At 48.4% G+C, this 142,553-nt stretch overlaps 3 protein-coding genes across 7 annotated transcripts; 2 read left to right on the top strand and 1 right to left on the bottom strand.

The window, feature by feature from the left end:
* The first annotated feature begins 11,191 nt into the window (after positions 1 to 11,191).
* Mfge8 (milk fat globule EGF and factor V/VIII domain containing) lies at positions 11,192 to 26,621 on the top strand. Of its 2 annotated transcripts, NM_001040186.2 has the most exon segments (10): positions 11,192 to 11,345; positions 14,180 to 14,302; positions 14,565 to 14,696; positions 16,555 to 16,722; positions 16,950 to 17,131; positions 17,453 to 17,608; positions 18,183 to 18,327; positions 23,460 to 23,644; positions 25,594 to 25,743; positions 25,846 to 26,621. In NM_001040186.2, coding segments are annotated over 10 exon segments (1,452 nt in total). In that variant the 5' UTR covers positions 11,192 to 11,272; the 3' UTR covers positions 25,984 to 26,621.
* Positions 26,622 to 28,211: 1,590 nt separating this feature from the next.
* Hapln3 (hyaluronan and proteoglycan link protein 3) lies at positions 28,212 to 44,888 on the top strand. Of its 3 annotated transcripts, none has more exons than XR_015624219.1 (5): positions 28,212 to 29,313; positions 37,017 to 37,198; positions 40,131 to 40,255; positions 43,408 to 43,710; positions 44,406 to 44,836. XR_015624219.1 is itself a non-coding variant. In XM_087557941.1 (5 exons), exons 1-5 carry the CDS (start codon positions 28,949 to 28,951, stop codon positions 44,687 to 44,689), a joined length of 1,503 nt encoding a protein of 500 aa, XP_087414067.1. In that variant the 5' UTR covers positions 28,212 to 28,948; the 3' UTR covers positions 44,690 to 44,836.
* Positions 44,889 to 46,941: 2,053 nt separating this feature from the next.
* Positions 46,942 to 109,893, bottom strand: Acan (aggrecan). 2 transcript variants are annotated; one of them, NM_022190.2, is given in 18 exon segments: positions 46,942 to 47,869; positions 48,329 to 48,511; positions 49,314 to 49,458; positions 50,067 to 50,149; positions 50,659 to 50,817; positions 53,780 to 53,893; positions 60,454 to 63,924; positions 64,960 to 65,163; positions 67,630 to 67,923; positions 69,087 to 69,214; positions 69,649 to 69,823; positions 70,785 to 71,189; positions 72,239 to 72,532; positions 73,874 to 74,001; positions 75,806 to 75,980; positions 77,364 to 77,747; positions 80,037 to 80,113; positions 109,513 to 109,893. In NM_022190.2, coding segments are annotated over 17 exon segments (6,489 nt in total). In that variant the 5' UTR covers positions 80,107 to 80,113; positions 109,513 to 109,893; the 3' UTR covers positions 46,942 to 47,792.
* Positions 109,894 to 142,553: the final 32,660 nt, after the last annotated feature.

Raw genomic sequence — 142,553 nt, 5'->3', positions numbered from 1 at the left:
TGCTTGCTATCAGCTCTGGATCCCAACACCAAGGTCTCTCAGTGTGTCTGTCTCGTAGTTCTTACAGCGGTTGTTCAGTTGCTTTAAAAAAAAATGCAGGTGCTTAGGTTATATCCAGGGATTTGATGTAATTGCTTTGGGGGAGGAGCCCAGTGGTGGATGGTTTAGGTACGGATGTTACCACTTCTTATTACTGCATTGACCACAAGCTCAATGAGTGTTTGCTGAATGACTCAGTGATTGAATAAGTCTGGGTGAGGTAACTGGGTATGACTGTGGCAAGTGGGTAACAGAGAGCTGGCGAGGCCACTGGGAGCCTCTCCTCTGCAGGAAGAAGGGGGCTTGCTATGTAGCTGAGCATGACCTTGGACTCTCTATGAGTCATGTGAGGTAAAGTGCTTTTTTTCTCTTCCTTCTCAGTCTTGAACTTTTAATCTGCCTCAGGCTCTGAAGCCACAGAAGTGATAGGCTTGTCCTACTAGAACCAACTAGAATTATAGTTGCTTTTATTAAAATGTAACTCATATAGTATTTAGTCTTTCCAATGTACACTTTAGAAGCTTCTAATCTACTGCTGTGTGACACAACTTTTCCTGGGAGGCACAACACATATATTTACTCGCCGTAGCTAGGAAGCCCACGACAGAGCAAAGTATAGATACCACCAGAGTCTAACTTAGTGAATCAATGAGTTTTATTGGGTTTGCTTATAGGAATATGGGTAAGGGGTTAGTTACAGTCACAGAAATGACTCAAAGACATCACCAAAATCCACCTTAGAATAGGTGACAGCTCACAAAAGGTGGGGACCTGCAGCGCACTACACAGCCCGCAGTCAGCTCAAAGATTTGGAGAGTGCTCTTTCCAAGTGGTCTAGTCCTCTGCCAAGGCAGCTTGGCTGGTTTCTGCTTCTGTCAGGCAGTTGGTCGGCTCTTTGAGTGCCAAGGTCCTGCCTCAGTATGAGGAGGGTCCTGAGAAAGGCGGGAATGGGAACAGTGCTGATTCAATAGAGGCTTGGAGTCAGTAGAAGACGCAAGCTGCTGGTTCAGGTGGTCTCTCTGTTCCCTGACAGTTCTCAGTAATCTTTACTCTTCAGTTTAATAATTCTTCAGCTTAATAACCAGAACCCTGTCTTTTATTTACTCAAGCTACACCATCAAGGCTTTGAGCATTGTTAATCATCACTAAAAATTCTTAGACTTACATAAATTCTATAAATCCCAGATCCATAGTACCCATTTCCTTAGAGCAGAAACAAAACACAAAGCAAAAAGACATTTCCTTATAGCTTTACGCAGCCTGCTCTTCACCGGTAGGTAGCTCTTGTGGTTTGCTGGTACAGCAGACAGCTGTCTTTAGTAACTGTTTTCATGTAAGAACAGAAAAGTAACAGGCCACTACAATGAAAATGAATCTTTGCAAAGTTTTGAATTTGGGTAAATAAAGCGGCCTGCTTTCTCTAATACCTTTCCAAGCATTATCATTTCCAATTCTTCAAATAGCCAGGAGAAGAGAGTACTAACTTTTCATGTGCTTCTGCATCATCTTTTAATTCTCTAATCTTCGTTTCCTCATCCTAGCAATTCCATAGCCTCCTGTACTCTCCTTCTGATACGGTTTATTCCTAAATCATACGTAAGTTCCTATTGTTTCTCTCTGTGCATTTTCCTTCTGAGACCACTTTAACCCTCTGTCCTTGATGTCCCCAAGTTCACCCTGGCTAATTAATGCAGCAGTCATTGGACCGGAGGGTACATGTATCTCCTCATGATTCCAAATTCAAGGCCAAGTCTGGCAATGAACTATGTCTACAAAAGGACCATGTAGGCTTTTATGGCCTCTGTGGTTATGTTGTCTAGATCCTTTCCTGTGATCCTAAATGCCAAGTGGAAATACTGTTCCTCATCCTCCACAACCTCATGACCATCTCCATTCCTCATTCTTGAGAACCATATCTGTTTCAGGTTACTGTGACGTGATTAGCTCTGAGTAATGGGGGAAGTATATTCCCCAGAAAGAAAGATTGAAAGTAGAGTGGTAAAGACATCAGATCAGCTTTGGGGCAACAGCAACCATCAACACATGTGGGGATGATGGGGATCAGTGGCCTGGCCATGCTCCAGGGGCAGGAACTGTGTCACACCTCCCCTTACACAGCCATGTTGACCCGGCGTTTGAGTATTCTTTGTAGCTTAGCTTTCTTCCATCTGAGAGTGACTCTCGCTTGACCTTTATCACTTACCCTGGCAGGGAGGGGTCTAATGAATCTGCTCTGTTTCAGGAACTTCCTGAAGCTATTCCTTACAAACTTTTGAATTTATGTAACTAAAACTCAAAAGTTGTTTACTTTTGCTTAAGGAACTTCCTGTAAGCTGGAATGTTTTGGTTTTGGAGGAAACTGTTGCACAACATATATACTCACAAGGTTGTAAATTAAAATTAATAGCACTTTTGAATTAAAAATCTTTACTCCTCAAAATAAAAAAAAAGGGGGGGGGCCAAAGTCTTGTGTTCCTTCTTCTCCCTTAATTCCAGCCCTGGATGATTGTGAAGTTGTCTTCTGTCTTTATAGACTTACCAGATCTGGGCATTTCTTTTCTTTTCTTTTTTTGTAATTTAATTTCATGAGTGTGAATGTTTTGCTTGTATGTATATTATGTGCACCACATTTTTGTCTTTGGTGTCTGTAGAAGTCAGAAGTAGTCAGATCTTCTGGAACTTGAATAAAGGAGGAAAGCAACCCACTACGTGGTGTAAGGGGTTGTGCTGATGCTAAGGTCCTCTTCCCAACTGGTTCTTGATCAATAAATAAAGATACCAGCAACTAATGGCTGAGGGCTGGGCGGGACACTTAGAGTTTTGCAGGAGGACCAGGGAGAATGGGAGAACAGGAAAAGAAGGAGGAGGAGGAGGGGCAGGAGATAAAGCCAACCATCCATGTGAGTTTTTGGTTGGAGCGGCCAATGCCACTCTATCCGACTGTGCCTGGGGTGGCAGGGAAGGTTTAGCTGAGTGCCCAGTAATTGATTTAGCAAAGGCATTTTAAGGTCAACTGGCACTCAGGTGTGTGTGTGTGTGTGTGTGTGTGTGTGTGTGTGTGTGTGTGTTCATCTGTGGATCCAAGGGAATCTGGGCGGGGCTGGTCCATTCCCCCACTCCCCACAGGATACAATGTAGCTACTGGGAGCTAAACCTGGTCCTCTATAAAAGCCACAAGTGCTTTAATTACAGAGCCATCTCTTTGGATAGCCCTAGACATTTCATATAAAAGCTACACACTACATTCTCTGTGAAATGTATTAAAGCAAATGCTTACACCAGGCAGTTGTGGCTCACATCTTTAATTCCAGCACTTGTGAGGCAGAGGATCTCTGAGTTCAAGACCAACTTGGTCTACAGAGTGAGTTCCAAGACAGCCAGGGCTTCACAGAGAAGCCCTGCCTTGGAAAATCGATAAGACAAAACAAGCACAAACAAAAAACATGCTTAGCATACTCTAGGCAGTGACTTTAATCCCAAGAACAAACATACATATACACATAAATACATATAGTGCAAAAACAAGAACCAGTCCCAACCTCAGTTGAAGACAGTATTTTTTTTTAAGGGCTGGGCTGTTGTCTTTGGCAGTCCTCCTTCCCCAGCCTGTGAGTGCTGGGATCACACGTCTGTACCACTGAGGCTTTGTGGCTGGCTTCTCCCCCCACCCCCCCAGGATGTTTCAAGGTTCACCCATGTGTTAGCAGGTGCGAGTATTCAGCCCCTTTTAGGGTTGAATAGTTTTCCACAGCATAGGTCTATACTTTTGTTTACGTATCGGTATTGAGGTAGAGTCTCAGGAATTCAAGCTGGCCTTAAACTTGTTGTTTGGCTGAGGACGACCTTGAATTCTTGGTCCTTCCGCTTCCACTTTCCAAGTGCTAAGATGACAAGCACGCTTCATTGTTTAGAAATGGCATGTTTGTTTTATTTTACACTCACATTTATTATGTGTATGGATGTGTTCTCTGTCTGTCTGTCTGTCTGTCTGTGTGTGCACCACTTCCACGCCCTGTCCCCAAATTGGACAGAAGAGGGAATGGGATCCTCTGGAGTTGGAGTTATAGGCTGTTGTGAGCCACTGTCTGGATGTGGAAATCAAACCCAGATCTTCTGGAAGAGCAGCCAGTGCTCGTCACTGCTGAGCCATCCTTCTTTCATATATATATATATATATATATATATATATATATATATATATATATATATATATATATCTCCCCATTTTTCTTTTCTTTTTTTTCCAGAGCTGGGGACCGAACCCAGGGCCTTGCGCTTGCTAGGCAAGCGCTCTACCACTGAGCTAAATCCCCACCGCCCCCCATTTTTCAGTACTTGAGATTATACCAGAACCCAGTGCATGCCAGGCCCACACCCTACCACTGAGTTATATCCTGGTCCTAAAATATCTCTTCAGCTCAGGCTGGACCTAGCTACATGTATGCATATTTACATGCTGTGTATGTGCAGCGTGTGTACACTCTTGGTGCTAGAGCTGGCCCTGGTGTCTGCTGAACACTAAGCACAGTGTTTATGGGTCGTAGAGAACTCTGGTTGTAAAACAGGCCTTCGATATGTACATACCATCTTGTTTCACTTAAGTTCGATGCTGTGAGCTCAGCGGAGATGTGTGGGTGAGTTCACCTGCTTTTGCCTGATGTACATTGAACTTTGGTCATTGTTTATTAGGCAAATAGTAGCTCGTCCTAGTCTAAAGCTTAGAAAATGCGAAGGATTCTTTTTTCCTCTTCTTCTTCTTCACTGCTGGGGATTAAACCGAGGTCTTTCCGATGCTAGACAAGGGTTCTACCACCCAGCTGTGCCCAGCTGTCTGACAGACTCTTTGATGACACCCGGGTGAGCACTGGCAAACCTCACTGTGGATGTGCCCACTGACAAGATCAGGCGATTATCTTGCTTGACTGCGTTGGTACAATGCGCCATTCAGGTTGGGAAAGGTGACCTAAGACCTGTTTGAGATTTGAGCTTAGCTAGGACCAGACATGGAGTCAGTCTTGGTGGCCCCAGCACTCCGGAGGCAGGCACATGGGCAACAAGTTCTGGGCCAACCTGGACTACGCAGAGATTTCAAGGCCAGGCTGGACCACATAGAATCCAATAGTCAATACAAAGCCAGACTTTGGCAGGAACCTGCCTTCTAGACTGAAACCGGAACCAGCTTGCTTTTGGGTTGTGCTAATGGATATCTTCATTCGATTCTTCTTCTTTTTTTTTTTTTTTTCCGGAGCTGGGGATCGAACCTAGGGCCTTGCAGTTGCTAGGCAAGTGCTCTACCACTGAGCTAAATCCCCAACCCTGATTCTTTTTTTTTCTAAAGATTTATTCATTTATTATATGTAAGTACACTGTAGCTGTCTTCAGACACACCAGAAGAGGGCATCGGATCTCTTTACAGATGGTTGTAAACCACCATGTGGTTGCTGGGAATTGAACTCGGGACCTCTGGAAGAGCAGTTGGTGCTCTTAACCACTGAGCCATCTCTCCAGCCCCCCAACCCCGATTCTTTTTTTTTTCCCTCCCCTTCCCCCAACCCCGATTCTTGATGCTAGAAAAACACTCTGTCACTGAGGCACACTCCTAGCCTGGTGTTAAGCTTCTAAAAAGTCCTGTGGTAGAGGCCTCTCTTTTTCTGAGAAAGGGAGGAGGAGCGGATGTGGGGGAGGGGAGGAAAGAGGGAAGGACTGGGAGGAGTGAGGAAAAGTGATGTAATGTAATTAATAAAAAACAAATCCAATAATGACAATGAGGTAGATTGTAACTTTGCGGTTCATGTGAACTCAATGCTGCCTTATTTTGATTTCCTTGTTTGTGTCGGAGCCTGGAGCTATTTTGGAGGTGGAAGCAGAAGAATTAAAAACTTTTCCGTGTGAAAGCAGTCTTCACCCAAACATGCCTCATACCTTTTCAACACAGACTTGATCTAGAGAGGAAACAGTGCATCTGCTCCTCGGTTGTAACTGTCACTTCTGCTTTAGTGCCCCGGCGTCTTCGGAGTTTAGTTTATACAAGGAGCTGCCTATGAGAGGCATTATAAAGCTGGTAAATCAGTCAAGCTACCACAGCGAGCCATTTGTGACCTCTTCCCTACCTTCTCCCGTCTTGTATGGTTTTGGATTTGACCGGGTTGGGGTGACAAAGGAATGGAGAATGGACGCACAGACACAGACAGGAAAGCTGGGATTGGGTGGCTGTGCTCACTCTGGTGGAGCAGCACGGACCACTCAGTGACTCGGAACCTCGGCATGGTTATTATGTTCAGCACCAGAGAAGGGGGTTGGCTTGTCTTGGTAGAAGGAGGAAGGCTATCTCAGGTTGCAGTCACCTGGGAGGAGGAATCAGCCTTCGCTAGGCTTGGAACACACTGCCAGAGTTTGCACTCAGACCAGAGGCTTTCTGGTCCCTCTTAGCCTCAGCCCAGGCTTTGGCAAGCTCCAGGGTCTGAGCATTGAGGGGGTCCTTGACATGGCTGGACCCCTATCAAGCAATATACTTAGGACCTCATCTGCTTGTTCTACATCCATTCAGGGCTCCTTCAGATCCCCACACTTTCTCCCTCTCCCCTCTCCCCCTCTCCCCGCTTCTGAGACAAGGCGTCATGTGGCTCAAGATGATCTGCAGCTTCTGATCCTCTTGCCTCTTCCTCTGGAGCAGGGTCATAGATATGGTCACCTTGGCCAACTTAGTCAGTGCTGGGAATGGAGCCCAGAAGTTAGTGCATGTCAGACAAACGCTCTACCAGCTGGGCTCCATGCTTGGGACTGTTACCACGTCTTGTTTTGTTAATAAAATTCTTCCTATACTCCTCCCCCCAAAGACTCCAGCGTTAAAGGGGGAGGCCACTAGGGGTGCAGTTCATAAAGCTCAGAGGTGGCGTTGGTTTAGAATACGTAAGGCTCCGGGTTTGATCTTTACCAAAATAATATATACAAAAAATGAGTAAATAAATGAAGTGCCAGCGTTTGGGCTGACAAGATGGGTAAAGGGGCCTGCCACCAAGTTCGGTTAGTTGGGTTCGATCCCCAGAACCTACTTAATGGAAGAAAAGAGCCAACTCCTGAAAGTATTATCCTTAGACCTCAGCAAGTAAGCTGTGACACGAGGGTGTGTCCCTTCCCTGCAATAATTTAAAAAGAGAGATTCGTGCATAGTAATCTTGTGCCCTGCAGCCTTGTTCACCACATCCATGAGCTTTCATAGCTTTTGCGTATGGATTGCGTATACCTTTTCTAGGTATAAGATAATGCGATCTTCGAGTTGTCATAGTGGTAATTTTACTTCTGTCTCTTCTACCTGGATATCCAAGTTCCCGTTCCTTGTACCATATTAGAGGAAGTGGCCGAGCAGAAATCCTTGCTTTGTTCCTGTCTTACCCCCTTAGTGATATCAGCTATGTTTGTTATAGGCATCCAGGACCTTTGAGGAAGTAACCGTCACTCCCAGTGTGGAGTGCTTTGCCGTGAAGTGTTGTTGAAGATGACGGATGCCGTTCCCTTGGAGCAGGACTTTTGTTTTTAGCTTCATGTTTTATTTTGTGTGCATCAGTGCTTTGCTTGCATGCATTTCCTCAGAGGCCGGAAGATGGTGTTGGATCCCCTGAAACTGGAGTTACAGATGCTTGTGAGCCACCACGTGGGTGCTAGAAATTGAACCCTGGTTCTCTGTAAGAGCAACCAGTGCTAGTAACAGCCGAGCCATCTCTTCAGGCCTCCTCTTTTTTCTTTAGGCAGTTGAGGAGTCATTTATTTTGTGTCCCCAGGAAGGCATCTAGTTGATGGCTTTTTGATAGACACCCTGTGACCTTTTGTGCTCAGCCCCGACCTGGGACTGGACTTGCAGTCCTAAGCAGCCTGCACTGATGTTGAGTTCTTGCTCTCTCTCTCTCTCTCTCTCTCTCTCTCTCTCTCTCTCTCTCTCTCTCTCGCTTACATTTTCCATATTATTTTAAAGTTGCTTTAAATTCACATGCAGCCAACTGCACTTTTTTCTGCTATACAGTTCTATTAGGTTTTTCTTTTTTGAGATTATAATATAATTACATTTTCTCATTCCCTTTCCGCCCTCTTAACCCTCCCTATACCTCTTCTTGTTCTTTTTCCATTTCATAGCCTCTTCTTTCATTAACTGTTGCTGTGTGTGTGTGTGTGTGTGTGTGTGTGTGTGTGCATGTATATGTGTGTATCCCTAGCTATAACCTGCTCTGTCTCTATGATGTTACTCACACGTATGTTTCCAGTACTGATCTTTCGGTACTGGATGACCAATTGGTCTGTTCTTGCCTGGAGGTGACTATTCCTCCCACTCCAGCTTTTCTTAGTGGCCTGGAGTTCTTCTGTATTTGGTTGAGGCCTCATGCATTTTCCTGGGTCCGCTTTGGCATGTCATGGTGTGGTCCCTGTTCAGCTCAAGTTTAGGCAGTCATACTGGTGAGAATTTATGGGCGTATCTTATGACATTCCTAGGAGACACAATCTCACAGCAAACTATCCTATCCTTTGTCTCTGAGCCTTTTTCCACCCCCTCTTCTGAAACGTCGCCTGAGCCTTAGGTGTGGGGGTGTTTCATACTTGTAGCCATAGCCACTGGGATCCATAAGTCTGCATTCTGATTGGCTATGGGCTCCTGTAATGCTCTCTATCTGTTGCAAAGAGAAGTTTAACTGATGAACAGCGAGAGCTACACTTCTCTGTGGGTATAAGGACAGGGGTTTAGAATGCAATTAGAGACTAGGCTGTTTAGTGAAGTGGTGATAAGAAGGTCTCCCCCAAGATCCATGACTCCACCAGCTCCCAGCAGTTGGCTACGTTGTCAATAACAGGCATGGTTTCCCTCTTGCTGAGTGGGTCTCAAGTCCAAATAGAGAACTGGTGGTCACCACTAAGGACTGTGTGCCTCTGTACCGTTAGGGTTCCCATGTCATGCTGGTTCATGAGCACTGTGGCTGGGTAGGACTGTTGTTTGCTTCTCGATTTCCAAGCTTGCATGGAGCCTTCTCATAGCCCCCAGGGAGGAGGCATTAGGTCAGTTCCAGCACAGGGGCTTTCAAGCCCTGTGTCTGAAGTTCAGGGTGTGTTCAACAGCAAGGGTCCTCTGCCCCCTTTGTGAGACAGAGTCTTATGTAGCTTAGGCTGACCTCAGACTTGTTATGTAGCCACGGATGGTATAAAACTCCTCCTGACCATCCTGCCCCCTAGCTCCCAAGTGCTGGGATCTTGGGTGTGAGCCCTCACACCGGGCTTCTTTCAGAACGGTTTAAGCAGGGTCTCCTAACAGTAAGGAGCTCGTCCCAGCCTGGCTCTCAGTGTGCTCCTGGTACAGAGCTGGGTGGCTGCTCTTTGTTCTCACTCCACTACCCCGACTCAAATACTGTAATTAAAGCACTCCTGTGGGAACGGGTTGTATACACAGGATTAAAACACAACCCGTGGCCTGCCTGTCAGTGGTGAAAGCCCTCACCTTCAGGCTCTGATTTCTGTCCTCTTGTCAGCCCTGAAATACTCATTTTCTTGTAGTCAAAGTGCTTTCTAAGGACAAGTATGTTTCTTATACTTGTCGCCAAGATCTATAGCCCACAAATCCTAAAATGTTTCACCACCACCACCACCATTACCACCACCACCACCATTACCACCACCACCATCGTCATCACCATCATCATCATCTTGTAGTTATTATTTTGAGGCTTTGGGCCTTACATAGCTCAAGTTGGATTTCCAATTCCTTGTCTAGCAGAGGATGGCCTTGAATTCCTGGTCTAATTTCCCCCACTTTGCACGTGTTGGGATTATAGGTCAGAAACTTTTAAATGACTTTATCATAATATCCTCCTCCTCCTCCTCCTCCTCATCATCATCATCGCCATTAGTGTGTATGTGTGTTGGCACACTGGGGGGGGTGTGGTGGTCAGAGGTCAGCTTTGTGGACTTGGGCTCTGCTTTCCCAAAGGATTTGTGGGGATTGAACTGAGGTCACCACACTTGCTCAGTAAGTGCTCTACCCACTGAGCCATCTGCTTAGCCAGATTTTTATTTCTATTATTTGTTTGTTTGTTTGTTTGTTTGAAGTAGAGTCTCACTCTGGTGGTCAGGATAGCCCAGGACTCACTGTGTTGTCCAAGATAGCCTTGGACTTTCTATAATTTTCTCGTCTCTGCCTCCAGAGTGCTGGGATTGTAGGCTTGAACCACCACGCTGGCCAAAATCCTAAAGTATTTCCTATTTGGAACTTTTACACAAGTTTGACAATTTTTTTTTCTTTTTTGGTCTTTTCATCGTTTCTAAAGGCATTATGATGTCATCGTGTAGTGTCGTTTTTTGCACAATGTCTGTCTGATGAAATGAGTGTGCATCTCTGAGCACAACTGCTAGGTCTTAAGGTGTTGGTCTTTGTCTTTTTGAAAACTATTTCCCAAGAAAGAGGCTGAGCTGGCTCATACTCTGTCCAAGGTCCGCATGCCTCGGCCTGTTGCTCCACAGCCTCTGCTGTTAACAGCCGGACACTTGCCAATCTGATAAAGGAAACACAGGACTCATTGTAGCCTGAATTTGCTATTCTCTCATTACAATAAGAATTAGCATTTTAAGTCTAAACAGTTATTTTTAATTAACTAAACAACAAATAATCAATAAACAAACACATTTAGGAAAGAGGGTCCCATTCTGTAGCCCAGACTAATCGGAACTCATTATGGATGGAGCACACACTGGGGATCTGATCTGGAACTGCTGTCTAATCCTCCTGATCCAGCTTTCTAAGACTTGGCACTACAAGCATGAGCCACCACCGCTCCTGGATTATTTTATTTTATCGACTTATCTTTGCTGGGTTGGGGATCGAATCCAGGGTCTCCAGCATGCTTAGGGAAGCACTCCATCATCGAGCTCCCTTTTAAAATTTCCTCCAGAGCAATTTTCTCCGGTCCAGTCCATTCAGGAAGCGGGACTTGGCCTCAGGCTGAGGACTGGCAGCGGGGGGTGAAGGGCGTGGCTCACCGGGAGGCTGAGGCACTGGACCCCCCCACCCCCCTTCAGCCCTCCCTCTTCCCACTGTGGTCTCGGAGCTCCGCCCAGAGTCCTCCCGGGGCTGTCCGGGGCGGAGCCCTGGGGCCAGTGGGCGGAGCTGAGCGCCTGATTTATTCCCCTGTGAGAGGAGCGGACGCAGGAACTCTCCGGTCCCAGCATCGGAGCTTGTGGACCATTTCCCGCGTCCCGCAGCATGCAGTTCTCCCGTGTGCTGGCCGCGCTGTGCGGTGTGCTGCTCTGCGCCTCCGGCCTCTTCGCTGCGTCCGGTGAGTCCCTCTGGCCTCGCCCCTCTTCTGCCCGCCGCTCGGAAGTTCTCAGCGGGGCCCTCCCTCTATCTTTACTGTTGACAAACTTGAGCAAAGCCTGGAGGGGGACGCTCAGGGGCTGCATCCGGGTAGGAGAGGCGAACGTGCTTCTGCGTGCTCTGCCCTGGGGCCTTGAGGCTGTGATCCTAGCTTTTGCACCGAGCGGTGACCCTGGACACCCGGTGACAGCCCAGCCTCCCCCGGGGATGTGACTTACACATAACAAAGGAATCCGCTGCGTCCTGCCTCTTTTTACCGCGTCTGTAAAATGAGGCCACCGAACTGTGTCTGCTTTCCAATCCTAACAATTTGGGAGAATATAGTACTCTTGTGAGGGTACATCTCCAGTTAACTTAACCAGAAACTCTCTTCTGAACCCACCTGGCTAGAAAATCCAATGAACTTCTGTGCCCCACTTGTTGGTGTTTGATCAGATAAGGGAAGAAAGGACTGAGGGGCCCGTGCGAGAGACTGACTATAGGTGGGGCGGGTCTGGAACTTAGAAAAGGGATTCCTGCCCCCGGCTGGCCTTGGCCGGCTGCTTTATCTCCCCTAGCCCTCCTCCTCCGCTCTGAGGTCCCCGGTAGAAGTCTGGGCCTCTTGCGGGATGCTTGTGGAGAGTTCATCATGAAAAAGCAGTGCCCACGTGGGGCCGGTGAGCGGCTCAAGCAGCCTCGACATCGTTTCTCATAGAAATGGGACTGGCGAGATCACAGGCAGGAGCGATCACAGCTAGGCTCAGCTCTGTCGGCCTAGCACAGGATCTGACCTCGGGATTGGAGCTGAAGGCATTGGGTGCTCCAAGCTTTCACGAACTGGGAACTGCTAGTCTGTTCACTCAGCTGGAAAGATGCCTGGGGTCTCCTCTGATCCTTTTTACCCCTTATCTTTGCCTTCTCCACAACATTGCCAAATGTTCTTGGAGACACTTCCCAGAGCAGGACCCTGAAGTCCCATAGGATTTATAGAGGAGCTGGCCTCTCCGGGTCTCATATGCAGGTGGCCAGCCTCAGTCCCAACGCTGCTGCTGGCCACCTTCCACTTTCTGATTTCCTCTCTGGACCCTTGGTTTGGTTCCAGGTGCAGCTGTAGGGAAGGCTAGAAGCTGGGCCCTTGTTGGTATGGGGTGCCTAGGCCTTGGCGGATCCAGAGTCTCCATGTGAGGCTGTGTCTGTGCCCTTCCAGGTCAGAGGGGATTAACCTGCTATTTAAAGCAAGTGACTAATAGTTCTGCCACAGCGCCTTAGGATCCCCAGGCCCTTGCCGAGGGAGCTGTGTGGGCTGGTGCTCATTAATGGTGTTGCCTGCCTGCAGCTTGGGAGTCTGAGCTCCCTGGGGCCTTGAGCTTTGAGGAGGGCCCTTGTGCTTTGGGTGGGCAGCTGTGGGGAGGAGAAGAGATCTCTGAGGTTTGATTCCAGTGCCGAGTTTGGGGTGGAGTCTAGTAGGACAAAGGGGAGCTGCTGTTCAGTGATTGGTGCCAGTGTCAGGGTACCAGAGATAGATGGGAGTAGGGTAAGCTTCTGAGACAGGGTCTTCTAGTCCCTGTTTGGACATGGAGATGGGGCGGGGTTTGCCAGCGCTTGGCTGAGCTGCATAGTCCGTCAGTTCACAGGCCAGGTGAACTCAGCCCCAGCTTACCCCACCTCTCTTCCTCTGTTCTCCGTTCTGGTTGACGGTGCACATCCGTCACTCAAGGTGCTCCCAAAGCTCCCGGGATCTCTCCAGCTTTCCTCCACCTCTTCAGTTCCTGTTCTACGAAGCCTCTCGAATTCACCTGCTCATGTTCCCTTTGTCCTAATGTGTCATTCAGCCTGTGAGCTGGGTCTGCTGCCACCAGACCTGCACTTCTTAGCTTGTCAGCCTTGTCCTGGGGTTTTTAGCTTTCCTCCTTTCAAACTTCAATCTGGCTTCAGAGAGGGAGAGGGAGATGGAGAGAGAAAGGGAGAGGGAGACAGACAGACAGACACACACACAGAGACAGACACAGAGAGACAGACAGACAGGCAGACACATATACACAGAGACAGACAGACAGACACATACACATGGAGACAGACAGACAGACACACACACACACACAGAGTGGTGGGGTGTCTGAGACTTGTCAGCCAATGCTGGGGAGACTTAAGGAAGATTAAAAAGCCGTTGACAGACTGTGGCATGCAAAATCTGAACTTGTCGTTCTTAAGGTCCCTCTTCTTCCGGTCCGAGTCCAGTCACATCTGAACCGTTCTCCAACTTGCCACGCCCTCAGCGTGTCTGCTTCTCTCTAGACTATTATTTTCCTGTTCCTTGTCATCTTTTTCATTCTGACTTAAAAAAAAAAGTGTTTGCTTTCTTGTCTATGTATGTGTATGAGCCCGAGTGTATTATAATGGGCACTGCGGGCATGCAGGACCCTCAGAGGTCAGAAGAGGACCGTAGAGCCTCTGAAACAGAAGTTCTAGGTGGTTGTAAAACACCATGTAGGTGCTGAGAACCAAACCAGGCTTCTCTGTCAGAGCAGTAAGTGCTCTTAATCTCTGAGCCATTCCTCTAGCTGCACCTATAGATTTAAAGATTTGTTTCACTTTTTTACAAATTATGTATATATGTCTCTGTGCAGGCAAGTGCATCTGAGTACAGGTGCCTAGGCATCTGCTCACGCCAGACAAGTGCTATCATTGAGCCATATCCCTAGTCTCACCGGCTTCTTAAGCATAGGATGACAGCTAACTTTAGGAGTCCAGCGTGTGCACGTGGTAGCCGGACTCTTAAGTGCTTACCAAATGACTGTGTTTGGCCTGCTGTTGCAGGTGACTTCTGTGACTCCAGCCTGTGCCTGAATGGTGGGACCTGCTTGATGGGCCAAGACAATGACATCTACTGCCTCTGCCCTGAAGGCTTCACAGGCCTTGTGTGCAACGAGACTGAGAAAGGTACCTGTGCCCAATGACCTGCTCCCCTGTCTCTTCCCACGTGGGTAGCCCTTGTTCCAGTAGAAACTCTCAGCCACTTGGAAAAGCCAGCGATTTTAGTATGTGGGCAAATTGATCCTTTCAGAGACCCTCTTGGGTCCAGGATGATGGCGGTAGGGAAGAGGCTGATTTGGATGGGTCTTGGCTGGGTCCTGTGTTGCTTTTTGCTGTGTTCTGTCCTTTTCAGAACACCTCTCCATCTGATCTGCCTTCTTGCTTCCAGGACCGTGTTCCCCAAACCCTTGCTTCCACGATGCCAAATGCCTGGTGACTGAGGACACACAGCGAGGGGACATCTTCACTGAGTACATCTGCCAGTGCCCTGTGGGCTACTCGGGCATCCACTGTGAACTCGGTGAGCACTGGGGGCCTGTTGCTTGGCACGGGCACTTGTGGTGATGTTGCCTCTGTGAAGACTGAGGAAGGGGGCAGAGTTCGGTGAGGAACCCATTGTCCCGAACCAGACTTCAGGCCTAGCTTCCTCTCTTGGGCCTTTAGGTCAGGCCTGGTGTTGTGGGGGATGAGAGAGTGTGAGGACTGAGGTCATGGGAATGCCATTTCCTGGAGACATACAGTGTCAGAGTTAAATCTTGGGACTTGTTCACCAGTAAGAAACAGGCATGCTATTTAACTTGGAGGCAGGACCAGCTCATAGAGGTCAGGGAGGAGGGGGGAGGCTGTGTCGTTCTGTGCTATAGGAAGGCCAGAAGCCTGGTATATAGGGAGGAGCTGACCTGTCTGACCTGTTTGGCTATCCCCTGGGCTTCAGAGTGGCCTGGGTGAGTGCCAGCTAGCACTGCTGGTGATAGTTCAACATGCTGCCTGCCCCCAGCTCTGCCCTGCGCATACCAGGGCTTTTCTTATCCTGTGTCACATGGGAAGGAAGGGCTGTGTTCAGACAAGGGAGGGAGGAAGGAAGGTGTGTGTGTGTGTGTGTGTGTGTGTGTGTGTGTGCACACTCTTATAGTGGGGGTTTGGCAGTGTCCAGTTTTCAGCTATCTAGGCTAGGAAGTGGATATTCTGAGGGTCCTCCTTCAGGCAGGTGTGTGTTGTGCTCTGAGGTTAGCTGAAGGAGGGGAAAACTGGGCCAGCTATGTGGGGTCTGGGCCCCAGGATGGCAGGCTATAGGCAGAGCGCATGGCATACCCCCGACTTAAGAGGAGACAGAGCAGAGGCCTATTCTTTGAAGGCTGGACTAAAGCCAGATGAGTTTGAGATTCTGAGGGGGAGAATGGGGAAGCTCCTGATTGCTCAGGCAGATGGAGGGCTGGGTGGAGCCAAGCAAGCCTGCTAATTACCGAGTGGGAGCTGGGCTAACCATGGTGTACCTGGGTGTGAATTAGCCACGCAGCCTTCTCTGGGCTGCCAGGTCTAGAGTTGTCTCTAGGCTGCATGGTAACACCTGGAGCAGAGGGTAGGTGGTGGCCACACCAGCTGCAGGAGTGAGGGGGGCAGAGGGACCGCACTCTTTGTTACACTGTTTCTGGTGCCAATGCCAAGGCTGCACCTTTGGGTCCCTTGGGGTGTGGAGATGGTGGGTGTGAGGCATCAGATCTAGGATGTCCAGCCCCATTGGGCATCTTACCCTCTCTGTAAGATTGGCAGTACCTGCTCAGGATGAGCCTCCACGGCTAGAGTCCTGTAGGTTATCCCCAGGGCCGCTGGTAGCAGAAGCTTGAGCACACACCATTGGTGCCCAGAGGGATGGAGAGGTCTTCTTGCCAACAGCTTGACCGCTCTCCTGAGTTTCTGGTGTTGTGGTACTGGTTATGCAGAGGTGATGGGGCTATGGCTGGGAACATGCTAGCACGTGGGTGGGCGGGTAAGGACTTGGTGGTCGAAGGTACAAAGGATACAGAAGAAAGCAGAATGGTTCTCATCCTCTCCTCAGAAAGCTGCTGAGGGGTGAGTACCATGTGGAGTAGGTGTGATGCCAGAAGCCTCTGAGCCAAGGCAGGAGAATTCACAGGTCCAAGGGTAGCATGGGCAACTGGGAGTGACCCTGTTCTCAAAACAGTAAAGCCTGGGGTTGTAGCTCAGTGGCGGAACCCTTGCCTAGCCTCACACTAAGAAGATGAGGAAAAGCCTGCTTTGTTGGAGTTATCTTTGCTGTTCCGTACTGTCCAAGGCAACTCCCCTCCCAAACCCACTCCTGGGCGAGCCAGGGCTAGGGATGTGGAGGAAGAGGCCATCCTGCTTTTCTCTCCTACCAGAGACCACCTCCTACCTGGATGGAGAGTACCTGTCCAGCCCAGCCGTCCCTACCACAGCCGTCCCCACCACAGCCATCCCCACCACAGCCGTCCCCACCACAGCCGTCCCCACCACAGCCGTCCCCACCCCGGCCCCCAACCCCGATCTTTCCAACCACCTAGCCTCCCGTGAGTTAACTCTGCTGGCCCCTTGTCTCCTGTGTCTCCCGTGCCGTCTTCTCTTCCAACTGGTGTCAGTGTCCCTTGGTGTTACCTGCTCTGAGTGAGGGTCTGAGGTTCTCCCTGTCTCTAGGTCCTCATGAGAGGCCACGTTGTTTTTTCTTCTCTTGTCCTGTGGACATGGCTGGGTTATGGAACTTTGGATTAGGCCCCTGATGGTTGCTCTCTCCCTGCAGGCTGTTCCACAAAGCTGGGCTTGGAAGGGGGCGCCATTGCCGATTCACAGATTTCTGCCTCGTCTGTGTATATGGGCTTCATGGGCTTGCAGCGCTGGGGCCCGGAGCTGGCTCGCCTGTACCGCACAGGGATTGTCAATGCATGGACAGCCAGCAGCTATGATAGCAAGCCCTGGATCCAGGTAGGAAAAGACACAGGGCAGGGTGATAGGGAACACAGGGAGAGGTGACCGTGAGGAAAGGGTCTGTATATGGAGGGCAGCCGTGGGCCTGGAGCCAAAGGGCAGATTATGAGAAGAGATGGTCTTCTTTGATATGGGGGAGGGGTTGGCACCTACAGGGCCTCTTGGGGTCTTTTGAACTCAGGGGCTCTTCACAGCATAGGCTCCAGAACCTCAGGAGAGAAACCAGCCCCTTGGAGAAAGAACCTAGTGAGCTAGCCAGTTGGCTTTGGATGGAAACGCTAGATGATAAGGAGACCACCTTTCTCACCCGGGGTCCAGGTGGACTTTCTGCGGAAGATGCGGGTATCAGGTGTGATGACACAGGGTGCCAGCCGTGCCGGGAGGGCGGAATACCTGAAGACCTTCAAGGTGGCTTACAGCCTCGATGGACGCAGGTTCGAGTTCATCCAGGATGAAAGCGGAACCGGAGACAAGGTGCGTCTAAGGAGCGGGCACTAACGTCAGGACCCCCAAGAGTCTAGCCCTTATGGAGAAGCAGGAGCAGCCTGAGGGTTGGGGTGAATCTTCAAGCGCCCCTTGATATGTAGAAATGGATAGATCTTGATCATATTCACGTTCTGTGGTCGCAGGACGCAATCTCAGCCTTCAGAGACTCAGAGTAGTGCCATGCCCAGGCAGGGGCAGTGGTTGTGGTGGATTTGACCTTTGTTCTGAACATTTCGGGCTGCCATGTACAGTTGTAAAGGTGTAATTAACTGAGTGGGCACTGTTCACAGCACAGATACCATACAGGTCTATATATCTGTCAGAAAGTTGCTGTTGTTATAAATGCACACAGAGGCCCTCTAGATAGCCCTGTGTGAGCAGGGGTTTATGCCAGGGCCCTGTGATGACCAAGAGGTGAGTGACAAGGACAGTATCCTGATGGTGGTGGAGAATCAAAGCAAAGGCTGCAGGCTGAGTCCATGTGGGCTCCGTGGAGGAGGCTGTTCTTCCAACCTTCGATGGCCTCCTGCTTCTTCCTCCAACCCTGCCCCTTCTCTTGTAGGAGTTTATGGGTAACCAGGACAACAACAGCCTGAAGATTAACATGTTCAACCCCACTCTGGAGGCACAGTACATAAGGCTGTACCCTGTCTCGTGCCACCGCGGCTGCACCCTCCGCTTCGAGCTCCTGGGCTGCGAGTTGCATGGTGAGTGCCGAGAAGAAGCTTCCTCTGTCTCTGCCTGATCTGCTCAGGAGTTCCTGTGGAGACTGACCCCCTGCTTCCTGCCTGGGAGTTCCAGTTATGTGCTGTCTGCCAGTCCACTGCCCTGGGCATTTTGGATAGCCATTTCACGTCTCAGTATTTCTGCTTATTTTGGTTCCTGGTGCTTCTAGAACAGGCAGTGAATTCCCCCATCGCAGGGGAATTGTCTGTTCTCTTTGTTGCTGTATTCCCAGGGCCTCAGACACGTGGGTGCTTAGTTAAATCTTTGATGAGGGATGAATGAATGAATGGAAGGGCTGCATTATTCATCCAAGATACCCAGCTGGGAGGTGCAAGCATAGTGCTTTCCCTTCAGGCGTCTGCCACCCGCATTGTGCCATCATGCGGGTGCTTCTAGGACCATAGAGCTTGGAGTTAGAGGGGATTTAGAAAGGGACAGGTTGCTGCTGAACCAGGGAGATTACCCTCTGAAGAGGACCTTCTGACCAATACTGCCATCTAGTTAAGGCCCACTGTCTCTTTTCTGAGGTCTGTTTCTCTTTGCAGCCATAGTGCCACCTACTGGCCATATGGGGTAACTACAGGGCTGACTGCTCACCGTCTTTGAAGACCTGCCCGGAACACCTGGCTGTGCCTTCTTTCCCTGTTAATGGCACTGTTTCCCCGTTTCTGCATTTTAGATACCACCTACAGCTGAAATCTGGGTCTCACTGGTTTCTCCCCTCCCCTCCACTTAGGTTCTAGCAACTCAGGGCTTTGTGATTACTAGCCATACCTGCCACTACTGAGCCACACCCAAGCCCTGGTCTATTTTTTTTTGGTTTTTTTTTGTTTGTTTTGTTTTGTTTTGTTTTTGGTTTTGAAACAGGGTTGCTCTACAGAGCCCTGGCTGTCCCTGAACTCATGGAGATCCACTTGCCTCTGTCTCCTGAGTGCTGGGATTAAAGGCATGCACCATCACGCCTACTCCGCTACCCCTTTAAAAGTATAGATTTAAGCTAGTAAGCTTCTGTTACCAAACATGGGCCACAGTGTGTACCACAAGAAGCTGAACTCGGCCCCTGTGCTCAAGAAGCCAATTGAAACAGCGAAATTAATGGTCAAAAGCAGAAAGAGATGTATTCAGTGTGGCCATGTAAGGGAAGGCGGACAGAGACCCAGTGGTTCCCTCAAGTCCATCTTTGGGATCCTGAGCTATGTTAAAAGTTTAAATAGAGGGCCAGGGACACACTGGCAGGTCTAAGCAGTCCTGGGTCGTGGCCCCACCCACTCCTGACTCATCATTGTCCGGGCTTCTGTCTCATCCTGATCTGACAAGTTGTTAGAATGTACAAAAATCTTCAGGGAGGCACATTCCTGTTCTCCCGGTGGCATGGGATTCCCTGGGAAATTTGCATCTGTTGGTACTCATTGTTTCAGTAGTCTGATAGTCGCGGGAGAGACACACGTATCTTTCAGATTATTGAGTTTTGCAGGAAGGTTATCCTTCTCACAGGTCACTGCCTTTTGCATCATGTGACTTAGTGTCTGGCAAAGGGCAGAGCTAGGTCTGGTCTGGCCACTGCTCCCTGGGGCTGCTGGCTTGAGGCCTTTGGTTCTCCAGGTTTCCAGGATAGTTAGTGAAGCCCTGAGTGATTTAAGTCTTGGGGTAGGGCAAGTTGAGCCTCACATCGGAGAGCAGAGCTGTGTCCTCTGCTTCCTTCCCGTCCTGGCCCACCTTTCTCTGTAACCCAGTCTGTTAGCTCCAGAGTGTTGGTGTGTGTGTGTGTGTGTGTGTGTGTGTGTGTGTGTGTGTGTGTGTGTGCATGTGCACTATACATGTGGGTGGAATGAGGCCCGAGTGTCCTGGGAGTCCACAAGGCTCGCCAGACCAGGGTTGTTATTTTTAGCAGACAGTCTTTGGTGAGTTAACTGTTTAATTTAGACAGTTACTAAGTTTCCCCTAAATACCTAGATCCAAGGAGCTGAACAGGTGAGACCTTTGACCTCATGAAACTTGCAGGGAGTCAGAGGTGAGATTAGTAAATAAAAGGAAGGTCAGGGGTGGGCAAGATGGCTGAGTAGTTAAGAGCACCTGCTCCTTTTCCAGAGGACCTGGGTTGATTTATAGCACCCACATCAGGGGCTCACAATCATGTGGAAGGCCAGTTCCAGAGGTCCCAGTGCTTTCTTCTGGCCTCAGTGCACTGCTTCTACAGCACACACACACACACACACACACACACACACGCACACACACACAAATAAATACTCAGGCACATATTATAAAGAAAGAAGAGAAAAGAAGAAAAGTCAGCTAGCAGCAAGAAGTCTGAAGGAGGAAGTGATGGAGTCCAGGGAACAGCTGGAGAGCCAGTCCCAGGGAGATCTTAGAAGGGGTATTCTAGGTGGAGAATTGCAAGGCCAAAGGTCCTGGGGGTTGTTGAAGGATAAGAAAGCTGCTGGGGCTGCAGGCTGAAGTGTGCAGGGAGACTTGAAGAGAGATGGGCACCACAGACCAACTGTTTTAGCATTTTCCAACCCTTCTCTGGACCTACTGGGGCGGAATTTTTAATATAGTTTACGTTCCAGTTCTGGTGATTTTATTTAAAAAAAAACCAAAATATTTATTTATGTATTTTATGTGTATGAGTGCTCTATCTGCATGTACCCCTGCAAGATAGAAGAGGGCATCAGATCCCGTACAGATGGTTGTGAGCCACCGTGTAGTTGCTGGAAATTGAACTCAGGACCTCTGGAAGAGCAGTCAGTGCTCTTGACCATTGAGCCATCTCTCCAGTCCCCTAGTTCTAGTGATTTCACCCAGGGCAGATACTCTGTCACTGAGCTAAATGTTCAGAGTCTGTCTCTTTAATTTTTAAGAGGCGGGATTTTGCTATTCAGCCCTAATCACCAAAGACACTGTCTGCTACAAATAACAACCCTTGTCTGGGGAGATTTATGACCTCCAGGACACCAGGGCCTCACTCCAGATTGGCCTAATCTTGGCAATTCTTCTGCCTCCACCTGCTAGGATCACAAAAAGGTACACCATGCCTGGTCAGCTTGTTTATAAGATCTGCCGTCTCTGTGGAGAGCCACAGAGGGTCTCACTTCACAGAGGAGGGAGAAGCTGACCCCCAGTGAGGCAAGGACTTGTGCATGCATATACTGAGGTCATGGTCTATAGTTTGCAGTCTCTGCGAGGCCCATGCCAGGGATAATTGTACAGGGTCCTATCCCTAGGAGATGAGGAGAATGAGTAATGTCTGAAAAGTAGTCCCAGGGTAGTGGCTACCTCAGAAGGTCCCAGTCCTGGATGAGCGAGCTCACAGCGCAGGAGTCTCTGTGGAAGCAGGGTGATGGCTGCCTGGCCTGCCTTTTGTATGGAATGACTCTGCAGGCACCTTCGGGAGGCAGGCATCTGGGGGGACACACTTTCCAGATGAAAATGTGGCTTTTCATCCCCACTGCCACATTCTTCCGCCTTTTACGGGACACAGTTGCAGGGTGGGGATGTGGCCGGACATGAGAGACGGACCATTATCAGCCCGGGAGTTTTACTTTCTATTTAGCATGACCTGTTCATCTGGGAGCAGTATAAGTGCAAACTTGTCGGTCATTCCTGAGAGTGAGCCTGGAGGCAGTGGGAGGAAACAAAGGCTGTTCTCCGGGTACACACCCCAGCATGCTAGACATGTTGGGGTGAGCCGAGGCCCTCCACTCGGTCTTAGAGAAATGTTCTCGGGAAGGACACAGAAGCAGCTCCCAAACTCTAGGAATTCCTGGGCTTCAGTAGCCTGTAGCCGCTGGAGGGGAGGGGTGTTTGCTGTACATCACTGGATGACTCCATACAGGACTTTACAGGTCCTGGCATGGGGGATGATGTCACATTTGGGGTGGTGGTCAGGATCAGGTGTGTGAGATGTGGGTACAACCTCTCTGTGGTTGTGGGCAACACCTCCCGGCCTCCGTTTTCCCATGCCGATAGCTACTTACTTGTTCAGTGTGTTCTGTGGCTAACGTAACTCCTGTGATGTCAGGAAGCACCCAGCTGTGGGAGGTGTCCTAAGAGAAGGGGAGGGAGTGCTGGGAGTTTGGCCATGTCAGGGGGTGTTGGTGATCTTCTTGGTGCAAATTGGGATGGGGATGGGGGTTGGAGCTGAGTCTAGCTGACTGTAGTGAAGAGATAGCGGAGAGCAAGCAAGGATAAGAGAACAATTGAGGCCTGGGGAGATGGCTTACCGGTTAAGAGCACTGACTGCTCTTCCAGAGGTCCTGAGTACAAATCCCAGCAACCACATGGTGGCTCACAGCCATCTATAATGGGATCTGATGCCTTCTTCTGGTGTGTCTGAAGACAGCTACAGTGTACTTATATACATAAAATAAAAAAAAAAACAACTTTAAAGAGAGAGAGAGAGAAAGAGAGAGAGAGAAAGAGAGAGAGAGAGAGAGAGAGAGAGAGAGAGAGAGAGAACCAACAGAGAGAGAGAGAGAGAGAGAGAGAGAGAGAGAGAGAGAGAACCAACAGTGGCCTTGGAAGGCAGGTAGGAAGTCCAAGAGGATGCTAAGTTGGGCATCATGGCCTAGTCCCAGATGTTAGGAAGCTGAGGATGAAGGGTCTTCTAATAGGTTTTTTTGGGGGTGGTGGTGGTGGTGGTGGTGGTTCGAGGCAGCGTTCTTTGTGTAGCCCTGGCTGTCCTGGAAACTGGAAGATCTCTTGAGACCAGGAGTTCAAAGGCCAGTCTGTGTGATACAACTGAACTCAGCTCAGAAAACAAAGGCTGGTGGTCACTTAATTGGGAAGCGTGCTCATGAGAAGCTTGGTTTCGGCGTGCAGCACCACATAACCTAGGTGTGGGGGTGCATGGCTGTAGTTCCTTTACTCTGGTGGTGTAGGTAAAGATCAGATGTTCAAGGTCATCCTTGGCTACATAGTGAGTTTAAGTCAGCCTGGGCTCCACAAAATACTGCCTCAAACCAAACCAAACCAAACCAAATCAAACCAAACCAAACCAAACCAAACCAAACAAAATCCTAAACTAAAATAAAAGCCGTTTGGGAACCGCAGCCCTTTCTCTTTTTATCATCTTGAACCTACACATACTGGTGACAGCCCCTTTTGCCCACAGGATGCTCTGAGCCCCTGGGCCTGAAGAATAACACGATTCCTGACAGCCAAATAACAGCCTCCAGCAGCTACAAGACGTGGAACCTGCGTGCCTTTGGCTGGTACCCCCACTTGGGGCGGCTGGACAATCAGGGCAAGATCAATGCCTGGACAGCTCAGAGCAACAGTGCCAAGGAATGGCTGCAGGTGAGAGCGGGTGGGATTTGTGACCCTGCCCAGCCCCAACCGCTGCTCTCCAAGGGATTCCCCAAAAAGCCTTAGTTTTCTTTGTTTCTTTTTCTCTTTCTTCTTTCCAGGCTACCCATTTTCTCTTGATCCTGCTTTGTTGTGCTTTCACACTTGCACATGCACACACACACACATAGACACACAGTCACACACATACATGCACATACATATACACATACACACGCACTCACATGCACTCACACACATGCACACAGGCACTCACATGCAGTCACACACATGCAGTCACACACATGTGCATGTACATGCACACACATACATGCACATACACACATATATGAACATACATACACACACAGACATACCTACACACACATACACACCCATTCACACACACATAAATATACTCACAAACACACATACCTACACACATAAACACATGGACACACACATCCACTGCTCATACACACCCACTCATACATAAACACTCACAGACACACACATACATATACCTACACACACAGTGACACATACTGACACACGCACGCGCTCGTACACACACACACACACACACACACACACACACACACACAGAGAGAGAGAGAGAGAGAGAGAGAGAGGTAGCACCGTCTCGTCAGCTATCACAGAGTTGACAAAGCTTGCCTGTGGGCAGCAGGGCAGAATGGCAGAGGGCACTTTAGGACTAAACCACTTCAGCAAAGCACATGTGTTCTCCCACTCAGTGTAACTGGGAAATCTCAGAGAGAATGGAAAACCAGAGATAGAGAATGGAGAATGCAGATGGGGAAACTGAGTCCTGGCAGATTGTGTGGTGCTTACCTGCTGGTTGCGGGTGAGCAGGGCTTATAGCCTACATCTGGGGACTGCCTGTCCAGGGGTCAGTTTTCAGGATAGTCAGGGAAAGGACAAACCTAGGCCAGAGGTGCTCAGTCGGGGTCGGGTTCATCAGGAGCCACCCGCTCTTGGACTCTCTCAGGACCATGTAAGGCTTCAGGCAGCCTGACAGGTTTCAGAAGCAATTCCCACTCCTATAGGCTGTGGTCTCTCAGCCTGTTCATCACACCCCAGTATACATCTGATGCAGGACCTGGCAGAGTTGGCCAAGGCCCGGACCTGTGAAATACCCTTCACTAAGCTTTACTGTGCTGGAGTTCGTGGGTGTCAAAGTGGATCATTTATGTGCCTTTGTTTATTTTGACTTCACATCTTTGTCATATTGGAGATAGAACTCAGGGTCTTGAGCATCCTAGATCAGTGCTGTGCCACTGAACTATATCCCCTGTCCTTGGTATTTTGAGGCAGGGCGTTGATATGTAGTCAGGCTGGCCTTCTACTCCATTGTCAACCTCCCAAATGCTGGGGTTACAGGTGAGCACCACCACACAGGCTTTATCTTCTGGATGAGTGTCCTAGGGTTTCTACTGCTGGGATGAGACATCATGGCCAAAAAGCAAGTTGGGGAGGAAAAGGCTTATTCAACTTACACTTCCATATTGCTGTTCATCATTGAAGGACGTCAGAGCAGGAACCCAGATGGGGCAGGAACCTGGAGGCAGGAGCTAATGCAGAGGCCATGGAGGGGTGCTGCTTACTGGCTTGCTCCACATAGCTTGCTCAGCCTGCTTTCTTATACAACCCGTGGGTGGAAGCACTCACCATGGGCAGGGCCCTCCCCCATCAATCACAAATTGAGAAAATGCCTTACGCTAGACCTTAGGGAGGCAGCTTTTTTCCTCACTTGAGGTTTCTCCTTTCAGATAACTCTAGCTTGTGTCAATTTGACATAAGACTAGCCAGCGCGAGGAGGAAATAGGCTAACAGGTCATCCCCAGTGTGTCTGCCTTTACACCTTCTTGAAGAAGCTCCAACCTAGAATGATGAATGTTTTTTTTTTGTTTTTTTTTTTCTTTCTTTTTTTTTTCCTGTAGGTTGACCTGGGCACTCAGAAAAAAGTGACAGGAATTATCACCCAGGGGGCCCGTGACTTTGGCCACATCCAGTATGTGGCATCCTATAAGGTAGCCCACAGTGATGATGGTGTGCAGTGGACCGTATATGAGGAACAAGGAACCAGCAAGGTGGGTGTCTGTCCAGCTGCAAGTCCTGGGATGCTGTGGGGTTCTGATGGGTGGAGGAGGTGGCAGACTGTGGGGCACTCCTGACACTCCAATTGTTTCCAGGTCTTCCAGGGCAACTTGGACAACAACTCCCACAAGAAGAACATCTTTGAGAAACCTTTCATGGCTCGCTATGTGCGTGTCCTTCCACTGTCCTGGCATAACCGTATCACCCTGCGCCTGGAGCTGCTGGGCTGTTAGTGCCCAGTCCTTCCAGCCCAAGTGACGAGGACGGCCAGAGGCTGAGGGGCCTCCTGGCCCTGCCTCCCAGGCCCTGCTGCCTTCTGTGGCTGACACCTTCTCAATCCTCCCTCTTGATTGCACTGGGACTACAGGCAGGAAGGGCAAGGGGGTTTCAGAGTTGCCCCTCACCCTTCCCCTCACCCTGCAGCCCCCACAGGCCTCCTGCTAGCCCCTTCTCTCAGGCATTCTGGGGGAGTTGGACAGGTCTGAGATGAATAGAGAAGAAGAGTGAAGTTGGGGTATGTGGGCTGCTGTACCAACCACCCCAAGTCCTAAACTTTCTCCAGGGGTTGACTCAAGACTAAAGGGAACCTCTGGTTGCCCACCCGTCTCTGCACACCGCACATCCCTCCATGTTCCATTCCTGGAAGGAGAGGCCCACGTCCGCTTGCTGCCCCTTGGGTCACCAGATCCTGCCTCTTATCTCCTGAGACCCCTCTTGACCCTCGCTCTGGAGCCTCGGTTGACAAGAGGACTGTCGGGTCTGGAGAGATAGATGGGCTCTGGGTGGTTGGCGAGCTGGCTATGGGACCTCTGCTGGCTTGCTACCCAAGTTAACAAGCAGATTCCAAAATACATTTGTGCTCTCCACTGGACCTTCTGTGCTTCCTTATTGCTCTGTCCAAGTCAGAATGCCTGGTGCTGCTCTCTGCCCCCACCCTGTCCTCCTGAGCCCAACACTCTTATGTCAATTGCCAGACCGCAGACAGCTTAGGAGTAGGAATGGGAGACAGGGGGTGGGGTGCAGTTAGGATAGGCTTCCCTCTTCTCTAGGCCTGACTCATGGCTTCCCCCTTCCCGCCTCTACTTCTCTACTTCTCTGGCTCTGGCCTGTAGTTGCTACCTGGTGAAGGACCAGAGAAGGCCTGGCAGAGAGGTGGTTCCTATGACTGCTCCCTTCCCTCACTAAGAAGGTGGGTGAGGCCTGGATACTAGGTTCTCTTTGGTAGTTTCCATTTTCTTTTTAGAAGTCTGGCTTTCAGAGAAAGAGGGCCATGGTAGACTGAGCGTGGTCAGGGGAGGGGGAGGGTGCATGTGGAAAGGAAGGAAAGGGTGAGGAGTTGCCAAATAGGATTGTGGGTGAGAACATGATGCTTCCTAGAGTCCACTGGTGGGAGGAAAGGGGGGCTCTGCCCTGCTCTGCAGAAGTGGCCAGTAGGAGCTATGCTGGCCCGTGTCTTGACCCTGGTTTTCAAGAGTTATGTCCCAGTTGAGCCCAGGAGCCACACTGTGGCTCTCTGGGAAGCAGAAGGGCAGCTACTTGGCTGCTGAAGGGAGAACAAGGAGGTTTGTCTGGGAGCACTTCAGGAACACTCAGCTGAAAGTGCTTCTTTATAAGAGCTGTCCACTGTTGTCAGGGCTTCTTGTGCTTAGGACAGAGTAAGAAGCTCAGTGGTACTCTCCTCATAAAAGAGAGATGGGAGACTGCCGGACCCTGAGGGCCTCTCAGCCTGAAGCCTTGCTCGAACATTATCACTGTAGTCCTGTGATTGGAACTCAGGAATCTAGTCTTTCTAGGGTTTGCTGGCCCCAGTCCTCCCTTCTGGGGGGCACTACCCCAGCTCCTGATCCTGACCTTCCCTGGGGACCAGCAGACGATAGGAGAAGCATCCTTTTAGATATACTGCTTGCGATGGCCTTGCCTCCTGGGACTCAATACACAGGAGAGGGAGTAACACCTCTCCCTGCCTGGCTCACATTGCACAGCCATTTCTGTGGGCCAGACTTTATCTGGGCTGCTGGGCAGGTGGGTGGATGGTGTGGGAGACTAGTATTGCCCAAGCTTGTTTCTTGGTTCTTTCTATGTAGCCTTGTATGTGTTGGCCACAACCTTGAGAACGTTTCCTTTCTGGGATCCTAGCTTAAGAGTCTCTCACTTTGACTTTGGTTTTCTTTCCCTTTCTTGTCTACAGTCCAGACAGCCAGACTCTGCTTACCGACCACCCTGTCACTTGCGCTGACAATAGACCCTTCTGGCTGATCCCAAGTCTGCTTCCAAAGCCAGACGCTGTTAGCTCTGAGACCACCTCCCCTGCCTCTGCCTGCTCCAAGTTTGAATATGGTAGAATGGCCTGGAGCCTAAAGCCTCAGTTCAGACAATCTGCTCATATCTTGGTTCTGAGTGACATTTGGCTTCTGCTATATAAAAAATGGAAGTAGGAAAGCTGAATCCATGACATTGCTGGGACTAAAGGACAGAGTACGGAGCACAGATGCCAAGCCTGGCCCAGTCACAGCCTCATAGGCTTGTGGGAGTTTCCTCATTGGTACTTGTATCCAGTTTGTTTCCCTCCCTAACCTGCTCCCTTTGCCAGTGTGCCTGGTATTCATTTTAGAGGGAACTTAGTCCGCAGAAGTTGTGTTTTGTTCCTAGCTGGGAGAACACACACACACACACACACACACACACACACACACACACACACACACACACACACACAGAGGGAGGGAAGGAGTCAGTGCTATCTAGAGTGTATTTAGAAAAGCCTGGCTCCTGACCCTGTGGCCTTTCTCTCAGCCCTTGCAGAAGGACCCCCTTATCTTTCTCTGTTGAAACAAGTAGGCCATGCAGGCCACGACCTGGTCATTTTGGACAGGAAAGAAAACAACACCCTTTCCAAACAGAAGCATCCTGAGTAGCGGCTGCCTGAGAGACAGATGTCAGAGCCCTGCAAGAGGGCTCTGTTAGAGGAGTGCCCCTCCTATCCTGACTTACCCCCACCCCAGGACCTCCTGGGGGTGGTCTATGTGTGTGGCTAGCCATTTATCTCTGTGCTCAGCCTCTGGCAGAAGGTTGTCATCCCTCAGCTCTCAGGGGAAGCAGGCATACATAACTTACTCTTCTTCGAACTATCTAGGGCAGTCATAGCCCACCCGCAGAGTGCTGAAAGGGGCTTCCCTTTTTGGAAGCCTGGGTATTTTAATGGGACCTCCCACCTCTATAAACAATTCTCTGCCACCTCTCTTTCAACTCCTCCTCCAAGATGTGACGGCTACGACTCCTGGGTCTTCATTCACATCTTGCCAGCCAGCAGCTCCGGGTTTCGGATCTCCAGCTCTAACAGCGGCTACTCCTCCGGGGGCCAGGCCTTTGGGACTTAAGGGAAAGGGACTGTGTACCTTTAAGGGGCTGGTCCAGCGGGAGCGCGGTGTTTGTTGGAAGCAGCTTCCTCTCGGGCCATTCAAGATCCCAAAATCTTCTGCTGCTTCAGACCTGGACAGCCTGTGGCCTCAGCGTGTCGCAGTGGCCCCAAGCGGGTTGAGCCGTAGAAGAACTTGCTGGGGACGGTACACGTGGCTGGGGGTGGGGGGTGGTGGTGGCTGTCTGTCTGTTGGGGATCTGTGCATGCAGGTTTCTCCCTTTTCGCCTAGGGAACCCCGCGGTTGCCGAGAAGGATAGGGATAGGAGACAGGGAACAGAGGGCAACTAGGGACTGAGGGACTCATCTGCCATGTCATCAATACCCGTACAGGCAGCTGATTTGCGCGCGACCCTTTTCGGAGCTACCAAGAAGTAAAACCACAGCGAACCTCCGGGACATCCGAGGTCTGCTGCCTTCTGCTTGTAGTAGGTCGGTACTGTCTCAGTAGAACCGTACCAGATCTGTTCCAGGCATCCACGGGATGCTGCAGGAGCCACCAGAGACCTTGGGGGTGCTGGTGGGGGGACTGGAGACAACCTGCGTTGGGGTGAGCGGAAGATGTGTGCTTTTAGTCTACTTTGAATACTTGGGGATAAAATGCAGGACACTAGCGAGCACCTGGAGCGTTTGCCTTAGGGACAGGAATGCACCGGGGCAAACTAGGTGCAAGCTGATCACATCCAAGTAGGAAGCTGGTGGAAAACGCCCCTCTTTTCCCTTTGCCAGAACCTAGCCGGTGATGTTGGTGGAACTTCAAAGGCTTGGTAAAGCCTATTTGAAAGGGGGCATTGATGTCAAATTCCTTCCTGAACTTGCCTAGTGTATCTTGGGGGTGGGGGGCGGGGGCGGCGGCGGGATCCTGCCCTCTGCCGGCGTCTAAGGGGCTAATACTTACCAGTGGCTCAGTTACAGTGAGACTATGGTAGAAGTGACATCTTCTCTTCCCTGTCAGGATTCAGTTTAATTTTGTTCTCTTTGGACACTTTTTGGCCAGCGGTGCCCTGAAAAGGCAGATAACTGGTGATCGTGGTCCCCGAATCTCCTCTACGCCCCAGATATTAGTCAGAGTTAAATAAAGCCTTGGCGGATCACTTTTCCTCCACTGTGAAGAGTGGCTTCAGGGGTGGCTGCTTCTCTCCTAGTTGCTCAGAAGGGAGAGAAATCTCCCACTGCTAACAGTCACAGCTGCGGAGGCTTTTCTGCACCAGAGAGTGCTCTGCAGTCTGCCAGTACTTTGCCCTTTCTTCCAAAGAGTGTTTTCTGACTAGAGTGGGCCCGTTTATGAATGAAGAGTACGGGGCTCAGACACTTGTTCAGGAGCAGACTGGTTGTAAGTGGACACACCCAGAACAGAATCCAAGCAGCCGGTCTCCTTGGTGTCCTAGTAAGAAGGGGCTGTTGGCTGACACACAGTGACAGAGGGGGTGAGACATTGCTTCTGATGTCCACCCAGGCTTTTGCTCTGTGGTTAACCTTAGCATTTTGGGGCCTCCCTTGTCTTCAGCCTCAGAAGTGGGGTGAGGGGGCTTGCATTCCAAGAGGCCAGATGACTTGCCCAGGGTTACTCAAAAGTCTCAGTTCAAAGCCAGCAAACCAGAATCTTCGGATTTTATGACTTCCTCCCTGCCATTTGTTATTGGGCACTGGGCACATCTCTTGCTAACTTCTTTTATTTGTCCTGACACCTCCCTGGTGGAAGGCTACACACCTGCAGGGCTAGCCTCGGACTCTCCACTTGCATGGTGCTAATAAAGTCGGACTGGAGTGGAGTCGGGTGCTCAGGGAAGCTGAGGTCAGAAGGGCTAGGGTGGGGGAGGCCATTCTTTGTGTTTGGTGTGGATTTGATGACACACATTTGATTGGGGGCCAGAAGTCGCTCAGAGCCATCCTTGAAGACCGTAAATCAGATTCACACCATGCCTCTTCTGAAGATCCCTTGTCCTTCCTTTTTAAAAAGTCCAAGAGGGATCCATGTGGTCTGGCCACCACATGAGCATTGTTTCCTGTTGCCACTGGGGCTCCAGCCTCTTTGGCCTCTGAGTTCTCCCTGCAATGCTCTTCTCCCAGGATTCTCAAGGCTCCCATCTTCTTGGAAGTCTCCCTGACTTACGGTCAAGGAGCTCCCAGAGCTCAGATTGTGGCTCAGTTGGTGGTGTGCTTGCTCAGCACTCACACAGCCCTGGGTTCCATACCTGCGATCCCAGGCAGAGGTAGGAGGATCAGAAGTTCAAGACCACCCTCAGCAGCATGAAGAGTTGAGGCCAGCCTGGCCTACATGACACCCTATTTTGAAAGTAAATAAACAAGTAAGCACCTGTCTCCCTGCTCCATCTTCCCCCATCACTTGCAGTCCCACCTGTGGCTGTCATCACCTTTGTGACTCTGAGGCCCAGCAGCACTCTGACTAGAACCCCTACTGCTTAGAACTCTGCCTAGCATGTGGTGGAGGCACGGGCAATGTTTGTTGAGGAAATTAGGTCAAATCCCAGCTCTTTCCTAAGGGTAGCCTTAGGCATGCATCTTAGCTCTACTGAGCCCCAGTTCTCTTGTCTAACAATGAAGGTGATGTTGGTGTTACGGTAGCCAGGAAGGTGTGCTGACAGAAGATCGGTCATAATTCACATCAGGCCAAAGGAATCCTGCTCTGTCGTTTGCTGACTGTGTGGTCTTTGGGTCGTTGATTCAGATCTCTGTTTACTTGTGGAGTGAATGGAGAGAATTCAATTCTCCGCTACAGTTATGGTTTGGGACCTCTTAGGAGGGTAACTAGATGAAGTTCATTAAAAAACCAGGGAGCTAGTCTGGGGTCCAGGCTGGAGGTTGTGAGTGTTTCCAGTGTCTCTGTGGCTGGAAAAGCCAGCTTTGGGAACTCACACTCTGTGTCATTGGAGGGAAAGCTTGCTGTAGAATTCCAGGTTCTTCTGAGCTGTGGCTACCTTCTCTGTGACTGACTGAATGAGGGGTACCAGGTCAGCGCAGTGGGGAATCGCATCGATGTGGCAGAGGCTTTTCCCAGTACTTGAGCATCTGGAGATTTCTGACTCTTCTGACTCCTCAACTTACTGTTTGTTGTGTGAATTCTGATAAAGGCTGGCAGAAAGCACCTAGCTTCATTCAGCATCTCCATGGGTGTGCATCAGCATCCAGACTCCTGTGGGTGGCTGTCCAGGGAGCAAACGGATGGGGGTGTTTCCCAATCCTTGCTAAACCAAATTCCCAGATCAACTGTCACCATATCAACGCAAGGATACAAGCAGGATGACGGTTATAACCCATGTGACTGGCTCGAGGGAGTTTAGCACCAGAAGCCTTCTAATAAAATCAGGATTCAGATGAAGAAATTCCCAGGCAATCCTGAATTTATAAGCAAAAAGTAGAAGAGGGGAATCTAGCCTAGGCGTGTCAGGCGAGTGGTCTACTGTTGTGTGTGGTTTTACGTTACCCACTTCAGCTCTGAGAAGTGGTTGAGCTACCAGTCCTCTCCCAGCTTCCTTTGAATCCTCGGACAACACACACACACACACACACACACACACACACACACACACACGCACGCACACACACACACACACACACAGACATATACACAGACACACACACACAGACACACAGACACACACACACACACAGACATATACACAGACACACACACACAGACACACAGACACACACACACACAGACAGACACACACACACACTCATACATTTTCAACTTGTCTTCTTGGTACAGCTGCTGGGTGTTATGATCTCCTGCCTGGAAAAAATGTTCCCTTATCAATTTCTTATCTCCATCTCTCTCACCTGCCCTAAACTTCAGCTGCTAAACTCCCCTGGCCACCTGCCTATAGGAGCAGCCTGTATGGCCACTCTATTTTGAGATCTCACGTGGCTCTTAATTCTTCTCTCTCCAAAGCATGGCGAACTCTGTTCTCCTCCTGTACCTTCTGCCCAGCAATTGGCCCATGGTTTTCTTTACTGACAGATCAGGAACCAATTGAGGAACAGTACCTTAGCATCAGAACCACCCCCTACAGTCCACCATGGAGCAACACTCAGCCCTGGTCACACTTCTCATTTGGACAAATTCCTGCGTGTCTCTTCCTCTCCTCTCCTCCTCTTCTTTTTAAAGATCTATTTGTTTCAGGTGTGCGAGTGTTTTGCTCGCATGTATCTCTGTGTACCGCATTTGTCAGAAGAAGGTGCTGGATTCCCTGGAGCTGGAGTTGTAAGCTACCATATAGGTGCTGAAAACTGAGCTGGCTTCTAATGATGTCAGTGACTTCAGGGAGCTCCATCAAGACCGAGGAATCCTTGACCCATGACAGAAAGACCCGCCCTCTGTCCCAGAGTTCTGCAAGAATTTATGATGCTGTGGGTCTTTTGCTTTGCTTTTCTAACCTTTTTTTTTTTTTTTTTTTTTTTGGTTCTTTTTTCGGAGCTGGGGACCGAACCCAGGGCCTTGCGCTTCCTAGGTAAGCGCTCTACCACTGAGCTAAATCCCCAGCCCCCTGCTTTTCTAACCTTTTAACATTGAAATACGACATGGTCATCTACAGGGTTTATGTGTGAGAACCATGCAATCAAATTAAAAATACATACATACATACATACATACATACATACATACATACATAAAAGTCACAGGCCTGGAGAGATGGCTCATCAGTAAAGAGCACTTTCTGTTCCTCCAGAGGACCTGAGTTCAGTCCCCAGCACCCACCTTGAGTGTCTCACAACTTCCTGTTTCTCCAACTATAGGGGATTCAACACCATCTTTGACCTCCATGAACACCTGCTCACATATAGCACAACAGCCCCCCAAATCTCATAATGTTTTCAGTTAGTTTTATGATTTTTGTGTTTAGGCCGTACTCTACAACCTCCTAAGATGGGACCATCAAATGGGGACCAATTATTTACACATATAAGCCTCTAAGATCATGTCATAGGTTTATGAAGTGCGTAAGGGTATTCAGCACAGTGAGCCCGAGCTATGTTCACAGATACTCAACATGTCGTGGTTTAAGTTCAAGGGTACTTACTTGTTCCTGGGCCATTTTAGGTAGAGGGTGTCCAGGCTGGAGGGAGGCTGTGGTTCCCATCTCTCTGCGTTTGACTACTGTGGTCCTAGCAGGTTGGAGAAAGAACATCAGGACATGGCCTCCCTAAGAGAGTTTTCACTACAAGCCTGGATATTGTTGCCTAGGGTTTTTCTGCTCCTAAGTGGTTTTGCCCGTATCTAGATCCCCATCTCTGAAGGAGGAAACTGAGACCTGCTGGGGAGAAGTAAGCCAGGCGGGGGTTATGATCTTCACTCCACGGCTGCAGATTTAGCTCAGAGTCACACAGTGAAGGGCAGTGGGCCTCTGATATCTGCATGTGTACACTCAGCCAATCACAGAGAGGTAGTCAGATGGAAAAAATGTATAGACTCCCCCTCCTCGTCAGTAGCCCCTAAACAACGCAGTAGAACAGTTACTATCCAGAATTAGACATCAGTGATCTAGAGAAGACCCTCAGTGTGCAGGAGAATATGTAAGGGCTACATGCCAGTGTGATGCTGCTTTATGTCAGGGTGTCCTTGGACAAACTGTCCACTGATCCAGAGGGATTGTGGGAGTGGATGGAGATGGTTTTCAACAGGAATCTTCTAGTTCCTGGTCAGGAGGCTTTGTGGGTGTTAGCAAGGCTCTGTCTGGCTCGGGTGCTAAATCTAGACTTCAGATTTTCTGCAAATACAATTCAGAGAAGAGTGGATTCAAACGTCAGCTCCCTCTATCCTCCTTTCCAGAAGGAACTAATAGTTCTGGGAACAAGAATGTTCCCTCCAGAGTCTCTCACAGGTCAATATTTACTTTGCCTGACCCTCTTCTTCCTCTCTCCTTTCTCCTTCCTTCTCTTCCTTCCTTCCTCCCCCCCTCTTTCTTTCTTTCTTTCTCTCTCTTTCTGGAGCCCCTGCCTCCTCTCATCTTGTACACAGACATTCATAAGGCCACATGTTTGCAATCAGTGTGGCAATTGCGTTTTGCTTTGTCGTCACAAATGACACCCTGAACACCCTCCCACATTCCTCTAGGATAATCATACAGTTCTATTTGCACAGGCCTGCGGGCACTCTGGTTGCCTTGCACGTAAGCTTGCCTTCTGCCTACCTCCAGAAGGCCGCTGGCAGCTCTAAGATGTAAGTCTGACCCTGCCTGAAGCCTGATGTCTTCATAGCTGACCCTGCCTGGAGCCTTCCATCTACATTATCGGGACAGAGAGTTGGGCATCTAGGTTCACCTCCTGCCAAGGCTTTCAGACAGAGTCTCTGTTGACTGACTCACCTCCTTTTTCTCCCGTGTCAGAGTCTGGGCAGGAAGCAGAACTCACTCCAGATGGTTGCAACAAGAAGAACTGAATCAAGGGATCACTTCTAGAGAACAACTATAGGGATAACAGAGAAGTTGGAGGCTGCCGAGAGACAGACATTGCTAGGGTGGGGGTGGGGTCTTCTTTCTTTCACATCTTATCACTGCTTCCTACTCACTGAATGCAGCTGGAAGTCAGAGGTTGGGGGTGGGGCAGGGCAAGTGACCCAAGGGACATGCACGGTGACAGTGGACTTGAGATGCATGGGAACAAACGGAGAGCGTCCCTCATGCCTGTCCCTGCCCAGTCTTTCCCTTTCACATCAAAAACTGCCCAGCTTCAATGTTCCTTTGGGTGCTCCCATCTTTAGATGACTTTGTGTAGCTGAAGCTGGCCATAAACTCCATATGTGATCTAGGATGGCCTTGAACTCTCAATCCTCCTGCTTCTACCTACCCAGAGCTGGGATTATAGGTGTGCACAAATCAAAACAAATCAAAGAAACAAAAGCACTTTCGGGAGCCATTCTCATGTTGGTGGGCACTCAAAAGAGGCAGCTGGCCCATGGGCTGTAGGCTGTTTACTTTGTTTTTTGAAATATCATTCTTTGATTACTAAGACTTTTTGAGGTAGAGTCAGGAAGATCAAGAGTTCAAGACCACCCTCTGCTACACACTCAGTTTGAGGCAAGCCTCTGCTAATATGAAACCCTGGTGTATTTTCTATTTTTTTGGTTTGTTTTTATAGAATATGTGTGTATGTGTTTGTGTGTGTGTTTGTGTGTGTGTATATGTGCGTGTGCACGCGTGCATGTATTTGAGTTCCTGTGTACATGTGTATGTGTTTATGTGGAAGTGTGCATCTGAGTTTATGTGTATGTGTGTGTGCCTGTGTATGTGCTAGGGTTAGGCAACATCGTGGAATAGTTCTTTTCCACCTTTATGTGGCTGCCAGAGATTGAACTCAGGTTGTCATATGTGTGCAGCAAGCATCTTTACCACTGAGCTATCTTAGGGTCACAAATGATTTTTGACCTTGATCTAGTCTTTAAAACAGACATCACATTGTCACAGCCCTCCACACCCAGACATTTTGGTGTTGAAACAAAGTTTCCAGTACAGACTTATTGTTACTAAATGTGAAACTCAGCTCTGCAATGTTCTGTTCTAGCCTCGTCTGTTTTCCTTTAAAAGTGCTTGCTATTCACAACCTTTGAAATTTGAACAGCTTCAGTGTGCTTCTCCTGTGCTTACATTGTAACATGGCTGCAGTTCTTCCCCACAAGGTGGACTCCTTCTAGCTTGTTCTTGTTGCATGCTGTGCTGAGGACAGTGCCTGGCACATGGAGCTGCTCTGTGCTGTGCCTTTGAGTGTGTGTGTGTGTGTGTGTGTGTGTGTGTGTGTGTGTGTGTGTGTGTGTGAAGGATGCTGAACAGAGGAACCCCAGCCTGCTAGAGTGGGGCTTCTGTAATTGGCTTGTTTTTCTTCTCTCTGCAGTTTTCCCAGGGCCCAGCCTCATCCAAGATACCCTGGCATTGCCACCATCCCGGCCAGGATGGGCCTGCTGTTCCTTGTCCTTCTTTCACCACTTTCCTGTGTTTTGGGACTTCCGTTCTACAACGGCTTCTACTATTCCAACGGTCTGCATGGCAGGACCCTGGGCAATGGCTATGGAGAAGGTGGGTGGCTCCTAGGCCTGTGTCTTGGCTTCTGCTGTGAAATGCCGGTTCCAGGCTGAGGTGGAGACAGCAGAATCTTCCCTGTCTAGGCTTCCAGAGGTGGACAAGCTTTGCTTCTAAGATGAGAGGAGATGGTTTATCTAATGTATATTACAGATGGTTGTGAGCCACCTTGTGGTTGCTGGGATTTGAACTCAGGACCTCTGGAAGAGCAGTCAGTGCTCTTAACCACTGAGCCACCTCCCCAGCCCAAGGAGATGGTTTAGATATTCTGAGTTTGCTGGTACCACAGACCGAGTTCTCCTAGGGTGGCCCTAGTCCCTAAACTGCTAGCTCTTTAAGATCTAGCCCGAGTGCAGCTACCCCTGGTGTCTCCTGCAGAAGGGACTTGGGGTCACAGAGGTGTGAATTTGAATGCACACCTCTTTTTGGCTGGGTGGCTTTGGGCCTTTTGAGATGGCGGTCACTGTGTTCCCGCAGGAGTTCCGTTGCTTAGGGGGTTCTGTCATTTGGTCCCTGAGCTCTGACAGTGTCCTGCCTTGGCCAGGATAGCTGGATCTTTGGGAGGAGCCCTGGTCAAGAGTTGGCTCAGACTGTGAAAAGGAGGTGTGCTGTGCCTTCTGGTGGCCACTATGGAGTGAAGGGGACTCAGGAACACTTAAGGCAGGGCGCTCACTGGAGCTGCCTTGTCCTTTGGTGAAGTTCTTGTTGGCTCCCAAGTGCTGGGATTACAGGTGTGCAGTTTTACACCCGTTTTGACGCACAGTTGGGAGCTAAACCCAGGGCCTGTGCGTGTTATGCAAGCTCTCTCGTAACTGAGATACACCCTTAGCTCCCTATGCTAGCCTAGAAGTTTCTGTGTAGCTGAAGATAGCTTTGAGGCCCTGACTTTCCTACCTCCACCTCTCTAGATCTGAGATCGCAGGTAGGAACCACCATGCTTAGCTTGCCTGTTAGCTTTTGGTGCAGAACAAATTCCCCCAAACATGGCGGCTTATCAGCACACCTATTAATTGAGCTCTGCCGCTCAGCACTTTGGAGTGAGCTCTGTTTCTTCTGGTCCTACAGACTGCTTCTCTTTGGGGAATACAACTCCATGTGTATCCTGAGTTTCTTTCTGGGTCTTGGGGGTGGGGAAGGGAGTGGCAGTGAGGGAGGGTGGGTGGGTGCGGTCTTCACTCAGATATTATCAGACTGTACAGCAAAAAGAATTTTAGGTCAGACGAGAGTTTATTAAGCAGCCGGAGAAGATGAACCGAAGATTGTCTGTGGGAGAGCATTCATGAGGGTCCCAGGATTTGGGATGTGAGATTTGGGGACTGTGAAGCCACCTAGTCTATAGCTAAGCTTAGATATTAGGGGGGATGTGCTGGTCTATCTGCTTACCTCTTCCTTTAATCCACAGAATGCTCTCTTTGAGGAGAACACTGAGCAGCTGCAGTTGAGGAAGGGAGTTCTAGTAGGGATATAAAAAATCAATCAGAGGGCCCTTACTCACATAAGTGTCACAAAGAGGCTGGAGTTGAGGCATGACTTATTAGCTGTTTATAGAAAACGATTCCCTCTTTTTTCCTTTATTCTTGAGAATTTCATAAAGGTATACAATAAAATATGATCTCATCTATCTCTCATTTTACTTCTGCAACTTCTTAAAATCTCAATGTTGCCCTCTCAAGCACATGTCTTTCTTTAGGGTAGGGGCATGATATTTGTCTCACTATGTTTCCCTGGCTGGCTTGAAACATGCTACCAAATCAGGCTGGCTTTGAACCCATAGAGACTGGCCTGCCTCTGCCCCACCCCGTCCCCACCCCCACCCCCACCTCTGCCCCCGCCCCGCCCCCGCCCCTGCACATTGGGATTAAAGGTGTATATTACTATGCCTGAGTACTTTTGTTTTTCATAACCCTCTAAATCCAGTTAATGCTACCCATATGTACACCTACGTGGGGCTATCCATCAGAATTCTACCGGGGCCAGTAGAAAGTGATTCTTCTTCCCTTAGCAGCTAACAAGTGCCAATAGTTCATCAGTAGGGAACTGGGCCTGAAGAGCATCTCCTGCATCGATGCCAGAACTCTGGCTGGCTTGATCTTATGCAGGTCACCACACCCACTGTGAGACCACGCGAGCTATAGCCACGCCATGTGCAGAAGACACAACTCCTCCCCATCTGCTGACTCTCGTGTTCTTTCCACCCCTGCTCCCACCATTTCTCTGAGCCAGGGGTGGCTATTGGAGGGCTGAGCACTGAGCTTTATTCTCTGTTCCTTGACCTCATTGACCATCTCATTGGTTATGTGAAGCAGGAGAGCAAGGGGGTCCTGTCTTTCCTCGGGTCCCCTCGGTCTCCTAACTATCCATCTCCGAACTTGCAAATGACCTGCTATTGGAGAAGCTCACAGGTGGTTGGTGTAGGATGATGTCAGCTGAGGAAGATGCATTCTGCTTCCCCTGATCTCTTGTGCTCTAGGCAGGCAAGTCTGGGCTTGTATTCTTAGTGACTGGCACCTTCCCCAGAGAAGGTGGAGTCAACAAGAGCTCCTGGCACCAAGGCCCAGGGCAGGCACAGTGGGACCATCATTTCCATCTTTTATCCAAGCAGCAAGCAAGTGGCAAGGCCAGTACAAATCCAAGGAACTGATATCCATTTTTTGAGACAGAGTTTCACTGCACGTAGTTCATGCTGGTCTCAGACTAATGCTAATCCTTCTGTCTCAGCCTTTCTACGGGTGTTTGCCGGCGCACACAGCTCAGTGGAAGTAGGTGCAAAGTCACGTGGTTGGGTAGTGGAGGAGCAGGAGCTTGTGGGGATGGGGCAAGGTGTCTCTTGTTGCATCCTACAGCACTTGAGTCTGGAGGGGCTTGGAACGAGGGTATGGATAGTCCTTCTAAGACTATCGTCTCATCTGTGCCCCCACCTTTCCCCCAGGCCTATTCAATGGCGTGAAGTTAGTGGTGGAGACCACCGAGGAGTCGTTGTTCAGTCACCAAGGAGCCAGTGTGACCCTGCCCTGCCACTACCACTATGAGCCAGCCCTGGCATCTCCGAGACATGTGCGTATTAAGTGGTGGAAGTTGTCAGAGAATGGAACCCCGGAGCAAGACGTGCTGGTGGCCATCGGGCAGAGGCACCGCTCCTTTGGGGACTACCAAGGGCGAGTTCAATTGAGGCAGGACAAGGAGCAGGAGGTCTCACTGGAGCTTCGAGACCTGCGGCTGGAGGACTCTGGGCGCTACCGCTGTGAGGTCATTGACGGTCTGGAAGATGAGAGTGGCCTGGTAGAGCTGGAGCTGCGGGGTGAGGCCCTGAGTGGTGCCACTGGGACCCGAGGGAGGGGGAAAGGACCCAGAGAAGGCATAGACCTTTGTACTTTACACAGGTAAGCATGTCTAAGTCTTAAAACAACCCTAAAAGGAAGTTATTATGGCACCACAGCCCTTGTGTTCCAGAGAAGGAAATGAGAGACCATGGAACTTATTTAAGGTCATAATAGCTGATAGGCGACAGAGCTTGGGCTTGAACACAGGGAGCAACTTCCAGAAGCACTGCCTCCTATTCCCTCTCATTTAGTCCTGTTTAGAAAGAGAGAAACAGGAGCTGGTCCCTCAGCTCAGAGGAGCCAGAGCGGAGGTTCCAGTAGTGTTAGTCAGCAAGACATAGACATAAACAAGGCAGGGCCAGTGGGTGACGGTAGAGACTGGTAGAGCCTGGGGCACACTGCTGGACCCCATCCCATGTAAAGAAATCCACTTAGTTGAGGCTGGTCGTGATACCAGTTATGAATGCAGTCCTATTGCTACTAGATTTTCATATTTAAGTATGAAATTTTATGTGTGTGGTGTGGGGGATAAGAACTCAGGGTCTCAGGCATGCTGGGTAAATGGTTTATCAGTGAGCCATATAACCAGCCATTGGACTCTCTGGATTTTTATGTGAAAATCAAACTGCTGTACCTCCCAAACCCCCACTCAGTAGGGCCCATGGGCTTCAGTGCTCTCTCAGCCTGGCTATGCCAGGTGCCTGGCCACCGGGTGACATTTATTCAAGGTTCTGCTTATAAACAGCACATACCAAGGAGAGCCTCCTCCTGGACTCTTACTTAGCTCCATCTGTCTTGATATGGACTGAATGATACTTAACAAATTTTAAATTGGGCTGGGGAATATACATCAGCGGTAGAATGGTAGCCAGTGTGAATGAAATCCTAGGTTCAACCCAGCTCAGAACAACAAAAACGAATACATAACTTTTTATAGAGTAAGATTTCAAATGTGCACAATAACATGCCTGTTTTGTTTTTGTTTGTGTGTTTGTTTGTTTTGAGTAGTGTTTCTCTCTGTATCCCTGGCTGTCCTAGAACTCACTATGTAGACCAGGCTGGCCTCGAACTCACAGAGCTGCTTGCCTCTGCCTCCTGAGCGTTGGAATTAAAGGCCTGTGACACCACACCCTGCTCTGTGCTTTTGCTTTCTGAGACAGGATCTCATTCTGCAGGCCAGAGTGGTCTTGAGCTCATGGTAATCCTTCTGCCTCCGTCTCCTGAGTCTTGGGACTACAGAAGTAAAGCACTATGCCCTGCAAGCATAGTAATTTTTGAGGGGAACATGTGTGTGGCCTCAAGAAGGAGGCCCCCTGTCCTAGGTGTCCTTGGCCTTAGGCCTCTTAACTAAGGGCTGTTCCCCATCCTTCTTCCTGCAGCCATAACATGCTCCCCGCTCCTGGGGATCCCAGGATGATCTTAAACGCATGGTAATCCCCAGTCTCCACCTCCTGAAAGCAGGGATTCTAGGCATGGGCCACCTTGCCTGGCTTCTTTTATTCTCTTAAGACATTTCCACATTAAGAAGCCAGCTGGTGGCACAAGTCTCAGTACGTGGAAGGCTGAAACGGGAGGGCTGCGAGTTAGTGGCCAGCTGGGATTACGCGGCAAGACTCTGTCCTTGTCTTAGTTAGAGTTCCTATCGCTGCCATGAAACACCTTGGCCAAAAGCAAGTTGGGGGGAAAGGGTTGATTTCGCTTACACTTCCACAGCTCTGTTCATCACTGAAGGAAGTCAGGACAGGAACTCAAACAGCGTAGGAACCTGGAGGCAGGAGCTGACGTAGAGGCCATGGAGGGGTGCTGCTTACTGGCTTGCTCCTCATGGCTTTCTCAGCCTGCTTTTTTTTTCCCCATAGAATCCAGGACGGCCAGCCCAGGGGTGGGTGGCCCTACCCACAGTAGGCAGGGCCCACCCCATCTTAATTGCTAATTAATAAATGCCTCACAGGCTTGATCTTATTGAGGTCCCCTTTTCTCAGATGCGTTTAGCTTGTGTCAAGTTGACACAAGTTCTCCAAAAACCAAACTAACCAACCAACAACCAATCAAACAGACAGACAAACAACCAACCAACGTGTTCGCTAATGACCTACAAAGCTGGTCTTTCCTATCTGGTCTGAAAATTAAACTACCTGAGAGGGGCCTGGGAGATGGCTCAGTAGATTATGGCACTTGTGGCTAAGCCTGACAATTTGAGTTCGGTCCCCAGGGCCCATATAATGGAAAGGGATAGCTGATTGCTACGAGCTGTTCCTTGGTTTTCATGCACATGCCCAAGTAAACAAACAAACAAACAATATAATTAGGGAGATGAACCAACTCATAAACCAAGTATCTGTGCCCCAAATGCAGAGGCTAAGTCTTGAGCTCGCTGCAGGCTCAGTACCACACAGATCCATGGGGATGAAGTGTTTTGTGGGCTTGGCGTCAGGATCGTAAGCAGTTAACAGGTAAATTAATGTATCCTAGATGATGCACAGATGTTGCGTGCAGACACTGCTGTGTTTCATAAACTTGCAGACACCTTTAGGACTGGGAGAGGAGCCAAGCCTCACCCCTGGAGTCTGACACACAATAGGATGGTCTTGTCCTCTCTCCTGTTCTGTAGTCGGGGATGTCACTTGATGGGTTAATTACAAGGCAGTATGTACTTTCTGGGGACTCTGCTCAGGCTCAGGAGGAAGGTGAGAGCCAGGGGAAGGCTCCTTTTGGGCTTAGGTAGTGGGCAGGAACTTGGCGTTTGTCTGAGCTATCTGAGCCAGGAGAGTCTGTGTTTTGGATGCACATGCCTCTTGGTGGGGTGAAAATCTCCTGCCCCCTCCTCCCAACTCCTCTGAGACCTTCCTGTCAACCCATCTGAGACCTTCCTTCCTTCCTTTCTAGGTGTGGTTTTTCCCTACCAGCCCCGAGAAGGGCGCTACCAGCTCAACTTCCATGAGGCCCAACAGGTCTGCCAGGAGCAGGATGCTGTGGTAGCCACTTTTGAGCAGCTTTTCCGAGCGTGGGAGGAAGGCCTAGACTGGTGCAATGCAGGCTGGCTACAGGATGCCTCCGTGCAGTACCCTATAGTGCTGCCCCGGCAGCCCTGTGGAGGCCTGGGTCTGGCACCTGGGGTTCGCAGCTACGGCCAGCGCCATCACCGCCTGCATCGCTATGACGTGTTCTGCTTTGCTGCTGCCCTCAAGGGTGAGTGGAACAGCCAGGCACAGGCCTGCCCTGCTTGACAGTTACCTGAGGGAGAGCCTATGGAGCTTCTAGAACCGTCTGCCCTTCTCTACCTGCCTGACCTGGCCTGAGGTCTGAAGTGTTAACAGTTCTGGAGGCAACGTGTCCTACAGTTCTCAGTGCTTTGCCCTGATGCTCCACGGCCTTCATTGGCTATATATTCATCAGACATCTTTGGAGTGTCTACTCTGTGTTGGGCTGTGGGTCAGCACAGACAAACCACATCTTTCCTGAAACACCATCCTTGTCATTCACTGCAAGGTAAAGGAAAACAGAAGGTTATTCAGTGCTGCATTGTGTAATCTCAGCCCTTGGGAGGAGGAGGAGGCAGGAGGATCAGAAGTTCAAGTTCAAGGTCCTCCTCCGCTACTTAGTTTAAAAAGTGTCTGCTGCCATGTAGTAGGTGCTTAGAAAAAGGCAAGTGAGAGACTGGTTCAGTCTGGTTGGGTGCCCCCTCAGAATGCCATTGGGGTGTACAGAAATGACTAGAGCAAACCCAACCCTGTGGCAGGTGTGATGGTGGGTTGAGGGCTGCAAAGATGGGCCTTCAAAGTGTCCGACACAGATTCTCATAAGGCAGTGAGTGCCTCACTGCCTGTGGCAGGTTCTTCTGCTTCCTATGCTGTGTAGTACTCAAATGCTCCCCTTTCCCACAGGGCGAGTGTACTACCTGGAGAACCCTGAGAAACTGACGCTGCTGGAGGCCAGGGAGGCCTGTCAGGAAGATGGTGCGCAGATCTCTACGGTGGGTCAGCTCTTTGCTGCTTGGAAGTTCCGTGGCCTGGATCGTTGTGATGCTGGCTGGCTGGCAGACGGAAGTGCCCGCTACCCCATCATTCACCCCCGACCCAACTGCGGCCCACCTGAACCTGGAGTACGAACCTTTGGCTTCCCAGACCCCAACACCCGCTACGGTGTCTACTGTTACCACCAGCACTAGCAGAGTGACAAGCTGTATATCTGCCCTGCCCCTAACTTTCGGGACTTAGTGTTTATCAGGTGGACCATTGTCCCTTGTGGGTTGGGGAACTTCTTGGATTGTTTTTATACTTCCCAACTTAAACATTTAAAGTTATTATTATTATTATTATTATTATTATTATTATTATTATTATTATTATTACAGGACCAACTCTTAATTCTCTTGGCATCCTTCTCTGGGGGTATTTGAGGTCCACTGTACTCTCCTGAGGGAGAGCCCATGGAGCTTCCAGAAGCCTCTGCCCTTCTCTGCCTGGCTGACCTGGCCTGAGGTCTGAAGTGTTAACAGTTCTGGAGCCAATGTGTCCTACAATTCTCAGTGCTTTGCCCTGATGCTCCACGGCCTTCATTGGCTATTTATTCATCAGACATCTTTGGAGTGTCTACTCTGTGTTGAGATGCTCACCCTGGACAATGGCTATGACTAGCTCTGTTTCCTCAGCTTATAGGTGGCAGCGTTAACTTAAGGAGCGTTAACTCCTTAAATTTCTGCACAGGGTCCTCAGACTTGTGGATGAGCACTTAGGCAAGGGAGAACTTCTTTTCTCCTGGTTCCAAAGAGTCTAGGTGTCCATTCCACATACCCTGCTTAGGAGTGATTCTCAGTGTGTGTACCTTATTTGGCCAACAAGTAATATGTGATCTCCTTCTTTCCTTCCTTCCTTTCCAGCTGACCCCTGGATCTGACCCTTTGTCTCCTTCAATCTCAGGGACTAGGGATCCCAGTCCCCAGTAAGCATGGGATGACGTCTGTCCTCTGTCTTCCCCCGGGCTGCCCCTGAATGCTGGTTTGGTTTGACCCTGTCTAACCTACAACATACCTGCCTCAGGTTTGCTGACCCAACCACTAGGGATCTGATCCCCTTCTTCACCATCTCCACCTCCCACGATGGCTCAGTTTTGAGGGCCTCAGGAGAAGAAAAGGGAATGCCTTTCATGAAACAGGGACTCCTGTTTTTTCTAGAAGATCTCAGAGGCTGAAGTGGAGTGTCGTTGTTCCTCACCCTAACAATGCTTCAGGGGACCAGACCTGTATTTCATCCAGGTGGCTCCTGGTGCTTACCAATCAGGTGTTTAGTCAGTTTTTCTTTTCTTTTCTTTTTAAAATCTATGTGTGCATGTGCGTGAGTGTGCATGCGTGTGCATGTCTGTGTGTCTGTGTCTCTCTGTATGTGTGTGTGTATCTATGTCATGTATGTGTGTGCGTGCATGCATGTTTTTGTGTGTATGGGCATGTGTGTGCAGAAGCCTGCAGAGGCCAGAAAGGTCATTGGATCCCCTGGAAATCAGTTATTTATGGGTTTCTGTGAGCCACCTGGCATGGGTGGTCAGCAAGAGCAGAAAGCTCTCTTAACCCCTTAGCCGTCTCTCTAGTCCCCGGGTGGGTCCGCTTCGTTATGGGGGAAGGGAGAGAGCAGGGATTGAGACAGTCTCACATAACCCGAGCTGGTCTTAAGCTTTCTGTATAGTTGAGGATGGCCTTAGACTCCAATCCTCTTATTTCCCAATGCTGGTCCTGCATGTGTGCACTGTCACGCATGACCTGGAAATTTGTTAAAAATTCAAATTTCTCTGCCTCACTCCAGTTTTACTGAGTCAGAAACTTGTGTTATCACAGCCCTCAGGAGACATGCTACCCCATTTTGCTAGTGGAGATCGAACCTAAGGTCTTACATATATGTTAGTCAAGCACTCGCCCACTAAGTTTTTAGGCTATCTCATCACTCAGGTAGCTGGGATTACAGGCTCTGCCCCCAAGCCTGGTGCATCTAGTCTTTGTTGAGTACTTCTTTTGTTGTTTTGAGACAGGGTCCTACTATGTAGCCCAGGCTGGCCCCGAGCTTTGCCTGCACTTGTCTCAGCTCATTGAGACACCATGCCTTGTCTTAAGTTTCCAGTGTGCTCACCTGCAAACCTGCACTCCAAACCACTGAACAACGCAGGGGGACAAGCACATTCAGGCATACACACACAAACAGGTCATATGTGTTCACACAAACACGTTGTATTCACACACTCAGGTACAGAGTCCATGAAACGTAGTGTCATTCTGACAAGAATGAGGCGACTAGCACAGGAACTCACACACCATTTTGGAGTCACGTGATCAAAGTGTGACTCTGTAGAGGTCCCAGATCATGGTCACCTTTGGCTTAAATAAGACATAGAATAGAATATTAAAAAAAAAAAAAGGAAAAGAAAAGAAATAGATCTCTTCCAATGTCTTTATTATTATAATTATCATAATCTTTAGTTTTCAAAAATATAAATAGGTGCACGGAACACTGGTGCCTGCACCGTCCCGGGGTGGGGAGAGGGAAGGGGACGGCGGAGCACTCCTGGGAAGGAAGTGCCCCTACCCAGTCCAGCCGAGAAATGACACCTGCTAGGGTGGTTGACCCAGAAGAAAGGTTCCTAGGAGAAAGGTTCCTAGGAGAGGGGCCCTGGAGGAAAGGCAACTTCACTTCCCTTTGGCCAGCCTGCCCCCTGCCCCAGGCTCCTTCCCACATAGATGGCACAGACCTCGATCCCTTTTGTCCAACACACTAAGCTATAGTTTGCCTCTTCTGAGTCCTTAAAGCTCTGGTCTGTGTGGCTGCCCTACTCCTCTCTCCCTGGCCCTGTCTCCTTCCAATTCCACCTCTGGCCCCTAGCTCTCCCTGGAGGTGAAGTAACCAACAATTGTGCTGTTCTTGGGTAAAGTCAGGAAGCAACAACAAAAAATAATCTTCTTTATTTAATTTAACTCTTCTCACCCTGTCCCTGCACTGGTCCCTGGAAAGGCACGGTGGGAAATGAAAGAAATGTCTCTAAACTCAGTCCATGGGTTACAGTGAATTTGCTTTGGCGGTTTTTTATGGGGGGCGGTGATGGTGGTGGATAAATTAGATGCAGTTTGGGTGATATGGGGAGTGGGGCACACACAATGTGGCTTTTTTTTCCTTCTTTAATGGATTCCTTATATGACAAAAAGCGACAAGAAGACACCATGTGAGTGGGATGCACGGTCAGCATGGCTGGCCGCTGGGCTCAGCATCCTGGGCACATTGTGGAAGCTCCTCTCAGTGGGCCATGCTGGGGCGGCTCCTCCGTGTGGGTCTCATGCTCCGCTTCTGTAGCCTGTGCTTGTAGGTGTTGGCTGCAGCAAAAGGGAGGTGGGAAGCAACGGTGAGAGGGGAGGAAGCAGGGCCAAGCTTAGGCTCCCGCAGCCTTCCCATGTGTGCAGGAGCCCCTCCTTGTGCATCGTGGGTCTCAGAACGTAACCCAAAGCTGCTCCCAACCTGCTCCTCTGGACTGGATTTCTCATTAAACTTCCTTAGGCTCAGGAGACAGTCAGAGCCCAGGCTACCAGCTTTCTTATCTCCTTTTAGAGAACAGCAGCATTCCCTGTGGTAGGGACCAATGGTGGTTGTTTTTTTTTTTTTTTTTTTTTTTTAATGGAGAGACCCTTAAGCCATCCCTGTGTGGCTTAGCCCCTAGCATGGTATGGTAGCTACAGAACAGTGCCAGCTACCACTATGCTCTGGGGAGAGCAAGAAGGCCCTTTTGGTGGAGCCTGACTCTGTACCATTTGAGGGACCAGGGGGACAATACTCACGGTCTGTGCAAGTGATTCGAGGCTCTTCCCAGTGCCCACTGGGCTGACACCGGATGGTGGGCACATGGCGCTGGACAAAGCCCTCAGTACACTGGTACCGCACCAGGGAGCTGATCTCATAGCGATCTTTCTTCTGCCCAAGGGTTCTGGCATGCTCCACCGCTGGGGGTTCTCCACAGGCCACTGAGGAACAAATGCCTTTTAGGAAGGGGCCTCATGAAAGTTTCTGTGATGGCCTATGTAGGCAGAGACAAGGTTATCTCAGAGCTCACGGTATGATGAGAAAGGGATTAGCCTGTGCTACCCAGGACTGAGTCTGGACTGCTGGGAAAATGCAGGGCTGAGAATCCTGAGCTATTCAGTTCTAACATCCCAATTTCTTGGTGGCTCTGGGAAGCAGGAAGGGGATAAGAAAGTGGCCTTGAACAATGGGGGGAAGATAAAAAGGAAAAGGAAGGAAGACAGGGAAAGAGGACTGTGTGGTAAGACATCTGTGACATCTTTATGAAAATGTCTAAAGCTAGGGAAAGTGGGGCCCAAAGGAGGCCTGATGACACAGACTGAATGGGAGCACTAGGCCAGGTTCTCTAAGTGTTACGATGCCCACGGCCTTAAAGTTGAAGTACCCAGGCCTGATGGCTTGATTCTGTGACTAGCAATTTTGGAGCCCCAAAGAAAGGGTGGTCCCCGCAGGGGTCATTATGGGTGACTTTCTGTTGCTGACTCTGAGGGACTGACATATGCATGGTGTTGAGGATCCTAGGACTCTCCCTGTGAAAGGTCTCCAGGAATCACCATGTTCTTAGTCCCATGACACTGTGCCACGAGAGGCCCTCACATCAGCACCCATGTGCCTCTTGAGGATGCTCCCATAGCTCCCAGTAGCTAGGAGACAAGAAACTCGCCTCAGGTCGCATAGTGAGAGGCTTCCATGCAGTTGGAGGTCTTATTCCTCCCCCTGGATCTCCTCCCAAGCCTTTCTTACCTGTGCCCTTTTTACATGTGAAGGGCAGCTGGTAATTGCAGGGGACATCGTTCCATTCACCCCTCTCATGCCAGATCATCACTACGCAGTCCTCTCCAGTGGCAAAGAAATTGTCGGGTTGGTTTGGACGCCACTTCTCAAATTGCTGTGGACAGGAGAGGCAAAATAGTTAAGAGAAAGGCTGAAGCAGTATGGCTTGGCTTGACCACCCCTCTTTCTTCCCAATCAGCTCCCCCACCTCCTTTTCCCTTTCACCCAACATCTGGGTTGTAAGGCACCTGCAAAGGCTGCTGGGAATCTGATCTGATCAGGGTCATATGATGCTATGGATCCCATACTAGGCAACTGCTTCTGGTCCTTTGTCAGGAGCTCTTAACTCCCAAGGATTCATTCCCTGATGGGGTTCAGCTTTTCACTGACCTGTAGCTACTGCTCACACTGTCTATGTGATCTCTGTCTTCTATGCCTTGCATAGACACTAGTCCTTTGCACATAGGAAACTCACTTTTCACGGTGGTTTGCTGTCATACCTTCATTTCCTTTTGGCTCCTTCTCTCATCTTGTGCCTTCCTTCATGAAGTCTACCCAGCCCCAGGCCAGCCTCCAGAGACACAGAGGAAAGAGACACAATCCCTTCCTTACAGGGTTCCTGCTTGTGGTTGCCTTATAACATCTGCTCAGTGAGTTTGCATCAGACTCGATGCATGCTGTTCTTGGGGTCTTTCTCCCACTACTTATTCTCTGGGAACTCACCAGGGAGTGTCCATCAGACCAGCGGAAGTCCCCTTCGATGGTTCTGTCATTCAGACCGATCCACTGGTAGTCTTGAGCATTTTCTGGAATGGGAAGATAGGCTTGCACTTGATGTTGGATACCCCACACTGTCTGGGGACTGGAGCTCATGGAGAGGGAGGAAGGAGGTAAGTGCCTCCTAGCAGCATGCCACTGGCTTCTAAGGACCTTGCAAGGGTCTCAGGACATGCATGTTTGTGGTATATATTGGAACACCTCTTCAGGCTGGTATAGGCAGGTGATAGCTACAGGGTTAACCTGGTATGGCACTGACTGTCAGGGTCTGCCCTCGGTCAGCTGGGGCTGCTGGTCCCAGGGATCTGTGGCTTCTTCTCAGAGGAAACTGTGGGGGCATTTGACCTTCCAGCTCCGTGCCATGCAGTGCCCCCAATCTGCACTCTCTTTCTCTGGCTTCGTCTCCTTTCCCCCTTCCTGCAATGCTGGACCTGGTACATGCAAGGTGCGCTATCATCCCGATCTCCAGTCTGCTCATTTCAGAACAGCCAGGCTCTCTGCTCTCACTGCTGTGTCCCTTAGCCCCTGTCACACTCACTGTTGACGAACTCCTGTTCCTCAGGGGTGACGATGCTGCTCAGATGTGACTGCTGCTCCCGACACCGTCTCTCTGCATCCACCCAGGTCTCGCGGTCGGGAAAGTGGCGATAACAGTGGCCCTGGAACTTGGTCCACCCCTCCTCACATTGCTCCTGGTCTGCAACACAGGTCAGGGACTTGAACAGGGGGTAAGGCCGGTTGGGAGTGTGGTCCCTGCCAGTCTTGTGGCATGGACTTCTATGTTTAATCCACCTTAAATGCTGTGCCCCGGAGGGAGACAACAGGCTCAGCTAGAGAGAGGCTCAAGTAGGAAGCCTTATGGAGACCTCCTTGTGCATGCCACCTGGGAAAGGGTCTTTTCTTTCTCGGATATAGCACCTTGCCTCCCAAGATTTCCTCCTGTGGATGGATTCATGCCCTGCGTGGGTAAGCAGAGGGCTGGCTGAGTGCAGCAGACTGGGGGACAAAGGGACAGTCTGATGGGAGGTTTTGAAATTTAAGGCAAAACATAGTTCCGAGTTTCTGATGGATTCTGGGAAAAGGAGCTGTGGGTAGTAATAGGTGGAAGTCAGAGAAGAGGATGGGCATGGTGGAGCTGGTACCCTCTTCCTCACAGAATCTTGTGTGAGGCCAGAGACTCTCAAGAATAATTCTCTTGGGAGTCCAAAGAAGACCAAGCTTAGGTCACGGGTCTGAGCTGGTTGCTGTTGTTATATTATTAGTTCAATTCTAATTATTCTGTCAGCGCTGGGATGAAATCTGGGGCCTCAGCCATGCTAGGCAACTGCTTCTGCCCCAGGTCTCTGAGTTGGCTCTAATGGAGCGCCACCATGGCCTCATTTGAAAAAGATGCTGTGTGCTGGAGGAGGGCCTGGATTAGAGTCTTGGACAGAGGAGTCTGGATTAGATCTTCAGGGACAGAGGAGGGGACATCTTAGAGCCAGCTTCAGGATCAGAAGAGGAGTTTGTGAGCTAACTGCCTTTGGTGGCAGCATGTGGATGACTGTAGGTTGGCCCTGGTGGGAGGATTGCTACCTCCGCACTGGAAAGAGGCCTCCTGTTAGGACTCCCTCTCCTCTGTGAGAGCCAATAGTTAAACATCTGCCAGTACAGCACCGGACAGAGGGAGCTCTAAATCTATCTCTTTTCCGTCTTTGCCTGGAGCCTTCATCTGTGGGGCTGGGGAGCTGCCACAGATACTTCAGGACGAGTGGCAGCTTCCAAATTCGGTAGTTTCAATAGTCTGGCTGTTCCAGGAAGGACGGGGTTTCCCTGAGGGGAAGGAGTCTCCCTTGGGCTAAGAGATGGGTGCTTGGCTAGGCTGGAAAGGGAAAGAAAGGGAGTAGAAGGCTGGCTCCTGGAGAAGAAAGAGTCAGAGTGGAGCCCAGGAGGAGGAGGGTCCCTCTGATACCCTCCTCAAGGGTCAAGATAAACGTCTGGAAAGAGGCTAAGGAGGCCTCAGAGGACTCACAGCACTGAGACAGTGACACCATCCCCGGACCTGTGAGCCAGGGTTTGTGCCACCTCAGAACCTGAGGGCTGAGATGGGTCGGTAGGGTCAGGGAAGGGAGGAGTTGGGCATGGTTGGGAGGACCATGCCAGTAGAGGAAGTGAACATAAGACAGACTTCCAAAGAGGCTGGAGAAAGCAGTGATGCCTGAGACAAGATCGCATGAGGCATTGCATTCAGGTTGTGACAGAGCCTTCCCTCCCTGGGCACTCAGGCCTAGGGCTCAGGTGAGTGGCTCTGGAACCAATTTTCTGGTCTATAAGGAAGCAGAGTCTGGCCCCTGTGGAACCCAGCTCCTGTTGCAGCAGAGGCTTCCTTTCCCAGATGAGTTCCAGAGCTGTTGTCTGTGTGGATGTTTCAGACCTTTCTCCATACAGCATCTTGGAGGGGAAATCTTTGTACTTTTGATTCCTGCCTAGCGGAGACCCCATGCACCTGACTTCTTGGAGTGTAGATAAAAGATAGGAGGTGCAGGGAAGATGAGTGCCCCGGCATTACTGCAGAAACCCTAAGTTCTTCCATCCCTTGACAATGCCCCCAAGGAATGTATAATTCTTATTACCTCCTCACACTGTTCAGGCTCAAAGGAAGATTTGCCAGGACTTTCTGCTGCTTTCTGGAAATTTCTCTGACAAGAGTTTGTTCAACAGGGTTTTGAGCCCATGAACACTTCCAACTTTCTAGGAGCTACTGCTACCAGCACCCTAATGCCTCAGGTCTCCTTTTCTGCACTGGGAAAGCCTGAGGCCAGGGAAGCTGGCAGAGCTTAGAAAGCACCATCAGTGAGAGTGCTGGGTGTCACTGTCTAGGGCTCCTGGCCCACAGATGCAGAAGCAGATGTGTTGACAAGGTCCATCAGAGGAAACTCAGCCCCTGCACCTTGCAACAAAACTACTTTGCCAGGCTAGCCTTTTGCTTTGTACAAGGGAGCAAGAAAGAAAGCATGGACCAGTGTAGCATTGGGAAGGCAGCCACTGTGGTGTGATGGAGAGAGGATGGCATGCACCGTCCCTGTTCATGCATGATTGGAGCATACTGGTGATGTAAGTCACAGTTGACCAACCACAGCCTCATGCCAGGAGAAGAGGAGGACAGCTTGGTTAGCGTGGTATTGTGGCTCCCTAGGGTCATGGAAAGGACATGGAACTCCCATGGAGAATTCAGCAAGACAGTGCCATGATCATGCTAAGAAGATCTGTGGCCGTCAGTAGAGTGAGAACCCATTGAGCCTACCCACAATTTCCTCCAGGACTGGTGCTGTGTTGTTCTAGCGGGACGCATGCACTGAGCTCTGTGGTCCCGCCAGCAAGTCTGCAAGCCCTGGAGAAAGATTAGTGGTTGCAAGACTCCCCGAGCCCCACTTCACAAAATACACATGTCTCCTCTGTCAGATCAGCCAACATTTCAGGGGAAGGTCCCCAAGGGGGAAAGAGCAAGAACAAGAGTTAAAATCAGGAGGCAAGCTTCTCAGTTGTGTCCCCCAGAATGTCTCTCCAGGCAGACCTGTGGGCCCCAGCCCAGGCCTGGAACCTGTGGTTAGAAGGAGGAAGGGGTGAGGAAAGAGAAGGGCAGCAGTTAGTGACATTAGCTGAAGCCGAGACGGCCGTACCGATCTCACACAGGTCCCCTCTGTAGCTCGGAAGGCATAAGCATGTGAAAGTGTCCAAGGCATCCACGCAGGTGGCTCCATTCAGACAAGGGCTTGAGAGGCACTCATCAATGTCTGCAAGAAACCAAGGGCCACCATTAGGACCTCTGCTGGCGACTCATGAGCACCACGGCTGCATTACGGGTGGCCGGCCCTGCTGCTCTCCAGAGGCTGAAAGGGGCCTGGCTGGATTTCCTGAGAACTGTTGCTGCTGCTGCTGCTGCTGCTGCTGCTGCTGCTGCTGCTGCTGCTGCCTCCGCTGCTGGCGCCACCATCTTGGACTGTTGAACCAAAGATCCAGACAGTTTCCCTTGGATGTGTGTGATTCTTGGTGGGCAATCTTGGAGCCATTTTTTCGGGTTGGAGAGATCTGGTGCTTCTGAAGCCAAATGGCTTTTATGAGTCCGAGAATGGAGTTCCTTCAGGATACTTTCTCTTGTGAATATTTCAAGAAGCTGGACATCTGGATTGGCCATGGCCACCGTAGTAGGCAAAGAAACTGGAAGTGAAATTCTTAAAGCTTGGTTAGAAGTCTTGTTTCTCCTGGTTTCCTCCACAGTTGTGAGACAGGGAAAAACGGACAAACCATGTTCCAGAATGAGCCATCTAGAGGGTATATAGAACCGTAAGAAAGTGGCCATATGGGAGTTTTGCATGAGACTCATTAGAATTTCCAGATCGTAGATAGTGTCTTTGTTTTTCAGTAAATAAGATTCGAGTATTTTTTTTTTTGTAAAAAGAAGCCTGAGTTTATTGGGGTTTTTTTGGGGGGGGATGGAGAACAAAATCTTGCCCAACATTTTCCCTTATGATCTCCTTCCAGCTTTACGCCTCAGGTTATCTTCATAAGTTCTAATTCCTAGATGGGCATGAAACCCATCTGACGAAGCTGGCTAAGTGCTGCTAAGCCTAGCTAGATCCTCACTCAGTTAGTGAATGCAGACTCTGGGATTCAGTTGGATGCCCAGACCTCTTTGTCTGAGGTGGGCTCCTCCTCCTTTCTGCTCTTCAGCTTCCAAGGCATTCTTTTTTTTTTTTTTTTTTTTTGGATGAATTTCTTTGCAAGACTCAAATTAGTAAGTCAGTAGCTTTTGCCTTAGTTTATTCATAGCCACAGTGAGAACTGAATCTCTCAGGCTTTTCTGTCTTTCTGGGAAGCCAGGAGCCCTGGGGGTGAGGAGTAGGGCTTCTGTTGTCTTCATGTTTATAACTCCAGAGCTGTCTGCCCTTGAACTTGCTGCATAGCCGGTCTTGAACTTCTGATTCTCCTGCCTCTACTTCCTGAGTTCTGAAATTACAGGTGTGTATTATCACGCCCGGTTTACGTGGTGCTGGAAATCAAACCCAGGGCTTTGCATACTCTAGACAAGCACTCTGTCAACTGAGTGGCATCTCCAACCAGGAGGGGGCTAATTCTTGGTGCATGCAATTATGTTTACTTGAGATCCAGGATCCAATGGTATGCTCATGGGTGGCCTTCTTAGGATCAGTCAGAGCGTTGGCTTCAGAATAGGACTTTAATTCATCCTAGGACTTAGATCTTGCTGACCATAACAGCAATCTAGACATTTATATCAGTTCTATGCTAGAGAGCAATACACTTTCCTCTGGGTCTTCTTGGCCAAGTCCATGCAATTTGTGTCTTGAGCATCCCCGAGTCTTAGGTACCTTCCTCAACCGGTGCTGCCCTTCTTCTCCATGTCGCTGGCCTCTCTTCTCTTCTCACGAAGTTCTTAGCTTCATTTCAAGAAGCACGCGCCACGGATTAGAGACTCACAGTTCCAAGCAACCCCAAAAATGCATGGAGGAACTGACTGAAATCCCGGCATGCACTTGGTTTCCCAGCATGCACCAGGATTCCCAGCAGCAGCAGTAGCAGCAATAGGTCAGGTCAGTTGGCAAAGTGGAAGCTGGGGGCGGCTCTCCAGCTTCAGGAAAGATAATCATGTTCTCTTTTGTCCATTAGCTTCATTATGGGAGGCCAGAAGCACTAGGGTAAGGGGTTAAGCAAATGGAGGCGCTAAAGCAGTTGTATAGAGCAGGGATGGGGTGACCTCAGAGGGAAGAAAAGTCAGACACCAACGCTGGAGCCCTTGGCCCAACCTTGACACAAAGGGCAGGAAAGGAAGAGGTCTGGTGGAGGCCAGGCCAGGTGGCATCTGGTTGTTCCAGAGGCTTAGAGAGGGCTCTAGTCTGGCCAGGGATATGAGAAGTTGTGTTATTTTCCTTTTGTGTTTGGCCGGGGTATGAGGTTTGAGAATTGTTTCAGGCCTGGATATCAAAATGAGGAAGAGCCACAGTCCTGAGAAATCTATATCTATATCTATATCTATGTCTATGTCTATGTCTATGTCTATGTCTATGTCTATGTCTATGTCTATGTCTATGTCTATGTCTATGTCTATGTCTATGTCTATGTCTATGTCTATGTCTATGTCTATATCTATATCTATCACCAGGTACTTTAGAGATGCCAGGTGAGCTTTACACTGATTCCCTTGGGGAGTCACCACAACGTGAGGAACCGTATTAAAGGGTCTCAGCAGCTGAGAACCACTGCTCTAGGGGGCTCTGGACAAGGTGGTAGCAGGTGTGGGGAGGGATGGCTCTGGGTAATGGCAGCCTCTGTGGAATAAGAGAGGGAATGAGGAGACTGATATCTGGTGAGATTGGATGCTGTGGACCCCCTTTCCAGTTACGATTCTCATACTGTAGTGGCACTGGCACTACATACTATTATGCCACTGGCAGACAGGGAAACAAGAGGCTTGCCCACATTGGCAAGCTTGGGAGACAGCTTGGAAGAGATGGAGGAGAGGCAGGAAACGAAACAGGAAGCTGAGTGTCTGTCTGTCCCAGGTGACTGTGGGCACCTTGTTGCCATTTATGCTTTCGTCACCTAGAACTTATGCATAGTCACTGAATATAGAAATGGGGGTGGTGCTGTTTGCTTCTTGAGCAAGGCCCCCAAGCCTCTCTATCTCTGGAGAGACAAAACTTTGGGTCTTCTAGTAAATCCCGGAGGAGACAGACTTGCAAGTGACCACTTTGGCACCTAACCCAGACACATTAGGCCACCACATTGAGTAGTCTTATCCAGGTTTGGCAAAAATCAGAGTTCATGACCTCTGAGGAACAAGAGGTTTTTATGGCTCATGGAAAATGTTGAAGGGAGAATGGCAGCTGGTGCTTTTCCTCAAGTGATAACTCAACTAGATGGTTCACCACACAACAAACGACAAGCAAACAAACCCCTGCAGTAGCCACAGCACTTTTCAAGTTACTCAGTGCATACCCTGTACAGTTGTGTTGGATGATCCTGGGCGTAACTTTCTGGAGACAAGGATGGGAGATAGAAAAGAAATAGAAAAAAAATTTTTTTCAAGCATAGAAAAAAAATTCTGACCCTAATAATTCTTAGATTCTGACTTTCTGGTTGGGTGTCTCACACAGGAGAGAGAGAGAGAGAGAGGGGGGGGGGGGGGGGGGGAAGGGGAGAGGAAGAGGGAGAGGAAGAGGGAGAGGGAGGTTATAAAAATGTGTTTATCAATCTCAATTTGCATTTTAAAAGAATGATCTTTACATTTAAAAGTAGGGAATTGCTCCTTACGAATTTCAAGACTGCTCTATTTTAAAAGTTGACCTTAAATGTATCTTCGATATGCTGCCTTTTCAGCTCAGCCAGTTGCTAGCTGAAATAGTCAGTAACTGCCTCTGGACGTTTTGGTGAAATGAGGTCATGGAAGTATGTGTTATTACATCTATTGTTACATTATCAATCACCGTATCTATCTGTTGGGTGTGGGGGTCCACACCTGTGATTTCAACACTCAAGGGGTTGAACTCAAGGAGGATTGCCGTGAGTTCAAGGCCAGAGTGGGATGCACATGGAGAACCGATGTGCAATCTGGTTAGAGCAGTGTTTTTCAACCATGGCTACATTTCATAGCCACTGAAGAAGTTAATTTTATTTTTCAAAAGACTTTTGAGAAGATGCCAGTGACAGTTCTTCTCCAGACCAAAAGCCTCACAACAGCTTGCTGTGGAGCCCAGGCAAGATCTATCTTGGGAGCTTCTCAGGGGATACTAAGCTGCATTGAAATGGTGGTCCCAGTCAGAAGCCTACTTCGTGTGGGCACCACCAGTAACAAGGTGGGGGAGAGGCTTCTGGCTTTTATTACATTTGATTAATTAGCATGGGGGGCAGGTGCTCGCTATGGCATGAGTGTGGAGGTCAGAGGACACCTTGTCGGGGTGGGTCCTGGGGATTGAACTCATGCTGTCAGGTTCAGCAGCAAATGCTTTTACCTGCTAAGCCCTCTTACCAGCCCCGAGGCTGCTGATTTTTAACTGGACCAGATTAAGAACATGAACATTCATGAAGCCAATGTTGTTGTTGTTATTATTATTATTATTATTGTTATATCTATTTTGAGATTGGGTATAATTTATCCTAGGATAACCTTGAACTGCTAATCCTCCTGCCTCAGTCTCCTAAGCGCTACTATCATAGGCATGCATCAACCACACAAAGTTTTAGATATTTATCCTGTCGTCAAAAGTACTGGTTCCTGATTTATCAAGAACTTGTTTATGGACAGAATATTGATGAAGCAAGGTGATGGTTACCACTGAATGTTTTCCTTTAAATTCAGCCCCTCTACCTGGGAAAGGATCCCCTGGATACTCAAATCTCATAGGAATAATGTTGCATCTTGATACCTGTGGCTCTTGGTGATCTGAGCAGTGGAGGCAGAGTGAGGGAGATATAGGTAACCGGGAAGCCTGTTCTTATGACAGATTGCTAATGTCTCCTCCCCCCCTTCCATCCCTCTTTTCTTTTATTTTGAGACAGTGTCTCACTCTGTAGCCCAGCCTGGCCTGAAACTCTTGGGAATCCTTCTGTCTCAGCCTCCTGAGTGCTAGGACTGGGGTTATAGATATGACTATTTATATCCTGGGAAGAATAATAAAGAATAAATTCTATTGCTATTTTTACTAATTTTAGGGCTCCCGAGGTCCATTCCGTTCTCCCCAACCCCTCGTCAGAATCTCATTTTGTAGCTGAGGCTGGCCTCCACCTCCCTCCCCTTCCTAAGAGCTAGGATTACAGGTGTGCACCACTATGCCCAGCTGAGGTCACAAGTCTTGATTGGAAATTTCCCAGGTTGGAAAGAGTTTCTGAGAATGGTGTGACCAGGTGTAGAGAGATTTGGCCATACCATCTTCAGAACCTTCCGGCAGGCAATACTGCTGTTCTTGGGCAGGAAGAAAAGTCGACCTTCTCTGTCTTTGGGGTTAGATGCCTTTAGGTTCTGGTCTGTAGAGAGTGACCCCAGCAAGGGAAGAGTGGGTAGAGAGCCTCCACTGTCTGTACACACATGTATTTACTGTGTATGTGCTAAGTATGAAGCATGTTCACTAAGTATGAGGCTGTACTATATGGTGAGGTATTATGCTTATATATTAACGTCTAAGAATACAGAGTCTTCTGTGTGTTATGTAAAGGCCTCTGAGGCTGGGGACCTGGCCAGCAGGTACTTCTTGTTAGTTGGATTTCTTCTAGGATACATTTCTCCATTTTCGAATATGTCTCAGGAATAAAGCTCCTTTATGAGAAACCCTGCCTTAGTAGAGAGAGGCTGCTTCTGCATGACTTCCCCTCTGGAGGCTGCAGGAGTCAGTCTATCTAGCACCTGTCTACCTACTCATAGCTAATGAGAGCTTCCCTACATCACAGTGTTGGCCACTGTGGCCAGTGGGCCGCAAGTATGTTTCCAGGTATGTCCCTGGACCACACGGCTCCTCTATACAGAACCTAGAGGGTAGGCGTCAAGAACTCAACTGCCTAGAGACCAGAACAGCCTCTGAGCTCCCATGACTGGGTGGTGAGATGCTCCAAGTCTTTGAGGATGGCTTAGAATCAGCTCACTCCTGGGAGTTCTGCCTTCCTGTTCTCTCAGTCCCCAATATGTGGGGTACCTTTTTCTCTGATTATGAAAACTGTCCCAGTATAGTAGAAGGATCAAGATGTCCCCCAAATCTAGTTACTGGAGCTTGGTGGCTCAGAGAGGGTAGAGGTGAGGCACTGAAACAGCACTGGGAAGTCCCGGTGGCCTGGGATGGGTTGGGAACACAGAGTCTAGCATCATGACAGAGCTCAAGTGAGACTTCATAATCCCTTAAACTGTGCAGGTTTTAGCCCCACACAAAATAAATATTTGGCCATAAATGCCACCAGCAGATGTACTCTCTCATCTCACATTTACTTGGGAACAGGTTTGCAAACATAATTTCTGTTGATACCTAAGTAGGTACTCTCTCCCTGTGCCAAGCACAGATGGTGCCACCCACTCGAGACTGTTCATGGATCTAACCCCAGTGGAAGGAAGTCAGTCATCTTCACAAGGTCATGCCGTGAACATGGCACGACACTCAGCGCTTGCTTTGTTCACATCCATATCCTGTTTAGTCTTTTTCAGTACTCTTCCCACTTCATGGATAAGGCTCAGAGAGATTTGGAGAATTATCTCACACTGTCCAGCTGAGCTTTGAACTTTAACGCTATCATGCCTCCTTTTGGACTACACTTGCCTATATCCCAACCGCATGCAAAGAGAAAATAACCCCCATACCTGCAGCGGTTGACTCTGTTTCTCCTGACCCTTCTGGAGAAGCAAGGGTAGGGGTGTCTGTCAGGGACTTGGCTGTTTCTGCTGTTTGGGTCTCTTCTCCTGAGTATGAGGGATTTGGGGATCCGATTTCTTGAAGTGTCTCTGTAGGGTGCTGGGTAGACTGGGCCCACCTGGACTCTGGGACGGTGGTGCTGACGGTAACATTCACCTCTGAGGTATGATCAGACCATTCTCCACTGATTTCAGTCCTGTCTCCAGAAGTCATGGGCGTGGCAAAAGGCACACCTGAAGTGCCTGCATCTATGTCGGAGGTAGTGCTAGATTCTCCACTCACTTCTGGAGCAGCGGATCCCTCCCTGGTGCCTTCCTGAAAGGTCCATGGGTTGCTGCTCACCTCCGTGCCTGGGGTTGTCATCTCCAGATCTGTTTCACGGGAGGCAGAGGTGATTCCATGCAGATCTGGGAACTCAGACAATTGACTGCTGGCCTCAGGGGCAGCAGACACTCCCACTCCAGCCTCAGGGTAAGCAGATGGGTCACTGCTGCCTTCTGGGACTGAAGCTTCTACCCCAGACCCGGGAAAGATTGTTACAGGTCCACCAAGGTCCCCAGATGCTGAGGCTTCCCCACTGGCCTCAAAGAGCCGGGGAGTATATGTCATAGAAGGACCATGGCCAAGTTCCTGGGAAACAGTTGGTTCAGTCACGCCCTCCACTAACTCTGAAGTGATTAAAGTGACTTCCGGAAGCCCCGAGGTTTCCCCACTGCCAGTTGGGGCAGTTATGGATTCTCCACTTGCATCAGTGGTGCTAGAGAAGTCCCCACTAAAATATGGGGAGCTTGGTGGCTCTGTGCTGGCTTCTGTCCACCCAGGCTGCCATGTGCTTTGGTCTAAAGACCCAGAGAGGTCCCCAGATATGTCTGGTGTTCCAGAATGGGCACCACTGAATTCCAAAATGCTGGAAGGCCCTTCTCCAGCTTCTTGAGCAGTAGGAGCCAGGGTTATAGACTCCACCAAAGTTCTGTCTACAAGAGACACAGTAGGGAAACCTGAGACAAGTCCACTGCCATCGAATGCTCCCGAGGACAAGCTGCTCCCAGTCTCAACTCCAGAGACCTCTCCACTGACCTCAGCTACTCCGCTTGGGAGGCCACTGAATTCTGGAGTGGGGGATATGAGTCCACTGGAATCGATTGCTCCAGAAGATTGTCCACTGACATCCACCATCCCAGATGTGCCAGACAGATCTGTCTCCCCAGAAGGGAGGCCACTGAGTTCCACAGACCCTAACCCCTCTTCTTCTCTAAATGTGGTAGGGGTCACTTCAATAAGACTGGTGTCCACAAACGTAATGCCAGAAGAATCTCCACTGCCACTCATGGCGCCAGAAGCCAGGTCAGGGGTTCCAGGTGTTGTTCCGCTGAGCACTGGGAACCCTGAAGGTTGCCCACTGAGATCAGAAATCCCAGAGGTTTCTCCACTCACAGATGTTATGCCAGAGGATTGGCCACTGCCAAAGAGAATTCCAGACCCTTCTCCACTGACATCTGGTTGCCCAGAGGACAGTCCACTAAGCTCAGATATCTCAGTGGTGTCAGGACTCCCTGACGGCTGTCCACTGACTTCAGGAATCCCAGATGTTCCCTCACCAGTGCCAGAAGACCCAAATGGCTGTCCACTAACATCAAAAAATCCAGATGTTTCTCCACTGACATCAAGAGATCCGGATGTTTGGCCACTGAGTTCAGTTCCTGAAGGGAGACCACTAATGTCCGCACTACTGTCCAACTCACTGAGGGGCGGCCCTGACTCTTCTCCTGAACCACTGACGCTGATGGTCCCCCTTCCTTCCAGTTCACTGGCAGTGGTGGCTGTGATCACTTCCACTAAGGTACTGTCCACAAGGGAGACTGTTGGGAAGCCGGATGGAAGTCCACTAAAGTCAGGCAGGCCAGAGGATGGGCCACTTCCAATGTCCACTCCAGAATATTCACCACTAAATCCAGAGGGAAGGCCACTAGCTTCTGGAGTTTGACCACTTCCTAGAGTTCCAGAAGGTAGCTTGCCGAAGTCCAGGGCTCCAGAAGCAGACCCTACCAAGTCTTCTTTTCCAGAAGGCAAGCCACCAAGGTCCTCAGCTCCTGAAGCTGAGGTCTCTAGGCCTTCTTGTCCAGAAGGAAGTCCACTAAGGTCATCACCTACCCCAGGAACAGAGGTTTCTGTGTCCTCTCTTCCAGAAGGATACCCAGTAACATCTACTCCTGAGGCAGAAGTCTCTAGACTATCTCTTGTAGGAAGACCAAGATCTTCTACTCCAGAGGCAGACGTTTCTAGACCCTCTCCTCCAGAAGGAAGACCACTCACACCCTCTACTCCAGAAGTAGAGGTTTCTGTACCATCTTCTCCAGAAGGAATCCCACTGACATATCCCCCGGAGGCAGAAGTTTCTAGACCTTCTGCTTCAGTAGGGAACACACTAATGTCCTCTATTCCAGAGGCAGAAGTCTCTAGACCTTCTTTTCCAGAAGGAAGTCCACTGACATCCTCTACTCCAGAGGCAGAAGTTTCTAGATTTTCTCTTCCAGTAGGAAGCACAGTGATGTCCTCTATTCCAGAGGCAGAAGTCTCTAGACCTCCTCTTTCAGTAGGAAGCTGGGTGACATCCTCTACACCTGAAGCAGATGTTTCTAGACTTTCTCCTCCTGAGGGAAGTCCACTCAAGTCTCCCACTCCAGAAGCAGAAGTTTCTGGACTTTCTCCAGTCGGAAGTACACTAATGTCCTCTATTCCAGAGGTAGATGTTTCTGAACCTTCTTCTCCAGAAGGAAGTCCACTGAGGTCCTCTACTCCAGAGGCAGACGTCTCTAGACCTCCTCTTCCAGTAGGAAGCACACTGGCTCCATCTATTCCAGAGGTAGAAGTTTCTAGATCGTCTCCTCCAGAAGGAAGTCCACTGATTTCTTCTGTCCCAGAAGCAGAAGTTTCTGTAATTTCCCCTCCTGAAGGCAGCCCACTAAGGTCTCCTGTTCCAGAGGCAGAGGCAGAACCTTCAAGGCTCTCACCTCCAGAGGGCAGTCTGTCAACTGTGGGAGTGCTCGACCAGGGGATTTCTCCATCTCCCGAGGCTGACCCACTTTCTACAGGCAAGCCTGAGCTCACTGTGGGGCCGAGACCACTGGAGTCAAGGTCGCCAGAGGGAAGTCCACTTTCACTGCCTCCTGATGGCTCCCCACTGGAGTCAAGGCGTCCTGAAGTGTCTGTGCTGCCTGTGAAGTCACCACTGAGGTCAGGTGCCCCTGATGTGTCCCCTGAGCTGGGCAGCTCGGTCCCGCTTGGCACTGCAAGTGAAGGTGTGTATGGCTCTTCTGATGTGGAAGGGACTTGCGAGGCAGAGGGCTCTTGAGAGGCAGAGGGACTTTCGGTGTGTTCCTCTGCTGCTGGGACGGTGGGAAGCCATGTGGGAGGGATCCCTGGAGGAAAGAAGGAAGGCAAGGTGAAGTGTGGGATCGTGAACTCTGCTCCATTTCAAAGTCGTACATGGACCTGAACTCCTCCCTTCCACAGAAAATGTCTTTTAAGAGTGTGGGAACGGGGTTGGGGATTTAGCTCAGTGGTAGAGCGCTTGCCTAGCAAGTGCAAGGCCCTGGGTTCGGTCCCCAGCTCCGGAAAAAAAAAAAGAGTGTGGGAACATGTCAGATGATTGCTAAGGGATATGTTTTAAGTGTTACGACAAAGGAGGTTGAAAGGAGAGAGAGAGGAATGAAGGAGAGAGGAAGAAAGGGAAGAAAATTAAGGGGGTGGGGATGGCTTGGGAAGCTCCCTTTACACCCTCAGGGCCACAGGCTCTATGACCTGTGCTTTGTGGGACTCCAAGGGCTAACATCTATGTTACTCACTGGAAGTGGGTAGGGGCTATCCCTGAAAAAGCCAAGTTCTCCGTTCAAGTGCTTCCTTGTCTCTTGTATCCAATTCATGGGTTTCATATGAGGGCTACTAGGGTCTTGGTCCATAAGCCAATTCCAGGCCCCTAACAGAACCCAGTGCTGACAGAGAAGCCGGCTGTTCTGGCTTAGGGACTGTTCTCATAAGCCCTCCTGACAATGCCAGTGCTGTTTGAGTGGGAGAACCCATCTCCAGGTCAGCAGGGCCAAGCGGTGCTGTTCATAAAGATGCCTTAGTGCTCATGCTGAGGTCCCTGTCACAAAGGACCCGAAAGGTAGAGCAAGTCGAAATATCCCACCGTCTCAAACATGATTGCACCCCACTTGCCTTGTTTTTGTTGGTATTTTTAATACAACTTTTATCTGGGTTTGGTGGTGCAGATCTGTCACTACTTAGGAGGCTGAGGCAGGAGGATTCCAAGTTCAAGGCTTGCCTGGGCTATATAGTGAGTTTGAGCCCCACCCTCCCCAGACGCCACCCTCACCTGGGCATTCCATAGCAGGCAGGAGTGTGGGGATAGTGCACATGCTTCAAGGCATGGCCCAGAGACCAGCTACACTCACCTGGCAATGGGGATGTGCCCACTGGGGTGTAGGCTGGCTCCCATTCAGTCTGTTTTTCTGGCTCAGTGGTGAAATATGGTACTTCTGTCGTCTCCGGCTCCAAGGGGACAGCATCCACGCCAGGCTCCACTCGAGTGACGATCCAGTCCTCTATGTCAGAGGGCGATGTGGGTGTACCACCTGGAGAGGGCACCACTGACACACCTGAAGAAGATGTGGCAAGTGAGGTCCTGCCCTTTGACCAGAGTCCGTTCTGCCTTGCCCTTCAGGGACAGAGGAGCAAGGGGACCCCGAGGTACAACTGTCCTGTACAAGAACCTTGTTAACCCACCCCAGTCTCTACGTCAGCGAGATAGCTGTTTGCCATTTGTAGTACTGGATGATGGCACCATGTACCCTGTACCCCATCAGCTTAGGACACCGTGCTCTGGGGTATCTCTTCCCCACAGTCTATCATGTATGATGCTGGACCAAAAGCCTTTATGCTTATAAGCAGATTTTATCTTAACTGAGAAGAGACTGCATCTAACAAGTGGTGGCTTGCTTCTGTGACTTGCCCAAGGTCAATGACTTAGAAGTTCCAGGGCAAATCTCTCGGGTCAAGATCCGTCATGATCCTGCCCACCTTGAAGGCAGAGTTAGGTTCTGGGTGTCAGTTCCCTAAACAGGAGGCTCATCTTTAGAGTTCACCAGCTATCACAGCATTTGCCCTGGGCAGGATTCATAGGCTAGGGGTGATTTCTGATTTGAGGGAAGCCGGCAACCTGGAGAAGGTCAGGAAGGAACCAGTTTTCTCTCTGGAGTGATAAAAGGTTTAAAGCCTGGCATGGCGGAACACGCCTTTAATCTCAGCACTTGGGAGACAGATCTCCATGAGTTAGAAGCCAGCCTGTTCTACATAGCAAGTTCTAGGACAGCCAGGGCTATATAATGAGACCCTGTCTTAAAACAAACAGACAAGCAAACAAAAAGGAGGTTTGAGTCCATTGAAGGTTTTGGGTGGGTGGTGGAAGTTATGGTTAGAAATTTACTAGGAAGTGTACTGGTTTAATCTCTAATGCCCACTGAGACAAGGGCATCAGTAACTCCCCTGGGAGGGGATTGGCCCTCTTAAATGAATTTTTGGACCTTAATTAATTTATTATTTTTGAGATAGTATATTTCTATTCAGCCTAAGCTACCCTCAAAGCTGTGGCAATTGTGAAGGTATAAAGAGAAGTTGTGCTTTATTTTGGCATTTTTTGGTCTCATTGGTCTCTTGTTTCTATGCTTTGCTTTTCATTTTAGCAGTGTTTCACTGTTTGTCCATTTATTTTTTATTTTATTTTATGTGCATTAGTGTTTTGTCTGCAAGTACATCTTTGTGAGGGTGTTGGATACCCTGAAACTGGAGTTATAGACAGTTGTGAACTGCCATGTGGTGACTGGGAATTGAACCCTGGTCCTCTGGAAGAGCAAGCAGCCAGAGCTCTTAATCACTGAGCCATCTCTCCAGCCCCATTGTTTCATTCATTCTTTTCTTTAAAAGAGAGAGAACAAACATAAAGTCGGGTGGGTAGGGAGGCGGGTAGGACCTGGGAGGAGAAAAACATGATCAAAATATATGATAATAATTTTTAATAAAAAAATGAAGGCAGGCAATCAGAAAAAGATAATGCATAGTGAAATATAATGCTGTGTATGTCAATTTAATTTTTTAATTAAAATTAAAATGTTAAAATTACACACAAGAAAAAAGTAAGGCTCCACCCACCACCAGACATGGTGCCACATCACTTGCCTGTAATCAGAACACTTAGAAGTGAAGGCAGGAGGATCAGGAGTTCGAAGCCACCCTTGGCTCAAAATACAAACAATAAATAGGTAAAATGAAAAGGTGTCCCTCCAAGACAGAGGACCTTGGAGGCCTTTAGTTAAAAGCAATCCTCGGGCCTGGTGGGATGGCTCAGTGGTTAATTAAGAGTGTGCACTCCTCTCACAGAGGACCTGAGTTTGAATCTCACAACTGCCTGAACTCCACCTCCCTGGGTGTCTGATGCCTCTGGCTTCCAAAGACACCTGCACATATGCCCCTTCCCCCACACACATAATTAAACATGGTAGAAATAAATCTTAAAAAGTTAATCCTGATACACAAGAAGTTGTTCCAACACTCAGTTTGATGTGCTATGTCACAGCCACGGTTCACAGCAGTCTACAATCTCCATTCTGGTGGGTGCACCATTACTCTATATGGATGCTGTGAGAATTGAAGCAATCAGAACGTAGCATGATGATCTCAACCGCCTTACTGGTACGGACAGCTGATAGTACAGTGGTAGTGCCTCACAATATGGGTCAATTAAGCATGTGGCTGGCTGGTGCTTGACAAAGGACACCAGACTTGTTTGATTGCACTTACTACAAAGATATTTACAGGTAGAAGAAAACTGACAAGAACATATAAGGAAAACAGTATATGACATTCTACATAAACACATATGGAGTGTTTCACACACACTATCTCCATTTATATATATATATATATGCATATATATACACATGTATATATTAATATATATAATATATATATATATATGACTTCCTTTGAAGTAGGAGCCACTTGTCACTATTTAGAGGAACCTGTAAGGGATCCTCCCAGGAAGATGGGGTGGGGGGGGACTACAGTACCTCGGAAGCAGAAGGCATGGTGCTTGGACAGTGGATCAGGGAGGCCGGTCTGGTTGGGGTAGAGGTAGACAGTTCTCACGCCCGGCTTGTCACCACCACAGGCAGGCCGAGGGTTGACGATGGGGTATCGGAGGGTGCCATCTGCCAACCAGCCAGCATAGCACTTGTCCAGGCCCTGGCTCCAGGCAGCGTAGAGCTGGCCAGTGGAGGCCAGGGTAGCATTTTGAGCTGCACAGAAGGCCTGAGCTTCCTGGAAGGTGAACTGCTCCATTTGTGTGGCGAAGAACACTTCCCCTGGGGACAGAGGCAATGGCGGTGTGATGATCCATGTGTGCATAGCCATGTTCCTCCTGCTCTGAGGCAGAGCTCCTGGCACCCCCACCCAGCTCACCAGGGCTGTTCATATCTACCACATAGGAGTATGTGGCAATGCCCCTGTAGGCCCCAGCCTCAGTCCCCTCCTCCAGCCCAAAGCTACACCCATAGATCTCTTGGGACAATAGAGACCAGCTTCTCTACTTTGTACTGAGTAAGAATTCCCTGTTTCTTGGGACATCCCTTACTAAAAAAAGACAGTGTCACAGTTGAGCTGGGTCAAGCTAGTCCATCTATGAGAAATTAGTTTCTACCACTCACACCCTTTTTAAGGCTCTCCATTCATACCTATGCTCCCCTCCCTTGACTAACAGTGGGGCTTGGCTGGCAACCCCAGTCCCCCAAGTGCTCTTAGCTCCCTGCTCTCTCATGAGCTCAGTGACTGCTGTGGACTTGATTCCCATTCCTTTGGGGGTTCAGCACCCACATATTAATTACCCAGAGCCCTATCTGGGTAATTACCCTGCCTTTGTTTGGGGCAGGCACTTTTTATGTGTCTCAACCAATACTCAGAAGATCCTCTGATGTGAGTATTAAGCAGACATGTTTTACAGACAGGGAAACTGAGGCTTACAGAGGTTAAGTGAGAGGCCACGCTTAAACTCTCCCAGAACACTGCATTTTCCAAGCTGGGCTCAGTGGAGAGGCAGTTTAGTGACGTTCATGGCAATTAAAAGGAATGAGGCAGAACAGGTCTGTAGTTGAATAAGCTTGGGCAATGCTAAGTTGTAAAGAGTTGAAAAGGTTCCAAGCTTTGGGGCTTCTCGGAGCCTTTGACTTGTTCCTGGGCACTGGGAGGGGACACCCAACATTTATTTATAACAAATCCATCAACTTAGCTACTGAACTCATGGCTTTCTGAGGGACCAACGTCATGCCACAGCACAAGGGGGAAAGCATTCGAGCCTTTGGCAGGGAGAAGGCACTCAAATTGAAAGAGGCGAGGGGTGGGCCTGCTCTCCACCTGGAGAGCTGTGTGGGAGCAGGCCAGGGTGGGTGGTGACAATTTTATCCCTCCCTTTTATGACGCTCCCTTAGTCTCTGCTGATCCCGGGATGGGCATGCAATAATACGGCCTGTACCCTCAAGCTTGTCCACGTAGCAGTAGACATCATAGGTTTCTGATGATGGGCGCACGCCATAGGTCCTGACTCCGGGGCTGCTGTCCTTGTCACCCACACATGGGGTCCGTGGGCTCACAATGGGGTATCTGTGAAAGAGGATGGGAAGGGGGTGAGGGGCTGTCCTGGGGGTAGGAAAGGCATATCTTGGATCATCTGCTATGATTCAAAGCAGGTGGTATGTCCATTGTGGCAAGTCTCTCGAGCCTTTGGAAGACTTCAGAAGAGAGTCTCTTACATAAGAGTATACTCTGTCAAGCATTAGTGGGTGGAAGTGTTTGAAAGGGGTGTTTAGGGCTTTCTCTGTCTCTTGGAGGGAAATTACTAAGATATTGGTATAGCAAAGTTCCTGTCACCATCTTTCAGAATATGCCTTGGTTTAGGTGTGTGTGTGTGTGTGTGTGTGTGTGTGTGTGTGTGTGTAACTTAGGGAGCTATGCAATCACTAGTCCTGGGTGTTGAGTCAGGCTGGGAGCTTCTTGGTTGTGACTGGGAATGGTTGGATGATTGGCTTGTCTTTTACCTGACAGTCTGGTCCTGCAGCCAGCCAGCATCACACTGCTCATAGCCTGCCTCATAGGCAGCCTGGAGTTGCTCAGGAGAAGCTATGGCTGCTCCCGTGCGAATGCAGGCCTGCTGTGCCTCCTCAAATGTCAGAGAGTATCTGGTAGAGCCCGGGCGGTAGTGGAATACAACTCCTGGGTGGAGAGGGAAGAACAGAGGTAAGACGGATGCTCTTGCAGTCTGTTCTGAGCTTAGCTCCTTTGCTTAGACATAGCAGATGGATCAATTCCACCTGAGGTTCTACTTGGTGATATCATGAGCGTCCTAGCAGATGAGTGTCATCCCAGCTGGGGACATCATCAAGACCCTATACCGGAGTGTAGATTTGCATGTGGGGATCAGCTGGGCTCTGCCGAGTGATAGCCCTCTCCCAGTATAGGGAACATCACCCACCTAGCCTAAGAGCTGCAAGTGTTTTCCAGAGAGAACCAGATAACCATATTAGGCTTTTCTTTTTCTTCTCCTCCTCCTTCTTCTTCTTGAGATAGAGTCTTGCTATATAAACCAGACTGGCCTTGAACTCACAACTCTCCTGCCTGACCCTCCCGTTCTGGGATGCAGATGTATAGCGTCACACCTGGTCTCTGGAATGGGCTTTGTGAGACAATGTGATTCCATTCCTTTGCTTAACTCAGCCACAGCAGTCCTACATTAGCCACAGAAAAAGTCTTAAATAAGTGGCTGTGGCTTTGATCCAATCAAACTCTATTGGTAGGCACTGAAATTGGAACATATTTTCATTACCTACTTTTCACACATCCCCAAATACCTTTCTCTTTTTAACTCCTCCCCTCCCTCTGTTTTTTAGGACTGTGGAAGCACTGTCAGGTCACCGCTGCCTCAGACCAGCTGCACTCAGCCTGCTCACCAAACTCGGTCGATTTTCTATCCTGTTGGGAGGACAAGGCCAGGCCAGGCCATGCGGTCACCCAGAGCAGTGGTTTTCAAGTCTATTTTGTGGTGAACCATGTGGTACTTTCATCTGCCTGATATAAACCCTGTTTTCCACAGGTGACTTCATTTGAGGTTAATGATTTGTGACCAAAGAGTGGACATAATTGCCCTGCAGGAGGGTGTACAGGAGGGTGTACTTACCCCCTGGCAAGCGGGGCTGACCAGGGACCTCAACTGCACCTGGAGAGATGGTCACTCGCACCACCAGGTCCTCACTGGCGAAGGCAGTGGCAGAATCAGGCCCACGTGTGGCTTCCTCGGGAAAGCCCCAGGGCCTGGTGGTCTTTTCAGTTCTCTCCCCAGCCTCAGGGAAGACTGTGGTCCCCACTTCAGGGGCAAGTGTGAGGGCCTCCCCAGGCTCTGAGACAGTGGGGGACATGTCGAAGATGGGCTTTGCAGTGAGGATCACATTGCCCCGGGCTTCTCCCTCCGTAATATTACGGGGCAGGGGCAGCTCCAGATCTGGCCAGGTCACTGTCTGGATGGTGATGTCCTCTTCACCACCCACTCCGAAGAAGTTTTCTGGGATGTCTACAAAGTCTTCACCTGGGGAAGGAGGCAAAGACAGGCTTTAGTGCTGAGCTTAGGGCTGTTTTGAGGGAGACAAGAGCTGAATGTGCCCCATTTCCTTCTACTTGGCTGGAGCCAGGCACCTGGCCCTGCCCACCATGAGGGCTTCGGGTATCTGAGTTTTGTGGCTCTTCCTTTCCCTTGGGATGGTTCCAAACCTCTGCAGATGCCAAACTCTGTGACTGCTAGAGTCCCTTATGTAACTTCTGGGCCACTGCTGGAATCTAATGTCATTTTTTGGTTGCATATAATTCCTCAAACAGTGTATGCACCATTTCCATAGCTGTTATAGTGTATTGTTTGCATAACAATGGCAAGAAAAATCCTGCACCTATTCAGTACAGATGCAATTAAATTATTAATAAGAGTCTGAGGTTGGCTGAATTTGTAGAAGCCACTCCTGGTATATAGATCAACTAGCTCTCTGCTTATCAAATAAAATCAGTTCCTATTTCTGCCTCCCCACCAGCTGCTACTTTGCCTGCTCTGTGTCCCATGGGAGAGTGTGAATCGGTGAGGAAGGGGAAGCCTGAATCTTGCTTTGTGTAATGGATGCAGGCATTGTTGGAGAACTGACTACCTCAGAGTCCTAGACAAATGAGGGGCTGGCAGACATAAGGCAGTTATTAATAAAGAGAATATCCTGAGGGTGATATTCTTCCAAAGAGTGGTCAATTATCAAAAAGAGAAGAGAGGCGTTTGGGAGAGACGGTATCCCTGTTCAAGTAAGATTGGGCTGTAGAAGTGATATAGGAAATGAGCCATCCTTGTATGGACAAGCTGGGATTCAAACCCAAGAAAACAGTGGCTCGGAAGCATATACTTTAAATGCTGTTCTGTGTGGAGCTGATGAAACAGGGCTGGATACATTGTGACTCCATCTTTTATACGTTAAGAAGCAATGAAAACCGAAGACAGGATAAAAAAATATGGGGTTCAGGAACTCAGTGGTCCCTTCTCAAGACCTTATTGGGATCTGATTTCGGTGGCGAGAACCCCCTTCCCACCTTCAGCCCCAGCCCCACCTGTGTAGCAGATGGCGTCGTAGCGGGATGAGGGATCAGGGTAGCCTGTCTGGTTGGCGTGCAGATAGACAGTCCTTACACCCAGGAGGTTGCCTCCGCAGTTGGGCCGAGCCTTGGAGATGGGGTAGCGAACGCTGCGGTCCGCCAGCCAGCCAGCGCTGCACATGTCCATACCGCCCTGCCAGGCAAGGTAGAGCTGGCCTGTGGTGGCCAACCGTGCCCCCAGCCTCCGGCACTCGTTGGCTGCCTCCTGGAAGGTGAATTTCTCCGGGGATGTGGCATAAAAGACCTCACCTGTGAAGGACACATCACACTAGGTGAGGGTTTCACTCACATCCCAAGCTGTCTGTGTTCCCGCGAGGTCCACGTCTTTTCTCGGAGGTTTATCCTTTTTATCCTTGGTTCTGCGTTAGTGTTTCACGGCTTGTCTGTGACTTCCCACTTTCCATTCCTTTCAGAACTTTTGGGTAAGACGGCACCAATCTCCTAACAAGGATCCCCGCCCCCACCCCCCAAAAAAATCTGCCTGAAGAGCAAGGGGTGGAGCAATCTTGAAATCAGAAGCCCCGGGGATTGAAGTTCACCCTCCCACCACTAGGGGAGCTCTCCTTTAAGACAGGCACTGCCTGTTCCTAAGAAAGCATCCCAAATTCATAATCTGATGAGAAAAGCAGGCCTCACCTTTTGATCCCTTAGAGTACTGCCTTCCAAACCAGGGTCAGCAGTACCCAAAGAGGCCATTATAGGATAATTTGGGGGTCTTCTAGCTTTTAAACAAAATCTCCTACAACCTGGCAAGGTTGTGCTTGAGGAGGGGGCGGAATCTCTGAGCACTTATTGGGCAGTTTCAGGTGTCCTTGCTCAGTGGCGGCTCGGACAAAAGGACTGTTGTGTTTGTCTCTGGTCAGTCAAACATGGAGACACAAATGCTTGTTGGTAGAGACCCTGGCTACTGAGATGAGAACGAGAAGGCAGGCTACGTGGTAAGAAAGGTGGGGTATGTCACCCACAGCTTTTCTCCCAGCGGGAGGAGCTTGGGAGCTGAGTTATTCAGACCGTGTGGGATTTCCAGAGAGGTAGATGGGAAAGGGGTGTCATCTACAGGCCAGGGTAACCCTATGTTCAAAATTAGTACCCTTATTAAAGAGAGACGCTCCCCAGGTTTCTCCCTCAAACAACCCCAACAAAAGGCCCAGGGTAGGAATGGAAGTGGAGAGAGGGTAGCTAGAAAGTATATTCATGTGTCTGTTGTGTCTGCCCTAGAGTGGCATAAGGATGGAGCCCAGGGTCTGCCACTGAGCTACATCCCAGACCTGAGCATGGCTTTGATGGCATCATTGACCTTAAGACAGGGATGGGTTGGCCAGAGATGCTGAGAGCCTGGATAAGAGGCTGTCCCAGAGGACTTTGGAATTTGGGGTTCGGTGGTAGCACCAGATGGTTTGCAGATGCCCATGGCTACTGACATCCCTTTCAAAGTGAATAGCATAGATTCCAGCAAGAGACCATTCCTGTTCATGGCAAGAGAGGACTGAGGGAGGGCCGTGACCCAGAGGAGGCCTTGTGTAGCTATCCTAAGTACGAGCATGATGATGGGGATGGAAAAGACATCTTGGAGGGAACCGGCTTTCTCACCCTCCATCTCTTCAGCGAAGCAGTACACATCATAGGTCTCGTTGGTGTCTCGGATTCCATAGGTCCTCACTCCAGGGAACTCGTCCTTGTCACCATAGCAACCTTCCCGGGGAGTGTGGATGGGGTATCTGTTGGGAAGTCAATATGGGAGTGTGACACTAGGAACAGAGGGAAGCCCAAAGTCACTGTTCTTGTAGCCTTTGCCTCCATAGGAGGAGACAGGCATAAAACTACTTCTGTCCAAGTCTGCTGTGTATGCCAACCGTCCCTCCAGTCCCATCCCTCCAGTCCCATCCCTCCAGTCCCATCCCTCCAGTCTCAGTGCTGCCCACAAGTCTGGCTGCCTCTCCTACCAAGCGCTCTTGGTACCAAACACTCTCTCCCTGAAGATGCTTTCCATATAAAAGGCCAGAATCTTGTGGGTTTTGCAAACCATGGGCCCCTGTGGTGTCATTTGAACTGCAGCAGCACAGAGCAGCTGCAGACAACATGTAACCGAGTGAGCATGGCTAGGTTTCAGCACGATGATATTTACAGAAACGAGGAATGGGTTGGGTTGGGTTGGGTTTGGCCATGGTGCCTACTTGGTACCACATGAATCTTATGCCCACTAAGTGATGCAAGGGCTGGTCTCTATTTACACTTGAAGTAAGGTCCAGAAATGCTAACCTTTTTGTTGACAAATGCACAGCTTCCAAATTCCAGGGTTGGGATTAGAGTCTAGCTCTTCTTGAGGTCAATATGTGGACTCTTGCCATATTTGACTGTTGTCTTACTTATTTTTTTTTTGGTCTATCTACTAATTTTTATAGAAAGTGCCTGTCCCAGTTAGCTCCAGCTGTTAACTCAACATAGTCTAGAGTCATCCGAAGGGGTCTCAATTGAGGGACTGCTCACATTAGCTTGTGACCAGGTCTGTGAGGTCTTGAGCTCTGATCAACATAGGAGAGCTCAGCCTACAATGGATGACACCATCCCTAGACAGATGGGCCTGGGCTGTGTGAGAAATCTAATTGAGAATGAGCCTGTGGGTGAGCCAGACCGTGAGCCGCAAGCAGCATTCTTCCATGGTTCCTGCCTCCAAGTGTTTCTGCCCTCACTTACCTCAGTGATAGACCTCGACCTGGAAGAAGAGCTGGAAAAAACCATTTCCTCCGCAACTTGTGTTTGATCAGTGTTTAATCTCAACAGCAGAGACGAAACTGTAACAGTGCTGTGACCTAAGATCCCCTAGCTTGTCCCAGCTTGTACAGCTGTCTTCCTGAGGTCTTGTGGGCCGGCTTTGGGGCTACCCTTAGGATGCACATGAGGTGGACAGTGTCTCCACAGGCTTGCTGCACTGTACTGGGATGCTTGAGGCAGGCTTCTGTCTGCTCTGCTTTGCCGTGTGGCTCCTAGGACTCCCTCAGAAAAGATGTTTCTAGACACTTGGTGTATGTATGTCTTGTCTCACAAAAAAGGATATGAATAAGCAGGCAATATAAATGCAATATATTTGTATAAATTATGAAACATGTAATATATTATTATAATATGTGTTATAATATATAATTTATATATAAATAAAACAAAAAGGCAATAAGCAATAAAACAAAAAGGCAATAAGCAAAAGTAAATTAAACTCCTAGTAAAAAACTCACTGTCAAACCAGAAGCAAAGAAACATCAAGAGGAAATACAGGCAAAGAGAGTGGTGGAGTTGAGAACATGGCCACTGGTATTGTCTTTTCCTTGGAGAGTGAATAATGGGGACCTGGGATGGGACGCTGGGTATGTATGTCGACAAGGCTGGACCCTAGACTGGCCAGAGGATCATGTTCATTCCAGCTCAGGGCAGATCATTGTCCCACCCCATCATCTGCTTCATTCTGCTAGGACTCTGGTACCTGGCTGTCAGCTCTGACAGTTTTTCTTCAGGGGGTCAGGGTCTTACCTGACTGTCTGATCAGCCAGCCAGCCTGCATCACACTGGTGGAAGCCATCCTCATAGGCGGCCTGCAGTTGCTCAGGGGTGGCGATGATGGCGCTGTTCTGAAGGCAAGCCCGCTGGGCTCGGTCAAAGTCCAGTGTGTAGCGTGTGGAAATAGCTCTGTAGTGGAACACAATGCCTGTAGGACACATGGACCAGAGGGAGAGCAGGTTAGGTGTGAACTCTGGTTATTGAAGCCCTTGATAAATGGTGACAAGAATCCTATCTGGTCCAGGCTGACATAGTTCTCGGCTTTGAATTTTTATTATAATCTTTCTTATTCATGAGAATTTCATACATACTTAAAATGTATTTTGATCATATGCACCTCAACTTCTCTCCCTAACCCCTTCCAGCTCTGCCCCCCCCCCCACTGAGTCCAACTTGTGCAGCCTGTGTATTCCTGGGTGTGGGACATCTACTGGAGTGTGGCCAACCTCCTAGGGACTGTACCCTTAAAGAAAACGGGCACTTCCTCCCCCCAGAAGCCATCATGATGATCGGCTGTCAGTAGATCCTCAGCTACTGAAGTTTGCTTTTGCTGGAACCCTGTCTCCTCTCCACCCCATCCCACCACCTTAACAGGGTGCTCACCACTCCCCCACAAGGCGTTCATTTTAAAACACCTATAATAATCCTGACAGTAAGAAAGTTATTGGAACTAAGGCAAAAACTGTCTCCTTGTGATTTTCTTTTGGTCACTCCAGGACCCTCTAATCTCCCCTGCCCTAGCTCAGTGGCATCCTAACCAGACCTCTTAGAGACAAAGGCGATGAGGAAGTGAATCATCAGTCATTTCTTTGGTCTCCGAAGCTGAGAATAAAGGGTGGAGAGGGGGGAGATACCTAGATGAATGACGTTTTAGGAACCCACTTTCCCTCATTTCTAGGGTCACAGCAGACATGCTAGCAACTCATTTACTTAGGTGCAAAATGGGCACACTTACAAAGCCTGCTAAAAGGTAGAAGACACACCTCTGGGTATGTCTGTGAGGGTTTAACTGAAGAGGGAAGGCCTACCCTGAAGGTAGGTGGTGCCATCACACAGTTCAGGGTCCCAGAGTGAAAAAAAGAAAGAAGGAGAAAGTAATCTGGGTGAGCACTTCCTTCTGACTGTTGATGCAGTGTGATTATCTGCCTCACACTTCTGCTGCCATCTTGCCCCACCACGGTTGGCTGTATCCCTTCAAACTGTGAGCCAGGGTAATGCCTCCCTCCCTCAAGTGGACTCCTGTAAGGCATTCAATCACAGCAATGAGAAAAGCAGATACACCCAACAAGTGAGTGATTGCTGGCAAACAAGCTGCCAATACCAGGATTATTTACCTGTCCCACTCCTGGAGTCCCAATCCCACAGAGAACAGCATTTGCCAGTCAGTCTCACATTAGGGGAAAATAAAGAGAAAATGAGCATGCAGAGGGGCGAGTGAGTGGGAGAGCTAGTCACCAAGGCCCACACTGCTGGGGACATCATTCTAGTTCTTTCTACAGGCAGCATGGCGGCCCAATGGGAGGCCCTTCACCTTTTACTATGACCTCCAGGGTGGCTTCGCTGTCCTCAATGCCATGCATCACTTCACACCGATAGATCCCAGAGTCATTGGAGCGAAGGTTCTGGATTTCCAAGGTGGCATCGCTGGGGATGGCTGGATAGTTGGGAAGTGACACCTTGTCTTGGTAGATGCTGTTCACTCGAACCTGTCCTTCAGTGGCCACCAACAGTACCACCTCCTTTTCCTTGGAAACACGGCTCCACTTGATTCTTGGGGTGAGGGGGGCAGTGGAGGGAGCAGTGGTCACAGGATGCATGGGGTCGATGAAGTAGCAGGGGATGGTGAGGGAAGTCCCTAGGAGGGCCTTCAGTGGGGATGGTTGAGGGATGCTCACACTCAGTGAGTTGTCATGGTCTGTGAGGGAAGGGTGGGAGGGACAGACAAATGTGTTAGGAATTATAGAGACCACAAGTCTCTGCCTCCCTCCCCCAGCCCTGAAAATGCAGTCATCCAAGAAGCCCCCATCCAGCCCACCATGTGGGAACCTCGTGGATTCCCAGGGAGCCTCACGGCACCCTCTCTAGATTGCATCTCTGAAGACCTCTGGTCTGCCCACCCTAAGACAAAATTCAGAGCCAAAAAAAAAAAGTGCCAGAGAGACCTTGAACCTTAAACACCTAAAGGGGATGCCAACTCTGAGGTAAATAGGCCCCCTGTTCTTAGAGTACTGATATGCTTGATTCGGAGATTTTAGAAAAATATATTGGAGTGCTTATTTTGACTATGATGAGTTCTCCACAAAAGGGTTCATGTGTGGAAGGTTGGGTGGTCTTATGAGAGGGGACTGGTGCTGCCTCATTGGAGGGAGATGGAGATAAATTACTGCAGGTCGACTTTGCAAGGAGTAGCTTGTGCACAGCCCTGCCCCTTCCCCCAGTCTCCCTATCCCCCTGTCTCCATCTCTCTGTCTCTGTCATTCTGTCTCTCTTTGCCTCTCTGTCTCTCTGTGTGTCTTTCTGTGTGTCTTTCTGTCTTTCTGTCTGTCTGTGTCTCTGTGTCTGTGTCTCTGTGTCTCTCTGTGTCTCTGTCTCTGTGTCTCTGTCTCTGTCTCTCTGTCTCTCTCTCTGTCTGTCTCCAGGTTACCATGAGGTGAACTTCTCCCCTCCACTGTACCTTCAGGCATGATTTCTGCCTTGCCACAGGCAAGCTGTTTTTCTGAGACATTTTCTCATAGAGGCAGTGACTGCCCTACATGTTGGGTGTAACAACTATTAGGGGGTATACAAAATTCTACACAACCTTTAAACTTGAGACACAGAGCTTCAAAGATATATTATTCCGGGAGGTCTGCTTGGGCTTTAACTGGGACCTTTTGAAGTAAAGGACAAGAAGGTTGGGGAGGAGAACAGGAGGCCAGACATTTTTTTTCCCTGTAGAGTCAGACCTAGAAATGTGGGACTGAGTAGGACTAGACAGCATAAAAATGATGTAGTGTGTCAATAGAGAAGACATAGTGTTTCCTGAACTCTTTTGGAATGGGAGAGAAACAGCTTTCCACACAGCACCTTTCATGGCAGGTCTTAAATTTTCAGAACCCTTCCTTTCAAGGGATGCTACAGGTTGAAATAAAAATGTTTAAGGTAGTTGTGGGTGGCAGAGACATAGCAGGGTAAGGGGAGGGGAGCCAGGAATGTCTGGAGTCCAGCCTGGACCTTTTGATGTCTGGACAGATTCCACCATCTCTCCACAAACACCTCCATCTGCTGCCCTGCCCTGACGCCACTGGCCACAGCTTGGCTCTGTAGTACTGGTCCTCAGGGGATAGGCAGAGGCCACGTTTGAGTCCAACTTGGTGGTTGTCAAAGCTCTCAGTCAACCCTAGTGGACTGTTTTGCTGTTGTGGACACATCTCCCCGGGTGATGGCGGGTCTGGATATTCCTGGGTCTCTGAGCACCATTGGAGGTCCAGATAACACATCTACATATTCAAAAGCTGTGAATCAGGCCAGCTGTGAGTGAATAAAATACTGTGTGTCTTTCCATTTGACCATCGAAGTTTTTTTCCGTGACCCTGAAGTCCTGTAGTTTTTGCCTTGGCATACAGTGGGTTGGTGGGAAGAAGGGAGCTCAAGCCTCCTCTTGCCCCCACTCCCCATGAGCAAGCCAACTATTGCGCCCACACACACTGTTAGGGAGGTCTCATGATGTGTTCAGTCCTTGAATCTCAGATCCCCACACCATGTGTGAGGTTCTTCACCTGTCCCTTGAGTCAGGGGTGGGGAGCTCACCCCAGGGCTGTTCCCTCACTTCTAGAGGGTAACCAGTCTCTTTTCAACGTTGTTCCTCAGGTTCTTTTCTCTTCTTTGGTGGTCCCACCCATGCTCCTTTTCTGGCTCCCCATGCCTTCTCTCTGCTTCATTCACACTGTGAGGGGTTCTGAATGACAGCACTGAGGGGAGGGCTCTGTGAAGGAGGCTGAGCAGCTCTCCTTGCTGAGGGCATCCAGGAGTAGGTACATTTGTAGCAGTGTGTGTGTGTGTGTGTGTGTGTGTGTGTGTGTGTGTGTGTGTGTGTGCGTGCCTTCCTACTACATCCAGAAAAGGGGAGCAGGGCTGTGTCCCAAAACAAAGTTGTATCCTGTACTCAGAACCCAGCACTCACCCCCTACTGAATGAAGGAGCCATAGCAAGGAATTGCTCTCACCTGGAACTTCTTCTGAGATCACTGCAGCGATGACCCGCAGAGTCACAAAGACCAAGAGTAAAGTGGTCATAGTTCAGCTGGAAGAGACAACAGGGATGTTATTTGGACAGTTAAAGCACGGGATAGTTAAAGGAAGAAAAAAAAGTGATAAAATTCATGCCCAAGGCTCTGAAGTCACATTGCACAACAGCGGGTTGTCATGGTTTGGACAGTGTTTTCACTAAGAATCCTTTCCTCAGAAACCTTCGACCTTTCTTAGCTTAATTCCAAGATGGCTGGTGTACTGGTTCCCCCATCTCCTAGCCAGTGGAGACTCATCCTAATGAGTTCCTGGGGTAGCCAGTGATATGTGACAGGCAGACCATAGATGCTCAGGTTTATGCTCTGTTCTATATCTGTGAGGGGTTTTGCATAAACTCTGGAGTCTGTAGACCTAGAATGGCCTCCCTTTTCAGTGTGGGTGGGTCACAGCCACCCCCATGAAGGCTTTAAACAAAAAAGGACCCTCTGTGGAGGGAGAGAGACTTCTTCCCTGATGGCCTTCCCGCTGATTTTCTCCTCCCTTTGGACTTGACCTGAGGCATCAGCTTTTCCTGGGGCTTGAACATGTGGAGCTTCAAACTGAGTATGTGCAGCCAGCTGCCTTGGCCTCCTGGGAGTCTCTGCAGCTCTGGAGAACCACAGCCTCCCCTTGTATTGTCTTGATTCTCTCCCTCTCCCTGTGACACACACACAGACACACAGAGCCATGCAAGGGGATGTCCTCTGCTGAAAAGAAATGACTGGTCAATGGTGGAGCACCCAGAGAACAAGAAGATTCTAGTGGAGGCGAAAAACTCACCATTGCCTGGAGACACTGCACTGTCTCAGTGCGACACACTTCTCACCTGTCTGCAAAGATGACGGTGCACGCCAATCTACTGCGTGCCAGTCATATGAAAGTATGGGGAACGTAATTATGTATACAGTACAGGAGACTTGGCAGTGACAATAATTGGTGGTTACAGTGTATTTCCTGTACTCTACTCTGTGTCTTTACTCTTAGCGTGCATCACTGCTTATCAGAAATGTGATTGAGACCGTCCACCAGGGACTCACTAAGCAGCCCCAGACCCTTAGCATTTATGGTGCATCTTAATTGCATCAAGAAGCCACGTGGAAGGTTAGGGTGTGGTTCAGTGCTCGAGTGTTTTCCTAACATGCTTGATACCCAGTGACTCACACGTGCACATGTGGACATGCCAGTGACTCACACGTGCACATGTGGACATGTGAACATGCGCACACGCAGCAACAGCTCTGCTGAGTGACTGAGCCACTTAAGATATGCTCAAGCCCACTAATGACATAGGAGAGGGAGCGAGAGAAGAAAGGGAGGAGGGAGGAGGAGGAATAAAGAGTGGTGGAGAAAGAGATGGGGAGGAAGAGGGGAGGAGAGAGAGGGAGGGAGAGAGAGGGAAGGAGGTGAGAGGAGAAAGGGAAGAAGGGAGAGAGAATTGTTTCTTTAAAGAACCCTAACATGACCCTTCGGAAATGACAAACGATCTGTCTTCCCTGACAGAATCTGGGGATGACATACCCACTTCAAATTCAGGAACCTCGAATATTTTAGCAAGGATCATGTGTCAAAGTTTTAGGTAAGATTCAAGGTCCTGGCTAGAATCAGGAAGACAGCTCTTTCTTTTTTTTTTTTAATTGGATATATTTCTTTATTTACATTTCAAATGTTATTCCCTTTCCCGGTTTCCTGTCCATAATCCCACTGTCCTCTCTCCCTCCCCCGTAAGGGTATTCCCCCACATCCACCTCTCTTTACAACCACCCCCCCCATTTCCCTGCACTGATCAGGCTGTGAGAGGAACAATTAAATACCAGGAGGTGAGCACCTAGGACTCCTGTGGCCTTCTTATGGCCACGTGAATTAGAGTCAAGCTTCCCTGATTGTCATCAGCTGGTCAGTTGCTATTTGTGTACACAGATCTGTTGCAACCACCACTTAAAGCTCTTCCCCAAACATTCAGCAAGCATAACTGAATTTGTCAAGTAATCATCTGGAGCAATAGCATCCAGCCAGCTGCATGTAGAAACAGTCTGGACCTCGTGGTACCACTGCCCTGGAGGGTTACACAACCATGTCTCACACACACCTTCTGAGACTTGTACTGTGTGGCCCTGTCCCCTATGCTCAGCGGCAGCAGCATTTACTTTTGGTCCAAGAAGAAGAAAGGAAGCCTTGGGGATGGGGCAACGGTAAGGGACAGATGGGGTCTGCAGCCACAGAGAGCATCCTTCGTGGAGACAGAACCCCAGCCTCCACACCTCAACCTCAGCTTTCGGAGTCAAATGGTCCAGCAGGTGTCGCTCTCTGCTTACTCACCATGGGCTGGGCTAGCCCAGCGCAGAGCTCAGGGAGCAGCACCCTTAGGAGCACAAGTTTGTGGGGAGAGGAGACACTGACATTCTGGAGTCTCTGGGGAGGAACAGTCTGGGTGCAGGACAAGGTCACCCTTTCCTATCTCTGGAACTTGGCCATTTTGACCATCCGTCCTTTATCCATGTCTGAGAAATGAAAGGTCTGTATGTCTAAGGGGGTAGAGGCACATCACCCCCACGCTGTATAAAGTCTGGAAAGTTCCATAGTTCCAAGAAATGGCCCCTTGCTTCTCGTTGGGGATTTTTCTGATTTAGATACTAATTTAAAATATTTTCTGGGGCCCCATGTCTGGTACTCTGAGGAGACACAGAGTTGGAGAGGGGCTCCTGTTCAAGTTCAGTCAACCAGTCAGGGCTTCCTGGAGGGTCAGGGAAGATCGGCCTGAGGTGTGTTTGCAGAGGGAGCTTTACCAAAGACTCAGACACAAAGCTAGCCTGTTCCTCCCTCAGAACACCCTTCACTTGGAAGTCTTGTGTATGTTTCGGAGTTGTGTTTCTTCCTCGCTCTCTGAACAAGCTGGACATTGTCTGGGGTGCAATGGTGCTCTGTGGGGCTTGGGCTGGCTCTGTTTTTCTCCCTGGCTTAGACCAGGAAATGTGAAGGAATGAAAGGGAGGGGTCTGGTGTGGAGTGGGCAGCAAAACTAATTTTATTTCTTCTTCTTAAAAACTTCGGGATAGAATTATTGCAATAAATATGCTCTTGTGTCTGTGTGTGTTTTCTCAGTGTAAAGAAAATAGGGAGCAAATCCATTCTGTCTGGGCTCCAGGCCTCTCAGAGACTCAGTGAGGCTTTTATGTGAGGCGACCGACTTTGCCAGCCCACGCTCACTCGTGGACAGAGAGACCTTTCTCAGTGGGAAGGAAAGTGAGGCCGTGGGAAGGGATGGTACATGGAGGGCCCTGGGGATGGGGAGAGGAAGAGGGAGGCCTGAGATGGACAGCAATGGGGCTCAGAGGCATGGAAGATGGCCCAGCAGGAAGCCCGAGGATCCCTGTGTGCCCGGGATTGACCAATTGTAGGAAGCTTGACCAGGAAAAGCAGCAGGCTCCTGCTTTTCAGTTGTGTGTGTGTGTGTGTGTGTGTGTGTGTGTGTGTGTGTGTGTGTGTGTATGTGTCTGTCTGTCTGTGTTTTTATCTTTCTCTCTGTATGTGTGCCTGCAAGCACACATGTGGATGCATGTCTATCTGTCTTTGTGCTATGTCTCTGTATGTGTGTACCTGTGTGTTTGTGTGCATGTGTGTGCTTATGGTCCATAGTTGGAGGCGAGGACTTCATTAGATCACCTAATTGAAAGTGTAGCTCATTCTCTCATTCTGAATTCCTTTTTTAGCAGCCCTGTCAAGATTCAGACTCAGGTCCTGGCCCTGCCGGGTCACTTACTGCCTATTAACACAAGACCTGTTTTTGCTGTTTCACAGATGGAGTGAGATGTCTTGCCAGCTCGTTCTTCTCATCTGGGCTGGGCACTGTACCTTTGGCACTGTACACATCAGGCTGTAGCATCATCAAGGATCCACCAGTGCCACTCTCTCCCACTACCCACTTGTCAGCCTGTGTGAGACACTTAGAACCCGTGGCTTGGAAGCAATGAAAATGGTTGTGGGGAGGGGAGGCTTCCTACCTGTCAGGAGGATCAGAGTAGGTGACTTTCCATAAAGAACAAAACTGTTTTCCTTTCAAAAGCAACATCACTGCCCTTCCAAAAGCCAGAGAAGCAGGAAACAGAAAGAGGAGGAGGAGAAGGAGGAGGAGGGGGAGGAGGAGGAGGAGGGGGGAGGAGGAGGAGGAAGAGGAGAAGGAGGAAGAGGAGGAGGAAGAAGAGGAAGAGGAAGAAGAGGAAGAGGAAGAGGAAGGGGAGGATTAAGAGGAAGAAGAGGAGGAGGGGGGAGGAAGAGGAGGAGGAAGAGGAGGAAGAGGAAGAAGAGGAAGAGGAAGAGGAAGGGGAGGAGGAGGGGGGGAGGAAAGGGGGAGGAGAGGGAGGAAGAATTGTAGTTCTCCTGCATCCCAATCCAGTCAGTGTTTATTTTTGTTTGTTTGTTTTGTTTTATGGTTTTTGTAATTGCCATCTTTTTGCAACCTATTTTCTGTTTCCACAGAAGCCAGATGATGAAATGACAGTTTTGTTCCTTCAGAAAAGAGTATGATGGGGTTTTACAGTGTGACCTTCCTTCCAGGAGACTTGTGCAGGTAGCTTGGGCAGGGAGATCTTAGCCTGTCCCTGGGTAGGTCCAGAGGTCCCAGTCCCACCATGCATCCCTTCTTTAACCAGCAGTCCATTCCACTGCCAATGACTTTTGTGATCTTTTTTTTTTTTTCTCTTTTTTTTTTTCCGGAGCTGGGGACCGAACCCAGGGCCTTGCGCTTGCTAGGCAAGCGCTCTACCAATGAGCTAAATCCCCAACCCCGACTTTTGTGATCTTTTCATGGCTTCTACCACCCAATCTACATAAAACTCAGGACACAACTTGAGAGATCTGTGTGCTCCCACTGACTGTCATTGCAGTCATTCTCAGTTCTACACACTGTAGGTTCCAGAACTCTTTCCTCCTGGGAGCCACAGAAGGCCAGAGTTGGAACTGACCACTGTGAACCTCAAATTCAATGCATTAAATTTACAGCTGAAGAAAACAAGGCCAAAGAAGTTCAGTATTTTGTTGAAGACCACACAGCAGGTTAGAAGTGGACCTATAGGGGTTGGGGATTTAGCTCAGTGGTAGAGCGCTTGCCTAGCAAGCGCAAGGCCCTGGGTTCGGTCCCCAGCTCCGAAAAAAAAAAAAAAAAAAAAAAAAAAGAAGTGGACCTATAGCTGGAGTCCAATTTCAAGGGTTGATTCTTCCTAATTCCCCACCTTTGTGAGCTTCACAAAGTAGTGATTATGGCTAGCTTACTTCTTGCTGTCTTCCAACACACACACACACACACACACACACACACACACACACACACACACACACACACGGGGTGTGGAGAGAGAAAGAGAGAGAGAGAGAAAGAGAGAGAGAGATGGAGAGTTGGAGAGATGGAGATGGAGGGGGGAAGGAAGGGGTGAGGGAGGGAAGAGAGAGGGGGAGGGGGAAGGGGGAGTGAAAGGGTGTAAAAGGGTTCTGGCCATCTTGGGAGTCATCTCCTTCAACCTAAGGTCTTAAGGGTGGCACTGGAGGCTCACGATGGTTCAGCATTCCTGTGTGCAGAACCCTAGGAGATAGATTCCCGCCCTCATTTTCATGTCTGTAGGTCTCAACTAGAGCAATACAGACTGGCACATCAGCATGGCATGTGACTTCAGGAAGGTTACAGTCCAGGTGCAGCTCAGTGGAGTAAAAACCAGGGCCTTTCCCTCCCAGGACTCCCAGGGAAACCAAGGCAGTGCTACGCTCAACTCAGACTAGCTCATCAGAGTCGGTACAAAGCATCTCTTTTCAACTCCGCATCCAGCGACTGCTCCATTTGAAGTTTGCGCTTGGGTGTTATATGGGAGTGTCTATACTATGATAATCAGCAAACACCCATGAGGTGAAAGCTCTCGTTTTTTCTGAAAGTGGATTTACCAGTATGCCAGAAATAACCTATGCTAAATATAAAAGGAAACTGGGAGAAAGACAAGAGGTGCTTCTCCTTTCTACCTAATGAAGCCTCATTCTCTGTTCACGTCTCTGTCCTGTATATTTTCTAGTCCTCTTGGGCTGGACCACCTTATTCTGCACACCCACTGGAGTCCTCTTGCTGGTGGACTGGCTATGTGATTGGACACAAGCCCCTCATCTCCGCTGACCCTGGATGCTTCCACTTCCTGCCCAGAGCCTTGTCAGTCAGTAGGGCCCGCCCCATGGTTCTGTCTCTCAGCCACACCTGCAACCACACTGCCCTCGGCGTTTCATTTTCTCCTCGATTTTACATGTGCTAGCTTTGCCTCATTATACAGAACACGACTTTCTTGAGGCTGAAAAGGGTTAACTACCATGGGGCCTGGATCTACACAAAACAGTATGTTACATTTCCTCACTCAGTGGAGGAATGGAGGCTGGATTAGGCAGATTAGTGAGCCAGGAAGACTTGCAGTGGACCAAGGTGTTCAGTGTCTTTAATGTAAGTCTTTGAGAAACGAGTAAGTTTACTGGTTCCTCCAGCCACCATCCTCTCTCTAGCCACCTCCGCAGGCTAATCTCCAACAGATCCTTTCCAGTTGCCACCCACCCATGGATGAAACCTACCCTGAGATCTGTGCATGACCGTGGTGGCATGTGTCATTGACACTGGAATTTCTAATCTTGCATGGGGAAGGACCCTGTGAAGAGGGACCCCAACTTTAGTTTGCTCATTTCCTACATATCTCAGACAGATGAGGTGGGGTGGTGGGTAAAGGGGGGAACAGGAAGCAGATCTCAGCTCAGCCTTTACTCACTGTGGAACACACAGGACTGTTTGCAGTCTTTGCATGTGTAAGTTGAAGACCTCAAGTGCATGCTCATGTGTGCACGGGTTTGCATATGTACACACTCTCTCTCTCTCTCTCTCTCTCTCTCTCTCTCTCTCTCACACACACACACACACACACACACACACACACACACACACACACTGTTAAAGTTATTTTTCTTGTGTGTCCTTGTTCTCTCCTTCCCTCACTTTCTCTCCCTTTCCCTCCATCTCTCCCTTCTCTCCTCTTTGATTTTCTCATTCCCAATTTATTATGTGCACCATTCTCACTGAAACACCCTAAGTCCAATTCCACAGATGCATGCTGCTTTCTAGTTAACTAAGTGAGGCCTCTTCCAACGCATCATCCATGGGGTGGGGGCTACTGCAGATGAACCAGTCAAGGCCACAGTTTGGTCTCCCTAGAGAAGCTCTGGACTGAGAGGGGCCAACAAATGAGAAGGAGGGGCTTTCCTCTCTCAGAATAGCTTATGGGTCAGGCAAACCTGAACCTAGAGACAGTACATATGAAAGAGGGGTACTGAGCCCTGACCTGGACCCTGACTAAAATGGACTTTGAACATCCAATTTGGTTTTCTTCTTTGAGACAAGATCTCATGTAGCACAGGCTGGCTCTGGATTTATCATATAGTTGAGTGTAACCTTGAACTTCTGATGCTCCTGTCTCTAAGCTGAGTGCTGGATTTACAGGTTTGCACTACCATGCTCAGTTTATATGGTGCTGGAGACTGAATTCCAGGCTTTGTGCGTTCTAGGCAAGCTCTCTATCAGCTGAGCTACATCCCCACCTGAGCCTCTAATTTTCAATTTTTGGAAAAGGGAGACTCTCGGCCCTGGAATTCTCTGAGATTCTATATGCTAACTTCGTGCAGTCTAAGAGGCTTTGACATCTAGGGACAGAGTAAGTTTCATGACTCCCTTTCATGGACTTCTTGGTTAGGGGCCTCCTCTGTTTTCAACAGCCAGCACTACAGACAAAGCCCATTCTCTGGGAGAATTTCGCACACGTGGGATGATTCTGGTTACCATTTAGTGTAGTGAAGGACAGGAGGAAAGTTGGGTGGTGAGGGCATGAGGGTCCTGCTGTGTCTACGGAATGCAGAGTGAAGATGAGGGCAGGAGACAGACTCAGGTGGTACCACTGGGGGTGGGGAGCAAGACACAGAAAAGTGACTCCTGGCTGGCTGGCTGCAGCTTTGGTTTCTGCTAGTGTGGACTTGGCCTTGTCTCCCTTTGTGCTCTGCTGGCCTCTGGTCTGGCCCCTTCGCCAACCTCCTTTCTACTACACAGTTCTGTCCATGCACAGTATTCTTCCCTCAGCTCTACTCTGACTAGATCTAGTCTTCCTGACCTACTCTGACTCTTTTTTGAGTCCCGGCACAAATACCACCCTAAGAAGATGTCCTAAAGACCTCCATAAGAAGCAGTCTTCCCTTGGCCGTGCCTTTTCTTGTCTTTGTTGTGGTGCTGACGGTGGAACCTATGGCCTCCTATGGTCTGTGCAAATGTTCTGCATCCAACTTTATTCTCAGCTCTCTTTCACTTCTTATCTTGAGATAGAGTCTTGCTATGTTACCTGGGCTAGCCTTGAACTCACCGGGTAGTCTACCCGGACCTTAAATTTATGATCCCCTGCCTCAGTCTCAAGAGTTCCTGGGATTATAGGCCTACACAACTAGGCTTGGCTGTTCTTGGACGTTTTCTGTGTGAAAACCAGTTTATGAATGGACACATCCTGGCTGGTGGCTTCTCTCTCACAGATGCTCTAGTCTATGAGGCCATAGGGGAGTGGGGGGTTATTCCATGATGGCTCACAGGGAGGACGCAGAGGTTCGGGGGAGGCTGCACTATACATAGGAGTGTGACACTGGACTCAGTCAGATCTTGTTAAGTCACAGCCGTGACACTTGAACAGGAACACACGGCGTGGCCTCAGTTATTTAGCCTCCTTGAGGCTCTGCTTCCTACCTCAATAGGGCTGACAAGGCAGGATCGACCGCCTAGTGCAGGACGGCTGAGGGAATCTAATTCGGGAAGCTGTGTGGCCTCCAGTGTGGTGTCTCCTTAAAGCTTATTCTCCCTCTGACAGAGTCCCTGCAGTGTATCCCCTCATTGCTGCATTTGACCTCACTGCACTGACCACGTACCATGGGCCTTGAGCCTTGGGCCTCTGCATCTAGGAAGCTCTCACCCAGTGTGTGCCCAGTTTTCATTTATAAGGTGCCTCCAAGTGCCTGGCCATTTAACCCTCAATGACAGCAGGCAATGGGAACACCCTTCGAGCTTGGCTCAGGCTTGTGATGTTCATTCATTCATTCAGGTTGGGTATAGGATGTGACTTCAAGTAAAACTGTAGGCCATAAATTAGGAGCCAACTGCTGCCACCTCTGTCTCCAGGACCTCCTTGGTTACCGAGGACAGCTATCGTGTCTCTATCTACAGGGACTAGGGAGCATTTCCCAGTGAGGATCAACCTATATGATGGCCTCATGAGCAGTTTAAAGAGCCTGCTGTATGTCAGGCATTGTGTTCTTAGCTATACCAAGACTATTTCTCATCCTTAAGGCCACCTTCCAAGCCAGGTATGGTGGAACATGCCCAAAACCCCAGCATTTGGGAGACAGAGGTAAGAAGATCATGAGTTCAAGGTCATCCTTGGCTACACAGTGAGATCTAGGCCAGCCTGGGCTCCATGAGACTCTCAGAAAATAAAACAAAACCCAAAACAGACAAGGCATCTTGCAAAAGGTAAGCATTGCTGTCCTCTATAAACAGCTAATATCTGATCAGAGAGGTGCATTAACTCACTCAGAGCCACACAGTTGGGAGTGATGGGACTTGGCCTGAAGCACAGATCCCACAGTTACAGATGTCCCCTCCCAGATTTCCAGTCTCACTCACTCTTCAGTCAGCAAATTGATTTCAACCAATGAGGAGATAAGGGACTATCATAGTTAAAAGAGAGGGGATGGCAGGTAAGATGGCAGCCTGGAGGCTGCCTCTGTGTGAGCAGTGAAGGAGAGAGTTGGAATAAGGAACCACACGCTGTATTCTAAAGAGAGAAATAGGAGATCTCAGAAAACCACCAAGGAAGCAGAAGGAAACAGGAAAAGATCAGGACAAAAGGATTCACAACCCAGAGAAGTAGGTGAGTATATCCCGAGTCAACTCACATAACAGAGACACCGATGGAATCCCAGTATGTCTCCAGGCTGAGGATGCAGGGTTACTGGAGCCTGCTTCTGCTGTTGCCGCTCCATGTCTGTGGATGGCAGCCGGCAAGCCGGATTCCCAGCTCGCTCTGGGAGCATCAGCTCTTACAGAGGGGTCTTGCTGGGCTCTGAGTCCTCTCTTTTCCTGCACTTAAGTGCAAGTCACAAATCCACCATAGGGCCATATCTATCATCCCAACATGGTGGCTCTCGCCAGCATCTACCAGGCTGACTGTACAAGAGTCAGAAGGTAGATGGCCACCGTCCACACCAACAGATTCCTAGCCAGACTGCATATAGACAGGCCTTGCTGCTTTCCTACTGGGGATGTCAGGGTGTCCCAAAGTGTTTGTAAGGGATGCTTTGTTTGTGGAGGGAGCACAATGGAAGGCTGGAGGAGTGGACCCTAAATACTTGAGAAGGCAACGATGACTTCTCTTGACTCCCTCCATCCCACAGATACATATCCCACTTCTAATATCTCTTCACTTGGCTACACTGCGATAAGGCATAGGATGGGCTTCACCTTTCTGGAGTCCACCCTGAATCCAGATCCATACAATTTGCTGAACCAGCCCCTTCTCCATTTCCCAGAAGACAGTGCCTTATGGTGGGAGATGGGTCCATTCAGAACATAACATGGGCTATACCTCGTCTCCAAACCTGCTACCTTGGTGGTCATGGGCAAGTTTCTTATTACTGGCTGGAATTTCCGTGGGTGGGAGGCAGGGGAATGACTTCCTGTAATAACCTGCTCTAAGATGTCCTTTCATCCTTTTAAACTACCTGAGTCTCTCGGGCCCCTGCGTAATCAGATGCTGCTGGGAAGGGGACGGGGCATTGGGAGAAAGGGGGATGGCACCAAATGGGTCTCTTAAATGAGTGAGAGGTGCTGAGCATAGGACAGATGGCATCCAAGAGAACTTGGCCTAGAGACTTCTTGGATAAGGATGAGCATCCCCAGAGTGAAGTGCAGCATCTTCTCATGCACCACACACTGTCCCCTGCTTCTGCTTGGACCACATGTGGCACCTCTAGCCCATGTGCCTCTGACTCCAGCTACCTGCTAGCCATGCCTTCGGCATACTGAATATAGCTCTCTTTCTTCTTCCTGGTGCGCCCTTCCAGAACTTTCCATGGCTGTCCACTTTTCAGTACTCAGTTTCAGTTCAGGTGTCCCCTTCCTTACGTATTCCTTCTGGACCACATCCACCTGTTATAGCGTGTTCATTCAATACATGTGGAGCACCCCAAAACTGACACATCACATGTAGAGTGCTCCTACTCTACTGCATCACATGCGGGGTATTTCTAATCTGAAAACTCAGAAAAGCTCCCGGACCCAAAACTGAGTACCAACACGAATTCTCCAGGTGCCAAACTTCTCACCATGAAACTGTGCTCCATGCCCAGTGTCAGAAGCACCTTCAGGCTATGTGTAAGTCAGAAATGAAACAAATGAGTTCAGTTTAGATTTAAGACCCACTTTCTATATACCTCATTATGCATATGAAAATACTCCCCCCAAAAATCTGAGATCAGAAACTCTTTGACTCTTAAGCATACTCCATTGGTGCCATCACTTCAAATCATAGACTTTTCTTAGTTTATTTTTTAATTGTCTGTTTCTCTTACTAGGGTTATGTTTTATGAACTTCTGTCTGTTCTGACGACTATGCTATTCCTAGCGTCTAGAACCATGTTCGGCATACGAGGAACATTCAGTATTTGTTGAATGAATGAATGAATGATTGAATGACTCTTTTGGACTCATTCTGGGAATGGAAGTAGTGCTACTTAAGGATGGTGGTTACTCCTGAGTGTCACCTGTATCCCTTACCCTGGGGGAGCTTCAAAGCCTCTAGGGGTGTAAGCAGGACTATGGAGAAGCCTGGAACATACATATATATGGCCTGGGGAAGATCCCTCTTACTCCTCCCCTGCTCAGAGGACTAGGAGTCAGGCAGGATGGGTCAAGGGTCACAAAGCAGCATTGAGAACAGGGCTCCATCCTGAGTAAGGCTGTCTTTCTGAGGAGTGAGAGGCCACGTCCAGGCACTGGGTAGAGGGACTTCACGAGGTCTGGGCACCAGAGAATTGCTTAAGGCCTTTCTGATTCCCTAGTGAATGCCTGGGGGAAAGTGGGCACAGAGTCAACCCATCAGCTTCTCCTCGCTGTCCCCACCCTCCCTGTGCTCACCTTTAGAGTCCTCGGAAATTCCTCTTGAATTAGAGGAGCTCTGGGCACGGCTCTGGCTCCTGGCTGCTTACCCACCCAGGGCCACTCAGCTCTGCCCTGTTCTGTCTGTGGAAAGGACCACAGTACCTGGGGCTGGCCTTTTCCTGTCTCAGCCTTCCACTCCAGCCTGGGGAACTCGGACGTTTTTGCTGCATTAATTTCAGACTTTGTGTAAATACGAGACTCGGGTCTTTGGAAAGGAGCGCCCTTCAGCCTAAGCTTTCCATCGGGAATGCACTCCTTTCCCGGAGCAGGCATCTTGGGCCAAGAACTCAATTCCTGCTACTCAGTGCTCATTGCCAACCTGGCAAGACTAGGAGGTGTTGGGGGAGGGGCTGGGACCCAGAGTGACAACACTCTTGAGGGCCTTCCTCAGTGGCAGCTGGGCCCACACTTCAAAAATAATGTTTAATAAAGATTAATTAAAGCTGAGGGTCTTGATAGAAATTCCTGCTTGAAAGAAGCCACTACCAGATGTGTCGGGTGACAGCCAAGCCCCTGGGAAAAGCAGAGGCCACAGGCCTTGGATGTAGCTAAAGGAAAATTAGGGCCAATCAAACCAGTTCCTTCGCTTTTGAAACAGATGTGCAGAATCATGTTTAGTTTAGAGATCCAGTGGGGGCGGGGGAGGGGTTATGTGGAATCAAACCTCATTCCGTGGACCCTAATTTGCACTTTTGATTTCAGATACTGGCAAAGACTTCAAATAGAGCATCTGCCGAGCTCCTTTTGGGTCACTTCTTCCTTTGAGAGCTGATGGGAGTCATGGACAAACTTCTATAGTGCCTATGCTCATGGGATTTTGAGTAGCCAATCAGGGTAATGCAGGGTGACTCCTTTGAGCAGTAGAGAGTTGGCTCTGTCCAAGACAAAGCTTACTTCTTGCTGCCAGCTCCCAGGTGGTGAGCGCTTACCCGGGGGCCTTGGACCAGGCTGGGAAGTCTATATTAACAGTGGAGATTTGTGCTGGAGATTTTGTGCCGTGAGCTACCAACTTGTCTTCTGGAGGGACTGGAGACAGAGGTGAGTCACTTCTACATGACCAACCCCACAAAAACCCCGGACTCTTCCCTGGTGCACCAGTTACATCATGTCCCATCCAGGACCGCTTGATGGTGGACAGTGGGCAGGGCCCCTACATCCCATGATAGCCCTGCAGAGAGACTGCTTTCTGGCCCTCATGTTTCATTCAGGAAGTGCCAAGCCTTTCTTGGGTTTCTTCGCTCCCTCCGTTTCTCCTTCCTTTACCGGGCATCCACCATGCACAAGCTTCTGGTACAGGGGTAAGGGCTCCACAGACAGGTAAGTCTGTAGGAGGATGTAAGGTTAGACACTACACTGGGCTGGCCCTGAAGAGCCTCCCTGGAGCATTTAATGGAGTTGGTGGTGGGAAGACTCAGTGTTTTAGGGGATGACCCTGTCCCAGGTATGGGCAGGGAGGATACCACAGCCAGATAGGATTCCATCTTTGCCAGTCCATCTTGTGCTGTAAGAAGTTCCCAAAGGACTGCTATCACGATCAGGTTCACCATTGTTCTTAGTTACAGCAGGAGTATATGCTGCCCAGAGGTCTGTTTGCCCCAGTAAAGAGACTTCATGGAGGAGGGACTGGATCTCACTCACCCTTGGCCATTTCTCCTCCAAGTCACAGCCCCAGCGCTGCCCTCAGAGTGTCCTTAGATGGAGGCTGGACCTCCCATGTTCGATTAAAATACTCATACTATAAAATGAGCTATTTCAACCACTTTAAGGACCCACGTTAACAGCCTCAAGTAGCCACCCTGTTGAGTTCCCACTGGTTCCATCCATCGCCTGGACCTTTTTCTTCTCACAGAGCTGAAAGTCTGTATTGATTAAGCAACCAGCCCACATTTCTCCCTCCTCCTGGCTCTTGGCTGGCACCCTTTACAAAGGAGCTTGAATAGAAATTAGTCTCGAGAGAGGCTCACTGTCATAAGTTCTATTTTGGAATCGAGGGGACAGAGAGAGGTGTGGAGAGGTGATTAATCTGACATCTCACAGCCGAGGAGCAGCAGAGTTGGAATATAAGTCAGATGGCTGATTCCATAGAGAGATTAAACTGCTTCCCACATATGCAAGGAGGTTACTGGAGAAAACACTGCTGAAATAGGAGTCATTAAAGGGCCTCTGACCAAGTGTCACCCTTTATTTATTTGCTATCTATCTATCTATTGCTTTGTCTGTCTGTCTGTCTGTCTGTCTATCTACCTATCTATCTATCTATCTATCTATCTATCTATCTATCTATCTATCTATCTATCTATCTATGATTGTTCCTCCAGAGGACATAGGTTTGAATCCCAGCAAAAATACTTTGCCTCCCAACCATCTGTAGTTTTTAGTTTTAGGGGATCTGATGCCCTCTTCTGGCCTCCACAGGCATCAGGCACACACATGGTGGGCAGGCCTACATGCAGGCAAAACACTCAAACACATAGAATTAAAATAATTTAAAAAGGAAAATAATGGATTGAAGAGCCGAGTCTACAGCCCAAGGGCAGAATACTCTAACAGCTGTGTCCATTTGGAGTTGGGGGTGGGGGAACCACTGGGTAAGAGACACACATTGAGCTCCTGCTACAGTGTTTTCAGACTGGTCTGTTTTAAAGTTGGAGGACCAAGGCACCTTCAGATGGAGAATAGAGGCCTGCACCCTTAAAGGGGTGGAGCTTATCCCTGAGTCCTTCAGAGAATCAGGGCTTGAAGAGGAGCAGAGAGCAAAGAGCCCTCGCGAGCTGTCTCCTCCTTGCATCTCCCCTGCCCAGCTATCCCCAGCACAGCCTCAGCCTCGTCCTCTGGCTGGCCTGCTTAGGCGCATGACCATCCTCAGAGAGGCTGTCAGGACTACAGTGTCCAAGAACCAGTCAGCAGGATGTCAGATCCGCTGCTCCTCTCCTTGGTGCTGCTGCTGCCTCTTCTCAAACCCTGTTTCATCCCTGAGGTTGGGCTCAGAGACAACACTGACTTTCCTTTCCTTTCCTTTCCTTTCCTTTCCTTTCCTTTCCTTTCCTTTCCTTTCCTTTCCTTTCCTTTCCTTTCCTTTCCTTCCCTTCCCTTCCCTTCCCTTCCCTTCCCTTCCCTTCCCTTCCCTTCCCTTCCCTTCCCTTTTATTTTGCAACAGGAACTCAGGTAACTCAGGCTGTCCTAGGCTTCAATCTGTAACTGAGAATGGCTTTTGTTTCTGCCTCCCAAGTGCTGGGCACACCAGTGTGAAGCTCCATATCTGGCCCACGTGGTGCTGGGGATTGAACCCCGGGGTTTTTCGAATGCTGGGCAAGCACTTCTCCAACTGAACTATATCCCTACCCTCCCTAGCTCTCCTTTTTAAAAATGACCCCCTCGGAATTGTGTTAAAATACACATATTATAAAATGAGTTATTTTGTGTCCACTTTAAGGACCCACGTTGACAGCCTCAAGTAGCCACCCTGTTGAGTTCCCACTGGTTCCATCCATCTCCTGGACGGTTTTCTCTTCACAGAGCTGAAAGTCTGTATTGATTAAACAACCAGCCCACATTTCTCCCTCCTCCCGGCTCTTGGCTGGCACCCTTTACTTTCTGTCTCTGTGAATTTGGCTCCTACCTCTCCTCCTGCAGAGGGACATGGATAGCTCCCCCAATAGTTTGGAGACCCCCTCCATTCCATCTCAATTGGACAACTATCACGTCTTTCCCGAGTCCCTTATATATCCAAGGGGGATACCTCTCCCCCACAAACAGGACCTTGTCAGGTGTTGTACTGCCAGCAGCAAGGGACATCACACACATTTCACAGAGGGGCTGTTTCTTTGTCAACATCGGTTCTAAAGCACCACAGAAGCCAAAAAGAAGGTTGATCAAAATTTTTTCCCTTAGAAATCTCCCAGGCATATGCCGTGTTGGGCACCACCATACTGTCTGCCAGTGAGTCCATCACAATTCATCTTTCTTCCATTTCGATGTCTGACTGTTGATTCTTTATCAAGGGCCATGTGGTATTTAAGATACCTATCATTCCACACTGGATGCTCACAGGAGAACCAGGGAACCAGAGCCAATTTCAAGCGGCAAGACAGGGTCTCTGGCTTACAGGAACACTGATCCATTGGAAGCGGTTGAGCCCTGCAGAGCTCAACGAGACCAAACTACTTCAGCTGCGCCACAGATTCATTTGAACTAGGTGGGAGCAGTTGTGATCTTTTTTTCTCAGTGGAAAAATTCAGTGGCTGTGCAGTATCAGCAGCAGGACTTGGGCAAAGAACTAGAACTCCCTGCACAGTGCTGACTAGGAGAATTCCCTGCGGATAGTCTCACACCCACACCAGGCTCCTTGAGGACAAGGAAAACTCCCTACTCCTCTCCAGTGTGTCCTCTACTGTGACCAGAAAGAAGTTTGGAATAGGAAAATAATCAAGTATTGAAACTGGCATGTAGACATGTTCATGCTTGTATGTTAACCACAAGAGGCAAGCCACACCATAATATGTAGGCTATAACCCAATTTTATTCTCATGCATATTCATGAGAAGGAAAGAAACAGATGGAAATGTGACATTTGTTATCTTTGGGATAGAAAGTTTAGAACAGATTTTTTTTTTCACTCTAGTGTTTACCTTCCCCAAACTTTCTACATGGTTCTTTACTACTTTTGACAAGGAGAAGAGTTTCTAAATATAAAATAAAGATTTAAATCCTTTGAAAAAATTTGCATCCAATGTCATCACAGGAGGAAATCGATTCTAGCCCTGGGGGCAATTAGGAGAACTGGAGTTTGTATATCAAAACCAATGGACTTTTCAGTGACCAAGTGGCAGCCAGCTGGGGACAGTGGGGGGCGGAGGGAAGGAGTGTCTTAATGGGTAAAAATAAGTGTGCTCTCTGTGGCTTAAAACTCATGGGAATCTGCCCTTGGAGGTATGGGAATGATAATCTGAGTTCAAGCCCCAAACCCACCTAAAAAAGCCAGGTGTGGTGGTGCATGCTTCCAATCCCAGTGCTGGTGTGTGTGTGGGGGGGGGTACAGGTCCACCCCTGGGGCTCACTGGCTAGTCAGTATACCTGAACCTGTGAGTTCCAGGCCAATGAGAGACTCTGCTAAAATAACAAGTTGTCTGGCAACTGAAGAATGACACCTATTGTTGACCTCTGGAATCCAGATATGAAGTTTTCGGCCACATAAAAGGGCTCCTCAAACACCCCAACTGATGTGACCCAGGACGGGGGTAAGCTCCTGCTTCTTTCTGTTGCATGAGAACCAGCTTGAGACTGAGAAATTCATCTTCTCCCTTAAATGGAATGCTGAGTAGCCATAAGCTTTAGGACTCGGTCAAGAGTTCACATCCGATCCGTTTGCCTACCATCTCTGCCTCAGACTCATCATCTGTAAAATGGGACAGTTAGACTTACAATTCTAGTTCCTCTGTTTCATGGGTGGTAATATGCACATGGGGACATCAGTTCAGGACATACGAAGGTATTTCTGTCCTTGCTCAATCTTCTTTTAGCATTAAAGTATGAAATCCACCCCTCTACAAAGAGTTTCCCATCAAGAGTATTACATACTGACTGATGCCTTCCCTTCAAACAGACGTATTGAAATCCTCTTCCTTGGTAGTTAGGAAACAGGGTCTTTGAAGATACAATTAAGTTCAGACGAGGCTACTGAGATACAATGCAATATGGCTGATGTTCTTATAAGTGGGGGAGATCCAGTCACTGAGTGATACCAGGAAAGACACTCCTGGAGCCAGAGCCTCGAGCAGGGATACAAGGCCTGCCATGGGACCCTGAGCTCAGAAGAGCACTGGAGGGTTTTCTGTCAGAAGGAGTATGTCCATTCTTGACTTTGACCTAGGCCATCTAGGTCTCATAACTATGAGATAACATTTTTGTCATTTAAATTGTCAAACTTTGTGGCATGTTGTTATGCAACTCAAGGGAACGAACAGGAGAGACAACTTTTGATCACACTCCTGGGACCAATTTAAACCTTGCTTCATGAGGCGATAGCCCCCTCTCATTCGGCAGTTGAGTTTAGGATCACTTAGATTGGGAGGTTATGTATGTATGTATGTATGTATGTATGTATGTATGTATGTATATATATATATATATATATATATATACATACACATTATCTACTCTATCATCTTTCTTTTCTTAGTAAAGACAAAACTTTCTGGTCTTGGGAGTTTTCTTGGTGCTCTTTCTGAAACTTTATGTCAGTTCTGCTGCTAGAACCCAATCTTTGAGACTTTTTCTTAGATGGGCTCCCTAACCCTCAGGCTTTTATGGAGCCTTCCCAATTCTTTGTCACTCTCTGTAGAAACAGAGAGAAAGATACCCTGGGTCCTATAGGAAAAACTCTAGAATCGAAGCCCTGGATTCCTTCTGGTTTCCGTCTTATCTGGGTTCAGAGTCTCCCCTGTCCCTGGGGTTTGCATAGGGCATGGTGTTGGTTAGAGGCAAAGCTATGCTCAGCTGCCTCAACTTAAGAAAAGTCACTAACTGTTCTCCTGGGAGATTCAGAATCCTCTTATACCCAGTCCCTGGAGAAGAGAATGGAGAAAAACAAGGAATGATCTGGGGGCTGGAGGGAACTCCAGAATGACACCAATCCCTGTCACTCCCTTTTCCCTTCCCGATGGCACAGCCATGCTGACCACGGCAGCGACAACACCTACACTGAAGTACTCCATAGCCCATTGTTTGCAGCATCTGCAACACACTCCTAAGAGAATGGCTGAAGGGGTGAAGGATTGTCAGGGCTGAGGGGGAAGGCTATAAAAGTTGCTCACTGGACCATTCCAGCTGCTACTGCAGCAGAACCCTCTGGAGCTACAAAATGTAGGGAGCCTGGGTACAAGACCTGCTGTAGTTACTAGCCTGTGACAGAGCGAGACTGTCTTTCCACCTCCATTGTTCCCAGCTAGCTCTGGGTTGGTATAATGCAAATAGCCCTTCTGCTCTCATTCTAAAATGGCTAAACAGCAGACCTAAGAGCCTGAGTGGGCAGGAGAGCAGTTTCAGCTTGGGCCATTGAAGACAGCCATGCTCTGAGATGCCAGGCACGCGGCTGGGCTCTTCAGGGTTAACAGCAGCTGGTGCTTGGAGAGCATCTACTCTGTGGAGCACAATGGCTTAGCTGTATCATCTCACTTTACTCTACTACCCAACCTCAGGGGGCAAAGGATTATACTCGATTCATAGAAAATGTGGTGGTTTGAATAAAAGTGGTCCTCATGGGCCCATGGAGGGTGGCACTATTAGGTAGTGTGGCTTGTTGAAGTGGGTGTGGCTCTGTTGGAGGAGGTGTGTAACTGGGGACAGGCTTTGAGGTCTCAGGAGCTCAAGGCTGGCCCAATGTCTATGTTACTTACTGCTGCCCGCAGATCCAGTAGAGAACTCTCAACTATCTCTCCAGCACCATGTCTGCCTGCATGCTGCCCTGCTTCCTGCCAGCCCCCATTGAATGTTTTTCTTTCTAGGAGTTGCTACAGTTATCGTATCTCTTCACAGCAACAAAGCCCTAAGGGAAACAGACAAGGAGCTTCGGGTATGGTGGAATGAGTCCGTTGACAGAGGCTATGTTGGGCTTGGGACCTCTCTAACAATTCGTGTTTGGGTGACAGTGACCTCGAGGCATCTTTTGTAAACTCATCAAGAAGGGAGCTGCCAATAAAACTAGAGTCTATCTAAACTGAAAGATGACAAGATGGTGCTGTGGCTCCAGGAGACCCCGGGGTGGAGCTTGGAGATGGATATGGATGAAGCTGGAGGGGGACATGGGGCATGCCTCAGTAAAGACATGAAAAGCAAGGCTCTTTGGCATCTATGGAACCATCAATGCTGAACTTGGAGGGGCTGGGCAGCCATGTCCTATCTCCTTCCTAGCCTCAGAACCCAGCCTGCTTCCTATCTGCCATGTCTACATGGCACAGGAACCCTGAAGTCACAAGACTGAAAAAAACTACCAAAGGAAAGATGATCCATGGACTTGTGGGCTGTCTGAGCCCCAAAGGCAGTGACAATCTAGAAATGATCCCTTAGAACAGCTGGACCCCATGTTGCTGAGTCTGTAGGAGCTGCTAAGGAGATCTGGGAAGAAGACTGCTGGAGTAAGGAGGTGGCCATTCCTCCTTTCTTTGGATCATTGTTACCCTCCACTGATGGCAGAGTGAGCCCGGTTGACTGTGTAGAGTCCTGTGGCTAGTCTGGGGAAACAATCTTTTCTGGGTCCTAGTTTTCTTATCTATTACAAGATTAGAACACATCTTATTGGTGGGTTTCAAAAGACAGGAAACTGAATCCCTCTCCATGCACCTCTGTGATTCATGTGGGGGAGTCATAGGCCTCTCCCGACAGCAGGCTCCCTGGAGCACAGTTTAAAGGGCACCGGGTTGAGGGTATTTGTCCTTCATATGACAGGGGTAGGGAAGGGGACAGAGTCATCAGAGAAACTTGCGGACAGTGATCAGCTACAAAAGTCACAACAGAAAAGTAGCCAGGTATGAGAGCAGGAATATTTGTGTTCTTTCCATGGGATGGACAAAATCAAAGCAACATGTGAACATGAATAACCAAGTGGGCAGAGTCTGTAGGCTGCATAACAGGAAGGGCAAAGCCCTGAGAACAGAGGTTCTGAGGCCATGGGGAAATAGACCTAGTAGACCTGTCTTTACACCAGCTCCCTAGGGCCCTTGAGCTGCAGACAAGGATTTGGTCTGACTCCATTCATGGTAGTTTGAATATGCTTGGGCCATAGGGAGTGGCACTATTAGGAGGTGTGACCTTGTTGCAGTAGGTGTGGCCTTGGAGGAAGTGAGTCACTGTGGGGCTGGGCTTGAGGTCTCCTAGTGATCAAGCTCTGCTCAGTGAGGAAGAATGCCTACTCCTGGCTACCCGAGGATCAAGATGTAGATCTCTCAACTCCTCCAGCACTATGTCTGCCTGCACACTGCCATGGTTCCTGCCATGATGATAATGGACTGAACCTGTGAAAACTGTAAGCCAACCTCAATTAAATGTTTTCCTTCATAAGAGTTGCTTTGGTCATGGTGTCTCTTCACAGCAATAAAACTTTAACTAAGTCAGAAAGTATGACAGGACCACTCTTGGGTCTTTTGGGAGCTTCTGCAATGCGGTGCTGAGAAGGGGTCGTGACATTTGATTGCTGCATACATCTAAGGGTAGACTGTTCCACAGAGGGCTTTTAGTGATTGGTTATTCTTTTCAGCCACCACACATTGCTAGAACCTTATGTAGATGTCAGAGGAGCATTTTCCTAGTTTGGTTCTGGTAGTAGCCAGGTCCTAGAGGACTCCCTCTGCTAAGATATTAAAACTTGTCCAGAAGCCAATGTGGGTTGGTTTGGAGGAACCAATGAGCATCCCAGGGTGAGGCTACTGGGGAGGATAGAGATACCTTGAGATGTGGTGGCAGCTCCTGGCTGGACCCTGTGGGCCCTGGGTGAAGGTGACGTTATGCATGGGGTGGTAGAGGCAAGTGCTGACAGGACAGCTCCTTACTGGACTCCGGAGGCACACCCTGGGTGCCATCTACAGACACGTGGCCTCTGGTGCCACCTGAGAGGGAGCTGGAGCACACAGGGTTCTGCCTCAGTTAGGAGGCTTGGAAGGAGTTCAGTTCTGCAGCAGGACTGGCCTGCTCCCACGCCACCTTCCACCCACGAACAACGAACAGCCTCCCTTTGGTGCAGTGAGCAACAGTGGCAAGAGAGCCAAGGGGAGAGTGTAGTCACACAGACCCTTAAATGGAAGGTGGCTGATGGGAAGATGGGACTGAACCCAGTCTGCAGGAGGGTGGAAAGGGCTTCTAGCTGGTGATGGGAGAAGGCTGAGAATTTTTATTTGTTTCCAATTTTGAGAAAGGGTCTTATGTAGCCTCATTATGTGACCAAGGACCTCATTATGTGACCAAGGGTCACCCTGAAGTTCCGGGCTTCTGCCTCTGATTGGGTGGGATTATAAGTATGCACTTGCTATTAAACCCAGGGCTCTGTGCATGCTAGACAAGCACTGTGCCAATGGAGCTATGCTCTCAGCTGCAGGAGATGGGATTTTTAGGCAACCTGCTGGGCCTGCCTCTTCTCTGGTCTGTCCCCGGGCTCTAGGGCAGCAGTCTTTCCTTCCGCAGACCTGCCTGATCAGCATCTCTCTAGACCGGGTCTCTCAGTCTTCTGTAGGAAGAAAGCGCTCCTAGCTGGATGCATTCTGCTTGTGAGACTTCAAGGAGAATCCAGTCCCTTGGAAAGGACTGCTTAACTCCTCGGTGTCCCTAAGAGATGACACCCCATTTTAACACTCTGTATATTGTCCTTGAGGGTATGTTTTTTTAGAAGCTGTTATTTGGTGGGAGGGCAGGGAACTTCGTTTTTCCACCAGGGACATAAGTACTCACTTTATCCAAGGTCAAGAACAGCTGTGTTCTGGAAACAAGGCCTTGTTTCAGGCATGGGGGTTGGGGGCGTGTGGAGCCTTCTTGACCCCCCTTCCCCTGCAGAGCAGAGCTGCAGCATGAGCCACTAACCTCTCAAGGAGACTCAGGCTAGGAGAATCCCCAGAAAATCAGATTCCTGTCTCCGTCCCTCATCCCACAGAGGAGGCTGACTTGCCATCTACAATGTTCACTAGCTTCTTAGATGGCTCTAATTTCCAGTCTGAAGGCTACCCTCCTCTCTACAACAGTCCCTTTCCAGTGTCTGGTCAAGTTGGACAACATCCTGCAAGTTTCAAAGTCATTCCAAAGCCTAGCTGGTCCCCTTGGCCATCTATAAATAGAGGCAGAGGTAGGAAGATGGGAAGTGAGGCAACCCTAGCTTGGGAGATCAGGGTGGAGGTGGGGTGACATGATGAAGAGTGACAGGCCGACAGTTCAGGCTCTGGGAAAACCATCTTCCATATGACTAGGGTGGTGGCTGGGACATGCTCTCTAGGACAGGTAAGAACCTGGGATGCTGTTTGGACACTTCTCTCACAAAAGGCTTTACTCCTAAGTGTGGCCCTGGAGCCAAGTAGGATATGGAGGACAGAGCCAGAAGGTGACCCAAGGGTGGATGATGGGTGGTAGGTGGCCCGGGACTGTCTGTTAGGTTCTTTTCCATACACCTTGATTATCTGAGATAGGGAATCACGTAGCCCAAGCTGTTCTCAGATTCGCTGTGTAGCTGAGGAAGATCTTTAACACCAGATCCTCCTCCCGCTGAGTGTTTGGATTACGGGTGTACACTGCCGTACTCAGTGGAACCCAGGACGTCACGATGCCAGACACATGCTCTAGTAATTGAGCTATTATCATTTTTAAAAAGACAAGATCTTGCTATCTAGTCCAGGCTGACTTCAAACTCAAGATCCTCTTGGGTTTAGACTTTTGAGAGCTGGGACTATAGACCTGTGACACCACACCCAGCTGTGGCTGAGTTCTGATAGGATGACACGGTGCTTCAATGATAACCCCCCCCCCCATGACACTGCCTTTCAGGTGGCTTAGGGAGTGGCAAGAGAGGACTCAGACAGCTGTTTAAGCTGAGGTGATGCTGAGAGAAACTCTCCTTCCTTCAAGTGCCCTTCCACCTACACTCTCTGACAGCTTGCTTAAGGAGAGATGGCCAATACTAAAACCTTTCTGCTTTAATGTCTTATGACCCTATAAAATGCAAGTCCAGGGACACTGGCTGAGCTGTGAAAAATCCATCCCTTTGGCTAGTAGCTTTCAGTTAAGTTTTATTCCTCAAAGTAGAGGCTTGGATAGGCTTGCAAGGAGTTCCTGGTTCCTGTTCAGTTTTCATCTCCAGAGCTGGGCTGGCCTCAGTTCTGGTGCCTCCCTCCCTGACCAGCTCACTCCCCACAGGGATCCAACTTCTGTATCTTCTCTGAGCTCTAGAGGGCGCTGCCTTCCGGAGAAGTAGAGAGACAGAACTTAAGGGATATCAAAAGCTGCCTTTTTGTGGGAGGGCGGGAGGTGGGGTAAGAGGGTGGGGGAGCAAGAGAGGAAGAACCCATGCAAGTGAAGGTTGTCCATCTGGGTGTTATGGGTCTTCTCTTTATCAAGAAGGAATTTTAAAGTGTAGTAGTCTGTTTGCTCATGTGCTCATTCATTCATTCACTCAATTCATTCAGTCACCTAGACTATCATGTATACCTTGAATTGAGTTAGACACAGACATATAAAAATCCCTGCCTTGGCTTCCCAGCAACTCTATACGGGGGTTTCATAGACAGTGGCTTCTTTTGGGGGTCTCCATTTTACAGATAAGTAAGACAAGGCTCAAAGAGGTGAAGCTACTTCTGTCACACAGAGTTAGTGTCTGGTGACTCCAAGTCTGGGCATGCTTCTACTGCTGACCCTAAACACCTCTGGCTTTTTCCTCAAGCCATAGTTCACTGAGCTGTGTGTGAGGGAGGTGCTGATCCCACACACACCCTCCCCTTCCCCAGCAGAAAACATTGCTATGGCAACCAGTCCCAAACAGAAACCTCCTTTGGCTTGGAGATCACAGGTTCTCACCTTCTCACCTGCTGATGTCGTACCTTTCCCTAGCAGGACCTTGAAAAGCCTCGAAGTTAATAACACCTAAGGTTTTACTGAAGGTCTACCTTGTGTCAGCATTTTTATTTGCTTTATCTTGGACCCACAGGTCCATTTCAAAGATGCAGAAACAGGACCACACGGGTAAACACATTTCTGCAGGTACACAGACAAGATTTCAACTCTCACATGGGCCATGCTCTTTCCATTGGGCCACTGAGACCCCACCTTCTCCTCACTCCCTATTTGTGGCCTGCTATTGGCCGCTACCCAGACCCCATCTCTTGCTGGGACTAAATAAATGTCCAGAGACATTTTCCTCTTTCAGGTTTGGTACTAATGACGTTTTGGATTCTCTCTCTCTCTCTCTCTCTCTCTCTCTCTCTGTGTGTGTGTGTGTGTGTGTGTGTGTGTGTGTGTGTGTGTGTGTTGGGGGGCATTCTGTACATTCAAAACTGTTTGGCAATTTTGCTGGCCTTTCTTCACAGCATGTGGGTAGCCTTTCAAATAGTGACAACAGAAAAATGTCTTTAGGCATGCTCAGGCAGGGCGAGCATAGCTTCCAGTTGAGAATCATTTCTTTTATAGAAATGAGGAGCCAGGGTCAAGTTGATAACAGCTCCAGCTCCCATTAGACGTGAGGAAGAGCCCAATATGTAGCAAGTACTGGTGAATGAATGAATGGTGGCGGTGGCTGTGGAATGTTCTAGATAAAATTCTGATGCTCTGGGTTCCTATACAGATCCTCACAAGTGTGGGCTGGAGTGATCCAGGTTCAGTCCTTTCCCCCCATAAGTCTTCTTGGCAATCTCTTAAAAGAGGCTTATTACAGGCCTTGAAGACCCTGGGCATTCATGGTTTGTGGATAGCCAGAGAGACCAGAAGGCTAAAGAGGAGTTTTCCCCAGGCACTGCAGAACTTGCCTAGCTCTGTCTCTTCCCTCTTCTTGCTTCTCAAGTCAAATCAATTACAGAAGCATCAGCCCCCTCTCCCTATAGAGGACCCCCCCCAAGAGACATGACTCCTTTTCTGGGTGGATGTCTTAAAAGGAAACACAGGGAGCCTCAAAGGTAGTAAGTAAATACCCAATTCGAGATGTCCAGCCTCACATCCCCCAATCCACCTATTCAGGAGTTTAACAAAAAGCTTCTTTAGGGTACACTGTAAGGCCATTGAGGGAGCAGAGCTGCCTTCACACACTCCAGCCAGCCCACAGGGCCAGCCCTCCAACACACACACACACACACACACACACACACACACACACACACACACACACAGCTGCATACAAGGAGGCTCTGAGTTTTTCAAAGTAAACTCAACCATTTCCGTTCTTGCCCTGGATTCAACTTTTTGAAAAAAAGGAACCGTTTTACCGGTTTCCCTACAAATTTCCTCTCTGGTCCGGTCCTCTTCTTGCCTGCACTCTCTCTCCAGCTTCCCCCACCTTTCTCCAGACTGTTCTAACAGGCTCTCCAGGAAGGAGAGCGCCATCCTTAAAGGAACCTCTACATCAACCATCCTTTTTTATTCCTGGGACACAGGACCCTAGTTCTGTGACTCCCTGACAGCAGGAAAGAAACAGCCCTGTATCTAAGATGTGCATCTACAGGGCATCCCACTTCTCGAGACAGCACTTATCTGTATTCACATATACAAGGCTGTCTTCCAGTCTTGGTTTGAGAGGAACCAAGGGAGTAAAGGGAATAGAGTCTTCTCTTCATTGAACTTGTTCTTGCCTCTCCTCCCACCCCCCCAGGTTCTGCCTCCAGCTGCCCCCAGTCTGGCCAGGTGTTGGTGCAGTTGCAGCAAGGACACTCCAGTGCCTGCCACCTGGGTCTTTTTGCTCTCCCCTTTTCTTTCTGTTTTTGAGTTACATTTGTAGCCCTTAACTTTTGAGAAAGGCTCTCATAATATAGCTCAGGCTTGCCTTGAACATACTATGTATCCCAGGCAGGCTTTAGATTTCCAAATGATGTGTGTGTGCCATCACAGTGGCCTGCAACTTATAGCTTCCAAGTTTTTATGGACTGTAACTTGCAATTAGAAACAAATATAAAATGTATGTCTATTTGCATATATGCATAATTATGAATAAACACCCCCACACACACAGAGCATTGCAAAGTGCCCAATAGAAACAAAAGTCTCCAAAAACAATACTTGTCCTTACTCCATGGGAGGCTCTGTGATATTATCTACTATTCCATTCAAGGCTTCCCTGACCTGCTGTCACAGTCTGAGGATGGATAAATCTTGCAGTCTGTCATGGATTCACAGTGACACTCCAAGCCAAAGTCTGTGGGCTTCTCTAGGCTCAGCCAAGGCGCCCCTGATGCCCAACCAGCAGGGCCTGGGAAGGATCCAGTTCTAAAAGGTATCATTAAAAAATCCACACCAAAACCCGAGACACACAGTCTCTAAGAATGGTCAAAGCTGGCACTATCAAGAATTTATGATTTGAGTCCCAGTAAAGGAGAAGAACTAAGTAAGGTCTGTAGAGGATTTGAAAAGGCACCCACAGTGTGTCCTTTATTCTTTGACGAAATCTTCTCCTGCAGGTCTCCCCTTCTGATCCTTTTTAGAGACATGAAAGTGAGCCCCAGGGCAGCTCAGGACCTCAACAACTCATGTGACATTAAGTGTCTGAGTTCAGATGCTACTCTGCTGCCCCACCAACTCGGGATGTGAGGAGTTACCTCTTGGAACCCCTTTAGCTGCTTGGGACCTGGGTCACCTTTATGTGCTAGGGTAGAGTAGTGCTGGGATGCAAGGGGTGGCATTCAGGGTATCCTGAGCATCCAGGGGTAATGGTAGCTTTCAGACATGAGGCTCAGTGTGAACATGATTAAGTATGCTCTTCATGGAACAATTTAAGAAAAAGCACAATTACTTAATCCTAAAACGAAGACTTAAAACTATTCCCCAAGTACTTGTGGTGGTGGTGGGTGGGTACTGGCCCTTTGCTGGGGTCTTCTCAGTCATTTACCGGGTGCCTCTTGAGCCACCACAGAGCCCAGAGTCTGGCCTCCTCTTAGTGGTACTCTGGAGAAAGTACACAACAAATGAAGAAACCAGTCCTGGCTCTAGAAATACCACATAATTATATTTAAATTCAACAGGACTTCAGGAATCCCAGCATTTCCAAGAGAGATTTTTTTTCATCCCCTTCGGTAACTCCTTCATCTAAAATGTTTTAAATGGGGCTGGAGGGAGGAGTCGCTCATTTTGTAATGTTTTCTTTAGGTGAGTAGAATCTCCTTGGGCTTGGTGACTGGCTGGCCAACTATCTTCAGAGTCCCCCAACTAGCCTGGTCAGGATAAACAGTCAACTAGATGACTCCTTGTCATGGTAACCAGAAGTAAGGAAGAGAGAGGACTAGAGTGGAGAATTCTCTTCCCTTAAATGGGCAGAGGCACTGACTTCAGCGTCAAAGATCTAGACCCTAATCCTGTCTCTGTCCCCAAATCAATGACCTATAAAACCCCATTGCATGTTTTAGGTTCCCTTCCCTAAAGGGAATGCCTTAGGTGCTTTTCAGGGTCTAGGTTGCAGATACCAGCCCACTGCAACACCCAGAGGCAGAAGCACCAAGGTAAGCTACCTCACATAAGATCTTCCGGATGCATTGCCTCATGCTACCACTCTCCACCCCACAGAGCTGGAATTAACATGCCCACCAGACCTCTGAGACCTGACATGCTCCGTTCTGCATGTTGACCATATTTTTTCTCATACTACCCTCTCCTCATCTTTCCCCAACCCATAACTAGTGAATGCCCTCTCCAGAGTCCAGCTCCGGATTGCGGGCAGCAGCATGTTCGAAAAGTTTGGGCGGGATCCTTCTTCCTGAAGCAGACAACCCTCCACACCCACAGCTTACTGACACGCTGTCATCCTCCCACCCAGCCCTGGTATTGGAAGGGTTGCAGAGAAGCCCAGAAGTGGAAAAACTTAGGGACAGTCATGCACCCGCCACCTCGCCTCTTTGCACCTTGACAATCGCCTGATCTCTTCTGGGAGCAGTAACCCTGTCCTAGGTTCAGCGAATCTCTTCCCTCCTCTTTCCCACCCCCTTGAGTGCCCTGAGATCCCTGCCAAATGGGATCTACGAGTTTTCTCATCCTTTTTCAGGTGTTCACTGCCTATCTGACCAGTTGTCGACATAATTTTGCTGATTCTCTGATCAGTTGGCCTTCCCAAGAGAATATGAAAGCCTCATGGAGCGCCCAGAGGAACGAGGGGTTGCGGGGGGGGGGGGGAGTGGGGTTTGAACACACATTTCCTTGGCTTTAAAACTGTTTCTCGCTCTACACTTCAGTTTAGCGCCCCGGTACTTTAAACTTGAAAAAGCTCTGGTCTTTCTTAATTCTGTGTACTCTGAGCAGGAGCCCCTCCACGTGTTCCCATTCACTTTGAGTCGGGGCAGCAGTTGAGTTTGCTCAACTTCCATGGGCATGCAGCTAATGTCCTGAGTCCCCAACACACATACTCAATGTGGGCACCAAGGCACGCCACCCCCAGCACTTAGGCGCGCGTCCTCAGCAGCATTCCCAGATGCCCTGGGACAGAGCTCCTCTGGAGAGAAGGAGCCCTTTCTTTACCTTGAAGAGTTGAACTCGCTCCTCCAAGAACTTCAGTCCGTTATCCCTGCTAAGCAGCTAGGGATTCCTGGGGGCTGGCAGCCCCGGGTCTTGCTGCGCTGCAGCAGGGATGCTCTGGGCTGGGGGTGGGGGTGGGGGTGGGGGCTGCGAAGCCCTCCTCCCGCCGGCGTCTCCTCCGCAAGTCCCCTCGGGCGGTGGCCGCAGTGGTAGCTGGCTGGCTGGGTTTCGGAGCAGGGTCGATGGAGGGAAGGGACACAGAAAGGTGCCCCGAGTTCCCTCGGCACCTGCGTCAGATGCTAGCCGCGGAGAATGAGGGACCTTGGGCGGTACTGCACGCGTCCTCAGCTCTGTGAGCCCCTCTGGCACCGCGGGGAGGTAGGTGGGCGGGAATGGTGCGCGGTGACACATACATAGGGGCGGGCGGGGGAGGGGAGGGCACAAACTAGGGGTGGGGGCGAGCGCACAGGGAAACCCCACCCCCGGGGCCAGTTCGCAGGGGGAGGGGAAGGCAGAGACGTCCGGAGCGCTCTGGACCAGGGCTGGGGACCCGCGCTCACTGGGGAAGGCGCCGGGCGCGCAGGGCACGAGAGGAGCGCGGACCCCGCAGCTCCTGGGGCCGCGGAGGAAAGCTGTGCTGGTAGCGCTGGAGGACCCGGGTCTGCATTGCGGTCGTAAGCTCCGCAGTCCAGGAGGCCCCGGAGGGCTGTGCCCGCAGAGTGCCGAAAGCGCCCGACTCCTGCTGTCAGAATGACAGGCCCTGGCCGCGGGGAGGGGTGGTTCCCCCCCCATACCTGGAGGCGATTTGCAGCTGAGACCCAGAAAGATGCGATCGCGCAGGACGACCCCCTACCCTGGGAATGCTACTTGAAAGAACCCTTACAGAACAGTGTTGGAAAGTTTTGGGGGTGGGGTACCCCGAGACGCAAGGGTGGAGAGAGGAGATGAGGCAGCCACAAAGGCGCAAGACTGGGAAGGGGGTGGTCTTCAAAACGCAACATAGACCAAGGGCATCTCAAGCAGGAATTCGCTACAGCCTCTACAGCACTCTTTAATAAATTTGTTTTCCAGAAAAAGAAAATCTAAGAGTCTTTGGATACCTTCTATAAGTTAGTCGCGACATACAGTGATTTTAATTCCTCTAACGAGTCCAATAAGTTAATTATTACAACACTACCTCTCACCTCCCAACGATGCTCATTCATACCATGGGGCTCAGAAAGTGGTGGAGTTATCTAGCAAGTTGGGGGCTAACTTCAAGTCAAGGTCACCCTTCTGTGCCCACAGTAGCAGCTGGTCAAGCTGCAGTATGTTTGGGGGCTGGGGATTCAGAGCGCTGACGGCCTTGAGAGGAAGCGGGTGTTCTTCTCATTAAAACACAGTGGCCTCAGGCAGTGTAGTGGAAATCTCCCGAATCTCTCACTGGGCAGACTACAGAGAGAACTGACCAGGTTTTTCCTTGATGAAAAGGTCAGAAGCGTTGTGTCTCAGTTTCCCCAGGTGCGTTCCTCACTGGCTAGTGGTATTTGGGACCCGCCCTAGCCCAGGGTATTCTCCGACTGTTTCTTTCTTGTACAGGGGGTGAAGTCCAGGGTGGGCTGTGGTACTCAGCCCTCCCTCAGTGTCTGAGAGCTGAGCTGTGGTTCAGGTGTTCTGTTGGGTGGCCTGCCTTCTTTCCCACCTGTACATTGGCTGTTCTGGGTCACAGCAAGTTTCAATGGTAGTCAACACTGCTCGGAGGTTAGTGTGTTTGCTTTTAGAATAGAGTGGGATCTGATGAGTTACTTTCTAGAAACATCAATCTCTTTCTTAAAAATTTAAATTTAAAGACATTTTCTTAGGAAACAATAGTCTCTTAAATTCCAAAGCATTTCTCAGGTCTCAGTCTGGGTGACAACAGACAGTCTTTTTCCACAAAGTGGGATCGTATTTGACATATGTTCTGGAGGCTCTCAAGTTGAGGAAGAGCACTTCAGGTCAAGGACATATTCATTAGGCAATTCATCTTTGTAAAGAAGGATGTTTACTGATCATCTAATAGCTTTAACGAACAGACAGCAGCCGTTTTGTATGCCTGATGCTTTGGGACACTATGGACTCCCAGGTACATACTAAGACTTTGAGATTCTAAGTCACCCAGGCAGTGAAGGGCTTTGGGGACAGACTGGTATGACACCACACTGCCTTCTGGAGGATGCACACAGCCCAGTTCATACACTTTGAAGACTGGATTCTGAGAACTAAAGTCAAAACTTCAGAGAGCCCTGAGTGACCGACACATAGACACTTGTCTCATACTGTTCCGGAGAGCCATTCCTCTGGCAGTCTTTCTGATTCTGCTCATCTGTTTTTTGCTGGAATACTTTCTAGTTCTCTAAGCTACTTTGTAGTCACCTGGTGTCTTTGACAAGTCACTTGATTCCACCTGCTGTCACTGATAAGTTCTGACTTCCCTCTGAAATGTGTGGTCCACAGACTTTTCCTGGCCCATCCCAGAACTGTTGACTCAGAATCTTCACTTTTGTAAGGCTCCCCAGGCCATTTCGCGCACTAGCTGGAGCAGCGGTATTGTGATGATGTCACTCAACCTCCGTGCAATCACAGAACCATAGAAAGAGGTGCTCTGTGTGGTGAAGGGCTCTGACAGAGTGCTGAGAAGACATCCCCTCTGATAGCACGCTGTTTCCATGACACCCCCCACAGGCTGGCAGTACACTTTGCTCAGACTTGACCATGGGTTTGACCTTCAGAGGTCAGGCCCCCTTTTCTCACGATTTCCAGTACTAAGGAAGACCTCGGGCTGTGTGGCAGCCTGTGCTCCTGTCTCAGAGTGAAATCAGGAGCAAAGTGGGTCCTTTTCCACCCTCTGTCAGTATTCTTTGGACCTCTTGTACATGGCGTGTCTCTCTATCGGCCCATTTCCACCCCCCCCCATATTTAAATCAGTCTATTGTTTTCTCCCTCACCAGTTCCTTCTTTTGATCTGGTCAACCTTGCTTTTTTTCCATTCTTTCTCCAACCAACAGCTCTTGACTGGTCCATAGAAATCTTCACTAAGCAAGTCTGCCCTGACTATGAAAGAGTGATTTAAAATGGAATTCAGTCCTGTTGAACTCAGTCTGGTTTAAGTCACCTACAGGGAGGGGGGGGCGCTCATCCCCTTTGTCTGAATCTGTGTCTTTAGTTCATGTAAGCTACATCTTTAGATCTTTCTGATAGTCTCATCGAGGCTGAGTGCCACCTTTTCACCTGTCCCTCTGTGACCCTGTGCCTCCTCTAGCTTGTCTCAGTATGATGAATGGGTGAGACTTCATACATCCAGCTCACCTCTCCAGAGAACCATGATGCTATTGCTCTCAGTAGCAGACCACAGCAAGGTTCATCTCTACCCAAGATAGCGCTGAGGGCCAAAACCTAGAGCGGGACCCCGGAGGCAGCCCTCCCAGGACGGCACAGCTCCATAGTTTAGTTGTTATGGTGGTGTATCAAACCTGCCCCATATTTAGTGGCTTAAAACGGCAGTAATCATCCCCCTTCACTTGTGGTTTCTACAGGCAGGAATTTGGGAGAAGCTCAGCTGGGTCCTTCTGGCTTGGATGGCTTGTCTCATGAGGTCACACTTGGATGTCAGTACAAGTGCAGTGAGCAGACAGCTTTCCAGAGGCTTGGGGTCCCATAGCCAAGGTGGCTGGCTCACACGAATGGCAGGTTGATGCCTGTGCATCTCCAGCTATAAAATAGTTAAGGACAGGGTAATTCCTCCCGTGTCTGACTGTCTGGGATGCAAATTTCAACTTCAGTTAAGCAAGCTTAACATGCTGGCTCTTTGTCTTCACCCTGGAAGAGAAGGCACCCCAGAGAATTGTGAGAATTAAAGTAATGTGGGCACCTGGGCCTGGAGAAGGGGCTGGGTGCACAGTGGTCCATTTCCTTCTCTTTCCTAGCCCCTTATGGACCTCTCTCAGTAGTGCTTTGCCTTTGGCGCGCGCGCGCGCGCGCACGCGCACATTTGCAAAGGAAGCTAAATATAAGAGAACAGTAATGATAAACCTTGGGCAATGAGAAGTAGGGTAAGGAATAGGGGATGGGTTTGCCATCTTTCTGGAGGGGAAGGGTCATAGAAAGACAATAAAGAAAACCCAGAATAGTGCCAGAAAACGGAGCCTCTTGGTCCCTGGTGGCATGTTTGGAAAGTGCCATTTTATTGTTTTAACACTGTACAAGGGACCGCCGAAGAGGGAAATGGTCTAACAATAAAGAAGCAGGATAACTTAGTGAAACACGTCCACATATGTCTGTGTGGCATGATGACACATGGGGACAGGAAAGCGTTGTGTCACTTAAGACACAGACCTGCAAGGACACGGTTAGGGGGCTGATGTTTTTGGAAGCTCTAGTTTGCATTTCTCCCCGAATTTATATTAGGTTGGTACCTCAGCAAAACCCTGCCTGCGTTTATAAATGGAAACCACAGCCAGCGTTTTACTCATGCCTCCTCCGTGTATTTACTACTGAGACTCCGCACACAGGGAGGGGCTGAGTGGGATGCTGCTGTCTTGGTTTATGATCACCACCACCACCCCCAACATCATCAGCAGCACTTCCCGGGAGGATTGAAGTTCTGTAGTCCTCGATTTTCCATTGAGAAGCCACACAGAGGGAGGGGCTGAGTGTCGTGCAGCTGATTTGATTTATGTAGCATCACCATCAACCTTCCCCCACTCACCACCACCACCACCACCACCACCATCACCACCACCACCACCATTACCACCATCACCACCATCACCATCACCACCACCACCACCATCACCACCACCACCATCACCACCACCACCACCATTACCACCATCACCATCACCACCACCACCACCATCACCACCACCACCACCATTACCACCATCACCATCACCACCACCACCACCATCACCACCACCACCATCATCATCATCACTATTTCCTAAACAGGTCTATGGGAGGCTGACTAGGGTTCAGTAATCTTGAGTTGTTACTTCATAGGCAGCCCCCACGGCTCCTGGGAGCCTGCTCCCTGTGCCCTGGAACCTAAGGGGCTACCTCCCACAGCTGAGGCCTAAGCTGGCTCTGCACCAGTATTTCCTGAATGTACTCGCAGTCTCTTGGGTCTGATCACCCAGTCCTTGTCATATCAGGCAGGGCACTTTTATTTTCTTTCAGCAATGAGCATCAAATTATTCTGAAAGCTTGTTACAGATTTTCACCTATAATGAGGAATTCACACTGAAAAACACGAAGTGGTATAAATCTGCACTTCCACCTATGGGAAGTATAGGGAGCTCAGTAGTTTAAAAACTGCTGATTGTGCATGTTGGCACACCTCTGTAATCTCAGCACTTGAGGCCAGAGCAGGAGGAGCAGGAGTTCAAGGCCAGGGTAGGCTACATGAGACCATGTCTTAATAGCAAAAGCAACAACAAATCCAACGACCCACTAACACGCAGACCTGTGAATACTTCTTGTCCTCACAGAACTTGGCATTTATCTTTCTTACAGTTTCTCAACATTTTAGTCATTGTTGCAACTGGGTTTGGATTTTTCCCTGTGTATTCCTATAAAGGGAGAAAATAGGAAAAATGGCAGTGTTAAACAGGAATATCCTTTATTCGTTTAAAGCTAAACCAGGAGGATCATGAGTTCAAAGCTAGCCTGGGCTACATAGCAAAACCCAGTGTGTGTGTGTGTGTGTGTGTGTGTGTGTGTGTGTGTGTGTGTGTGTGTGTGTGTATGTGTGTGTGAGAGAGAGGGGGGGGCGGTGAGAAGGCAAGGCGCAAGCAAACTGACACTAACTAGTCAGTATCCTGAGAATAAACCCCAGCTCATGCTGTACCATTTTTAGTAGTAGCTATTTACTGAACACTTACTATATGCCCAGTAACAAGCTAGGCACTGTACCAGCCCCTTTCCTTTTCTTTTCCAATACTGAGATGAATATTGTGTGCTCTGTGTATAGAGATCACCATAGTCCTTTAACTCAGACTGGAGGCAAACAGAAGAGTGAAACCTGCCACCCAAAGGGGACACCACGAAGCAGCTCTCACTAAAGCCACCACCATTCAGGACCTCAGGCTCAGTCACCACACTACACAGTTTCTGCAGGAACAGAAGCTACCTGGGCTCTCTTTCTGTGAGAAGGCAAAGGTTGGACCTTTTAGATAAGCTCAGATGATGACTAGACAAAAGTTTAACTGTGTTATCAGCGCACTGAAAGATGACAGCATGTATCTAGGTACCACTGGGGTGATGGCAGAGACAATAGACCAGAACAGACAGGAGTGGAGGGTAGCTTCAAGCTTCTGAACCTGGGTGGCTGGGGGATCAGAATAGCAACAAGGGTGGCCAGGAGGGGTGACTGACTGTGACTTAGAGGCAGGGAGTTCCACTGCAGATGAGGTGGGTTTCAGAAGCAGAGGGTGAGTAGAAGACCTTGAGTGGACAGAGATGTGGGGGTTTGGAACCTGAGAGACAGTCAGCCTGAAACATGACCAGAGGACATTATTTTCTCTTCTACTCAGCAAATATGGAGAGGCATTCTGATAGAACACAGTAATGAAGGAAGACTATGGAAGAGGCAGAAAAGACAGATAAAGAGAAATGGTTGACCAGAATTTAGGGATGGAGAGAGGGAGAGAGGAAGGGACAGAGAGAATATGAATCTTGAACATGTGAAGAGCAAACTTCACGGGCCCTCTGGTATTGAAGGAAATTAATCTATATCTTAGATCTGTTGTCGTGATGAAACACCATGACTAAAGGCAACGTGGAGAGGGAGGGGTTTATTTGGCTTACTCTTCCACATCACTCTTCACTGTTGGAATAGGGACTCAAACAGAGCAGGAACCTGGAGGCAGGAGCTGATGCAGAGGCCATGGATGGTTGCTGCTCACTGGCTTGCTTCTCATGGCCTACTCAGCCTGCTTTTTTATAGAACCCAGGACCACCAGCCCACAGATGGCACCACCCACCATGGGCCAGACCCTCCCCCACCAGTCACTGATTAGGAAAATGCTCTACAAGCGTGCCTACAGCACAACCTTATGGAAACATGTTCTCAGTTGAGGCTCCTTCCTCTCTGATGACTCTGGCTTGTTTCAAGTTGACGTAAAACTAGCTAGGACAAAAGGAAATACAGGTCCCACAAAGGGGCAAACCTGGGTTAGACCTGGTGTTCTGTCCATGACAACTTCTTTTGTTGCTGGGGTGTTTTCTGAGCTGCTGAAGTTTGCAGCCACAGATGCTGATAGAGCTAAAGATCCCCGACATTAACCCATGCCCCGACCCAAGGAAACAAGATACGACTGTGCTCCGATGTGCTTTAAATGTCACAGCAAGGTAAAAGCCTCCCTCAGCACTCTTCTCTACACTCCTGAGAACCTCTCTACCTAGCAAAAGACACATGCAGTCTGACCTAGGACCTACAGAGCCATGCCAAAACCCCTTTAACCTCTGAAGAGTGAAAGAAGAAAACAGACATGGCATTCATTCGGCGGGGCTGTGTTTGATCCCATTACTGACAACCATCCCCACTTCCTATTACCCATGATTGAATGAAGAGCATTAACCAGGCCCACACTTGTTGCCCCAGCACTGTGATATTAAAGACAGTGATCAAGAGTTCAAGGCCAGCCTTTACATGACAAGTTTGAGGCCAGCCCAGGCTACAGATGGTCATGGCATAGCACTTATGGAATGAAGCCCCCAGCCTGCACCTAAGTTTTGTGTGTGTTATAAAGTTTTACGATTATGTAAGGGACCCTTACAGTGCAATTAAGAAGCAGAAAATGGATAGAGTGACTGAGAGACCCCCAAAGGTGTGTCTACGAGGAAGCCAATACAAAGTAAGCATCCCACTGACTGGAGCGAGACGGGTGACAGAGCAGAGCGGAGAACGCTAAGAACTGACTGGGGCTGGTGAGGTAAGAAACAAAGGAAAAATACTCAAGTGTCAATGTGGGAGCCATGAAGAGAAGTGTTATTGGGGGGGGCAGAAGGACTTCCTCGTAAAGCACCCCCAGTCTGAGATCAGTTGATTCCCCTCAGCCAGGTGAACTGAGTCTCCATCCATCCCAAATCTCCCACGTGGGCGTTTGCACCCGTCCGTGGCCCCTCTTCGTGCCATGGGTTGAAGAGCTTTTCCAGAGTCGTAAGCCTGAACACAAGGCACCTATTCACCCTGCCAGGTTTGAAATTCTCTGAAATTCCTTTCCCTGCAACGCCTTCTCCCAAGTACACTGTGCATCTTTTCAAATTTCAGACATAAACAGCGGCGTGGCCCTGCCTGGCAACCCCCTTCTCGATCTCCAGATAAAAATAGCAAAGGCTGAGGGACGAAAGCCTTGGGACAGTGGGGTTTTGTGGATGCGCTGTTTATATGGGTGTTTCTAGCCCTCTCTGCCTATTCTGGGGAAGGGTGTCTCCAGGGAGGAGCTTCTAGGGGGATTCTTGAGGGCTTGGTCATCCCTGGCACCTTGGTCCCTTCCATTCTGGACCCGGGTCACTTCTCTGGGATTGTGTAATTAACTTTGCATGCCAGGGAGAGACACCGTTTACCTGTGGCTGTTGGTTTGGGTGTCACCCCAGTGGTTGTGGAGGACGGAATGAGTGGGGCAGGGAGCACGGGGGCTCCTTTGTACAGTCAGTGAAAAGAAACTGTCGACGGGCACAAGGTTGCATATGGTGATAGCCAGGGATGAGGGTGATGTCACGTGGGCTCTGTGCCCCTGTGGGCAGTTGAAGGGCTTCAAAGGGGTTGCCAGGTGCAGCTCAGGCTGTTGTATCTCATTGTGGGGGGAGGGCAAGGAGAAACAGTGAGCTGTAAGTATTTGAGTGAGGGCTAATAAGAGCTGTTCTGGGGAGCCAGTAAAATCATCTATCAATGACTGGCTCTCCACCCTCACTTTCCTCCTCATTAAAGGGGAGCAGCAGTATCTCCCATTGGAAATTATTTTATGTGATCTTGTTGCTGTTCTGTTTACACGCACTCAAAGCTCTCCTTCTCCTCATCTCTTCCCATGCTCACTCAGCCTCTCAGGGGCCTCCTGTAATGCTTGCTTTAATGTGGCCGAGCATGCTATGTCATTGTACAGTAAATAATAGCAGCCTTCTGTGACCTCCTCTCCTCTGCTTCTACCCTGTTCTGTCTTGGCATCTTCTTCCTTCCTTCCCTTGCTTGAACCACAGTTTACCACTGACGTCTGCCTCCCATCTTACTAGACTGTGGGCTTCACGGCAACAGGAATACATAGTCTGGATCCCGTCCGAGTGTAAGACAAATGCAATCTTCCAGTAAATAGCAAATGGATGGATGTGTCTGTTTTGTGTCCCTTGTGTCTGGTAAAGGGCAGTGCTCACGGTGAATCATAATTGCCCACACGTATTGAGTACTGTGTGTTAGGGGTTGTGCTGAACACCGTATGTTTAGAAACCCATCCAGTAACCATGGTAACTTCATGACTTGTAAATATCACAAATTATTCCCGGTTTTCTGTTTTGTTGTTTTGTTTTGTTTTGTTTTTGCTTTTAGAAATCGAGAGGTCAAATACTTTGCCCAAGATCACACAGTTAATGAGTGAGTGGCTGAGCTGAGATTTGGGAGCAGACAATATGGCTCTCTGTGTATTTGACCCCTCCCCACCCTGCAGAGTGAGGAGAGCACTGAGTTGCTCACAGGTGTTTACGAATGTGTGCTTGTTCCCCCTTGCCCTCCTGCCCATTTGATGGAAATGATCAGGTTCGGGCATTGTAAAATGCTGTAAAGTGTGAGGTCAGGAGTGGGAACTTGTAGAGACTCTCAGGGTAGATGGGGAACGGTTGGTACCCTTGGCCAGCATCTGTCACCATTTGGGGATGGCAAACAGAGATGTGGCTTAAATGGTGGCCAAGAAGATGGCTGGACGGGGAGGATCTGGAACCTGAAGGTAGAGAGAGTGGGGTTGGAGTTAAGCAAGGACAACACCATGAAGTCATGTGTTCTCCATGGGAACGAAGTAGAATGTTGTCAGAGAACTGAATTCCCCCTAGAATTCACTGAGCTGTGAAGCCTCGGAGACAGAAATTCTCCATGGCCAATGAGAAACCATAAAAGGTGAAGTCAGTCTTCTGTTAATCTTTGCAGAAGAGCTAGCGCCCCCAAGCCTGAAGTCACACCTCACAGCTCTTCACCACTATTCAGTTTCAGTCCTGGGCTTTCCTGGCTGTAGCGGCCCAACCCTCACCCGAACCGGAGTCACTCAGAGTGGATGAGGGATATCATACTGACACTGCTAGGTTGTGTCTTGTAATCCGGACCTATTCTTCAGGGAACAGAGGAGAGCACAACCTCTCCCTGGTTGAAAGGCCGTCAGAACCTGGTGGTTACATTCAAGTTACGTTCTGGGTTTAAGTCTTTGGGATAATAAGATAGAATCAGCATGCTTTCCACATCACCTCTTAGCACTGGGAAGCTGGCTTTGGTCCATGCATTTATTCCTTTATTAGATCCCGAGACAAAATTGGACTCCACAGAGGGGGATCTCCAAAGGTTGGAGATATCACTGAAGGCTGGTTGGTGTGACCTATCTTGTCCCTTCCATGTGCCATGGTTAGTCTTCTCAGCCTGATATTTAACTGAAGAGAGAAGACCTATCCTGAATATGTGTGATACCATTCCATGAGCTGGAGTCCCAGACTAAATAAAAAGAAGTGAATAGAGCATCAGTATCCACCCATCTCTGCTTCCTGACTGCACACACATGTGACCAGCTACCTCACGCTCCTACTGCCACGCTCCCCAGGCCACGAGGAGCAGATATGGTGGTACCTCCTCAAACTGTTGGCTTTTATTTAAGATGTCAGGACAGTGAGAAAAGAAACTAGGACAGCATGTTAAGGCCCTTTGAAGCAACGTTGGCCAATGGAACGCTCTGCTTTGCCCCGGGATGGAGACAGACACAGAAGTGCAGGTAGTGAGTAGAGTTAGAGCTCACAGGTTCTGGTTGTGCCTTGTGCTGGGGCCAGTGAGTCTACTCTTTCTCACTTGACAAATGAGGAGTGATGAAGAGAAACTAGACAGCTAACTGGACGATAGAGAAAACCAAGGCTAAAGAGTCCAAGAGTTCTCTCTTCTGTAAGACACATATATGGTCTTGGTGCAGGTGGAACCAGAGTCTGAGAAGCTTGAAATGGCTTCATTCTCACTCCAGAAAGTTCCTGAGGTCTTGACCTGGGTCCATTCCTGCAAATTCAAGAACTGAGTCTAGAGCCAGAGGTGACAAATGGAGATGAGGTCAGGGTCCAGGTATAGAAGAAAATCCTCCCACCTCAGACACCAGTATAAGGCAGGCAGGGCCTACATGGAAAGTATAAGTTCATAACAAGCCTGAGTCAGAAGAAAACCAGCCGAGGACTACGGAGTCATGTTAAAGATGTAAGGCCTGGGATCACAAAGGTCTGACTAGAGCTGTACATGGAACCTGAGGCTAGTGGTCAGAAGAAAGGAATCCCCTCTCATGCTGGCTCTCTACAGCAGAGCTGTCCTAGTGTGTCTAAAACAGACAAGACAAAACAAAACAAAACAAAACAAAACACCACCACCACCACCACCACCACCACCACCACCACCACCACCACCACCACCACCACCACAGCAACCACAACCCTCTCTTTTTAAAAGTTTATTTATTGGTTTGTGGAGTTGGTTCTTTCTTTCCACCTCCACTTTAAGTGAGCCCCAGGAATCGAACTTGGGTTGCCAGGCTTACACAGCCAGCACTGTAACCATCCTCCTCACCGTGCCTTACTGGAGGCCAAATCTCACATGGCCTTGGGCAAAAGATGGGAAAAGCTTTCTCCAGTGTCAGGGCAGTATGGCCTTAGTGACACTTGGGTTTTGGGTTTCTAGGCCTCCAAAACTGCAAAAGAATAATTTACTGTTGTTTTAAGCCGACTTCTCTTGCTAAAGTTGATTTTACCATCGCTCTGTTTCGTTCCCGTCACCATTGCCACAGACACATCTTAACAGTCCACCTTCTGTTTTGCTTGCTTGCTTGTTTTTGAGATGTGTTGTAGTTTTAAAAGAAACAGTTTTATGTGTATAATGGGTCCTTTTGGGCTACTTCTGGTGTGTAGTATGAGTTATGTCCCCGGCTACCACAGATCTTCAGTACCGTTGGTTGGATTGCTACCCTTGTGCTGAATCAGCACTTTTGACAGACGTCAGCGCAGGGTCTGTTTCTGTCCTCTCTGCTCTGCTGTACTAACGTCTGCTCCTAAGTCTTAGTTTTGCAGTTTGATTTGAAATTAAAGGGCCTTCTTCCCCTCTCTCTCCCCTCCTACTCCCTCCAAGGAGTGACCCAAAGGCTTGGCTTTACCACTGTGCTAACTTTTCAACCCCAAGTGCATTTAAAAAGTATTACTCAAGTCCATTTCCCCACATAAATCTGAAAAATGAATCAACAGTTTAAAAAATGTCTTTGCTTGTATGACGATTGAGCTGAAAACATTTGATAGATTGGCATTTGAGTAATATCCAACTATCCCTGCCTGTGGATCAGGAACAGCTTCTCATCTGTTTAGGTTTTCTGTAACGTCGTCTTCGTAGTGTTAGTGTTCTGTGGTTTCTAGAGCTTCGGTTGTACTGTAGAACCTTAAATTCAACTCCAGATTTCACCCTGACATTTCTGAGCTTCATGAGGCCCCGCTGTCCTAAGCACAAGCTCCCTTTTTCTCATCAAATAAAAACAAAAAGAGAAACTCCACTCGTCTGGCTTCATGTTACCTTCAATCTACTAGGTCCTCACTCTATCAAATACCAATTTGCAGCCAGACTACAGCATAATTCAAGCAAACTGACGTCCCCTCGATAGGCCCCTCACTCTCTTGTTACTATGATGTAGTGGCTGTTGTCCATAACTTGGCTGGTTATGTCAGGGCCTGGCTGGCCCTGAGTAGCATGGTATCCCCTTACCCCCAAGCTGTGAGACCCAGGAAGTACTTCATCACATCTCTCCAGGGTTGGGTGTCATGGTAACTGTTTCATGTTCTTTGGGGGACACGAAGGGTGGGGGATTCTTCCTTCACCAACAGAGTAAACAGGAAGTGATCAGCACATAGGCCTTGTTCAGCTTTCCTTAAGTATATTTCTAAAAAATAAATAAATAAATAAATATTTTAAAACTTGCGGTAAGATACACTTCATACGCATCATAGCATTTTAACCCTTTTTAAGACTGTACCTTGTTTGCAAAAAGCACTTGAACTTGTTGTGGACATGACCCTTTCATCCATCCCTAGAATTTTTTTTCAACTTGTAAAAGTGAAACCCTATGTTAATTAGACTGTAACTCTCCTTCCTATAGCCTTCGGGAACTGATGCTCTGCTTCCGGTCTCTATGAATCTGACGGATCTGTGTGGCTCGGGTAGTGAAAACGGGCACTATTTTTCTTGTGATTGGTGTTTTTCACACTTTTTATCATTAAGAGTCACCCATGTTGTAGCTCATACCACTTTCCTTCATTCTTAAGATGCTGTCTCAGTTAGGGTTTTATTGCTGTGAAGAGACACCATGACCATCGCAGCTCTTATAAAGGAAAGCATTTCATTGGGGCTGGCTTACAGTTACAGAGGTTCAGTCTGTTGTCATCATGGCGGGAAGCATGGCTGCACGCAGGCAGAGCTGGTGCTGAAGGAACTGGGAGTTCTACATCTGGATCTGCAGGCAGCTGGAAGAAACGGAGCCACTGGCCTGGCTTCAGCCTCTGAGGCCTCAAAGCCTTCCCCATAGACACACATCTCCTCCAACAAAGACACATGTACTCCAACAAGGTCACACCTTCTAGTAGTGCCACTCCCTATGAACCTATGGGGGCCATTTCTTATTCAACCTGTCGCAGATCAAATAATATTTCATTGTATACATTTACCACAGTTTGTTTATTGACTCATCTGTTAATGGATCATTTTAGATCCCTTTGGATTGGAGTGTGTGTGTGTGTGTGTGTGTGTGTGTGTGTGTGTGTGTGTGTGTGTATGTGTCACAGAATTGAACACAGAGACTTGGTTATACTAGGCAAAATACATACTATGTCCTCAATCTAAGGCATTGGTCATTATATTTTTTTCTCTTTTTAATGGATTATTTGGGAATCTCTTACATCATGCACCCTGACTGCGCTCATTTCTTAGTTTTCCCATGTCTGTCCTTCTACCCCGGGAATCCCCTCAACCCCCAAAATAGAATAAAGGAAAGAAAAAGAAAAGGAAAAAAAACAAGTTCATTTTGTGTTATCCATATATTCACTAGAACATGGTCAAATTCCTAGTGGCCAATCCCCCAAGGGTGGATGAGTCGTTCTCCACCTACATCCATATCAGAAGCCGGAAACCATCAACTGAGAGCCTTGGCTAGGCCAGAGAGGGGCAGGGCCCCTCTTGTGCTCACATCACTGCCTGCACCACTGGCTGTGGGCCTGTAAGGGACAGGACACTTTCCATATTTCTTTTCCCAAATGTTTTATTTGCTCAGCTCTACCCTTTAAAAACTCAACACCTCTGTTAACTCTTATCTCTATTATATGAGAACCTCTGATTTGCAGGACAGCAATTTTTTTAAAGATATGTTTATTTTATGTGTATGAGTGTTTTGCCTGCATGTATCTATGTATACCATGTACATGCCTGGGAGATGGGAAGAAGGCATCAGATCCTCTGAAACTGTTACAGTGGCTAGGTCATGAGCTGCAAGGTGGGTGCTGGGAATCACATCCGAATCTTTTGCAAGAGTGGCAATTACTTTTAATGGGGGAGCTAGCTTTCCAGCCACAGAGTCCATGATTCTAACTGAGGAATGTGAAGAATGTCTCCAATACCAAGGTCCCACTTTGGGGTCTGAATAAAGTTCCCAGACTGGCACACTTTGCGGGGAAGATGGCCCCAGATTAAAAACAGTGGAGCCTTTACTTTCGAACAGAGGATACTCCTCTAAATTCATGTGCTCCAACATCAGTGCACTCAAGTCTGAGGTTCCACGAGTGAACAAAGACCGGAAATGGTGCTAGAGAATCAAGAAGACACTGCATTCTTTTGTGGGGTATAAATGGGGGCTGACAGAGCCTTGTGGGCAGGGTGGGTAGATTTTGTGGTCCTGGGTGACCCTGTGGTTGTTATGGTTTGGGTGTCCGGGCAGCCTCCCCACAAGGCCCGGTTACAACTCTCCAAGTATGAGATTCCTTCCTGAGGATTATGGTCCCCATAGTCCTGCATTTTCTGGCGTTGTCTTGGTAGGGGCTATGTCACACTGTCTCCAAACGCTCTGTCCCTAGTGGAAAGTTTTGGTCTCTGGACATAGAGAGAAAGGGCCCTGTTCCTTGAGCATGTTTTATGGCCGCCGAACTGACGACATTACTTGGTCTCAGTCGACATTACTTGGTCTCGGTCCACCTTGCCTTGTTTGTTTATAGTCTGGGTTTCTTCTAGAGGTATTGCCTGTCCCTCCTCCCTTCGCACCACACCAGAAATGTTTGCTCCTTCTTCTCTGTGCTCCTCTACCTGACCAGTGCTTCTGGAAACATTGTCTTCCTGATTCCCCAGAAGCTGCAACCCAGTTTACAAACCAGGACCTGGGGCCCAAGGGAGGTGTGAATGAGTCTGGGGGAAATTGTATACTTTACTTCTTGGAAGTTCTGAAAGGATTCTGAGGCTCTGCCAATCTTTCTCCAGCATAACCCTGGAGGCTTCCAGATGGCAAGCAGAAGGTATGAACAGGGGGATCAGAAGTTCAAGGTCATGCTCCACTACACAGCAGGGCTAGCCTGGGATATATGACATTTTGTCTTAAAAACCAAAACCAACAAACAACCCCTCCCCACAACGGCAGCTCTTTATTTACTCTTTCTCCAACCCCTGGAAATCATCCTGTACTGTCTCTCAATAGGAATTTAACTCCTCTAGGTACCTCATGAAAGAAGAAATCTATAGCATTTGTCTCTCGTGACTCTTTTTGTCGTGGAGACTGTAATCAGATTCCATCCATGTAGTAGCATTTGTCAGAACTCCCTTCCTCATTAAAGCTAAACTGTATTTTACTGTATGATACTTCATATTTCATTTCTCTATCAATCCACCAATAGACACGAGTTGCTTCCACTGTTGGGCTGCTCTGAGCAGTGTCATGGCGGGTGTGGGCCTGCAAGCATCTCTCTGATCCTATGGTATTGTTTGCAGTTGTTTCACGTGTCTGTCTGGAAGCAGAGGAAAGGCCTTGTAGATGCCGTCACCCCACTTTTCATAGCAGCCACAGCATTCTGCATTCCCACCAACAGTGCCCAAGGATGCCAGATTCTTCACGGCCAACCAACACTAGCTATTTCTGTACTGACTCTCCTAATTGGGTGTGAGGCAATATCATCAAAGTTTGAATTTGTATTTCCCTTGTGATTGGTGGATTAGTGGGTGGTTTGCTTTTTTTTTTTTTTTTAAGAAGTCTCAGGTCTTCTCTTTTCACGGCTACCTTTGAGTTGCAGGAGCTTTTTATATTCCCTAAATACTAATCCCTTAACTATTAGATACGTGGGTTGCTAAATGCTTTCTCTCATCCTGGAGACGGCGCTTTCCCTTGGTTGGCTGTGACCTTTGGTGTATGGAAATGTTCAGCGTCTAATTCGTCTGTTTCGTTTCTGATGTTGCTCTGCAGCTGTTTCTCCAGGCTGGACATGACCATGGCTATCTTGGATCAGGGCAACTGTGACACCTGCCTGTTAACATGACCTCATGAAGGGGGATGCTAGAGACTTGCAGGGCTCATGAAGCCCCCTCTATACCCTGAGGTTGTATAAGTGGCAGAGTTGTTGGGGAGAGACTCTTTGTAGTATATGTGCCTATAAATTGTGCGCCAGACTTCCCAGTGGTGACTGCCCTTGAATTGTCTCTGTTTTTGTAAAACAAAGCAAAACAAAATAAAATAAGCACACAGTGAACTCACTAGTTCATCAAGACAGACCTGGAGAGAATCGTTTCTAACCGGGGTAAGTAGTCTCCCTTAGGAACACACGTGCAACAGGTGCAGCACTTTGGTGTCACATCTAGGGGACCTTGCCATTTCAGGACCATAAAATTTCCTCTGTAGTTTTATACTTTCATGTCTCACATCTATTTTGAGCTAATTTTTGAGCTAATTTTGGTGTGTACCATCCTTTTGTGTGCTGATAATAATTTTTTTGTTTTTCGAGCCAGGGTTTCTCTGTTTCATAGCCTTGACTGTCCTCGACTCATTTTGTAGACAAGGCTGGTCTTGGGCTTACAGAGATCCACCTGCCTCTGCCTCTCGAGTGATAGGATTAAAGGTGGGCACTACCACACCTGGCTAGATATTAACATTTAAAAGCACGTGATCATCTTTGAAGGTTCAGTTCTGGGGTCTTTATTTTATATGTAGGATCCACCTGGGGAAACAGGGTGGCACCTGTCTCAGTGTGGCCTGTCTCACCTAACAGTGATTTCCTGTTCCACACATTTCATCTATTTCCCAGCCAATGCCATGACTTCAAGTCTCCCGTATAGCTGTATAAAATTCCATCTCGCACACATGGCACATTTTCTCGAGCTATTTCTCTGTTGACATATATCTTGAATTGTCTGTACCTTTGTTATTGTGAATGAGGTAACAGATAATACAAATGTGAACCCACTGTTGTTCATTCAGTGTCCTTTGGGTACAGACCCAGAAGCTGTGCAGTGAGATAATCTGGCAGTTCTGCTTTTAGATTTTCTAGCAATCTTCATACTGTTTTCCTGAGACCAGTTTATAGTCCTAGTAACAGCAAATAATTGTTCCTCTTCCTCTCAGTCCTCCTGGGCATGTCTATTTGTTGTTTGTTTACCTGGGGTTGAGATGAAATCTTAAAGCAGTTTTAATTAGTATTTTCCTGATTGCTAAAGAAGTCGGACGTTTATTTTTTCTTTCAAATATTTACTGGCCACGTGTTTCTTCTTTTGAGAACTTTTTATATAATTAAAACAACGAATAAGGAAGTTGAAGAAGACACTAAAAGGTAGGAAAATCTTACATGTATATGGATGGGCAGAACTGGTATTGTGAAATGGTTATGGTACTGAAAGTAGACTATGGATTTGACACAATTCCCTTTAATTTTCCAATGATTCTTTACAGAATTAGAAAAAGCAATCTTAAAATTTGTATGGACGGTCCCCAGCTCCGAAAAAAAGAACCAAAAAAAAAATTTGTATGGAAACAAACAAAAATACATTAGTCAAAAACAATTCTAAGAACCAAGAACAATGCTGGAGGTATCATAATTTTTTACTTCAAACAACATCACAGAGCTATAGTAACAAAGGCAGTAGAGTACTGCCCCATCCATGCACACATGTGTGTGCATGTACGTGCCAAAACACACACACACACACACATACACACACACACACACACATACACACACACACACACAGGTGGGGGGGAGGAATAGAGTAGAGGGCCAAGAAATAAACTCACAATTATATCCATCTTATTTTGACAATAGCGTCAAAAGCAAACATTGGAGGAAAACCTTTCCAAAGTGGTGCTGGGATATCTGGACAGCCATACTCAAAAGGATGATATTAGTTCCATATCTCTCACCCTGCACAGATCTTAGTATATGTTCTGAAATGTTAAAGCTGCTAGAGAAAAAAAAACAACAGAAAAATGCTTCAAAATTCAGGCATCAGAGCTTTCTGAAAGGACTCCAATAGCACAAGAAATAATCCTCACTGAGGCTGTCTTTCCCCTCCTCAAGTAAATCCCTTTGAAAACACCCTTACAGGAACATCTTTCACTGGATTCTAAATCTAGTCAAGAAGACAATGAAGATTAACCCAGCATAGAGGTTCTTTGGGGATATTGTATAATCATTTCTTATGAGATTAAAACCTCCCATCTTGGAGGAAAGCTCCTAAAGCTCCTGTTAGAAAGGAGGAACACGGGGTTGGGGATTTAGCTCAGTGGTAGAGCACTTGCCTAGCAAGCACAAGGCCCTGAGTTCCGTCCCCAGCAAACATTCAAAGGCTTCAGGAAGTCCCTGAAACTGACCAGTCAGTAATGTCTTTATTCCCATATAAGCAGTAAGCACTGAAGAAGGACACTCTCAGATAAACTGAAAGGCTACTCTCCAGCCTGTCATGTGTGTATGCTCAAGTTTCTCACTTTGATGAGCTATATGTGGTAGCTGGCTGTCATGGTGTGCACCTGTCATCCTATGCTCAGAAGTCGAGCCTGTAGTGAATTTGAGGCCTTCTGGGCTACAAGGTGAGTGTAAGGAGAGCCTAAGCTATATAGGAAGAACTTCTCAAAATGGAAATTGGCCACAAAGTATGGTGACATACACCTCCCAGCATGTGGGTGGCAGAGAAAGGAAGTTCTTTGTTATTTCAAGGCTAGCTTACACTTCTCAAAACAGTCAGAAATCAAAACAAATATAGTGAACAAAAGAAACTGATCAAAGTGAAAAGATAAGGAAATTGGCAATTTGCAAATGTATAGATAAAGACTTTAAGCCCACCTTGAGAACCAGCAGCTGAATATTCACCAGAACATCAGTGTGGAAACTTAGACTGGAAGTACAGGCAGACAATCTGGGGACTACTGTGTGGAAATCTCTAAGTGCATGACAGGAATGCCATTACACAGTCTGTACACTAACTGTAGTGTTCAGTTTCTGATAGGGAAGTGGTATGACTATATGTGTAGGTAGGAGAACTAAATTGGTGGCAGTGATTTTTCAATTTAAAAATATGTGAGAAATGAAATGAGGCTGTGTTATAAGGAGATTGAAATGCTCGCTTCCCAGAGAATGGCTTGCAGAGCTGGTGGGCTAGGAGGATGTACTGTAAGGAGACTGAAATGTCCCTTCACAGAGAATGGTTTACACAGCTGGTGGCTGCCCATGGGCAGAAGAAGCTGTGAAGTCCTGCAGAGTGAATGCCTCACATCTCACAAGATCTCCTTGTTCTTCAACAGAAAGGGCCCCCATGCCCTATCACCTCCTACCACAATGTGTACTGAACTTCCTGCAACAATTGCTGGCCAAAATTGTTCCAGGAATCCTGAGTTCAGGTCAGAATTCACTCTGTAATTCTCCTTCCTCAGAGAAGGCTCATCTCTCCTTCCTCAGAGACATTGGGGATTTTTTCAGGTGTCCTTTGCTTGCAGACAGCTGTGTGCTTCAGGGGAGGCTGAAGCCATATTTGATCGCAGAAGATGTGTTTTGGCTGGATTTTGGTAAGTGGTGCTCAGCCCTTCCCCTCTTATGCCGCTCTTAAATTTGATATCCCAGGCTGAGCAGGCAGCTCAGTGGCACAGCACTTACTCAGCATAAACAACACCTTCAGCTCGGTCCCCATCATGGAAAAATAAATGGATGCAATGAAAGGCCTTGGACCTTTATGTGCTGTGTAAACATGACGATTTCGGTTTCATGCCACTGTGTGAGATGTATCTCCTTCAGGCTTGGTTAGGATGTAAGAATATGACTATCTGGAATGAAGTTGAAGTCTCCCTGAAAGCTGTCGTCTATATGTGCTGTATCAACTGATATTACCTGTTGGGGATTGGTTCTAATGCTTTGTCTTAATTCGGCCCCAAACGTCACACAGGAATCTAAGTGTCCAGACGATGAGGGTCTCTGTCCCCAATTGGTTTTTGATTTATCAGTAAAGGGCCAGTGGCCAATGGCTGGGCAGGTCTTTTAGGATTCCCAGGCAAGGAACACAGAGGAGAGAAGAAGGCCTCTCTGCCATGAGAGGGCCATTTGGGGAAGCAAAGAGATCAGACTTAAGAGCTCACCAATGTATAAGAATTAGAGAAAATGGCCTCAGGGTCCACTTCCCCAATTGGGTCTTGGATAGCAGAGAAAAAATATAGATTTAGAAAGTGTTAACTCGAGAATACCAGAAGGCAACGTGTGCTAGCCATGGAGAGGTTCAGGAATGGCCCAGCCATTGAGCTAGTAAGGCATATTAAGTATAAAGGTTGCGTGTGCATGTCTTTCATTTGTGAATGCAGAGCTCCTGGGTGGATGCAGAGGCAAGTGTCTGCCTGGAGCTCAGAGTGGCTAACAATTTACGGCTGAAATTACCACATCTGAAACTAAATCTGAGAATAAATTTTTATTCATTAGATACTTTACCTTTTAATGTAAATAATACATTTTATCAATGAATACTTTTTTAAAAAAAATGACATGTATGTATTTATTTTTGTAAGGCAATGGAGGTTAGGAGACAACTTGCTGGGATCAATTCTCTCCTTCCACCACGAGGGTTCTGAGGATCCAACTTACGTTGGCAAGCACCTTTATCTGATGAGCCATCTCACAGATCAAAGTAATCACTATGCTTTCTAACAAAAATATTTGTAATGCTATGTAATTATAAAGGAGAGGACAACCCTTTTAATGGCTATTTTAGATAACTGCAGATATTTTTTCTTTGATAACATTAAAAAATCAAGAAGTAGTTAATTTTTTAATAATTTATTTTTATTTTTATACGCATTGGTGTTTTGCCTACATGTATGTCTGTGCATGTCTGTGTGAGGGTGTCAGATCTTGGAGTTATGCACAGTTGTGAGCTGCCATGTGGGCACTGGGAATTGCACCTGGGTCCTCTAGAAGAGGAGTTAATGCCCCCAACCTGTGGAACCATCTCTCTGGCCCCAAGAAGTAGTTTCTCAAAGGTTAACTGTAATCTGATACCTAACACGAGAGCAACGAAATTTTCTTCTTATTGATGTTTTTAGTTAACATACAAAATAGTTGGTTTCTGTCAAAGGAACTTAGCCACGCAGGCCCAGCCACAGTGCTGGCATATGTGCCACTGATACTTCCTCCCTGAGCTAACCCAGACATTGATCTGTCGGTGTGACTGGAGACCCCTGATGCGGGATCAGGTGATGGAGCAAGCCAACGAGACAGCGCCACATCTGGCTACTTGAGACCCAATGGGTTGCTGGGAGGAGGGTATAAAGGTTTGCCAAGTTCCTACAATAAACAAGTCGGCCACTTGCCTGCCTCCTGGAGTCTGTGTCATTGACTCTGCATTTTCTTACTCCTGGCCCCAAGGGTCTTGGTTGAAGTCACAAGCAACTTATTTAATTCATTTATAGCCACCCAATTTCCTAAATCCCGGGTAATCCAGAGCTACAGTAAAATTTATCTATATTCATTATTCTTTGGATGGGTCTTCTATTCTTTTTAATTTTTTTATTAATTTTTATTTATATGAGTACAGTGTAGCTGTCTTCAGACACACCAGAAGAGGGAATCAGATCTCATTACAGATGGTTGTGAGCCACCCTGTGTTTGCTGGGAATTGAACTCAGGACCTCTGGAAGAGCAGTCAGTGCTCTTAACCGCTGAGCCATCTCTCCAGCCCCAGGGTCTTCTATTCTTTAGAACCATTGGAAAACTCACTCAGTAAGCATACACATCTTCTAGGTTTTGACTCATCTTTTACAAACCATTAAAGAAAGCATCTGTTACTGTCACCATCAAAAATCTTCATGGGGAAGATAACAGGACAGCTCATAACGCCAGAAATAAGTTTTAAAATTCAAGATTTTGTTTGAAAGATTTAATGGTGTGATCAGCCCCAAACTGGGTGGCTCACTTTATTTTCAAGAAAATTTCTACTAAATACCTAAGTTGTAATAACAGTTTTTGGTTCTATTGTGGGCTCCAATTATATCCAACACAACTCAGACACCAGGTCAAAACTGAAAGCAAAATTTTATTGTAATCAAGCCTGTACTGATCAGTCAGGGACACAGAACAGACTGAGATGCTGAGCTGCAACCCCGAGCTAGAATGTTCCAGAGCCTGTAAGCTTGAAACCACAAGTGTCTGTGCCAAGTTACATTTTCTCACCAGTCAGGTTCAGGGATAGGGGCCTTTCCTAGGAACATTTTCCTATGTGGTGCACATATCCTGTTCTCATTGGTTGGTTTATTCAGCTGTTACTGGGTGTCGTGCCTAGCATCCATGTCTCAACCTGACAATGTCGGTTACCCAGGGAGGTCTTAGGAACTCATTTGACCCCTATTCAAAATGGAAGCTTTACTCAAAATGGCTTCAGTTTGGTTCCTTCCTATAGTTCATTGTTTTTTCATGTAAAAAGTGATGTTCTCTGAAAAGAGTAGATATTTTAGCTGGAAACCCAGACAGAAATTCAAATGCTTTTTCTTTGGTTAACCATTGACTGTGTGTGTGTTTCTATGGATGGAACCCAGAAATTCAATACAGGCTAAGGATACTACCACCGAGCCATGTCTTAATAAAGTTGCTATGGTTGTGATGAAACATATGACCAAAAGCAAGTTGGGGAGAAAAAGGTTGATTTTGCTTACACTTCCACATCACTGTTCATCATCAAAGGCTATTGGGGGTAGGATCTCAAACAGGATAGGAACCTGGAGGCAGAGCTGAAACAGAGGCCATGGAGGGGTGCTGCTTACTAGTTTGCTCCTCATGACTTGCTTAGCTTACTTTTCTTATAGAACCCAGGACCACCAGCTGAGTGGTGTCTCTACCTAAAGTGGATAAACCATTTCCCCATCAATCACTAAGAAAATGCCCAACAGGCTTGCCTATTTTCTCAATAGAGGTTCCCACCCCTCAGATGGTGGCTGTGACCACAGTTTGACATTGCCTAGATGCTGAGACTGCCACATCCTTCTCTTTGTGCACATCAATACCACTGATCTAAGATGAGCTGTAAGATTCACAGTGATCTGCAGTACTGCAGACTTCAGCGTAATTTTACTTATTGCCAAATTCACACACATTAAGAGTGTGTTCAATGTTTTGTTAGTGCTGAGCAGGACTGGATCATTTGGATCTAAACATCTCCAAAGGCCTATATCTCAAAGGCTCAGTCCCCATCTGATGGCACTCTGAGAGATGGCTTAGCCTTTAAGAAGTGGGGCTTGAGCGAGAGGTCTCTGGGTCACTGGTGGTATAACTGCAGAGGATGTTGAGGTCCTAGCTCTTTGCACTTCCTTTTTCTCTCTCACATCCCAAACTGGGATGCTCAGCTTTGCTCCCCGACCTGTGCCTCCCATGATGCACTTCTAGTCTACTAGAGACCTAAAGGCAATGGGACTAAAGCCTGGCATTAGATTGGAAACTCTAAAGCAGGGAGCCTAAATACACGTTTCCTTATAAGTCAATTTCCTGGAGCGTTTTGTTATAGTCATGGAAAGCTGACTAACGGAAGAACAAAGCAAAGCAAAACAACAAATGTAGCTTCAACTGCACCTCCACCCATCACCAAGGTGAGCCTGTGGTTCTGCCAAGGAGAGATGAGCTCAATCTTGTTTACAGCCCGCTCTGTGGGAGGATGAGGTGCTTTGAAACCGGGAAGTGGCAGGCATAGTGTTTCTTTCATTGAGCTTTGACTCAGCAGGCATTCAGCAGAGTCAACAGCATGAGGCTTTATTACTCTCACGGCTAAGGAAGTTTGACTATGTGCTCTGTAAAATGCTTCCATGGGTTTTTATTGCTAGCATTAAAGGCTATAAGGAACTTTTTTTTTAATTTAAGAGCTTATAGCATCTAGACTTAAATACTTAGTTCCATTCCCTTTAAACTCTCTAAGATAATACCTCAACTTAAATGGCCGCATTAAGGGCTGAGGCAAGGCTGCAACAAGGAGGCACCTGGGGAGTAAGATTTATAGAAAGATGATAACGTTCACGTCTTTGCTCCAGCGGAGCCTGACACTGCCTTCAATTTCACATTGTATGGCCTTGCTCTGTGTCTTAGTCTCTGTTCCTGCTGCTGTGATAAAATATCCTGACAAAAGCAACTTAAGGGAGGATGATTGATTTTGGCTCTTGGTCTGAGGGTACAGTCCATTGTGTCGTCGGTGAAGTCCTGGTAGCAGGAGCAGGAGACACATTGAGTCTGCAGTCTCAAAGCAGAGAACGACAGGTACTCCTTTTTATGGTTTTCTCCTTCTTATGTCAGCCCAGACCCCATTCCAGCAAATGATGCTGCCCAAGGTTGAGGGTGTGTGTCTTCTTTAAGTAATCTAATCTAGATAATCCCTTACAGGCATGGATAGTGGTGTGTCTCCTAGGTGATTCTAGATCCTGTCAAAAATGACAACTGAGAGCAACTTATCTCCCTGAGGACTGCTGCTGACCACCATGAAGCTCCTCAGAGATTCCCTTTTAAGTGCTGATGATGCTGTTTGTAGTAGAGTGTTGTCAAAATTGCACAAAGCCTCCATTTCCTCCTCCAACACCACAAACAAAACACAGAAAAACGTGAGTGCAAAATATTCTGTTGCATGGGACACAGTTAGCCCTGACTCAGTCCTAGCTGTCTCCCGCCTCCTCCACACCCCCATCCAGGCCTAGCCGCTACCATTTCCTGTTGTTTACTGAAAAGTTTTCCTAATTTTGTTGTTACTCTTGATCCCTGAAGGACCCACGGGATAGCTAAGATTAATGCTTTCAAATTAAAAAGAAAACCAGGGCTGGAAAGATAGTTCTGAAGGTAAGGATGATTGCTGTCCAGCCCAATGACCTGAGTTCAGTCCCTAGAACCCAATCTTCCACCTGCCTCCCCCAGCCCCCCACCATAAATAAATAAATAAATAAGAATTTGATTAATTGATTTCTTAAAAAAAAAAGATGTGTTTATATGAGTACATGTCAGACACACCAGAAGAGGGCATTGGATCCCATTACAGATGGTTGTAAGCCACCATGTGGTTGCTGGGAATTGAACTCAGGACCTCTGGAAGAGCAGTCAGTGCTCTTAACCGCTGAGCCATCTCTCCAGCCTGACTAATTGATTTCTTAAAAAGAAAAGAAAGCTCTCTATGTCATTCTTCTGTTCAGAACCTCACAAGTCATTATGTATGCATCTCTCTGTGTGTTGTATATTAAATGGTTGTTTGCGTGTAGGCAGTGTGTGCACACATGCTATGGTGCATGGTGGTGGAGGTCAAAGGACAACTCTCGAGAATCTCCTTTCATTGTATGGAACTTGGTGATCAAACCCAGGTCTGCAGGCTAGAAGGCAGGTGACTTTACCAATGAGCCATCTGCTGGGTCCCTGGTCACAACCTTTTTCTGGTTTTCCCTTTTTCCATATTTTTACTGTAACCATGAGGACTCACCTGGCCTCTTTGAAACTATGCTTCTGCTGGTCCCCTGCACCCAAACCCTACCCTCCCTGGTCTTAGGCCAGGCATGCTCTGGGGTCTCCACCTTTGACCTGGCTTCTCTTTCCTGCAGATGTCCATAGCTCACCCCTGGACTCTTTGGCACCATTGCTCAGGTACGTCTTCTGGTTAGCTTTCAGCCTCACCTGGGAGCCTGTCCTCCTCACCTGCTCTGTTTTCCCTCCATGGCACTTCTCTCCTTGACATATGATTACCGTGTATTGCTGATCTTCTTGCACTCATACAAGCTCCACGGTGGCTTTGCCTGGTGAGGTAATCCCTGTTACCATTTAGGAGAGCTCAATAAATAAGAACTCCAGGTAGAAAAAAAGCATATGGGAAAGAGGAAATCATTACTCAGAATTTCATACATAGCATCAAAGAAAGGGGGGACAAATCTTGTATTTTAAAAGTTTATGGGGTATAAGTTCAGGGGACAAAATGACTCAAAACAAACACTCGAGTCAGACATAACAGAGAAGCCTCAGAACGCTAAACAGCGGAGTAAATTCTGAATTTCAAAAAGGAAAAGCAGGTCATGTACACACATGGGCTGCATTAACATCAGATCGTAGCAACAGGAAGCAATGATGCATAGGAAGTGAAGACTTGTAAATCATTTAGTAAGATTTGCTATTCTTTAATAAAAAATTCTGAATAAACTAAGAAAAATGGTTTGTATGTAACTACCCTGAGTCTATTCTACATCATACCTCTGAAGCGGGGAGGGTATGATGCTAGGGGGTCAGGAGCAATAAGGGAGGGATGGAGAGATGCTAGCGAGTACTAAGGGAAGCAATTAACAATGAAATCGCTAAGTGTCCTTCATAAAAAGTTAGGAAAAACAACTAGAAGCATAAACACAGAACCCACAACTTTTAGGGTGGCAGAGGAAAACCATGGATGCACACAAGGGAAAACAGAGAAGAGGAGCAGGTCATTCCTTGCCCAGAGGGGTTGACGAGATGGTTTTTGTTGACGGTGTTTTCTTTTTCTTTCTTTTCTAGCTTTCACTTTTCAAATTTACCTTTTTGGGGGAAGGAAGGCTTCAAGGATGGAGGGTGGAAGAACTGGAAGGAGAGTGGGATTGGGGTGCATGATGTGAATTTCCCAAAGATTCAATAAAGAATTATATTAAATGCAAATGAGTCAAGTTCATTGGTTGGCTCCCAAACCAAGTGAAATTAAAACCAAGCACAAGCAACGTGCTGTGGTCTAGACTATGGTAGATGCCAGGACTATTCCCAGCCCTCCCTTTCTGGTTTCTCTCTATAGGCTGAAGCATTGCATTGTTAGTGTCTTAATCTCCATTATAAGAGGGTGACACAGTGCATTCCCGCTGGAGCACACTGGTGTGAGGAAGAAAGAAAGAAAGAAAGAAAGAAAGAAAGAAAGAAAGAAAGAAAGAAAGAAAGAAAAAGGAGAAAGGAAGGAAAGAAGAAAGCAAACAGAGTTAAAATAGTAATCAAAGATTTTTTTTTAATTCCTTCATCATAAGACCTTTGAATGATTATATCACACATTTTTGGCTTCTTTGTTTCTGAGACAGTCTCACAATATAGCCCAGACTGGCTTTAAATTCATCATCCTCCTGCCTCCACCACCTAAGGGTTAAGATTATAAGCATGTGCTACCTTGACAAGGTCAGCCTAATTGTGATTCTGAAGCTAATAAAGGTACCACAAGAAAAAAAAATTGCAGAGCCTTTTCGTTTATGAACCTATGTGTAAAAGTTTTAAGTAAGATGTCAATTGAACTAATCTAGTTATGTAATATTTTTCAAAATTAAACACTGATGAAGTTGAATTTATCTGACAAAGGCAAGAAAAGTTCAACCTAAAAAAGAAAAACAAGTGTCATTCATTCTCGTAAGAGATGAAAGAAAGAGCACAGAGACAATTCCATCCTAGCAATAGCTCTAGGATGGGTTAGATAAAGTATATAGCTGTTCATCTTCCTTTTAATTCTTATAATATTAAGAATAGATGGGAATTGTCTTGATGAAAATTATCTTCCCAGAATCTCATAGCTCGGGTGCTGCTGGAATCGCTGAGGACACTGGCCAGGGAGCGTGCTCATAAGCAAGCAAGTATGTGGTGGAATGATTGGAGAGGAAGAGAAGCAGAGTGGATAGAGAACCCATAGCTTATGGACTATGAAAAGAGGCAGAACTGGAGATAGGAGGGTGGTGAGGATAGCCTGATGTAACAGGCCTGTGCAGCCAGCAGAAGCCATGGCGATGTCTAGCCATGCTGCAGCAGAGGGCCATGTCTGGGTCCATGATCCTGCTGCATCCGGGGTCTGTGTTGATGTCCATAGCCTGTACTACTACCAAAGGCTATGAGGATTTCCATGGTTTATAATGGAGCTTGAACCCATGTTGATGTCTGCGGGGTGCACTGAGCTGGCTCAGCTCTGTGATATGAGCTTAGGATAGTTGATCCTGCCTCTTGATTGGCCAGAAGGAGAGCCTTCTCTGGGGGCGTTGGAGCAGGAAATCTGGTGGGATGACCAACTCAACTACCAACCAGGGCTTTGAGTTGGCCCACCCAACATCTACCCCATCTACGAGCCACTGGAGCCTGTGAATGGGCTGGTCCTCCGGATCCATAGCTATAGGATCTCTGCCATTCAGGGCAACAGCAGGATACCTGAGAGTCTCTACGGGGGTCCAGTATTGATGTAGTAGAAGCCAGAGGCCTCCAACTAGTCTAATGACTCATTGCAATGAACACTTACTTGCAAGTAAAGCTGTTCAGGCATAAGAGCGAACTTCTTGACACACCACAGCTTTCAGTGCTACTACCATGAACAAGTACATGATAGAGAGGCAGGAAAGACGGAGCAGAACAGTGCAGGCAAAGAGGCTGTGGTTGATAGAGGAGCAGCTTGTTGCCAGAGGGGTCGACAAGATGGTTTTTTATTGTTTTCTCTTTCTTTTCTAATTTTCATTTTGTATTTACTTTGTGTGTGTGGGGGGGCACAGGGATGGCGGGTAGATATGGATGTAGTGATTTGGCCTAATGCTACTCGTATTGTGTTAATTTGGGTCCCCAGAGAGAGTTCCCCACATCTGCACATAAGACACTGAGGGACCCAGTTAGTTCTGAATGGTAAATAAAGTTGCCGGTAGCTAATGGCTGGACAGGGTAGACGAAGGTGGGACTTTCAGGATTCTGGAGCAAGGGACTGAAGGAGAAGGAAAAGGAAATCTGCTGGGAGAAGGAAAGGAAAGACTGAGAAGGTGTGGGACAGAGAGCATAGTTACCATGTAGGAGCAGGGGATCACAGCCCAAGAGGACTGCCTGACTGGGTCCAGGGCAGCAAAGATAGAATATAGAATTTAGTAAGTAATAACTTGGGAATATCAGAGGAAGGTAATTGGTCATGTGGAGGTTAGGAAATGGCTCATCCATTGAGCTTGTTTAGGCATATCAAAATATGTTGGCTGTGTGTGAGTTTTTCATTCAGGAACCCAGAACACCGGGGTGGGTAGTGAGGAACATACCTCCTCCAGGATTTATTAAAATGATAAAATATATACTATGACATATGAAAGGACTGGGAGCTGAATGGGATATTGGTACATGATGTGAAATACCCAAAGATTCAGTAAAAAATTATGCTAAAAAAATCTCCCTTATAGTCAAGGAGATGGTTTAGAGGCATTCTTTTTAAGGTTGCCAAGAAGGACATGGGAAGATTGTTCTGTAGATACGGTCCTGCTGCACATGTATGAGGACTTGAATTTGTATCCCAAACACCCATGTAAAAATTGAGCCCCGTGGTACTCATCCAGAACTCAGCACTGGGAGGTAGAGATGGGAAGGTCCCCTGAGCTAGCTGGCCAGTCAGCCTAGACAATAAATGACAGCCACTGACTCAAAAAAATGGGGTGGTGAGGTGATAGAATACAGGTAATGTTGACCTTTGACCTACACACACACACACCCACACAGGCCCGAGCTCACATATGAACATACACACACATGCAGAGTTAGAAATAAGAAAATGTTTATTTGATATAGCATTTGGAGCACAGCCAACTTAATAAGACAAGAAAAATAAGTAAGCAGAATAATAAGAAAAGGAAGAGAAAAATTGTCATTATTGTTTTAGTCCTTGTTAAGAGTACAGACATGTGATACTTGGAGTGAGTGCATGAAGCCAGAACAATTTAAACGGTATAATGTAATTACATCAACTTAAGTTTCTGTATCTCATGGTGTTTTGATAGCTTTTGGATGCAGATTGATTCTTTCATTTCTTAAAGCCACAAAGAATTCAATGTGGAACCTTCAGAGACAAACTAACAAATTCAAGTCTAGATCTCCCTATCTTGTCAGGGGGGCAGCATTTGCAATACTTTACCTGGCCACAGTCAGGTAGGTGCTGGCTCTCTTCGGATCACGGCTAGAGAGCTTGTGTGGTGGACTTTTTCCTTTTTCCAAGACACAAGTATAACAACCTATTTTTTGCTAAAACCAAACAAGAAGAAAAAAGATTCTAGGCACGTTTTTTCATGTCTGGTAGGCTAAGAATTATTTTGCTCGCCATGGTGCTAAGAAATAAACCTAGGCCCTTGTATAGTAGGCAGGTGATTTACTACTGAGCTGTATTTACAGCCTCTATTCCTTGACCCAGGATCTTGAAGTGGAAAGTTGAGTGTTCTTTGATACGGATCTTGAAGTGGTTCTTAAGGGTTGGCTGGGTGCTGTTTTGTTAAAGTGGACACAGGTGTGAAAGGCTAAGGCTAAGGCAGGCTCGTGAAGGAACGTGAAGCAGACACCGGAGAGAGGATGTTCTGCTAAAGCAAGCACGTGAAAGGGCATGTGTTGAAAGATTCTTTGCTAACGACACGCATGCATCGGTCCACTTTACATTGCATAGTTGAGCTGCGTTTGTCAGAACGCCATAGAGAGAAATTTTACCAAAGGTTTTTTGTTGTTGTTTCCAAGGACTCGGGCTGACTGGATGCATGGGCTGAGGCAAGAGGAGGCAGGAGCCATGCTGAGGCAAGACCTGTACTGAGGCGAGGCAGTGGAGGATGCGTGATGTTCGGAGGGTATAAATAGGACTCAACAGACAGGGATGGAGGCTGAGCTTGGATTGCTCATAGAGCTTGCTCTGCAATGCTTGTGGTCTCTTTGCCTCACTGAGAGGGGCACAGCTGAGAACTTCTCCTGGTGTCCCTCCCAGTCCCTCTTGCTAACTTGTGCTGAGTCTGAGGCCTGGCTGTCTCTGCTAGGTCATGTCAACCCTGTTGCTAACCCAACTATCTACTGAACAGGACCGCTGGCGTATCCGTGAAATGTCTCCTAGTAGATCGAGCTGCCGCTGCCTGCTAACCTGTGACCTGAACTGCTGATTTCCAGGAAACGCAGACAGGAGTTTCTCCAAAGGCCCACTTCCCCCACATCCTTTCTTTCCCACTACCTCTGGTGGGTGGTGGGTTATAAAGAAGGTTAAAGAATTTAAGAACCATCACTAAAAATAAGGTTTGAAAAAAATTAAAGTTACAGGATCTCGCTATGTAGACCAAACTGGCCTAGAACTCAGAGTCCACCTACCTCAGATTCCTAAGTACAAGCACACAGCACCACACCCAGTAGTTAAGAACTTTTGGAAGAGATATTATATCTTAGTTCTTATGAGAAATAAACCAATATAATTAAGCCAACGAACAAAAAGCCACATCGTTTTTAAAACTAATCCAGAAGTTGGAGAATTCTAGTGCAGTTAATGGTGAACAAGACAGATCCTTGTGTCCTGTGGATGAAGGTTATAGGCATCCTAGAAACCAATCCATCAGCAAGACCATGTGAGTGTGAGTATCTACCTCACAAGTTAGCAAGCCACGCCCTGCGCAAATAAACCCGAGACCCTCACATAGAGGCGGCTTGTTACTATGTTATTAGTGATAGACAGGGGTTGGAGACAACTGGGTCCTCAGTACCAGTGTGTATGCTGCTACTATGCATTGAAGAAAGACTGTAACAGCACAGAAACATCTCCCGAGCACAATACCCCTAGATTAAAGAGTTAGAAACAGAGAGAAAGGCTGCCTGGCAATGCTACTTACGTAGCTTAAAATTCTACCTGCTCTCCAGAACATTATCTTAAAAAAAAAAAAAAAGAATCCTCTCATGTATTACAACGGTACCACATTTCCCTTCCCTCCACTCCTCATAGTCCCTCCACCACCACATCGTTTTGTCCAAGGCATACAGATATAAAGAATGCCCAAGAGACATTTGAGTGCCTCTGTCGCTGGATAGGGCATTATGATGTGGGAAGAAGGAGAAATGGATATAAGAGAGACAGTCATATATGAGCTGTAATGTGGATGTTACACAAAACCTCCAAATTAAATAGCAAGTCATAGGCTATCGGGGCCAGCCGGGTGGCTCAGTGGGTGAAGACGCTCGCTGCCAAGCTTGATGACCTGAGTTCAGTTCTTCGGATCCACACAAAAGGAGAGAGCTGACTCCTAACTCTTTTCTGACTTCACAAAGCAGCACTATAATTTCTGTTAAAGAAAAAGAAAATAGTAGATTTTTCGGTTTTATTTTCTTTTTTCTTTTTCTTTTTCTTTTTTTTTTTTTTTTTTGGTTTTAAAGAAGTGAAGATAAAGCCAGATGAAGGGGGGTCTGACTTGTTTGAGAATGTCGTTTGTCTCTGGAGGAAAGTTCTCTGTCCTAATTGTTCCTCAGAAGTTCCTTCTGTTTCTGAGGTGGCTCTTTCCTGTGGCCTCATTACGTACAGGGCTTTGAGAGTCTCAGGTAAGCTTGTGTAGAAGACACACACT

The sequence above is a fragment of the Rattus norvegicus genome, chromosome 1, assembly GCF_021556685.1.
Source record: "Rattus norvegicus strain SHRSP/BbbUtx chromosome 1, alternate assembly SHRSP_T2T, whole genome shotgun sequence".
Taxonomy (NCBI): domain Eukaryota; kingdom Metazoa; phylum Chordata; class Mammalia; order Rodentia; family Muridae; genus Rattus; species Rattus norvegicus.
Note: the sequence above shows the minus strand (reverse complement) of the source record. Positions and strands in the feature narration are given on the sequence as shown.

Bases quoted from the DNA above. Each gene is read 5' to 3' on its own strand.
- Acan (XM_087585055.1), bottom strand. From the start codon at position 80,106: ATGACCACTTTACTCTTGGTCTTTGTGACTCTGCGGGTCATCGCTGCA. The intron at 74,002-75,805 runs GTAAGACCCTGA...ACTTCCCAACAG, and splicing joins CTGGCTGATCAGACAGTCAG to ATACCCCATCCACACTCCCC. The intron at 69,215-69,648 runs GTAAAAGACAAG...CCTCTTTCACAG, and splicing joins CTGCAGGACCAGACTGTCAG to ATACCCCATTGTGAGCCCAC.
- Hapln3 (XM_087557941.1), top strand. From the start codon at position 28,949: ATGGGACCTCCCACCTCTATAAACAATTCTCTGCCACCTCTCTTTCAA. The intron at 29,314-37,016 runs GTACACGTGGCT...TTCTCTCTGCAG, and splicing joins AGAAGAACTTGCTGGGGACG to TTTTCCCAGGGCCCAGCCTC. The intron at 37,199-40,130 runs GTGGGTGGCTCC...CCTTTCCCCCAG, and splicing joins GGGCAATGGCTATGGAGAAG to GCCTATTCAATGGCGTGAAG.